General features: G+C 49.4%; 1 protein-coding gene across 11 annotated transcripts; it reads right to left on the bottom strand.

The window, feature by feature from the left end:
* Positions 1 to 51,415: 51,415 nt before the first annotated feature.
* On the bottom strand, positions 51,416 to 115,291 carry KCNC4 (potassium voltage-gated channel subfamily C member 4). 11 transcript variants are annotated; one of them, XM_057729414.1, is made up of 6 exons: positions 113,543 to 114,239; positions 101,431 to 102,367; positions 99,197 to 99,400; positions 89,485 to 89,582; positions 83,956 to 84,046; positions 77,964 to 78,181 (listed from the first exon to the last, which is right to left on the bottom strand). In XM_057729414.1, the coding sequence occupies exons 1-6, from the start codon at positions 114,221 to 114,223 to the stop codon at positions 78,138 to 78,140; spliced, it is 2,055 nt and encodes a 684-aa protein (XP_057585397.1). In that variant the 5' UTR covers positions 114,224 to 114,239; the 3' UTR covers positions 77,964 to 78,137. The 11 variants fall into 11 exon arrangements, with proteins under 11 accessions (XP_057585761.1, XP_057585397.1, XP_057585928.1 ...); XM_057729341.1 differs by lacking the exon at positions 77,964 to 78,181 and adding an exon at positions 79,259 to 80,130; XM_057729945.1 differs by lacking the exon at positions 89,485 to 89,582.
* Between the last annotated feature and the right edge of the window lie 6,678 nt (positions 115,292 to 121,969).

Raw genomic sequence — 121,969 nt, 5'->3', positions numbered from 1 at the left:
AGTTGATAGGCCAAAATAACTGTCCATCACTCGCTTAAAGGGGTAGCTCCATGTACTGAGGAGGCTGACTGAAGGTGAAAGAGTAGAATATGCGCTTGCTCTGCGACGTCACTGAGACGTCGCGAGACGGTGACCATGAGCCAGTTCCGCCTCCCCGCGCTTTCGGCGTTCTTCTCTCCAACATTTGTTCGGTCCCGCAGCGTACTTAGTTGTGCTTTGGCCCTCGCACCTCAGAACTTCTGGGCTTCCTACTTCCTGCCTGTGTGGGACAAGGGGCTGGGCTGGCTCTCCGGCTGTCGGGACCCACGAATCCTTCAGGCAGCCGTCCCGGGGAGCCCAGCGGACACCATCTTAGCCCCTCGGAAACAGCCCCACCCGCCCTGCGCCAGAAAGCGCTCTGGGGCCCGCGGGGCAGGCGGGGCCGGGAGTTCACGGTTCACAAAGCGCCGGGTCACGCCAACGCGCGGCGCGGGGCGGGGCGGAGGCAGGGCGCGGGCCCTTGGGGTCCCGCCACGGGGACGAGCGGAGCCGAGGCGCAGCCCTGGCTCGGGAGCCGGCGCTTCTCGGCGCGTCCTGTTCCCGCCCGAGTGCCCCCGGGCACCCCAGGAGAGAGACTGACGCTCCCGGTTTCGTCGCCCGCGGGCGGGGTGGAGACTGTCGGACCTCGGCGGACGGGTCTGGGCTTCCTGTCTTAGGTTGCAGATTCACGTGGATTTTGGGTTTTGTAGTCCCGTAATGTAGCTGCGTTTGTTTTTTATATGTCATATCCCTCCCTGTTAAAAAATCGAGTGAAATTTACGCTCCATGCAGATGTGTCGCGTTTTATTCTGCGGCTTCTTTTACATTCCCTCAGCCCCCGCCAGTCTACACTAGAAGCCGGTAGAACGACCACATGCCTGTCTCTAAATCCATCTTATTGGTTCTCTCAGTCATTAACCGCTTTAAAACCCAACTTTCTTTCCACAGACCTTCATTGTGTCAGACAATAAAGCACTTGCACGAGGTGCTGGTGATACCAAGATGAGAACAGGCACAGCCTCTGTCCGGCTGCCCCAGGTCTGGTGAAGGGAGGTGGTGCTGACTTCATCACTGGGATTACGTCTTCTGCAGTTCTCCCCGGTATCCTCCGAGCAGAGGTTGAGGATTCTTGTACTGATCCTCTCCTCAACCACACCTCTCAGGAGCCTAGCTGTAGGAGAGAACGTGAGATGTTTTTAAACTACATTTTCCAAGGTAACAGTGTCCCCCAAACTGAAACCTAAACTTTGAAGCTTTTAAGATTAGGGACTGCTACCTGTTTAGCCCCGCCTTAGCCATCCTTCTTTTATTAAGTAATCTTGAAGGAAGGTGAGGATGTGAGCCTTTTATCTCTTGATTAGATCAAAAAACTTGAAAGAAGCCAATATGTAAAAGCATATCTGTGGTATTGTAGTGTGGAGACATAGTCATTGTATTAAAACTGGCTGTTAAAATAACTTCATGAGGCATAGTATGATGTGTGTAATACTCTACCATTTGTGGTTTTAAAAATGATATACCTGTATATGTGTTTGCACATTTTTTGTGTATATTCATAGAAACTTAATTGAGGATTCATAGGAATTACTAAGATCATGCTGAGGAGGGGGGAGTTGAGGGTCTGGGTGAGAGAAAGATGTAAGTTTTCATTCTATACCTTTACACATTATTAAAAGAAAACTTTTGTTTACCATGTTCATGCTATTGCTGTTTCTTTTTTTAAAAAATAGCAATTATTTTTAGCTTTCCTTAAAAAACTTGTTTATGGAAAAACTAAAAAATATACAAAAGTAGAGTGCTATAAAAGAACTCTCTTGTACCCAACATCCAATTTCAAAAATTTTCAAATCATATCAATCTTGTTTCATCTACACTGTTTGCCTGCCCTTCCCCCTCTTCATTATTTTGTTCCAGGCTTATCTGCCCCCTACATGGAATCAGCCACTTCTCCATGGAATTCTGGTTCCTTTTAGTGGGAAGTGATACTTAAAGATAAAAGTCTGGAAGTTAGGGAATTAAAAAAAAAAAAAAAGACAATATTCAAAAGAAAAAAAACTTTACATAGTTTCAAGTTTATAGTAACACAACACAAAATTGAAGTTAAGCCATTATCTGTTTACTTTAATCAATGTTATAGCCAATCCAAATACATCAGGCTCCAGGGTGACTATTGTTGGTCTAAACTGTCCTGCTTAGGTGACTCACCGATTTAAAAAAAAAAAAAAAAGGGTAATGGCCAAAAAAATATAGTTTCCCAAATCTCATCATAGGGACTGAGGAAGCACAAGAATTGAAGGAGAGAAGTCAGAGAGAGATACCAGTATGTGTGGCAGTGCCTGAGGCTCTGCTAGGTTTAGTGGCTTGACGTTTGAAATAGTAGGGAACTTGGTGGAAGCTATTGTCCACATGTGGCTGTAGCAGGGAAGCTTATCTAAGGAGGGGTGCGGTGGAGTGGGGGGTAATAGCCTGTCTGGTATCAGGAGGACTGGTAAGTTTAATGGGTAGATGAAAAAGGCCTGGGCTCCATTATCAATAACAGAGCCAAAATATAGCCTGTGGGGTGTATGTGTGTGTATGACAGAACTGAATAGTGACATGATATGTTGATCCAAGCCGTAGTTAAAATAAGTGATTTTTTTTGTTTTCATTTCTTTTGTGTTCTTTAAAGTATGAAGTGGCTTAGTGAGGTTATATCAGCCTATGTTCACACACGTGCTTTAGAGAGGGCTGAGAGAGGATGAAAGTGACCCATGATTTAGAAGGCCAAGACTTTGAACACTTTTTCTAGTTTTGGTGAGGAAGTTGTTGAGGTTCAGTCCAGTCCAGACTTTCATCTGGTCTCCTTGTGATCTATGGTCAGATTTGTGAGGATAACTGACTTGGGTGAGGAGGATCTTTCAGCGGTCATGAAAACAGAGTTAAGCTACCAACAGATTCCCTGAGCACCAGAGCAGCATGTTGATTTGTCTTTTTAGTGCCTTGTCGAAAACCAAGAGATAGTGCTGAGGGAAAGCTGCCATTGCCCGTTGTGTCACTGTTGGCCCCTTGGAGCTGTACAACTCAAAGGTCCTAGAGGATGCACCCAGCAGGAGAGCAGCCACAACTAACTGTCTAAATGAAGTGCTTTCACCATCTCCTTTAAAATCAGTTTTAGATTAAAAAGGAAAAGCAAAATAAAAGTTATGTGCATGGCAGAAAGCTGTGCAATTAAATGGTATCAGTATGTTTTCAATCAAATGTGTTCTTTCCACCTTCTTCCTTCCTAGGTTTTATTGTTTGTGTATCCTCAATACACACAGAGACAATTATGACTGCAATATGAAATTTATCTTGGGAGCTGAGAGCCCTTTGATTTCCTGGCAAATGCTAAAAGGCCTGAAGCTGGGGATTAAAAAAAATTTTTTTCCCACTCACAGTAGCAGATTAAAGTTTTCTATTTCATTTTCTTTCATAAAGTGAGTGGTCTTCTAACAGTAAGGTTTGTTTTGTTTACTCTGCAGAAAAAGTGTGTATTTTACCCGTAGATATATATGAAATCCCTAAAATAGCAAACAGTCATTTAGGACACAGTTTGCGTTATAAAGTCACTTATTTGTGGTTTGTAGGGTTTTTTCAAAACAGCTTTATTAAGATATAATTTACATACTATGAAGTTTACTCATTTAAAGCACACAGTTCAGTGGTTTTTAGTATACTTAAAAAGCTGTGCATGTGGTTCATCCTTTAACATTGTTAGAGAAAGCCTCGGCTACAATTTCTCCTACATGACTAAGCCCTAATATAATTATCTCTTGCATTTATTTAGACATTTTATAGGGCAGTGGCTAAGAGCATGAACTCTGGAACCAGCCTGGATTAAATCCTATCTCTGCTGTGGGTCTCAAAAGAGTTACTGTTAATCTCTCTGGGCCTTTATTTTCTCATTTATAGAATGGGAATAATCATAGAACCTCTTTAGTGGGAGGATTAAATGGGTTAGAATATACACTTGGCCCTCGGTATCCACAGACTCTGCATGCTTGGATTCAACCAACTGTGGGTCATCTGACTGTATAAAGAGCTTAGAAGAGTGCCTGGTACACAGTAAGCATGAATTGCTATTACTAATATATTTTCTCTTGGAACTTGAGTACTCAGAATTGCAGTAATCATAATCCTTAGTTCATGACACATAATCATCAATGGTCCACCCATGGGTCTTTAAAATTTTTATTTACTTATCAAGAACATAATGAATATCCATGAATCTAGCATTCAATCCAAGGAATAGAAAGTTACCAATAATTTACATCTACCTAAATGTTCCTCCCTTATCCACTGCCTACCCTCATAGGTAGCTAGTATCCTGAATCTGGTATTTAGCAATCCCTTGTTTTAAGAACTTAAAAAAATTTTTATGGAATTTAAAAAATTTAAAAAATTTAAAAAATTAAAGTCCCTATCATGAGGTTTGGGAAAAAAGTATATGAATTCTTTAAAATTCCTTAATATATATGTGTGTGTGTATGCACGTGCACTCACATCACCTTAAAAGTATATTATTTTAGTTTTGCTTGTTCTGTAACTCTATACTAATTTGTATTTGTAGTCTTCCTGAGACTTGCATTTTTTCATTCATAATGTTACTGTGACTTTTCCACATTATCAGAAAACTTTCAAGGAATGGATCATTTCTTCCTGTTTTGAGGCCCTGCAATTCTTATTCAACCACACGATCTAATATGGCTTTTCAAATTCCAGCCATCAAATAACCATTCCAGTCACCCACAAGAACAGATGATGGGAGCAACAACAGCATGTCCTCCTCCTCTTAAGACACTATCTAGAAGTAACTTACTAAAATTCTGCTTCTCTTTCATTGGCCAGATTGTAGACCTCTGGCTACACTTAGCAAGGAAGGCTAGGAAGTGTATTTTGTATCGACTTTAGCCCAGCTGAAAATCAGGGGTCTTACTTCTAAGGAAAAGGGGGGAGAACAGGCATTGGGGTCATCAAAAGTCTCTTCCACAACTACCTACTGGGTGAATTAAATGACACAATGCATGGAAAGCTCAAGGTACTTAGCAAGTTTCAATTAAAACTGTCATTTCATGATATCACTTACATTATTCAATTTGATCTTCATAGCAACCATATGAGTTAGGGCACATATCTAACTAAGGTTCAGGAGTCTAATTACAGTTGTTGCTGGTGGTGGTAGGTTTTGTTTGCTTTGTTTTAAAGGAAGAGTCCAAGGGACAGGAGCAGTAGCCCAATTCTGGAGTCCTGGCTTCTCTTGATAAAAATCTACCTTCCATGAAATCCTGTAATTCTTTGTTCTATGACTTTCTGAATCTGGCACATAAATCTGCAAGGTGTGGGACAGAACTTAAGTCCACTAAGTCCCACTATGGGATGCTTTCCACTGTATCCTGTATGAACCAGGTTGTTGGAAATGATGACTCCCAGCAGCAGCCTCTCCTTCCCACAGGTTGAAATCTGAACAAGTAAATCAGATTACGTAATTCACGAATAGATAATAAAAATAAAAGCCAGCTTTACTGGGCACACACTACATACCAGGCATTCTGCTAAAACTTTCTTTACGTTGGCTTGTTTCACCCTCATAACAACCCGAGGAGATTGGCAGGCTTACAATCCCCCCACCCCCTTTTTTAGGTAAGGAAATTGAGGCTTAGAGGTCCAATATTTTTTACAAATATTTAAGAAGAATAATGTGTAGGTTTGGTTTTTTCCCCAGTCTGTGAAAGCATTTGATTTGAAGTCATCCTTACATATTAGGGGTGACACTGCTGATTGCCTCCCCAGTATCCATTCTCCCCTTCTGTGTTATCAACAGATACAATACTTCCACAGGGAAGATTTTATAACAAAAAAAAATTTATAACAAATGATATAGACAATTCCTTAGGTCACTAACATAGTGGGAAAATATATAGTAACTGTTAGTGTCTGCCTGCTTTAAGAATGGTTTAACCTCAGCAGTTTATAGCAACTGGAAGAGAGTGTTTCATTTGATTGCAGGCAATTTAGAGGCAAAAGTTAGCTGTCTTACAAAGGAGATGAGAATTCACATACTCTCAATTAATGGACAAAAATTCTACAGTTAGAGGTAATAAAAGCTTTATGTGCTGCTCCTTATTGGGTATTAAGCAAAATCTTTTTGCTGCTCCTGTGTTGGGTGGAGATTCCAATTTAAAGAGCTCTGGATGGTATATTCTATGTAGTCTTCCTATATCTTTCATGTCAAATTCCATCCATCTAAAACACTGGTGAGGTTACAAAGTTAATAGAATATGAGTGCTTCTGTCACCAGCTGTGTTTCAATTGGACAAAAAGTTGTAGATTCTATATTTCCTGGTGTGTTTAGCACATAAAGTTTCTCCACAAATGCAATTAAGTTCTGAGATCTCAGAAGCTATCTCTGGAGCCCACTATTAGCAAGAAGAAACCAGCCTTGGGGAAACCCAGCCCCTCGACACAGCTGTAAATAACCTAGTGGAAAAACTGGACTTCTGCAAATGTTTACGTATGTTTGCCCATGGCCATAGACAGTATTTCCGTGACATTTTAAAGGTTGTGAGCTCCTTTAATCAATCTTTTTAAAAACGTGTTCTATGTGCCCAGCATAGTGATAATACAGGGAGAAATTATGTGACATGATCCCTACCCAGAATTTGGATGAGGATAAAAATCAGGTACACTTAAAATTAGTCACTGAATTATTAAAATGTAAAAATTTTTAAGTTAAGTATAAAATCTTAGTGATAAGAGAACTCAGTGTGGCCTAGAGTAGTCAGGGGAGTTGTATGTGTTCATTGTAAAATTGCAGACAATATGGAATGCAAAGGGTAGAATCCTAAGTTCCAAGCAATATTTCATAAGGGTGCTGACCCTAAATTTCCTTACTGCATAACCTTGAACATGTCACTTAAACTCTGTAAATTGAAGCTATTGTGAGGAAATGAGATAGTATGTAAACTATGAGAATGAGAGAAATTATTATGGGTGAATTATGAGACAGTGTTTAAGCTCTAGACACCCCAGAGGCTTGGGGACAGGATGAGACATCTATAGCTAGTGTAATTGGGTATAGAATGAATTGACAACTGTTTGAGGTGTTTTCAGATATGTAGAAGAAATTGAATACAGCTGAGGGTAAAGATGATCTCTATGACACCTCCCAGCTTTGAAATTCCCACATGCCAGGAAACAAACCTATAGTCCCATAGGGTGAAAGACAGGCCCCAAAAAACATGGTTACAGGTGGGAGCTCTCTTTGGATCCTAATGACAGATGCTCCAGAGAGCATCTCTAATCTGAGGACAAAAGCTTCTAGACAATGCTTTGCTTGAATGAATTGAGGTGAGAGCTGACCACCCTCTTCTACACCCCCAACCCCTCAGGTGCAAAGAGAAGATTTCTGGTGCAAGGTGGATGGTATCTGTGTATTATTACAAACCTAGCTCTGTGTGGGTTCAGCGGCTTTGTAGAAGAGGGGCTTGATCTAGACCAATAAGGATGAATTCTTGTCATCATCTCTTCCACCACCATCACCAAATTACCATCATCCTGGACCATTTCAAGAGCCTTTTAAACAGTCCACCTAGATCCACCCTGCCTGCCTCCAATCAGTTCTCCACTCAGCAGCTTGAATGATCTTTCCAAATCACAAATCGGATGGTTTCCGTTGCTCCTCAAATAAAGACAAGAATTCCTAACAAGGCCTATAGGGGCCTATATCGTTTGGCCCTTTCTACCATTCTAGCCTCATCTTGCTCCCCATCCCCCATTGGCCTTCTTTCTGTCCCACACACTCACTGAAATCCCTCTCATCCCAGGACCTATGCTCTTTTCCACCTTCATCGGCAGGTGAACTCCTATTCATACTTCGGGGATCATTTCCAGGTTACCTCCTCAGGGCAGCCTCCCTGACCAGACTGAAGTCTCCTGTTATAGGCTGTCACTCACTTGCCATGTAATGTGCCTCTTCATCATTGCACTGTCACAATTGCGATTTTACATTGGTTGTAATTATTTGATTTACAGTTTAGTGTATTTGACTTATGTCGTTTTCTCCCCCCAAACCTTCATAAGGGCAGTCCTGCATGTCTGGTTACTTATCATTTTATCCACAGTTCTCAGCACACCATCAGGCACATAATTGACACAAACAATTTTTGTTGAGCAAATGAATGTACATAATCTATATCAGTATTTCCCAATATCCCATAAAATGGTCCCAAGGGAAAAGAGTCAAATGAGTTTAGAAAACACTTTATACTGTATTATCCAAGCCTTCACCCTTACCCCCATGCATTTTTGCATATAAAAGACTCTTGCAAAGAAAGAAAAAAGGACAAAAAAAGAAAAAAAAGGACTCTCAGAAATCCTGCAGTAAAGATGCCTTCATTTTAATATGACCACAGAATGTAAACCAGGGTTCCCTAGGACGTACTCTGGGCAATGTTTCCACTCAAGGGAGATATCCTAGCTGCCCATGCTCGTGCTGTTTTTGGTACAGCAAATGGTAAGAAGAGTTCTGTTTCCTAAGAGGAATTTCCCAGGAGTTAACTGCCCTGGGAATCCAGGCAAGTCTAGGATTTAGGATTTGAAAAATGGAGCCACAAGTACAAATGAGCTCTACGAGTAGAATCTGCCCCATTTGCTGAAGAATGGACTCTACTCAGCACAGATTGTAGCATAAGAAATAAGTGTTTAAAGAATGAACGAAGAAAGGACATATCTATGGTGGTAAGCCGTAGCTAGTGGTCCCATCTTTTCTTAGGAAACACAACTGTATGGTTAAGCTTAAAATTCAAGTGTGAGTGAAAGATTTTTAAGCTTTGATGATTAATGTATGGGCATTTTAACTAGCTAGTTAGTGAAGACTGTGGCATAATAAACTGAAGCATTCACAAGAGCTTACCCAGTCATAGGAGGAACCACTAACACTCTGAGGGTAAGTAAATACTGATCTTCGCTTGTTAGTTTTGTGATAAACATTTTGTCAATTGTTATTTTTTTCTAGGATTTAACATTAACTTCCTTTTTGTCAAATCCAGTGTTACCTTTTACCCTCAATGTTCACCCTCCTTGATCTTTCGGTATCTTTTTGACTTGTGTTCAAGAAACCCTCCTTCTTGAAATTCTTCCTGCCCTTGTTTCTGTGATCTGCACTTTCAATTCAGTAGCATTTCAACCAATATTTATTGATCATCTGTGATGTGCCAGACACTGGGCTGTCATCATTCATTTATGAACTCATTCATCAATATTCATTGAGTTCCTACTGGCCATCAGGCACTGTGCCAATGACTAAGATACAAAGATGAATGACACAATCCCTGACCTGAGAAGCTGCACAGTCCAGGGAAAGAGACAACTAACACATCGTAGCAGGATGAGGCTATGACACAAGCACAGACTCAGGGGCTATGGCCCTCAGAGAAAGAATCAATTGCTTCTCTCTGGGAGGGAGGGATATGTGGTATAGCACAGTGTTTGGTACATGCTAAATCTTCAATAAATACATGTCAAAGGAACAAAAAGCCTTCCAGGCAAAAAGGCTACCATGATTAGGGGATCTTCAGGGAGCCCTACTGGCTAAAGTAGTAGTTTTCACCTCAGTGGGACAGAGTATCAGATTCTCCGGGGGCATGGAAGGGGTGGTGATGGGTATGTTTATCTGAAAGAGATATTTTTTCCTACTGTTACTATTTAATTTATAAATTTTATGCACATGCATGTTTAAAAGCACATTATGTAAATTAATTTACAGATTTCATTTTATACATTTTTATAGCAAGAATAAGAATACAATTATTTTCATAATACAAATTACAGATATTAAAGCTCAAACTATGAAAGTTAGTAGATAAATAGAGAAGAATACAGAGGTTCTGCAGCAAAGCCATTGTCCTCTTGAGGGTGTGGTGAGATGTTTAACAAAAGTGGGAGCAGACTATTGGGTTATAAAGGACTGTATCCTGTAGGGTAGGGTTTGTCAACCAGTGTCAGAATCAAAATCACCTGGGGAATCTCATTTTAAAAAGCAAATTCCCAGGCTCCCCCTGTATTAGTCAGGGTTCTCCAGAGAAATAGAACCAGTAGGTTAGAGAGTAGATAAAGATAGATGATATAGATAGATGTAGGTACAGATTAAGACACAGATATGGATATAGAGATAGAGATAGAGATGAGATAAAGATAGAGATAGAGATAGATAGAGATAGAGATAGAGATAGAGATAGAGATAGAGATAGAGACAGAGATAGATACAGCTATGTCCCAAGACCTGCAGTTGGCAAGCTGGAGACCCAGAAGAGCTGATAGCATAAATTCCAGGTGGACTCCAAAGCCCTGAGGTCCAGGAGAGCCAATGATGTAAGTTCCAGTCCAAGAGCCAATAGGCTCGAGACCCAAGAAGAGTGAAGTTTTCAGTCTGAGTCCAAAGGCCAGAAAAGACCATAGTCTCGGTTCAATCAGGCAGCAGGAGGAGTTGCTTTTTACACAGCCTTTTTGTTCTGTTTAGATCTTTGATTGGATGAGGCCACCCCACATTGGGGGATGATCAGCTTCTTTCAGTCTGCCAATTCACATGTTAATCTCACCCAGAAACACTTTCACAGACACATACAGAATGCATTTGACCAAATGTCTGGGCACCCCATGGTCATTACAGTTGACCACCATACCACTTTATAGCACATACTGAAATTTGAGGACCTTTGCAGGCCATTTAGAACCATGGAAGGTTTTCAAGAAGGGAAGTGATTTGATGAGATTATCTGGGAACCACTTAAGAAGGAACCCTGGCAGTTCTGTGGAAGGTGAGTGGTGGTGGGGTAGGGAAGGTGAGGCAGAATGCAGTGTCATGGAACAGATTAGAGGATGGGCGCTTATCATGCAAGACACAATGATGAGGTCCTACCTTCCCCTCTGCTGATGAGCCCTGTTCCAATCCCTGTTGCTGTGTAACACATTATCCCGGTGCTTAGCCGCCAAAAATAATCATGGGTCAGGGATTTGAGAAGGGCTCCTCTGGGCCGTTCAAGCTTCAGGTCTCCCATGTTGTTGCAGTCAGATGTTGGCTGAGGCTTTAGTCATCTCATCTGGGCTGGATAGCCAAGACGAGTCATTCACTTGGTTGGCAGCTGACGTTGGCTGTCATCTGCTACACACGGCCTCTCCAGCAGAGAAGTCGGAGGATAGTCAGACTTCTTATGTGGCATCTGGCTTCATTCCAAGACAACCAGGCAGAAGCTGGCCTTTTCTGACCTAGGCCTAGAAGTCATACAGCCGAACTTCCACTGTGCTCTATTAATCAAAGCTTTCACTAGCCTGACCGAGTTCAAGGTCCAGGGAATTCGACTGCCCTTCTCAATGGGGCCAGTAGCCAAGTCACAATGTAGAAGAGCGTGTGCAATGGGAGATATTGTTGTGACCACCTCCGAAAGATACAGGCTGACATAACTCCCAAATCAAGCTTTCCAATCCTGACCTCTTATCTACTCTCCCATTTTAGGTACACAGTTACCCACAAGATATCTCACTGGGAAGTCTTGTTGTCAATTCAAACTCAAGTCTAAAGTAGAATTTATGGAAATAATCCTCCATCCCATAATTTTATTATTTTGGTAATGTGATAACTTTAAAAAAAAATAGACTAACTCTTTTATCTCTGACTTTTCTTTCTCTGAAAAGTAACCTTCCACCAAATCCTTCTTCACATTGATTCTTGGATTCTCTTCATCGTCTGCATTCCCTTTGGTCCAGCCGACTCCTCCTCACCCCTTGGCACCCCAAGCTGGTCTTTTCACCTCCACCCTCTCCCTTGCTCTTACCCATTTTATCAATACATGCTCTAGCTTGGTTAGTTTTTCCCAAAGCCCACATCCCACTTTCCTGCTCAACATTCTGGAGTGGGGCCCTAATGGAAGTCCATTAACCTAACTTTCTGATAGTGGATTCCCTGGAAAGAGTTTAGCATGCAGGGTGTTTCTTAAGTAGTGACTTTGAGATTGACACCCGTGGAAGAAAAGAGAAAGAACTAAGATTGGGAGGAAGAAAAAGTGGACCTGCAATCAGACCCAATGGCAGCCTCAGCTGACCCCATGAGTGGCTCTGGAGTTAGAGTGTCCCACTAATTTGTGGCCTTCAGAGTTGTCCCCAGATGAGCTGAATGGCTGGGCCTTTATATTTCTGCATTGCTCACTCATCGAACAGGCCACTGTGGAGAAGATCGTGACCTTGGGTACGGCAGCTCTCTGCAGTTGAGGAAAACCCTGAAGTGGCTGACAGCTGCAGGTGTCCACTCACAGCACTCCCAGGAGCTGGGGCAACAGAGTCCTCCACATTCTCCACATTCACTGGTACCCTTGCCTCTTCAATCACACCACCTGTGGTTCACCGTCTCCTTGGTGCTCCTAGGCTCAGCTTCAAGTCCTTCTTTCACTTAACCTTCAGCAAACTCCGTTCTATACCACTCTTTCCATTTTGACTTACACTCTGATTATTTCCTGTACATTGTTCTGCTTCACTCTACCCAAGCTAGGTTATGCACTCTGAGGGAGGAATGGAGGCGTGCCTTTTCCCCAGGACATCAGCATAGAGATAAGTCCCCACATACTTATAGCTGGAGCTCAAGAGATGCTTGGCAATCAGTTAACCAGAGCCTCTGGTTACTGTAGAGATTGCTCAGAGGGTACTGTTTCTAATATCCATTACTATAACAGAATGAATGGTTTAGGAAATCTCCGCCTCCTGTCCTTCTGGGGAAGAAGAAAGCTAAAACCCTTGCTGGCTGTGCAGAGCTTGCTGTGCGGGTCTGGAGCAGGAGCAGGCACTGGGCAGGAGCCCACTCTGACTGGAGCCACAGCCTGAGGTTACTCCCCATCCCTTTGTTCCCACCCACAAAGCAGAGCCAGGGTCTCACAGGGTGCTGTGTACATTTAAGTAATTAGTGGCCATAAAGTGTTACCCAAATGCCAAGTGTAATTATGGTGAGCAATTATTTTTGCCTGGAGAGGCAGCATTCTAGCCATTGTTGAGGGAGGGAGATAAATGTTGGTGCGTTCTCTGGGAGCCTGTGGGAACAAGAGCTGTTTTCCTGCCCTTAGAGCATCAGAAACCCGGATACAGCTTTCTTACATCCAGGGCACACCTAGACAGAAATCCCCCAGAGGAGCATTTTTCTGTTCATAGATTCATTACTGCTTTGGGCAGAGGCAAAGGTATCCCTGAAGTGCACCACCAGAAGCCACCACTCAGGCAGCTTTATGTGTGCTTGGGCTCTGAAGGCCACTCACAGCGACCCCTCCTCCCTTGGACCCCAGAAAGGTTGTGGGCAAAATTCACTTGGGATTTTCCCACCACCCTACAGTGTCTGAAATTTAACAATAGCCTCCACAGTCATAACAATAAATTAAAAATAAAGCACTTTGGAGTTTCCTAAATGGAAGTTTTCACGTGGTTTTTATATTTAAAGTTCTGTTTCTCCCTCTGGTAGATTTTATAAATAACCAGGGAATGCTGGAGAGAATTTTCATATTGACTCTCCCTCTCTTTCTCACATAAGAAACTCCAAGCAAGTTTACATCTTGTGATCTTTCTCTCTGAAAGTCTATAGAATTAGATAATCTAAATAGAAAGGAAAACAAGGAAAGGAAGAAAAGAAGAAACAAAGGTATGGAGATAAGTTAAGCAATGCATTTATTTAGAAAGAAATTCCACTCTGTCTCATGTCTTGAGATAAAGACAGATTCATCCCAATGTCCCAGCCTTGCTAGTTGAAGTCTTAGGCTAATACTAGCATATTGGTTGAACACTTGCCACATATCCAGCATGATTCTAAGGTGTTTCTTAGGTGTTATCTCATTTACTCTTCACATTAACCCTGTAAATAGATACTATTATTGATCCATTTTGTATAGTGGAAACTGAGGCCGATAGGAATGAAGTAACTTAACCCGTGTCAGTCTGACAACAAAGCCAGCACACCTAACAAGATCATTCTGCTACTAAAAGCCGGGGCACACCACAAGTGTGTACGCATTGTCATTTTCTAAAGGAGAACCAGGGCACTGTAAGGTTCTGGGATCATGAAGATACCCTTACGCCAGCTCACTGGACACTGGAGAAGCATTTCTCACCTTTTTTACACACTCAGGGACTATGCTGTCTCAGAAGCCTTCTTGTGTCTAGAACTCTGAGCCTCTTCCAAGAGGTGGGAGGCAAGTGTTGAACCTCTTTTCTCTGAGTGAAATATGAGTCCATGTCCATTATTTACACTCAGAAATAATCTTAGAAAAAGATATTCTTTCTTATGAAAAACTTTACATGCCTACAGGCTCACCTACAGGCTTTCTCCTGCCATGTGCCCTCTCTTCCACCAGTCTCAGACAGTGCCTATGCGCATCACATACGCTCAGTACATCCTGGACTGTTCCTCCAGAACATCATCATGGTGAGGGTTATATGCTGGCACAACTACCTCACCAGACTGTAAACCCCATGGGGCAGTGACTGAGTCTGTGTTACTCTGGGTAGCATCTCTAGGGCCTGGTGCAATGCCTGGAATGAAACAGGCACCCAGATTCTGCTGGAGGAGTAAGGGATGCTATCTACGGCAGCATTTGGTCCTGAGAAAATGCTGCCACAAACTGTAAGAGAAACCTGCTTCTCTAAAACCTTTAAAGACCCAGTTCAACTTTCAGACAAAATAAAGAATTTTTCAATGCACAATTTCAATTATTTCTGAAATGAATGGCTTTCCCTTGTGTTGAGAATACTGGTTCTGGAGTCAGAGGGTCTGGTTCTCATTCCCTGATCACTGCTCACTGCATAATGATGGTCAAGTATTTTAATCTTTCAGTATGTCCATTTCCTCCTAGGTAAAGTGGGGCTAACCCAGTGTCAAAGCAATGATGTACAAATCAGATGAGTTAACAAGCAAGTGTTCAGAATCGTGCCTGATGAATGGGAATCCATAAGTGTTGATTTTTATTATCAGTGTAGCTAGCAGCCTAGAGCTCATACAGTTCTACAGCAGATTTGGATCATTCCTAAGAATTCACAGGATATGAAACTAAATTGTGGCCAGGTGTAAAGGCATCTGGACTCAATATCCCTGCTGTCAAGATTCCCTAAGAGGCCAAAGGGACCCTCTCCCAACCCCACCCTCCCAAGTGTCATTTATTTTACTGCAGTGGTCCCATGGGCTCAGGAAGTGGGGAATTTCTGGTCTTTCCAGGCCATTGGCTGAGACTCCTGCCTTCTCTACCGCTCTACTGCCTGGTTGGGTTAGATGCCTCAGAAAGATCCTCTTAATTCAGAGAACTCGTGACTCCATGAAACGGTCAGTTCCGGCTGAAAGTCATCAAATCCTCCATCATTCCTCCCACCCCCACTCCCCACCCATTCTCCCTGTGCCCCCACAGGATGCCCCCTGCTTTAACCCACCCTCCGGGCTTTGCCCCAGTCAGCTCAAATGGCCAAATTTAATAATAAAAATGCACTGCTCTAAGCACTTTACAAAAACATTAACTTAAAACCCACAGAAACCCAATGGGGTAGGTGCGAGTGTTACTTCCATTTTACAGATGATGAGGGGAAGAGTGGTTGACTGACTTGCCCAAGGTCACTCAGCTGAAAAGTGCAGAGCTGGGGTCTGAACTACCACACTGCCTCTAAAGGAAGGTCTCCCCACCCTGCCCCTGGGGAACACTCCCTGAACTTTCTCCTTAGTATCATCCGTCAGGTAAAAGAGAGGGAAGGCGAGAAACAAAGATGTGAGCACTAACCCAGGCAAGCATGGAGCTGTGTGGGGGTGGTTAGAAGGGATGGCCCTACAGCTGGACTGTGTGGGTTAGAATGCTGGATTCTATACTTACTAACCCTGCTGAGTAAAACGGGAATAAAAATGAGTACATATCTTCTTTTTAAAAATAAATTTATTTACTTATTTATTGGCTGCATTGGGTCTTCGTTGCTGCACGTGGGCTTTCTCTAGTTGCGGTGAGCGGGGGCGACTCTTCATTGTGGTGTGCGGGCTCCTCACTGCCGTGGCTTCTCTTGTTACCGGCTCCAGGTACGTAGGCTTCAATAGTTGTGGCACACGAGCTCAATAGTTGTGGCTCACAGGCTCTAGAGCGCAGGCTCAATAGTTGTGGCACACGGGCTTAGTTGCTCCGCAGCATGTGGGATCTTCCTGGAGCAGGGATCGAACCCATGTCCCCTGCATTGGCAGGATTCTTAACCACTGCACCACCAGGGAAGTCCAGTACATATCTTATATGGTTGTTTTAAACCTTAACACATATTAAGCACTTAGAACAGTGTCTGGCAAATAGTAAATGCTCAATACTTTTTTTCTGCCTTTTTTGATCTTTTGACATTCTCAGGAGGCAGAAACCACAACAAATGCTTTCGTAGAAAGAATTTTAGACTCAGAATCAGAAGATCAGATGTGAGTGCCAGCTATCATACACTTACTGTATGATCATGTAAAACATTTTTCCTTTCTGAGTCCTCACTTTTCTCATCCCTAAAATGGGTATGAAAATAATTTCACTCACCTGAGATAGCATGCTTGTAAAAAAGCTTTGTAAATTCTAAATGTAAAACACTGTGAAATAGTGATTAAAGAATTATCCCACTTTGTTATTTAGGGCTTCTCCTAGAAGTAAGTAGAGAGGTGCTTTTCAGGAGATCTTCAGACTAAAAGACTAGAATTCCACCACTCAAGATTCACTGTGTCTCCCAGGCTTTTTGGTTTTCAAGACTCCCCCTTTTAAGGAAGTCTCAGGAAATGAAGAGCCCAGTGTGTTTGGTGGGAGAGAGAAGTCTGAGATGTGACTGCTGTCTTCAAGGAGCTGAAAGGCTATCACAGGTTGGACAGGTCAGATTTTTGAGTGACTTGTCCAAGGGCAAGAACTGGGTCTCTGAGTGGAAATAACAGGGGTCAGATTTAGTGCCTAGAAGAAAGGAAGACAATTCTTTTGATTATAGCTCTCAGAAAGCGGGGAAGGCTGCTCTGAGAGTGAATGTGCTGTCACTGGAGGCATTCAAGCAGAGAATTGGGACCACTCAAAGGGGATGTGGTAGAGGAGATTGTAATGAGGTAGGAGGGAAGATGCCACTTGACCTGAGCCTGGAACATTCTAGTTCTTCCTAGGAATACAGCATGCCAGTGGGGGTGGGGGTGGGGAGCAGGAGGGGCAGGCAGGAAGGGAGAAAAGGACAGCTAAGTGGGTAGCTAGCAGGAGCTCAGGCTCAGCTCCGTGAGGTCACTGTTTTGTCAAGAGCACTCCCTGTCTCTTCGGCCAGTTTAGACCCCAGAGCCTGGAACTGTACACAATCCACTCACACACTCAGTTAATTCAGCAAACATTTGCAGGCCTGAGAGTCAGTCCCCGCCGAGGCCCCAAGTGGGGTGGAGGACCCTTGCGAAGCCTCCTGCCCAGCAACCGGCAGGGGGCAGGAGAGACACACAGATGCCAAACGGCGCAGCCCGCGAGCTGAGTGTCCCCGCTGGGGAAACTGGGTCACTCGGTCCTGCCAAGCGGCAAACATTTTGAGGGGGGTGGGCACGTGCGGCCTTTCAGCAAGGGCTGTGAGATCCCAGATGCCACCTGACAGGGCCATTCAGAGCCCTCGGGACTCTGGACCGGCAGACGTAGCCCTGCTTGCGGAAGGAAGGATGAGATTGATAACCTGGGATGGCTGGGGCTGGGGGAGGGCTTGAGGCACCTCGTGCTGCAAAAGGTGTCATGCAGAGTTTGAGGGTCTCAGGGCGGGCTGAAACCTCCATTGGGGGTGGGGGGAAGGCTCACTGACTGGCCACGCGTCCCCTGATGCTAACCCTGGTTGCTCAGTGGATGGATGGCAGGTGTGGAGTCAGATTTGAATCTGTGTCATGGTTTTGCCACCTGTACCTTATAAGACCTTGGGTGAGTCATTTTCAGCCTTGGGTTTCCTTTTCTGTAAACTGGTGGCGCTCTTATAAAGATGAAGTGGGAGAACGACGGGAGCCAGAGTACTGCCTTTGTCATCTCCTCCCAACCTGGTGGGCACCTCTTCCAGGTACAGCAGTGGAAGAGAGGCCTTTTGCACATGGCAGTGAGGAGGGGATGCCCACTGTGCTGTTAGGCTGGGCACCGTGAACTCATCGTGCAGGGGTGCTGCCCATCCCTCCACACCCCGCTGCACAAAGGTGCGAGGACCTGTGGAAAGCAGGTCTCTCCACCCTCAAACCACGGTCCCTTGAGGTCTTGGAGGGCTAGAAATCAGGGAGGCGGAATAGGCCTGGAATGAGAAGGGACCTGGAGGGTGGAATGGGGAAGAAGCCACTCCCAAAACTCCAGTTCCTCCCCTGGACCCTGTAATGGTTAGAAGGGCCCCTTGGACCTGAAGTCAAGGACCTGTTTATGTGCTCTTCCAGACTATGTGTTTTGTCCACTCATCTAAGACCTTGAAGCCAGGACTGCGCTGCCCCCTCCTCTCCAGGAGGTGGGCACTGATGCTTCTGTATGAGGGCTCAAAACAGTGCTCCACACTTGTTGGCTGTTCATAAGGAAGGATTCTTGGAGAACTAATTTGAACCCCCAGTTTAACTGATTAAAAACAAAGAAACGAAAAAACATAAAAACTGAGGCTCAGAGAACAGTGGGACCAGAATAAGGAAAGTTCCTGCCCTATTTAATTGCTTCTGGAATCTTCATCCATGACTATTTGAAAAAAGTGACTGGACCTCTACAGTGAGCTGCCCAAACCTAGGACTCTCTACCCTCCTTGGGGATTTCACTTTGCCCACATCCTCCCGACTTCACCTCTGGCCACGCTTGCATTACCCAGCCTCAGGTGTGAGACGGGCTGACTTCTTCCAGCCCCAGCCTGGTCTCTGGGGCTCCAAGGAGCAGCCAGTGCATCTGAGGTTGAGGGGGATCAGGCAGCATAATGTGAGAAAGCCAGCTGCCTGAGCTGGAATCCCAGCACTAGCTGTGAGACCTTGGGCAAGATACTTCCTATCTGGGAGCCTCCATTTCCTCATCTATCAAATGGGGACAATAATAGTGTTTTCCTTATAGATACTATTCTTTCCAGTCCCTCTTAATCTGAAACTGGAAACAAGAACAAACTAAATAGCCTTCTTTTTCACTGAGAAAACCAAACAGCAGGACCCAAAAGGAAAGGGGTGGGAGCCAGACTTTGGAATCTTCCAGTCCAGGCACTGGGAACTTTGAGGAGGAAATAGCCCAGGGCTGGGGAACAGGGAACAGCACACCTCTGCCCCTAGATTGCAGTGTGACTGTATTCTGGTTGTTGTGCTTCTTCGGCTCTTACTGTCACGCTCTGGACAACAGAAGGGTTGAGCTTGGTGACCTCTAAGGTCCCTGCAGGCCTATGCCCCTGAGATTCCCAGCAGCAGAGCCAGGCCCTCATTCTCTGGGATTCAGCCCAGGCCTCACACAGCCACAGCAGCTAAAGAAGCAGCACTTTGCTGGGCTCTGGCCCACTGCCCAGAGGAGGTCACTCAGCCCCAGGGAAGCCCCTGGTTTGCTGGTTTGGATGCTGTGAAGGGCCAGGCAACGGGGACTTTGGCCTATTGGCATCTGGTTCCAGCCAAAGCTTTTCAGGGATGGATGAGGAGCAGCAGGGCTGGCAGAAGCCATGAAAAAAAACAGCCTGGAGCTCACATTCTGTGGCTTTGCTTTGAAATCCACAACCTCAGCCATCTGGGAAATGATGAAGGCCTGAAAGGAAACAATGGCCAGAGGCCCAGGGGAGGTTTGGAAAAGGCCTGCTGGGTAAGGGATGGATTCCATGTGAGGGGACAAGTATTAGTAGATGGAGGCTCTGTAAAGGCCAACAAGCAGGAACCACAGCCGGTGCCCCAACACTGCCTCAGTCAGTCAATAGCAGGGATGGAGTGTGTTCTCTGCGGGGATGTCATCAAAGGGATCAGATGGGGCTGACTTGGAGGACTTTATGATCCATGAAAGACATATGTGGTGTGGACCACAAACAAGGGGGTGGGGAGGGGAAGAACTCAATCCCATGGGGCACTCCAAGGGCTCCCAGGTGGTGGCCTGGAGCTGGCTGCTCTCCTCTGTCGAGCAGGTGGTAGGTCGGTTTTCCTCCCTTGGGCAGTGAATCATCCAAATACCCCCTTATTCATTTCAACAACTACAAATGCCAAGTCTACCTGGCTCTGCAAATTGTGCGCCATTCATTGACTGGCTGGCTCTAGTACCACTCTCTGGAGTCACTGGAGGCTGGGTGATTACGAGCATCCTTGTCTGCAGACAAGCAAACCGAGGGCCAGTTGGAAGTACCTCACCCAGGCCGCCCAGCTTGAGGCTTGGAGCTGGGATTTAAATCCATTTCCAACTATCTTCGAAACCTGTATTCATTCCAATAACATGCCAACTCCCACTGTCTTCCCATTGCCTTGTAGCAAGGATAGACAACACTTCCAGGGCAGATTTTGCCAGAACTGTAGACATTTCTAAGGAAGATCAGCTGCTCTGCTTGCCTGTCCCCACTGTAAGCAGGAAGACAGCTCAGTGTTTGTAGGGCCACCAGAAGAATGCCTAGTGGCCTTCATCTTCTGCAGATACTTCAGCTTGGGACCCAATGTCCTCCAAGGTCCCCTGGGATTTTGATGCCTCCACTTCCACTCAGCAACTCCACTCCAGGATTTCTTGGTGACTCGTGCAAAGGAAAAAGCAAGGTCCTGGTAGAGCCAGGGAGAGCCCACTGGACTCCTCATGAAGGTCTCTCCACCCTCTGAGCCTGGGCTCGCTCATCTGTTAAGACGATGACAACCACCCACGCCAAACACAATGTACAGCTTATTTCTGAGAACTGAATGCGTTAACCCATGTGAAGCCACCTGACTCTAAGATATTCAATAAATACTATTCGTCATGAGATAGAATTGGGGGACTTTGTGTCAAGAAGAAAGATTATGGGAATTATAACCATCGAACACTTAAAACATTCCAGTTACTATGTTCAATCCTTTACTGGTACAACTAAGCATCCCAACACTCCTATGAGGCAGGTAGTATTTCCTTACTTTGTGGATAAAGGAAACTGAGGCTCCAAGACATTAGGTTACTTACCCAAGTCAAAATCAAGAATCTGATCCAGAACCCAAAGTTTAACATCTAGGATGCTCTGCGATAGTTCCCACTTTGCTGCTGTGACTGGAGGATCCTTCCCTGAAATACACTCTCGTCTATCTTTAGACTTTTGTTTAGATAAGCAAGACCTTCCTGAATTAGCTTCACATCCCTCACGACAATAGTTACCTTATCCTCACGCTCAGGACACTGTGGTTATGTCTATCCATTACACTTTCCAAGTATTACATGTATTTACACATCTGTCTCTGGCACTAAGTGGACCCTCTTGGAGGGCATGGACAAAATCTTGTTTTATATCTTTGTTTCCTCTCCAAGCAACCATTACCCATAGTGCTTTGCACACCTAGCTTTTGCTAAATGTTTGTTGACTTGAGGTGTGTGTTAGGCAGAGTTGAGTAGACAGCATGACAGACCTTGGTCAGAATTCCTATTCCCACTGACTGTGTGACCCCAGGCAAGTGACTCAGTCTCTCTGGGCTCCCCTCAGTCTCTTCACCTCTAAAATAGGATAATAGTACCTACCATCATGAGGTGTCGTGAGGATGAAATGAAAAAATGCAGGCAATGCATTTACATAGTGCCTGGGCACATGTCACACAGTCAGTAAATAATGTGTATGATAACACCTGAGGGGTAGAGACTGGACAGGGTGAATGCTGGTGACAAGGAAAGAAAGAGGTAGCCCTGGGAGACATGCAGAAACAGGGATGCTGCTAAAGACCAAACTTGCTTACTTTTTAAAGCATAGTGGAACAGAGATAAACAGGAAGGAGATAATTTAAGGAAAGTTCAGTAAAATGGAGAGGAGCCAACAAAATGTGTTTAAGACTGCTGTGACAAGAGAGGGAAGGAATTGGTTAGAAGCGAGAGAAGCCTGAAGCAGTGTCCCAGAGACTGTCCAGGATGAAAGAAGGGGTCTGGAGAAGAGAGAGATACGCCTATCTAATCAAAATAAGGACAATGCTGGGGAGATTGGTGGGAGGGGGCATGCAGCTGGGAGGACATTACAAACTCAGGTGGCTGTGGAAGGAGCAGCTTCTATTGGATCCAAAAAGAGGATCTGAAAGCCAAAAGGAATGAATAATCCAGGCATCAGGCTCAAGGCGGGAGGCAGCTGTTCATTTATGGCTTGATGAACACTTGACTAAGCCCTTTCAGTTAGTTTAAGAAACTCCTCCTGATGCAGTTTGGACTGAGATGCATTTAGCTGGAACACATGCCTCACCAAAGACTCCACCCAGGAGGGAGCAGAGAGCAGTGGAAGTGGGAGGGACCCCAGAACCATGGCACAGTCTGTGGGCCCACTCTCAGCCCTGGGGTGGGGCAGCTGAAAGTTGCCAGACAGTACGAGGAAGGCCTGCTGTTGGCAGTGCACTGTGCATCTTTGTTAAATCAAATAGGGTCCCTCCCTGAGCTTCAAATCTAATCTCTGAAATTTAAATCAAAATTTGCTGACACAGAGGCTTCTACCTACAAGGGGTCGGGGGAAGAAGGAGGTTAGGGGCCCCTTCATAATTTAGAGACAGGGGCTGCTTTCAACTGAAGTCCTTGCTACCTCCTCTGACCAACACTCAGCTCATTTTTCTACAGTGAGAGGAAGAAGCTTGCCAAGTGGCAGGAGCCAAGTCATTAACCAGCCTGCAGGGGCAGAAATGGTCTTTTTGGCCTCAGGACTGGAGTAAGATTGTCCAAAGCAATTTATAGGCTCACTTGAAAGGTGACATGGGCAGGGAAGTGGCTGAAGAAGCAAAAATTCCTCCATCCACAGAGTCTTGAGGCAGACATGCCCTGCCATTAACCAGAAATAGTACAGGGAGCTGGGAGCCCAGAGGAACACTTCCAGCAGATGTGAAGAGACCCTGTGGACAGATGTGTGTATGTGCGAATGCCCCTCTTGCTCTAATACAGGCTCAGGCTGGTGTGGTGGGTGGGGAGGTGGGGCATGGGATTCTGCTCTACACAGTTATTCAAAGGCTCAGGTGGCCCTGGCTTTGCCATGTTCAGCACAAGGCTGCCCTCTGTCCCAACATCCAACTGACGGGGAGAGAACACGGAGATCGTACCTGGGACATCTCTGTGGTCAGGGTTGGAGGTGGCATGCACCACCCCACATGCCACTGGCCAGAACTCATTCCCAACGACACACTGAACTGCAAGGGAGGCTGGAAAGTGAAGCTTAGCTGTATGCCCAGGAAGCAGGTGAAACAGATTAGGTGATCTGTCAGCAATCTTGACCACATGCTCCCAATTCCCCGGGGCATTTGATGATAGAGAGTGGGAAAGAGGTGCCTGAGAAATAAACAGATTGATGAGACCTGAAGGGCTGAGGACAATATGCCACCTTGGGTTAGCCTTAATAGGTGTCCCCTCCTTAGCCTTAGGAGCAGGGGGCCCTGAGGGGAAGACATTTGGGAGGGGGAGTCAGGTAAGGTCCAACTTGGAGCACCGCAGAGGAACACCTCCAGCTCCAAGAAGAAGAACTGTGGAAGCTCTTGGCCTGGGGCAGAGGTGCTCCGGAGGCCTGGGGAATGCTCTGAGGAGAGGACTAGGGCCTGGTCACTGAGGGCGAGGTCTGTGCTCTGACGAGGTGGGTACAGGGAGCCTGAGGTCCAGCCCAGGTCACCCGGGTAGGAAAGAAGGCGGGGCTGGGACACACACTCCACACTGCAATACTTGTCATTCTCCTGTGCCCCGTCATCATGAAGGGGAGCCTGGAGGCCAGGGCCTAGGTGGAGGTGGCCACCTGGAGGTCAGCCAGCAAGAGAGGAAGATCGGGCGGGGATGGAAAATCAGGGTGCCCGGCATCTGAGGAGGTGGGGCCCAGAGCAAGGGGAAAGGGCTCTACAAGGGAACAGGGATACTGCAGCCAAATAACCTTCTTCTGTACAGGGTATAAGAGGTGTGGCTTTTCGTTTTTATGCTGACATTGTTACTTTTGGGTGTCACTAGCTAGCCAACAGGACTTTTTGCCGTGATGAAAGTGTTCTCTATCTGGCTGTACAACATGGTAACCACTAGCCACATGTGGTTAGGGAGCACTTGAAGTGTGGCTAGTGTGACTGAGGAACTAAATTTTGAATCGCATTCAATTTTAATTAATTTAAACAGACATAGCCACAGGCAGCTAGCAGCTACTGAGCTGGACAGCACGGGCATAGTTTCAGCCCAAGGGTTGTCAGTAACTTTGGCTGAGTCTCCTCATGGATCCCCAGCTCCGTCCCAGCTTCGGTTTAAGATGAACCCTGGGTGGATGGGGGGGTCTAGGTCTACCCTCAGGTTTGGGCGGGTTGCAGGCTCTGAAATCCTCATTTGCTTTCATCCCTATGGGTCTGGAAAGAGAGATCAGTCAGAGTACTGGACAGCCTGGAGGCATGACCGAATATTCGTGGTCCTAGTGCTGGAGCTGGAGAAGGGGCTTGGACCCTGCGTTCTCTGCCCCCGGTTTCAAGGTGTTGGACTTTGGTCCCGGCTCCTTTGTCGATAGGAGGGTTTGAGCCACTGAGGCCCGGCTGAGCCTGCAAGTGGCTCAGGGACAGCTCACAGCTCGCGGATGGGAAATGTAATTGCATCTGCCACTCATCTGCTCCGTGCCCAGACTGTCTAAACGGTAAATGCTTTGATGCCTGCTATCCACCCGCCATTGCTGCTCACTCCCCCACCCATCCCCCCAACTGCATTTTGAATCATCAGCACTTTCTTCCGTTCTAGCACATCCCCTCCCCTGGTTCCCAGACCAGCTGAACTAGCTCTGCTTCCAAGCCTATTGTCACTGTCTGCCATCCTCTCACCACTTCAAACATTCGCAGCAGACATGACTGTCTCTCTCTGTCCCTGAGGGACCCCCAGGTCCAGGGCTGCCTTGCCAGTGCTTTGAGCAACACCGGAGTCCCTGGAGTCTACAATCTAGATGGTCCCCCACCCTCCTCTTAGCCCAGGCACAAAGTTGGAGAGGCGGGACCACCACCAATTCCTTCCCCTCCTCTCAGCAGCTCTTTCTCCTGTCTTCCTTTATTCTCCTCCCCTCCGGAAGAGCTGGTTTTCATCCTCCCTACAGGATACAAGGTTGGCTGGTCTCCAAAATAGTATTTGAAGGTGGTGAGAGGGAGTTTATGGGAAAGAGATGGAGCCCCATGTGGCTGCAGGACCCGTGGACTGGAGTCCAGGTAGGTCTGGTCTGCTTCATGCCCCTTGATTAAAAGGGTCAGCTTTTAATCAATACCAAACCTTGAAGGCTGCCCCAGTCTCCATAGGCCTGATCTGAAGTCAACCTCAAGTCCTGGTTCAAGCCCTACCTGAGTCCCTAACTCTTGTTTCAATAGGCCTCCCAGGCCTTCTTAGAATGGGCACCAGAAAGCTCTTTCTAAAGGGCAAAGGAAAGGTATCCTGCTCTATGTAACATCTTCCAGTGGACCCTCAATTACTCCCCAGTAAGGGCTGGACTCCTTAGCAGGACTTAGGTTTGTCACAACCTCTTCATCTTCCCTAGCCCCACAATCTCATGAGGTGAGGCTGCTCACCTTCTTTTTCCCCTCTAGCTCACATATGACGTGTGATAATCCTATGAAAGGCCTGTTCCTCTGGGTATAGCCAAGATTATTTACAGTTCGCCGTGAGCTAGCTCTAAGCCCACTCATTTCTCTTCTACTCAGGAAACGCCCTCACTCTCCATCACCATTCAGATCTGCTCAGGCACGCCACCTCTGTAACATATTCTTTGTCTCCTAACACCAGACAGGTGGCAGTGGTCCTCGGTTCTGTCAAAAGCACCTGCATGAGGTTTTGTAGTTCTAATTTCCTTATCTATCCTGCACCTACTCCTAGCACCCAGCACCCGGGTGGGCTCCTTCATATCAGCTGGCAGAATGGAATGAAGCCCACCCTGACCACCAGCCTGAGAGGCTTTCTGCCTGCCTGAAGTCAGTTTGCAGGTCCTGGCTCAGAATGGACAGATGAGAGGGTGAATGCAGGACCTACAGTTGATATCATTCATCCAGTGCCCTTCAAGCATCAACTGGTGCTGAAAGCTGCTGTTTTCCGTGCATGGCCTCGACCCCAGCCTTCTCCTCTCTGACAGATGGAGACCCAGGTGGGGCCGATGTCGTTTCTTTCACAGAGCAGATGCGCCATAAATATTTATTGGATGATTAACTCCCAGTGTTCAGCTCTCAGGACGAAGCTGAGCTCAGATTAAGTTTTGTTATTGTTGTCGTTCTCTTCTTTGTTGTTTTCTGGTCTACAGGGACGTGTAAAGGATAGTCTCAGAGAGGGCCAAAGTAAGCCACTTCTTCCTACCCACTGCCCCCTTTACGATTCTAGAGTCAGAGATTTCTGAGCTGGGCCCAGCAAGCTCTCCCCCGTCTCTGGACTGCTCTCTTGGGACCAGCTTCCCACAGCCTCCCCCGTGCCCGGGAGCAGCCAAGACGTCTTATTCACGGATGCTCCTTCTGTGCAGGGCTTTGGCTGTGGCTGCTCTCCCACCACTCTGCCACTCGCTCAGTCGGGGCCCTGCCAACTTGCCTCCTCCACACCTGATGGCATACCTGGCCGGGTTCTCAGCCTCACTTGGGATTGCTTTCTTTGCTTCCAAGCTGAGTTGCCTCTCCTCTGCTACTTTGAAGGAACACCCATGGTGCCTGGACCTTCACCAGTTTGCCACCCAACTCTTTTTCTTGCCTGACCTCCTCCCCAGGTGCATCTCCTAGAGCACAGCCAGGGCCCCTCTTACTCGGTCTTTAGCACCAGACTGCACTCGTACTCCTTGAGCCTCAGGGGCATGTGTTACCTCCCTCCCACCGTGCCGTGGATTCCTTGAGAGCGGGCTCTGGGACTAAGTACAGCTCTGCAGCCTCCCACACGCTCCATCTTCTCCCATGGGACCTTGCCCATGGTAAGCCTTAATGCCTTTTTATTGATTACTCAGAGATGGAGGCTCGTTAAGGGTTTTTTGAAAGTTGGGGTCTCTTCCATTAAGACAATGGTACTTGGGATCTCTTCCATGAGGACAATGTTTCCCAAGGTGGGTTGTAGGATATTAATAAGTGTTATAGGATAAAGAGACCCATGATCAGCTAAAACATTTCTTAGAGCCCTTAATGTGTTAATGTACATCATGATTTTCCAAGTTAAAAGATGTGGGAGTCTAAGATCCCCAAGGATTAGGATCCCCGCGGACACAGGACCCTAAGACAGGTACTCAGGATGGTAGAAAACACCTACTCTATCAGGTAAAGGATAGAAGGCAACCGGTTAGGGCAAAGACTAGGGTAAGGTCAGCAAGTAAAGCCAACCTCACAAAGATGCACTCTGGATCACAGGGCTCACACAGTTAACGCCAGATGGGAGTCCCATTAGGTGAAGGGAGCTCTCAGAGTTTTATCTCCTCCAGCCCCAAGGGGTGGTATGCTGTCATCAATAGCTTAACCAATAAACTTTCACTCAAACCACCAAACTACCAGAAATTTCAGAGAATTTCTCATTAAGCTGAAGATCTAGGAATTTTCTAAGACCCGACTTATAAGCAAACTAGATGGCTTTCTATGAGGCTGGACTGGCCACAGCCAAACAGATTTGGCCAAGAAACACTTTTTTTCTTTCTTGAAACACCTCGTGGTATTGATGTGTCTGGGAACACACCTTGGTAAATGTGCCTCAGAGGCACTAATCTCTCTTCACATCTGGAAGGAGACTCCATATGATCACCACTGATGTTTTGTGGTCCTTTTGTTTGTAAAACACCTGTGGGTATCTGTCCCATCATAGGAATCTCCCAACCTTCCCCTTCAATCTATCTGTGGGGCCACTGTTCCTATGGTACAGATGATGGGAGGTGGGGAGAGCCCTGGGATGGAGAGTCCTGAGTCATGCATTTGAAAGTCTGCTCTGCCAGTTACTATTTGTGGGCTATCTATCTCTGAAATGGGAACATCTATCTCACAAGGTTACTGACAGGATGCAATGAAACTATGTGTTAGATTTAGATTACTATGTGAAACCCTTTACCCCAATGTGTGTTTATTGGACCCATGCTGTGTGGCTCTCCATAAAGAATAGCTATCATTCACTGGGTGCCATCCACAGGTCTCAGCACTTTCTGTACGCTGTTGAATGTGATCCTCACAATACCCTTGTGGAGTTGGTTATTATAATCCTCATTTTCTAGATAAGGAAACTGAGGTCCAGAGATTTGAGGAGATTTTCCCAAGTTTACATACCTAAAGTAACAGTCAGAAGACTTGAATTCAGAGCAAAGTCCAAAGCCCATGTTCCATGCTCTTTAATGCTAAGAGTTAAGATGCTAGTTCCAAAAAATGAAAAGAAACAGCGAGGCCTACCTCACATGCAAAAACAAACAAACAAATAAAAACAGATAAAAAGGATATTCATGCTGATTGGGGTTCCACATCGTAAAGTTCAACAGTATTAATGTTAATCTTTAAAATTAAGGGGACTTTGCTGGTGGTGCAGTGTTTAAGACTCCGCACTCCCAATGCAGGGGGCCTGGGTTTGATTCCTGGTCAGGCAACTAGATCCCACATGCATGCTGCAACTAAGAGTCCACCTGCCGCAACTAAAAAAAAAAGATCCTGCACGCCACAAGGAAGATTCTGCGCGCTGCAACTAAGAACTGGTGCAGCCTAAATAAATAAATAAATATTTAAATACAATTGTGTGAATGGTTTAAAAATACAACTCTAAAAAAATTTTTAAAATTAAATTAAATTAAAAGCAGTAAGTTGGTATTAAAAGAAGTGTGTCCAAAGCTTAGTTCCACAAGTACTGATGTAGCAAGTCTCTTTCCTGTCTATCATCCATTTTGCTCTCTGGAAAACAGAGGAAATTGCCACTATATCCCAAGGCTGTTGCAAGAAACAAATTGACCTAGATTATGCAAAAGCAGCTACAATAGTGTCTGGCTCTTGGCAGACACTCAATAAGTGTAGCTGAATGAGATACTTTGTAGCTTATAATCCAGCAATAACACACAGGAACATGCCCGCAGATATAGTGATTTTTAACACTGAACATAAGAGCGGTGAACACATCAGTGCTCATTTCTATAACTGCGTTTTAACAATCAGATATGCAGGTAGAGCAGGAGCAGGCAGAATAAGCTAGGGGTTAAGAGCACCACACACAACCTGATCAAATCCACTTACCAGTTTTGGGCCCTTGGGAAAGATACTCAACCTCTCCATGCCTGTTTCCTCGTCTGTAAAATGGCAGGGTGGTTGTGAGGATTAAAAGAGTGAATATATGCAAAGCACTTAGAACACCGACTGGCACAGGGTAAGTGCTATGTAAGCATCCCCTCCCCCCAACCAGCTGTCTCTCCCTCCTCTGAACCCTTGTAACTCTCATGAATGCCAAAGACAGGTTTGGATAACTTTCATGGTTTGGCATTTTTCAGCGTGTACATGTTTTATCGCTCGCACTAGATCTAAGCAATGTGAGGGCAGGATGCTGTCGGATTCGGCCCGCAAAGAGCTCATCCCAAAGTGAGCGCTCCACAGTTGACTGTGGATTCGGTGAAGAAACCAGAGAATTAGAACACAGCCTTGGAGTCCAGTTCTGAGGGGCACAGGGCCTGTGCTTCCCCCTCCCATGCAACTCCGTGGCTGGGCCCTTTTGCCACGCTGGTGTCCCTCTGCTTCTCTCCTCTTGTCCTGGCTACAGAGATCCTAAGAAGAGTGCCTGTGCTCTGAAAAGGCGGACTCAGGTTGTAGGGGTCTGGCCGCCCCTCTCCACAACCCTTTGGCCAGTCAGCCAGCACCTGAGACCACAGACCGGCAGATTAAGTGCTGAAAAGCTTGTGAGCGTGTGGTGTGATGTAAGAAAGTGTTCCCCCAACTACTGTCTGAAAGCCCACCCTTGCTCTCCAGGCATCCTCTGGGACACAGCTCGCAGATGATTAGCATAGGAAGTCATTAGCTATGAGGCTTTCTGCAGCTCAGGGTAGGAAAAGTGATCAAGGGCCCAAGGGAGTGAGATGGGGAGGAGAAAAGGAGGCAAATTTCTGCAGCCTGGGAAACAGAGGATTTCTCTCTCTCCCCTCCAGGGTCCTGGTAGTTAGGGTCTGGCTCGTAGGGTATCAGAGGGGAAGGAGCTCCAGAGGTCCTCAGTATCCAAGCCTCCTAGGGAAATGACCAGAGGGGGCAGACGACACAGCTCAGATCTGTTCCAGCCTCATTCCTCACCCCTGTCTTCCCATCCTCTTCAACCCCCTCCACCGATGTTCAATACATGGGCACCCCTTCTGGGAGGCCACCTGGCACGGCTCCCCAAACTTGGGCTTTGGGAACAATCAGACCTGATTTCAAATGAGGACTCTGTCAATTACTGTCCATGTGATGCTGGCCAAGTTCCCTAACCTCTCTGGGTTTCCACTTTCAATATTACTAATGTTACCATTCCAACAACACTAATTTCACAATATTGTTGAAATGGACAAGGACTAATTATGTTGTCTCCAATGGTGCCTAGTATGTAGTAAGTGTTCAGCAAATTATTATTGGGGGATACATTTCCAGGTCTAGTCACACCATACAGTCCCTTTCCCTCTGTTTTCATCCAGCTGAAGGCCAGCTGAAGTTACAACACGGCATCAGGCGATTTGGGGTGAAGACGAGAAAGCAGGACAGTCCTTCCTGTTCTCTGGGTGACCTATCAGGGAGAGTTACAGGCTGAGTGCTGAACCGAACCTCATGTCTGTATGTGGGCACTGGGCAAGGGTATTTGCCAATCAGACCGAGCCACCCCTGCCCTGAACCCTCTAGATGAGCTGTCTGTCTCCCCTCCCCGCAATCCCTACTTGCTTATCTCCAGTAAAGACCTTGCAGTCTGAATAGATAGATAGGTTGGATGCTTGAATGGGGAAAGAAACATTCCAAGACTGATATCAGTAACGATCAATAACAATAGCAAACTCTTGAGGGTAAGTTGTATGCCCGTTATTTCATTTCTTTTTTTTAATTTAATTTAATTTTATTATTTATTTATTTTTACTTATTTGGTTGTGCTGGGTCTTAGTTGCAGCAGGTGGGGTCCTTGGTTGTGGTATACAAACTCTTAGTTGTGGCATGCATGTGGGATCTAGTTCCCTGACGAGGGACTGAACACCGGCCCCCTGCATTGGGAGAGTGCAGTCTTAAACACTGCACTACCAGGGAAGTCCCCATTACTTCATTTTATTAACACAACTCTAGGAGAAAGGTGCTCTTACTATCCCCATTTTATAGATAAAGAAACTGAGGCTCAGACAGACCCAAAAACTTGTCCAGGGTCACATGGTTAACAAGTAGTGACATTGGATTTGAATTAGTCTGACTCCAGAGCCCATCTACCATGAACTCAATACCTTGCTAGATGCCTTAAATAATTTATAATCTTCACAACAACCTTGTGAGCTGGATATTGCCTTTTTACTGCTAAGAAAACAAAGTGAGGGTAAGTGACTTGCCCAAGGTCACACAGCTGGAAGCTGTGGAGCCAGTGTCCAAATCTGAAGCCTACATATTTTCTCCATTCCATTCTACCCCAGTGCCTCTGATTCAGCAGAGCCTGGAAGGGGGACTCTGAAAGGAAGAGAAACTGACCTTGATGAACACCTAGTACATTGTTGATGCTTTTACACAAGCACCTCATTTAACCCTCACAACAACTCCATTAAGAGGTTATTACTGGGGCTTCCTAGGTGGCACGGTGGTTGAGAATACGCCTGCCAACGCAGGGGACACGGGTTCGATCCCTGCTCCAGGAAGATCCCACATGCCACGGAGCAACTAAGCCCGTGCGCCAGAACTACTGAGCCTGCGCTTTAGAGCCCTTGAGCCACAACTATTGAACCCATGTGCTGCAACTACTGAAGGCCATGCGCCTAGAGCCCGTGCTCCGCAACAAGAGAAGCCATGGCAATGAGGAGACCACACACCACAACGAAGAGTAGCCCCCACTCACTGCAACTAAAAAGAAAGCCCACACACAGCAAAAAAGACCCAACACAGCCAATAAAATAAATAAATTTATTAAAAAAAAAAGGGGGTTATTACTCCCAAGGAGAAAATCAAGCCCAGAGAGTACAGTGACTTGCCCAAGATCACACAACTACAAGCAGTGAAATCAGGAATCATCTTCACTGCTGGCTCTGGAGGACTTGCTCTTACTACTGGAGTGTACCATCTGAACACTCCCTCTGCTGGCTTTGTGATTTCGCTTTGTTCCCACCCCGAGGCTCCCTTGGTGCTTCGGGAGACTCACCTCTATGGATGGCATCACAGGACTCCTTGCCCTCCGCCTTCCGGTTTGGATTAGATAAACAGGAAGCTTCGGGAGGAGATCAAAAGCCATCAGAGAGAGATCTGGTATTTGTTCTGCTCTCCCCCTCCTTGCCCCACTTTGATCCTATAACTACAGCTCCCCCTCCTCGCATGGCTCCAGCTCTCCCTGGGTCCTGACAACACTATTTCAGGCCTGGAGGTGGGAACAGCTTCCTGCTGTTGCTTGTCTCCAGCTGCTTCAACATTCCTTGTTGAGTCCCTTAACACTGTCACACCCTGCAAATGGTCCCTTCATCACATACCTTCATCATCATAGCTAAGTGTCTTTCTGTTCCCTGCTGGGACTGACCAAGCCTCCTTATGTCCATCTGAGACTGCTCCTCTTGGGGCTACGTGGAAGGAAGGCTGATGGCTTCTCTGCAGGTCAGATAGGTCCAGGGCTTTCCCAAACTAACTAGTGATGGGCGGGACAGTGGGCAGACACTGGAGGCGGGCTCCTGATGTTGTCCTTGCCTCTGTCCATCTGGAACTGCAGCCTGGGGCAGGTCAGCCTTTTCACTTCCTCATCTTTAGTATGTGGGGTTCAACTAGAGGTTCTCTCCTAACCGGCGGGTAAAGGACTTGCCGATCCTGCACAGCAAGGTAATGATGTAAGGACGAGAACTCCTGGCCTTTAAACCAGTTGCTGGTTCTCTGCTTTACTCTGCAGTGTTTCCCTTCACAGCTCAATAAATATTTCACCAGTGGTGACTCAAAATAATCACCCCCTCCATGCCATACCAGACAGCTTATGACCTAGAAACAGTCACCATTCTTTGACATATTCTGCCACTTTGCCTTCCCAGGTCCCCAGCCTCTGGCTTTTCTCACATGAGAGAGCTGGTTGAAAGCCAACATTCCCAGATCCAAACGGGCAGAAGCTTGGGGAGAAGGAAAGGAGCCTGATCGCTCCCTACCTACCAGTATGAGTACCAAGAGAAGATGAACATGATGCTCTGGGAGATCAGCTGTCTCCTGGGAGAGAAATGCCTCTGTTGATTACATTTCCGTTCTGGAAAACATGGTCCTTGGAGTAATGCTTAGCTGATCCTGGCACTGGGCTGTGAAAACAAAATTGCCTCTGCCCCCAACTTATCCCTCCCACACGATGGATTTGAAGAAAGAGCTGGGGAAAGGTTGAGGAGGAAGTGGGGGCCAGGACGTGGTGGGGAAAGGAGGGCGGAGATAGAGCATGTGAAGATATGGGAGTGTGGGGTTATGCCCTGGCACTCCCGGGGGAGGGGCTGTAGAAGGGCCCGCATGGGACTATGCAGAGGCTTAATAGGTGGGCACAAGGTCCGAGCCCTCTTGGCCCAGGCACCATTCACGGAAGGCAATGTCGCTTCAGCATTGCCTCTCTGCTTCCCACTCAGAAAAACCCTCTTTCCTGTTTATATATCAGGGGTTCATGTCTGGAGGGGGCGGAGAGTAGAGCCCCCTGCAGCTCCCCTAGGAAGCTCCTGGGAGGGAGTGATAGGGAACAGCCTGGACTAGGGCCAGAGAGCAGCAGAGGAGAGAGGATCCATCAGTGCTCGGTCTCCAGGAAGGAGGGCTGCGCTGCAGGCAGCTGGCAGTGCCTGAAGCTGGAAGCAGAGGGCACATGGAGGGAGACAGGAGGAGGGGCTGCACTTCACGTCTAAGAGGAGGAGGCTCTGGTCCTCCGTTTCCCTTTGGACTTTCGCTGTTTAATTGAGTGATTCCTGGCCCCGGGGCAACACAGAGCATTTCTCTGGCATGCACTAGAGACGTCATTTAATTGCCTTCAGATGCTGCTTGGGGTTTTTCCTTCTGAATTTCCCCAAATGGCCCAAGTTTACCCTGACAGCCATTTTAGTGTGTTTTGTTTTCTCTGCCACCTAATGTCCCAGAGGGCCCCAGAAGCTGCACACCTCTCTGTAAGCCCCAGGGGCAGACTCCCTCTGCAAGTCTGGGCCAGGTCCGGGAAGACCCGCTCATGGGCTGTGATGTGGGCACCTTGCCCCCTTCCCTGCCCACATGCCCTCCTTCCTAGAGCACACACACTCTCAGACAGTGTCTGAAATGTCACGAAAGGGAGAGGGCTAATAGTAATTCCTTGGAAGAAAATGTAGGCTCCTCTTTAGGCCTTGGGTTTAAAATGCAGACTGGTTTAGGGTGAATTTGTTTATCAGGTAGCTTTCATCCTCTGAGACTGATCTGACAGTACCTGAAGTCACCTGGAACTGCTCTACCTCTCAACCTTTAATTTCATACGTGCCACTCTGGCTACAAATCTTCCGTCCTTTCAGCGTTTCCCTAAACCTCTCATTCTTCCTCAAGACCTTCAGCTCATAACCCCTCTGCATCTGTCAGCCCCTCCTGACCTTCCCCTCTCCCTGACTAGGTCTCTGCTCCTTGATTGACCATCAGACCCAGCCTCTCGTGATCAGGCCCTGTGTTCATGTCCTAAGGCTGCTGCAACAAAGGACCATAAGCCGGGGGTGGGGGTTTGGTCTTAAAACAATGGGAAATTTATTGTCTCATCGTTCTAGAGGCCAGAAGTCCAAAATCAAAGTGTTGGCAGTGCCACGCTCCCTTTGAAGGCGCTACAGGGAAATCTTTCCTTGCCTTTTCCAACTCCTGGTGGTTCCTGGTGTCTCGGCTTGTGGCAGCATAACTCCAGTTATGCCTCATCGTCACATGGCCTTCTTCCCTGTGTGTCCTTTTCTGTCTCTTGTAATGACACCAGTCATTGGATTTAGGGCCCACTTTAATCCAGTATGAGCTCATCTCACTTCTTACCTAATTACATCTGCAAAGACCCTATATCCAAACAAGGTCACATTCTGAGGTTCTGAGTGGACATGAATATGAGGAGGACACCATTGTACCCTCTACAGACCCCCTTTTTCCTTCTACTGCACCTGCCTTCCAAATCCGCACGCTTGGCTTGTGACCACAGTCAGCACATCCCTTCGACCCTGGGCCTGCTGAGCCCGGCTCGTAGCTCCTCCCACTCTTCGCTGCTTGCTCCCACAGCCTCTTCTCTCCTTTCCTTCAGGAGCCAGACTTCAGAGAGAGAACAGAGCTCAGTGCGCAGGAGTCCCTCGACCTCCAGCCCCAGGGCCCTACATGTGTATCCATCTTTCTACCTTTCCCACTTTCCTTCCACCCATTTAAGGCCCTAGGCATCCCTCCTCTTCTTGGAGGTTCATTCAGATCTTCACACTTGCCTGGTCTACAGTAAATTATCCTGACTGTATTTTTCTTCTTCCACATCCATCCCACTCTTGTCTCTCCTCTCATTCCACTCTGCTGCTTAAAAGCCATTCATTCGTTCGTTCATTTATTCACTCATTCACTTATTTATCAAGCACCTACTACCTGCTAGCCTTATGCTAGCTACAGCCACCACTCCAGCCTCATTTTCTACAACCAATGAAATCACTGCCTGTGCAGTGCTTACAGTAGAGAAAGAGCTTTCCATGGCTTTGCCATAGGATGATGTTCACTTTCTTAGGTTGTGGATAACTCTACTTAATATGTGACCCAACCTACCTTTGACTTCTGTCTCCCATAGCTCACACATCTAGCCAGGCCAAGCTGGGTTTTTATACTTGCACGCCATGGTACTGTTCCTCTGATTGAAATGCCTTTGTCTCCTGTCTGCCTGGAAAACTAGTCATCTTCAAAGATTCTGTGCTAATGTTACCACCTCCCAGGAGCTTTCCTGGACAATCCTACCCCAGACCCCCTCTTTTTTGTCACATAAAACTCTTACTGCATGGAAACAGAGACACAGATGTAGAGAACAAACATATGGACACCAAGTGGGGAAAGCAGGGGGGAGTTGGGGGGGGGGGATGAATTGGGAGATTGGGATTGTCATATACACATTACTAAAAAGAAAAAAATTATCAAATTGTACACTTTAAATAGATGCAGTTTATTGTATGTCAATTGTATCTCAATAAAAGTTCTTAAAGAAAAAAAGAAAAACTCTTACTGCATGAATCATCTGCCTTTCAATGATTTGTTTACATGTCTGTCTCTTTTCCCAGGGAGTCAAGGACAACATTTTATTCATTTTTACATCTTCTATACCTGGAATATGTTTTAATAAATGTTTCAGTTTTTCATAAAAGAGATGGTGGAAGTCTCAATTCAGCTGAGCGCTGAACCTGCATCAAAGACTTGGACCCTCCCCACCTCAACCCATCCCCTGCACCCGACCCCACTGTGCATTCTCCTGGGCTGCCCACTGCAAGGAAGGTCAGATGGGTTAATGGAGGTGTTAGGTACTGAATTGTTCCCCCTGAAATGCATATGTTGAAGTCCTAACTCTCAGTACCTAGCAAGTAACTTTATTTAGAAATAGAGTCTTTGCAGATGTAATTAGCTACGATGAGGTCATACCGGAGTAGGGTGGGCCCCTAATCCAATATGACAAATGTAGTTACAAAAAGGAGACATTTGGACACAAACACACACACAGGGGGAATGCCTTGTGACGTTGAAGGCAGAGATCAGGGTGATGATTATGCATACCATGCAACACCAAAGATGGTCAGCAAACCACCAGGAGCTAGGGGAGAGGCAAGGAACAGACTCTCCCTCCCAGAACTGTGAGAAGATACATTTCTATTGTTTAAGACACTCCGTTTATGGCAGTTTGTTACCCCGGCCCTAGGGAACTAACACTGGAGATAAAAGTGCTCAGAGAAAACACCGCCTTTCATTGCCACAGCAAAGCCCTTCATCTTGCATACTGTGCGCCTTTTGATCCCCGAAACCAGTGAGGTGGTGTCCTTGGTATTATTCTCCCCACTTTCACATGAAAAAAACTGAAGCTCAAGAGGGGCAAAGCCAACTGCTGTATAGTTTTCCCTGTGTGTGTGTGTGTGTGTGTGTGTGTGTGTGTGTGTGTGTGTGTGTTTTAATGGGCAGAAACAGACTTCAAATTTGGTCTCTTTCTACTACCACACCAGGCCGCCTTAAGGCAGCTTTGAAATGTCCAAAATATCATGTGCTTTGTGCAGTTATCATTATTCATGAATAACAACATGTAGGAGAGCCCTGCCTTCGAGGCTAAGGCCTGTTGTTCTCACAAAACAGCTCCATAGGTCCTGTAGGACCCCTTTCAAGGCCCCCAAGAGCAGGGGACTGTTGGGCATCCAAGCTCCTAGAATCACAGTGTGCCCACCCTGCCCCAAGCTGAGGACCCAGGGAAGGCACTCACCTGGGCTACTCTCACTGTCCCCACTCTGGCCAGAGGAGCTTCCCTGAAGAATGGCCACGTCTCTCTTATGCCTCAGGGTCACATCTTACCCAGCCACCCCCCCAAGCATTTTCTTAGGCCCAGTGACCCTCTCCCAATGAGATTTGTTTTTTAGAGCTGCCATCACCCACTCTCATCCCCGAGACTCTCCTACTCACTCCCACCTGGCTGCAAGGGAGCCAGAGTCCCCAGTAGCTCCTTCTTTTTGTTACCAAACTGGACTCAGGTCCACTCACCCCGGTGCAGGAAAGCCAATCTACTGACCCTGCAGTTGTGGTGAAGGAAAGTACAGCATTTATTTATTGTAGGGTGCCAAACAAGGAGAATGGGCAGGTAGTGCTCAAGAGACCCAAACTCCCCAGTGACTATCAGGCAAGAGTTTTTAAAGGCAACATTAGGGGTGAGGGTTGCAGGGTGCATGATCAGCTCCTGGACATTTTTCTGGTTGGTTGGTGTTGAGATAACAGAATGATGCTTTGGAAATCTTAATCATCAACCTTCTTGTCCAACCAGACTGGCCTCTCTGTGCTGGTGCTCAGCATGTAGTCACCATTCTCCACCAGGTAGGGGTCTCAGTTTCTGCAGAACAACTCAAAGATATGCACCAGATTGTTATATATTTCCTTGAGGAGGAACTAGGAGTCCCGTGACTCTATTGTTCTAATCTTTAAGTGCTTGAGCCTGCTCACTGGAAATTGAGGAAGGTCAAAGAAGAAGCAGGGGACAAGCATGGAAGGGCTTGTACCTAGGAAGGCCCCACAGGGTCCTGCTCAGTTTCAGTGCCCCCTTTTCTCTGATGCTCCTCAATCCTGAGGGGAACAGAGGTGGGTCAAGGGGGACTGGGTTTCACTTTCTGGCCCTAAAGACAGGCATACAGGCCATTTTCCTCTCTTACTGTGGATCACTGCAGGGAAATAGACGGTAAATGATTAAAGAAACAACCATGGGGATGTTACAAAGCTTTAAAAAATTTTCCTGACACCCAGTCGGACCCCTGATTTTCTTGCTGGACTGACAACAGCAATCCCCATACCTGGATTCTTGGTTTTATTGTTTGGTGTGGGCCCTGTCAAACCCACTTTTTTTATGAAGAGAGAATGAAGATGCCATCAAGATAGACTGCTAGCTGCCAGCCAGAGCTACTCCAATGGCTACCCTTCTGTGGAGGCATGTGATTTCTGGAGATTTCAAGATTGTGTTGTAGGGGACAGAATTTGCCACCACAAACGCTTTGGCATATTAAGTGTTTTAAGATGTTGATTATTCTAGGAAACAGCAAACATGGGAAGGGCTCTAAAAACCAAGTAAGAAACATTTTGTAAGAAACATTTACATGTATGAGGGAAATCTCCATTTTTAAGGATGTCTCCCTCTGTGTACCTGGTAGAGAAGGATGAAATCTTTCTAAATTCATTTGTTCAAGTATCTAGAAACTCTCATCAGTGGAGAAGGCTATGACTTAAATCTGCATAACAACCTTTTCCTTGTTTACTGTGCTTTTCCTGCTAACCTCCCATAACTAACTCTCCCCACCCTCAACATCTTCTTTTATCTTTAGCTAAGGATGGTATTTAATTAAGGGTGAGGGCTTTGGCCATTTTGGTGAGTTAACTCAGCTTTCCTGGGTCTCATTCATGTATACATGTTATTAAATTTTGTTGAATTTCCTCATGTCAATTGAATTCCTGGACCAGCCAGAAGAACCTAGAAGGGAAGAGGAAAATCTCTTCCAATTTCCATGACAATTGGTGACGAAGGTGGAATGCAGCTTTACTGGCCGGACACTACTTGCCCCAAAGCTGATGCAGTTAAGAAATCCTAGGACACCTAACAAAAAGCCAGTAGAAGCTAAGAATTCTTACCATGTGAGTTGGTCTCCTGGATCTCTGTTTGCAGGGTCTGTTGGAAATGAGAGTGGTAAGAGTTTTTCTCTTTTTAAAATTAGGTTAATGGAAGAAAGTATTTGAAGGGCTAATTCCTTGGACTCTTGGTTTGCAATTTGGTAGAGCACTCCTGGTTTGTTGATTTTTCTCCCAGAGATGGTCACTGTCTTTTGTGTCCTTTGCCACAGGAGGAAAACCATGGGTCTAATTAGGTTTTCCTCCCTTCTTGTTATATGTCCTAAGAACATGACTTGCTAACCAGTGAGGATATTATTCTCTCTGGCCTATTTGGCAGGTGCACGTACTGGTGTACATTTGGTGGTCAGTTGAATAGACTGGGATTCCTAGCTGAGCATTCTTTATCTGACCATGTCAACTCTCAGAGGAGTTTGTCACAAGGGGTCTCAGTCCATAAGGGGCCTTTGTTGTCTCAACCTTTGTTCTTTCCACTCACAACAGAAGTCTTTACTTTCTTAGGTTATCCCTGAGAATGAACTTTCTGGATCTTGCAAAGGCTGCATCCTTTACACTCTCTTGGGAGATGCCTCTTATGTCCTTGGTTAAGCCATTAAAAGGCTGATTGATTTGAGTAGCTATTAAGATCCTACTCGTCAGTGGCCAGACAATGGATCCTTTGAACTGTAAAGACTTCTAAATTGTCAAAATTTTTGAGAGTGCTCATCTTAAACAATTGTACCTATTTTAACTGTTATGCAGAAGCCCCCAAAGGCTTCAAATTTTCAAAACAGCCTCATTGAAGGATTTGTTGTAGATGCGTATTGAAAGGTTAACGATATAATAGGTATCTAAAACAAAAAGCTATAAGACTGATGTACCTATTGCTCCCCTCTATTCTTCTTTGAGTACACATTCTAGTAATCCTCTGTCTAAAGTGCCTTTCTGCTCTGAAGAGACTATTGAAAGGGTACCTTTATTTTTTTAAATTAATTAGTTAATTAATTCATTTATTTATCTGGCTGCACTGCGTGGCATGCGGAACTTCCCCGATAAAGGATTGAACCCGTGCCCCCTACAGTGGAAGCACAGAATCTTAACCACTGGACCACCAGGGAAGCCCCGAAAGTGTACCTTTAGAAATGGGACCACCTGAGGCTGTAAGTGATTCTGTTCAGGTCAAAGGCCGATCTGAGGGCCATAGTTAAAGTCTTGAACCCAAGGAGGATCCTCAGCAGTTTTCGTAAATGAATTGCCAAGATGAGACGCCACTGCTCTATCATTTAGGTGGCCACCCAATTCTTTCAGGTATTAAAAACAGCTGTCCTTGATTTTATAAATTTAGTCTTTACAGGACCAGAGGTGTGGCTCCAGAAAAAAGTTAAAGCCCACCAATCCTTACCACTCCCAAAATCTCCCCTATTTATCTTAAGAGGTTTGTAAGTATTGAAAAAAATATTGTGGCCTTAAGGGAACAAAAGTCCTCCTAGGAGGAACTTGTATTTCTCTCCTTATACCTTTGAGATGCAAGTGTTCTACCTGGTCTTCTCCAGCAACTCTTATTTAGACCATCCCTTTAAAATGCAAATTTCAGGAAGGTAACTCTTACCAAAAGAAATAACAAAAGGGGGATAGGTTATTAAAACTTGACTTGTCAAGGACAAATATAAAGCTTTGTCTTCTCCATAAATGTTAGTAAAAAAAGTTTAACCATCTAAACAGATGACCTTGATTTGTTCCATTTTCCAGAAATCCAATTTGAATTCAACCTCTATTGTAACTGATGGGTTTTGTATTACTGTATCTGATTCATGGCTGAAATTTTGGAATGGGACCATGTGGTCTCTCTGTATCTGTTCTGTGTGCCTGTATATGTCTTTATATACATCTATATACATGTGTTACAGATGTGTGGTAATTTATACCTGTAGATGGTATTGCCAAAATTAATTTGTAAAAGAGCTCTATTTCATTGGCTTAAAGAAAATTGTGCCTATATAAATTTTCAGAAATATAAAAGAAACTAACCCAAATGAATTTCAGCTTCATATGATCTAGGAAAATATTAAAGCTAGTTTAAGTTTTTTGGTTTAATGCAGACATGTCTTTAGAGGCATCAACATTAAATATAATATTTTTATTGTACCTAGGTTTACTGGAAGTCAAATAAGATCACGTTGTCTCTGTTACAAAATTTTTCAGGAAGAAAAATAGCTTGGGATGATGATTGACTTTGTCTAATGTCTCAGGAAGTTTTCATGGGTAATCTAAATATAATTGTTGGGAAGAAGTAAAATAAACAAACGTAAATGGGCTAAGAGTTTTTAGGTGAATTCTTGAAGAATAGTTATATTTTATGGTATGTCTACTTAAAGATAGTTTCTCCAATTCTTTTTGGTAACTTAAAACTTTAGTATTTGCTAAGTTAAGCGATGGAAATTTGTTGACTGTCTAGATCATTTCCAAATAAGATAAAATACTGAAACATTAATTGCTAAATGAGTCTAAGTTTACCTATTTTTGTCTTATTGCAGAAAAACTAAAGATATTTGGGTTTATTAGAAAACATGTCTTGCACCACATTGGAAAAAATATGCTATGAGGAAATGTATGTTTTTAGAAATCATGATAGGTATTCCTATTGTCAATCAAGAAAAAAAAATGCAGGTATAACAGTTTACAATTGTTTACTTCTTAGTTTTCACTAGAAATTAGTATTTCTAAAGATTAAAAATTCTAATTAGTGTATGTAATTAAAAGTACTAATTAATAAGAAAACACCTTCATATGCAAGGGGAAAAAAGGTATAAGGAATAGAAGTGCATTTTAAGGGAAAAGAAAGTAAGTCTGTCCTACAGAGAGATTAATTTAAAAAAGAGAGAAAGGGAAAGCATAGGACAAAATCAGAAGGTAAAAAAGGAAGTAGAAGGTTTGTGAAAAAGGAACCCTGAGGAAAAAGTCCTGTGCACAGTTAAGCTGGTTAAGATTGAAATGAATTCAAGTGAGTGAATTTTATTTTATTTTATTTTATTTTATTTATGTATTTATTTATTTTTGGCCATGTCACATGGCATGCAGGAGCTTATCCCCAACCAGTGATCAAACCCATGCCCCCTGCAGTGGAAGCATGGAGCCCTAACCATTGGCCTGCCAGGGAATTCCGGAGAGTGAATTTTAATATCAATATCAATCTTAATACCAGTGTAAGCTGGTGCAAAGCCTGAATTTTATTTTCTCTGTTGAGAGGACAAAGTTTTTTTGAACTATTGATCTGCCTTTGATAACAGATTGTAAAAGCTTCTTTAAACTTTTAAGTAATCTGTTGTAACTTTCTGTACTTGCCTTTGAAATTTTTTGTCACTTGGTTGAGTAGATAGCTAAGTATTGCTTAACAGTGACTATGATCCTACTTGACCAAGTGTTTTAAAATATTTTTGATATTTTTGACAAACTTTGCAGAAATCAAATTCTAAATGAAGTGTTATTGACCTGGAAATAATTTTGATTTTTTATAGAGGGCCCCTGGAACACCTCAAGAGACTTGTTTTCTCTCCTTATTAAAGAGATATTAACTAATTAGGCTTATTTGGTATGTTAAATTATATGGGAAGCATTGTCAAATGAATGAAAATAAATCATCTTCGTTTATATCATATGGGTAAATTTTATCAACATAAATGTTCTAGAAATTATATGAATTCCTAAAATTCTGATGTCCTAGTATAATTCTATCATTCATAATTCTAGTTATTATCTTAAAATGTTGCATGTCAGAGATAACCAAATTTCTTTGTCAATTGCATTATAATCAGCTCTCTAACCATGCATGTTGTCTTTTATTCAAGCCAAACTGAAGACTATAGCCTAATAGACAGATTCAAGAAGCATTTGAATTGTATGCCACCAGACTACAAAATAGGGGAGGCTTATACAGTCAAAAACTGCAAGATTACTTAAATTGTTCATCAAAAATTAGGATTGGAGCTGGCAAGAAGTAACGGTGCTTGTTAAGCAAGGTTGGGGTCTGAAATGGTTGCATACTTACAAGGGGAGACCTTGAGACCATAAGGTTGCAGCTGGCAGCTGTTAGCAGATACCGTTTTGAGAACTGCTGGGGGTGTCCTTGAGTTTGGTACAGTTCAGAAAATTCAAGTTCTCAGCAATGCAGGCACGTGTCTGAATCTACATCCACAATGGCTACTTGGCTTCATTTTGGATGCTTGAACCACAGTTACTCCATTCTGATTTTTTTTTTTTATTTTGGTTAAGACTTTATTTTTTAAATATAAATTTATTTATTTATTTATTTATTGGCTGTGTTGGGTCTTTGTTGCTGCACAGGGGCTTTCTCTAGTTGCGGGGAGCTGGGGCTCCTCATTGTAGTGGCTACTCTTGTTGCAGAGCACGGGCTCTAGGCGTGTGGGCTTCAGTAGTTGTGGCACACGGGCTCAACAGTTTGGCTCATGGGCTGTAGAGCACAAGCTCAACAGTTGTGGCACACAGGCTTAGTTGCTCTGCAGCATGTGTGATCTTCCTGGAGCAGGGATCGAACCTGTGTCCCCTGCATTGGCAGGCAGATTCTTAACCACCGCGCTACCTAGGAAGTCCCCCATTCTGATTTTTAAATGCATTATTTTCTTAATGGTTAAAGCAGATGTATAATACGTGTTTGACAGGCCATAGGACAGGCTGTTCTAGTTAGCATAAAGTTCAATCATGTATAAGCCTGAATGACTTCCATTTAACCTCAGTATGTGAACATTTCTTCCATCAAGGCCTGTGGACCCTTCCAGAATAAAGTTTCTAGTGTAATAAAAAAAAAATAGGATTATATAGGAAGTCAATTCCTTTGAGATAGTTATCAAAAATACTTTAAATTTTTATCACATTATATATATACTTCATTACTATCAAACAGCGTGATCTAGCCTCAGGTCTAATAACTAATGTAATTTTGCAATAGTGGTGATATATATGCTATTTCAAGATATCTAAAATAACTGTAATTTTTTTATTATTTTATTTATTCATTTATTTTTGGCTGCGTTGGGTCTTCACTGCTGCACGCGGGCTTTCTCTAGCTGTGGTCAGTGAGGGCTACTCTTCATTGCGGTGCATGGGCTTCTCAGTGTGATGGCTTCTCTTGTGGAGCATGGCCTGTAGATGCACGGGATTCAGTAGTTGCAACAAGCGAGCTCAGTAGCTATGGCATGCGGGCCCTACAGGGGGAAGGCTTCAGTAGCTGCGGTGAATGAGCTTAGTTTCTCCATGACATGTGGGATCTTCCTGGACCAGGGTTCGAATCCGTGTCCCCTGCATTGGCAAGCTGATTCTTAACCACTGCGCCACCAGGGAAGTCCTTAAAATAACTGTAATGTTGAAAATGCTCATGATTTCTATTGGTGAAAAAGTCACAGGTATTGCTAATATTTCTGAAACTTGTTGCCTACATCCACAGTTGAAGTAAATGCTAAATTTTGGTTAGTGGTTAATGAAAACAAAGATGTAACATTTTTTTCCCATTCAAGTTCACGGACCCCAGGTTAAGATCCCCTGCCCTAGGTCTGTGCTTCTCAAACTTTCTTGTGCATATGAATGACCTGTTAAAATGAAGATCCTGATTCAGTAGGTCTGGGGTAGGCCTGAGGCTCTGCATTCTTGAAAATGTCCTGCAATGCTAAGCTAATGGTTCCCCAGGACGTGGACACAGTCTGGGTAGTGAGGTGCTAGGTGATGGTTACCACCCGGAACCACTATCAGGAATTTGAGAGCAGAGGCATCAGTTGCTCTGGGCCTGAGGGCGGGAGGGTGGGGTCAGGGCCTCAAATGATTCAGTGAACTATCATTTTATATCTTCTCATATACCTCCTGAAGAGAATGCAGAGGACACTCTGCCTGGCAGAACTTCAGGGAACCTGCAATCTCTTTAATGTTCCCGTTCAAGCCTGAACAGAAGACGTTTCCCTTCGTCTGGCAGAAGCCAGGCTGGGCCAGTTAGATAAGACTTGACTAAAGGAATCACAAATGAAAAATAAATGCAGACAGTGAAACAGGACCATGGAACGTGATTTCAGAATATCCCGCCCACTCGGGGATGGCCTTCAAAGACACGGACTTGTGCCTTCTTTCTGGCTGGACGTCTGGAAGTGAAAGCCCACGAGAAAGGCAGCAGTCATTATGTGAACAACCCCGGGACTAGGTATGACTCTCTGGGTCAGATGCCGTGAGGCCTGGCCCCCTTACTACTGGTTTTGGAGGTCCGGAGTTTTGTCAATATTGAGGGAGACGGCAAGTTTTCCTGGTTCACTGGCCCTGCCCGCCTTCCTGGTGCCCAGCTCCTTCAAGATGGTGGACGCCATCTTCACACCTACCTTCCTGGAGCCCGCCCCTACCCCCACCACCCCAATCCTCAGATGGGGAATTCCCTCTGCATGGACCTAGGGTCTGCCTCCTGAGTTCTGGTCTGAGAATCTTCTTTGTCCTCCTGATGGATTCTTTCACGACGTTCACCCTACTGGGGGAGGTTCTCTACCCACCCATCCAAGCCACTGTAGCCTCAACCCACAATCATGTGTGAATACAACACATTAAATTTAATAAGCAAGCAAGAGAATCATACATACAGGGCAAGGGGACCTAATTTGTACCAATCTTAATTTTGCATTTGTAGTCTATATCTCTCTGAAGCCGTGGCTAATAGCATGATCTCTGCAGCCACTCAGATCTGGGCTCCAAATACACCACAGTTGAGCTGTATGACCTTAAGGAATTTGATTAATTTCTCTGAGCCTCAGTGTGCTAATCTGCAAAATGGGGATAATAAAAATACGTACTTCACTGGACTGTTCTATGGATTAAATAGAATGATGATTGCAACCAGTACTCTGTCTGGCACACAGTACATTCCCAATATTAGTTATCAACATACTTTCTTCACCTCCCACGGTAAAGCATTTATGTTCATCATTTAAGAAAATTGTTTCTGTCAGGGTGAATATGATGCTTGTCACATGGTAGGTGCTTGATAAATGCTTTCTGAATAAATGAGGTAAGCATATTCGGTTTGGGAAAGCATCCCTGCAGGCTCCTGACTGACGACAGTCACCATAAGGAGAACTGTGATATTGTGATCTATAATAAGAAATACATATTTGGTCTTTGTCCCATTTCCTGGCACAAAGCTAAAACTCTTGGAATTTCCTGTGATGAGAGCAATAAAGGTATCTTTTGTTATGTTAATGAGGTGATTTTTGGAAAGCACCCATGGAAAGGAGGCCGATTGCCAGGGAACTCAACCACACTTGTGATTAGAGGGGTGGAACCTTCAGTCCTCTTGCCCCCCTCATCTGCGGGAAGGGGAGGAAAGGGGCTGGAGATTGAGTTCAGTCACCAATGGCCAATGATTTAATCAACCATGCCTCTGTAATGAAGCCTCCATAAAAATTCCAAAGCACGGGGCTTGGAGGGTAGCCCCCTCAGAGGGCATGGAAGCTCCGAGCCTTTCCACACCCCTCACGCTACCCATCTCTTCCATTTAGTTGTTCCTGAGTTGTATCATTTTACAATAAACCAGTCATCTAGTAAGTAAATGCTTCTCTGAGTTCTGGGAGCCACTCTAGCAAATTAATTGAACCGAAGGAGGGGGTCATTGGAACCTCCAATCTATAGCAGTGTGGTCAGAAGTACAGGTGACAACCCAGACTTGCAACTGGCATCTGAAGTGGGGGCTCAGGGGCAGTCTCATGGGACTGAGCCCTTGTCGTGCAGGATATGATCCCACCTCCAGGTAAACAGTGTAAAAATTGAGTTAAACTGTGGGAAACCAAGCTGGTGTTTGAGAATTGCTTGGAAGTGTGGGAAACCACCCTAACCCCGCCACACACACACATTGGAATTGCTGTCAGAATTCATAAGGACACAGTCCATTCCAATACATTATTGAGATACAACACTTTATGGTCTCCCTTGATCCTTACACCTTGTGAGATCATTAATATCCCCATTTTGTCCCAAGGAAACCAAGGCTCGTGGAGGTTTAGTTGCCCAAAGTAACACAGTTAGCAAGTGGCTGAGCGAAGCCTCAAACAGACACCCAAGTGTACCCTGAAACAACACAGAAATCCTGTCTGAGAGAGGGTGGCCTGACTTATGGTTCATTGCAAGGACTCTCTGTACCTAGGGTGCTATAGAAAGATATTCCCAGAAGCTGGAGCTTAAGTCATTTTCAAGAAAGTAAAACAGTTAAAATTAACAAAAAAGGGGATACATTTAGCCATTTATAGAAAAGATCCACTCGAAATGATGCTATGTAGATGTGTAATGAAGAGACTGGGAAATACTCAAGTCCACAAAAGGTGACCACAACTGAAATGTAGCTAAAGAGACTTGCAGCCCAATCAATAGTGCTGGAGCTGACTGAATAGGGGTATGCTAACTGAAGGTCTGTGGTCTGCCTAGAGCCCTGGAAAGGGGGCAGTCACTGTGGCTCCAGTTCCATGGGAAAGAGGTACCCTGGCTCTGGACAGAGAGACTGCTGCGGGCCCGGCATAGTTCATTACCATTTTCCAATGTCTTGACAAAATGTCCATTTGCTCTACACTTACTAAGCAACAGTCTTTTTTTTTTCCTTCCATTTTTATTGAGATAGAATAAACACATAGCACTGTATAAGTTCAAGATGCATGATGATTTGACTTACATATACCATGAAATGTTTACCACAATAAATCTAGTGAACATCTATCATCACATGTAGATACAAAATAAAAGAGAAACAATTGTTTTCTCTTAGTTCTCATCACTCTCTTAATTTACATACAGAAGATACAGCAGTGTCTATTACCACATTGTACATTATATTCTAGTATTATTATTTTTTTTAAGAGTTCCCTGCGTTATACAGCAGGTTCTTTGTAGTCATCTATTTTATACATAGTAGTGTATATAGTTTTCTAGGTTAGCTTGATACCAGAAAGGGGATACCTGAAGGAATGCCACCCCCCTGTTTCACATTTGCCTTGAGTTCCTCAGTCTCCTAGGAGTTTATGATTGTGAGTCAACCCCTGTTGAGCTCTGTTCCCTGGTTTTATGCCAGCCTCAGGTTCATCAGCATCTTAGGAATCTAGTGATAGTAAGCACTGCCTCTAAAGCTTGAACAACTACAAGCATGCTTATACATTTATTATCTGGAACTGCAAAGCACAGCAACAGTCATCCCCTGGTCCACAGCAACCCTGCTAGGGTGCCTTTGCCCTGGGAGACTCTCCCACTCAACATGCACTCAAACACTATCCCTCATTCTTCAACCTCTGGCCACATACCTGCAAAGTTGAGTGAGGCTCACAGGTCACTTCAACGCTGCTCTGCCAGAGTCCTCCCAACCTGTGGTTGCACAGGGCTCCTTCAGCGGAACCAAGAGCTAAAGCAGGGTCAAAAGAACACAGGCTAATTCGAAGAGAACAGTGTCACAGGCACTCAAGTACCCAAAGGTAGAGGGAAAACAAAGAAAAGCTCTAATCTTTTTCCTATCCATGGTCAGACATGCGTGAGCCCTGCTCCTCCCCTTCCCCTAAAAAAAAAAAAAAAAAGAAGCAGTGAGGCAACAGATGGAGTTAAGAGTTTTGGAGACAAAGAAGAATTTGTAAATACTGGAGGCTGTCTCTCATGAAGGGAGAGAAGTCACACGGGCGTGGCAGGGTCCTTCAGCTCCACACCAGGGATGACAGTTTCATCTCTTTCTTCCCTCTGGGATTAGGGGAGTGATTGAGATAATTTACCATTCACTGTGGGCAGATGGCTTAATTAAGCTAAATCAAAAGGCATCTGCAGTGGCTGCAAGTGTGTGAATGGCTCCAGGTGGGACCTGTCAGATATGTTCTCACCCTCTGCTGGGTCTCCTGCTTGGTCCCAAGGCACTGCAGTGCAGGGTGCCATGGGTGACCCGCTTAGGAATTCAGGATCCTGACTTCGGAAGCAGATTCCTCCTGCAGCGTCTGCCAGCGTAGCCTGGGTGGGTCCCGGCTCACGTTTGAGAAAAGCCTCTGGTTCTGTGGGCAGCTTCCAGGTCTAGGGACAGCGGCTGCAGCAGAAGCTGGCTTGAGTGGACCCTCCCAAGACTTCTCCTGAGGTTTCTGGATGCTCAGTCGCCCAGGGATTGAAGCCAAATTCCCTCCCTCAGGGAGTTTATAGTCAGGTGGGGATTCCAAACTCTGGGGCCTTTACAGGCAAGGCTGAGGGATTCTAGTCCTCCTAAATCTGACAAGTGAACACACAGAGGTCTAGACTGGGGAAGCAACTGGCTCCCCGTGAGCCGCAGAAGAGGCGTGACTAGCAGCTTCCAGCTCCTGTGCTGTGAGCATGTGCGGGCTCATGGACGCTCTCTTGTATGCGCGCGTATGTGCGCATGTGCACGCGTGCCTGTGTTGCGGGATAGAACAGCGCGGGTTATGGGATGCAGAAAGCACAGCTTCTCTGATTCCTCCTGCCGCCCTGCTTCCTGTCTTCCTCAGTTTACGGGGTTCCTACCTGAAGGCTGCGTCCTTTCTTGTCTCTACAGTTATGTCTGAAGGAAGGGGTCGGAGCACCCCAACGGGCAGTGAGCTTCTAGGTTCCGCCCCCTCCAAGCCTGGAGCTTTCAGCCTTCAGGAACTTGCTCCAGGGGGTGGCCGCGCATCACTTCCTGGGTGAATTCTACTTCCACGGCTCATTAACGACCCTGTCTGCAGTTGGCAAGTCTGGGGGAGAAATAAACAACAATCCACCGTCCTCTCAACCCCCACCCCATCCTCAAAACACCTTAAAATGATTGTTTTTGTCCAGAGCCAGGGAATTGATGACATTTTCCAAACCGTAAAGCAATGTTTCTTGGCTCCTCAGCTTGATTACTTTGCCGACCAGAAGGCCCCTCATCACCCCCACAGGAAACCTGAGTCGGCCACCTCCCAGTCTCATGCCCCTGGGAGGATCTGAATGATTTGGGAAAGGATGCTGAGGACCCTGTTCTCAGGGCTGCCGCTGTCTGCTTCAAGGAGGGCTCCAGGAGAGGCTAAACTGGGGAAAGATCACCAGTCAGCTCTGGGCAGGGTACCCGACAGTTACCCAGGAGCTTCCATTGGGGGTACTAGGGCAGTGGAAGAGGGGATGGTGGATCAGTAAACTGGGAGCTGGTGGGGCAACAGAAGGAGGGATGTTGAGGCAGCCAGCCAGTAACAATGCTATCTAGTGGATAGAATTGCTACATAAGGTATAGGATGGCCAATTAAATATGAATTACAGATAAACAATGAAAAATTTACTAGTATAAGTATATCCCAAATATTCAATGGGTCATACTCATAGTAAAAAATTATTTGTTGTGATTTGAATCTCAAAGTTAACTGTAAAAATACAGGCCACCCTGTATTTTTATTTGCTAAATCAGGCAGCACTAATGGTGGGGGAGACAACCAGCAGGTGGTGGGACAGTGGGCCAGAAGATGATAGAGAGTGGAATAGGGGATGGTGGGGTAGTAAGCAGGGCATGATGGGGGTGATGGGGCAGTAGACCAGAAGTGTAATAGACCACGCTGGACCTCTAAGTCGTCCCCCCTCCCCCAGGAGTGTCCCAGGGTTGGGTACTAAGGACATATTTGCTATCCAGGCCAACTCCATGGGACTGTTTTCTGCCTTCCCTAAGGTCTCAGGCCCTCAGCTACTCCCCTGCCACTCCCTCCCTGGGGATTTCTATCTCCTCAGACTTGGCAGAGAGCTAGAACACCTTCTCCTCCCACCCTTCAGCCACCAAACACAAGCACTCAGACTTTTTCTGTTTGAAGGATTTGTGGTGTTGGCTTTGCAAGCACACTGGCCTAGGTATGAATCTGAGCTGATTTCCCCACTAGCAGTGCATCGGGGCATGTAATTAACCACTCAGCCTCAGTTTCTGAGAAATGGGGGTAAAAAGAGAACCGACCTTTTGTGATCGTCTAGTGGGTTAAGGTTTATAAAGCTGTTAGAACACAGCACTCACTAAATGATAGCTTAAAATACCTAAAGCCCTCTAATCACCACAGGAAAGGGATAATAAAAAATAATAAATGTGGGGAAGTTACACAGTACCAGATTCTTTCAAAGCTGTCACTCACAGCCATTATCCCTCTTTTAGAAATAATGGAAACCATCATTCCCACAGTCCTCTTTTTTACCAGAGAGTAGTGCTCACTAAATCATCTTTCCTCCTTCCTTCCCTTCCTTCCCCAGGACTGCTTTAACCAGTGTTAGCCCAGAACATGAGCTATGGATTAGGGTCCCTTCACCCCCCTGGAGCCAAGTAGGCAGTGTCATCTTAGGGAGACCACAAGCTGGGAGGCTCTTCATTCATTCAACAAACTTTTATTACACCACCCCTGTGTATTCTGAGGATAGACTAGTGAATGAAAGAGACCATGTCTTTGCCCTCATGGAGCTTACAGTCTAGCTGAAGTTCTCATCCCCCTGCCTCTCCCAACTGCTACTGCTAACTTCACTTGAATGGTTTAGAGACTGCGATGGCAAATTGATTAAAATGAGAATGCCAGCTCTGATCAGTCAGCACTGGTTTTGCTGTGTTTAGCCATGCTCCAGTTCAAATGGGAAAAGTTTTGTGATTGATTAGTGATGTCTGCTATGGGTGCAGGAGGGAGAAGTAGTACCACATGTACCATTGGTATTCACATTAAATGTTTCCTTGCATTCTAATTCCCAGCAGAAGAGCTCACAGCTTGAATCTTGCTCTCTTTAGGACTGTGAATCCAATCTCCAGGGAGAAGTGAAGAGCTTGAGTCCCCAGCTCAGGGGAAGGTGAGTCTTCAGAGATGGCAGATCTAAGTCCCAAAGGAAGAAAGAAATGGACATGAGACAGTGAAGTAAGATTGCACTCCTGCGTCCCTGGCAGACATGGCTAACAGAGAGGAAGAGAGTTCACCAGGTAATGATAGAAATCTGACAGGGAGAAAAGTCCAGTGACAAGTGATAACCTAGCAGACTGATGGAGTGCTGCCGTCATGGACTCTGTCCCTACCCCCATCAAGCTTCTCTAACTGAAAATGCCTTCTTTGACGATGAATGTTCTGCTGATGCTGGGGGTGACAGATCAGATGGCAGCAGATGGCCCTGGGTCTGCTTAACCTGGAACATGAGCCCCAGGAGGTAGGGGCATAAGTAGGATGCCCTGGTACCTGAGATAAGTGCCTTGGGCCTTGCCATCAAAACTCAGGAGGTCCTAATTACATATGCTCATGTGAGTTTTTAATACTCATGGAGAAGGGTAGATATTATTATAGCTTGAAGGAAACCTAGAGATCATCTACTTGGGGGTTTCTCAACCTTGATACTATTGACATTTTAGCCAAATAATTTTTGTTGTTATTGCGAGGGGCTGTCCTGTGCATTGTACGCTGTTTGGCAGCACCCAGAGAAGCCAGTAGCCCTGCATATTTCACATCCTTGCAACCAAAATATCTCCAGATGCTGCTAAATGTCCCTGGGGGAGCAAAGTCATCCCTGGTTGAAAACCACTGACTGAAATCACCTCAATTTATGAATAAAGAAACTGAGGTCCAGAGAGGTGACCTTCCCAAGGAAACTTTGGTTTGGCCTTTGATGAGTCTCCCTGGAGAATTCTTTATAAGACATCTCACACAAAGAAAAAGCCTTGTAAATATGCACCTAGTGTGATCCTATAACTATAATACAACCAGGTAAAAATTTTTAGGCTTAGCCTACATTTGATAAGAGGTGGGTCCTGCTCCTGTACCCTCTTCTGGGGGTGCTGGGGCTGGGGCCATTCATAATATGGCTTCCTACTTAGACCTTCCTGGAGTCTGGTTTAGAACAAAATGTACCAGGCTTTAGAGATGGAAACACTGTCACTTTCAGCTTCCATGGCAGTGCTGCTGGCTTGAATGTCAGACTTTATAGGTCTTGATATTGAAGGGGAATGAAGGACCTAAGTTTCATCAGAAGGAAAGAACCCCAAGGTTAGTAGTAGATGAGCTGTTTCAGGGGCAGATAAGGTGACTGAATAGGAAATGTGGTGGGCTGTCCATTTCACCAGTAAATCTTATTTTCTTAAAGAAAAGAACATCTCTCTGTTAATGTGTTAGAGCCCAGAGTTGCCCACGGCTTTAAAAGTGGCACAGGGAATAATAGCATTACATTTCTATTATCTTCCTAATGCAGGCATCATGCCGCTATGCTATTTCACATTTCCAACTAAAAAGCAAGCAATTTCAAAGGCATTTTGCTGGCCCTGAACATTTTTAATGATGTGTTCTTTCTTGACTTCGCTTATAATATCACCCCTATCAAGTGAGTCTAGCCCCTGTGATTACTGAAATAGTTGAAGGAGATGGCTAAATTTAGACTTTGCCAGCATGTAGGGTGGTAGGTGATGCTGAAAGCAGAAGCTTCAGAAGAAAAGGACAGTTTACAGGTCCTTAGCAATTTAGTTAAACTTGAGTCTCTAACTAATTAAAAATGTGTGCACTGTATTGGTAAATACACATACCCAGGTCTCACAATCGTTGAGAGCTTAGTGGGGCAACTGTCTTATCAACTCACTTTTGCAGCTTTCCCCCTGCAGTTCCATGTTTGTCAATCTTGAGTTTGTTTTTGGCTTGGTGACATGAGACACCATTTCTGCATGAGATATTAGGCTGTTGGGGCTGTTAGGACACTTGTTTTCATGCTGTGTTGAATACAAAATGTCCTGCTCTCTCTGCCTGAAGATGATGCTGTTGTATTTAGATGCACTAGAGGACTAACTCATGTCAACTAACCTCCTAAGAGACTGATGGTAAATCAGCATTGTCTTAAGAAATGTTTCTCCCAAACAGCCTGGAATCAGTTGTTTGAATGATATTGAGGCAGAATGTGGGGGCAGGAGGTTGGTTTATGCTTTTAATGGTTAACAAACATGCCACGGAAGCCAGGTACCTACATCTTTTCTCTAGAAGAATTCCTGCCAGCAAGTCCAGGTACCCATGAAGATTGGTCAGGGCTCCCTCACCTTCTGACAGACTCAGAAACACTGATGTTCAACTGGCTTTTGTTTGCCTGGACACCACGAAAGCTACCCCAGTTCTACTAACTCATTCTTCATGTATACAGGTCATAAAGCACAAGTTCAGTTCTTAATGACATTTTAGTCCTGGGAGTATCTCAGATCCTCCCTACAACCCATTAGACTAAGTCTGGTGACTCCCTTAGAAAAATTAGAGCATCCGGGGACTTACCTGGTGGCACAGTGGTTAAGAATCTACCTGCCAATGCAGGGGACACGAGTTCGATACCTGGTCCGGGAAGATCCCACATGCCTTGGAGCAGCGAAGCCCGTGGGCCACAGCTACTGAGCCTGCACTCTAGAGCCCACAAGCCACAACTATTGAGCTTGTGTGCCACAACTACTGAAGCCCACTTGCCTAGAGCCCATGTTCTGCAACAAGAGAAGCCACGGCACTGAGAAGCCCGTGCACCGCAATGAAGAGTAGCCCCACTCTCGGCAACTGGAGAAAGCCCTTGTGCAGCAACGAAGACCCAACGCATCCAATAAATAAATAAATAAATTTATGAAAAAAGAAAACATAGAGCATCCAATGAGCTTCGGAACAACTGGTTTTGCTACTGGCTTTATCTCCCAGATGGGTGGCTTTATCTGTACGTCCTGGGGCACCTTTCTACAACACCACTCACCCATACCCAGAGGGCATGTGTTTTGAGTTCTCTCCCCAACATGGATTTGAGTGGCTTTAACTATCTTCCTCACCCCTCTGAGGTTTCCTTTTGTGACCCAGGAGCACGTATTTCCAAGATTAGCCAGTCAGGGCCGGGGTCACCATCAGTGGAGCAACACAGTTCAAACCCACAGCCTCTAGTCAATTCTCCAATTTCTTCATGGGTGCCAGGCTCTGCACGAGTCTTAGTAGCAGAGAGAGATGATAACAAAGGGTCCCTGTTCTTTCTGGACTCTTCATCTCATAGATGAGACAGACAGAGAGATAAATAACTCTCACAGAAGGCAGTCCCTAATAAAGGCTTAGCTGTAGAACTAATCAAAAAAGTGCTAGCGTGTTTGTCTCCCTCACTAAACTCTGCGAAGAAACCGTGTCTTTATTTCTCTGTTTCCTCAGCACAAAGCCCAGGATCAGGTCCACATGTGTGCACGATAAACGTTTATAGAATGAATGAAGGAACCAGTCAAGGGAACACAGAGCACTTCCTGTTAGGGACCAAGCCAAGTCAATGGAAGACATTTTCCTTCACTAACTAGATGCCCTCTTTCAGCTTCTGGGCTCATTTTCTCTAGGAAACTTTTTATGCAGTTACAGAAGTGGAACTTTCCTCCTTTCTCTCCTTGCTCAGCTTCTTAACGGTCTTTCATTCTGCCAAGGCAATTGTCATGGGAGCTGTAAAGACTTAGATGCCACCACCAACTCCAGGGCCATCCCTTGGAGATTTGGGAATCATCATTTTTAAAATATGTGAAATCAGACGACATGAAGATAAAGGCATCTTAGGATGGGTTTACTGGCTGCAAAGAATGGAAAAGCACTCATGCAAGCCAAAATAAAGGAGGTAATTATTGTAAGGTTACAGTGCAGCTTATGGAAATAAAGTATAGCCCAATCTCTTGGAAATTGTATCTGAGAAATCTGAACTCTTAGATCTCAAGATAGATAGACACTCTCTTTGATTCTCTTCCTCTGAGGCCTCCATGGTGTCTTGTCTATTTACATGTGGGTGCCATTTTCCTCTCTTCAGCTTACTCAAGAAGCTTCTCTGCTTCCTGATAACTTCAGCCTGTGTTTTGTGAGTGAAGTCCCCACGATAATCTTAGAATTCTGATTGAGTTCTGGCTCTGTAGTTTAAATTCTTGAGAGGGTGAATCTGATGGGTTATTGACCAGTGATGGGGTTCAGGGCAAGCTGCCCCTATATATGCCACTTTGACATATTGGTTATTTTGAATTAAAGTCACTTAAGCAGCCAGAGCAAGAAGGACACTCTGACCCTCCTTTGCAGAAATAAATTGCCCATATGAAAGGCACCTTCCCTGAACCAGGAGATAGAAGACATCTTTATCACCAGAGATAGGGAATTTAGAGCTGAGCAGGCTGTACAGGTATCCTCCACTTTTCGAAAGTTTGCTTTACGCCACTTCACTTTTACGAAAGACCTACATTTGCACCTGTTTTTGCTAACTGAAAGACGTCTGAAGAGGATTTTCATTTTTATAAAAATGTGTGAAAAGCAAAAATAGCATTCAGCAATTGTTTCTCTGCAGGCTGTTGTAGAGGCAGCGTGCACCCCAAGTGGCAAGAGTGGCCCTACCAAGCTCCTCCCCCAAGAACTACACTCAGCATCTCAGCATCAAGCCCCCATAGCTTTGAACTGTGTCTGTGAGCATCTGTGCTTTATCTCTATTTATTTCATGTATCCATTAGCAAGATGTATACTAAGGTAATGGCTTCTTTGCTTTATACCATTTCAGCTTATGAAAGGTTTCATAGGAACACTCTGCTTTTGGACAGCAGGGGAACCTATATGAACAAACTTTGTTACTTCTTCACCAATTTACTACACCAAGCCCAAACTTCTTTGTCTTGTCACTTCCTCACAATTTTATCGTTTCTTTGTCTAAAAGGTATAAAAGCTGCTTGCTTTGGTCACTTCTTTGAGTCTCATATTTCTATGAGCTCCTGTATATACAAAATTATAGTGTATTTTTTCTCCTATTAATTTGTCTGGTGTCAATTTAATTAATAGGTCAGTCAAAGAACCAAGAAGGGAAAAGAGGAAAAGTTTTCCTCCCCTACACCAGCCAGTACATAGTTCAACATCGAGCCCAGATCTGATTCTGGTCCAATCAGCTGTAACCGGGCAGGGGGCGGTGCGGGGGGGGGGGGGGTGTCATATGGGACAAATATGGCAGCTTGAGCCTGTGCCTTCAGTTGGGTTTATAGAAAAAGAAAGATCTCGGTGTTGGGGGCAGGGGGAGAGAAAGATCAGTTTTGAGGTCATCAATTGTCCACAACTTTAGGGAGAATGGTGGCAGAAGAGGGGATGTGTCCGGGTCTTGGTGTTGATAATTTAAAGAAACGTAAGGTAATTGTGAGTAATCGTGTGGTTTGGCTTCAGGTCACTCTTAGCCTTTTATGCGTGAGCAGAGCCTCCTCCTCCACCACCAGCTGCCTCCCTGAGTCACTGTACAACTGTCAGCAAGAGGGAAGATTCCTGAAGCATGTGGCAGCGACAGTCTCCTCCCGCACCCCATAACCCACCCCCCTTCTGCCATACCCTAAACTAGAAACAACCCCACATGGTTGTCTGCCTTCTGGCAAAACTGGGCCTAAATATTTCCAGGAAAAGCGAATCCCTCTTTTTGTTGCAGTGTCCTCTAAAGAAGGAGAAACTGTCCCCTGCACCACACTCTCTCAGGCTTAAACTCCCATAGCCAGAGGCTACACAAGTGCAGGTATTTGGGGTAGGAATGAACCAGTCCAAACAGATCTGAGCTCAAACGAGTTTTGCTTCCTATTTTTAGGTTTTTGCCTTTCAAGAGAAGTTTTCTAGACTAGATTTTCCTGATGAACAGCCAGGTTTTAAGATTCAAAACTCTCTCTAAAGAGTCCAGAGACCTAAGCTTCCAGTTTTATCTCTATTACATTAGTCATGTGACCAGAGGCAAGTCCCTTCCCCACACTAGACATCTGATTCTTCACCTCTAGGGGAGGGAATTTGGAGTAGATGATCTCTACGCCTCTTTTCTTTTTGACCACCAGTTACCTAGCCTTTACTGGGACCACACATCAGCACTCAGCATCCTTACCTTGGCAGGTCACCCTGAACTCACAGCTGTCCCACCTCTGAAGGTTTAACTGCTCTCTTCTCTGCTTAATTTCTCTAGCACCTGAGTGGCCTCTGACCCTTGCCGGCCTTCACAAGGCGATTGGAATGCCCCTGCACTGGAGAGTCACTCACTGTTTTGTTTTTCTGCCATTTCTACCCTCTTGTGGGATTGTAGTCCTCAGCGTCCCTCCGCTTAGCCCCACACCCTCCTGACATGATCCTTCAGGAGAGTCCCATTCAGTTCCCCAGTGTCTACACCTGAAAGGCTGACCATCCATATCAATAGACTCCTCTGACCATCCATATCAATAGACTCCTCTGAAACCATGCACCTCAGGTTGGGACTTGAACCCATGTGCCGGGACTCAAACCCAGACTAAACCCAGCTTGGGACTTGAACCTACATGGCCAGGACTTGAACCCAGCCAAAACCCACCATCCTCCAGCTGAGATCACACAGCAGCTGGTTTCAGGACTTAATGAAGCTCAGGTTCTTGATGTCTCGTCACAGAAAGAATTTAGTGAGCAACAAAGTGATAGGTAAGAAGTGGATTTACTTGGAGAGAAACGCACTCCACAGACAGAGCGTGGGCCATCCCAGAAGGTGAGAAAGGCACCAGGGTATGGGTTTGTCAGTTTTTATAGGGGTGGGTGATTTCATAGATTAATGAGTGGGAGGAGTATTCCAGCTATTTTGGGGAAGGGGTGGAGATTTCCAGGAATTGGGCCACTGCCCACTTTTTGATCCTTACCGTCAGCCTTGGAACCGTCATGGCACCTGTGGGAGTGTCATTGAGCTTGCTGATGTGTTACAGTGAGTGTATACTGGGGCTCAAGGTCTAGTGCAAGTTGACTTGGCCGCCATCTTGGACCCATTTGGTTCTAATCAGTTTACGTCATGTCGTCGGACTATGTCATTCTTTCAAAGGTTGTGCCCTGCCCCCTTCCCTCCTGTTTCACCTCCATTGTCCCAGAGTGTGTAACTCTGAACTGAGGTTACCGCAGAGCCAGTCTGCAGAGGATGAAGGATGCATTGCGGCTGCCAGGCGTCCTGCAGACAGGCCCTCAGGGCCCTGATTGGCTGCTGCCCTCTGATGCTGTATGAGTGGGTCAGAGGACCCAGGCCCACTCCAGCAGGCAATCCCTCCCCACCTTGCAGCCTTGCCACCCGCCCCCCGCCTGTCCCGTAGTGCCTCTGCTTGCCTTCCTCATTGCTCTGGGAGTTCATTTGCTAGTGCTCCTAGTTTGTGCTCAGCTCCTCCAGTGGGCAGCTTGTCTCACTGAAGAATTCCAGTAGTCACACTGTGGGATGACTCACAGGACTCACAGTGAATGTGTGGATTCAGGGTCATCGGGCTGTTGGGATGCCTCTCTCTCAGTCCACCCTGAGAGATCAGTATATCCTCACCCAACTCCTTGGCTTTGGTTTGAACTTTCCAGGCAGAAGTCTCTGTCCTTCATTATACTTCCCTCTTAACCCCACTGTCCTTGTATCTTCCCAGTAGCTCGTCTTCTGGGGGACTCACTGGTCATACCTGGTACTGGAGGGGAAGGCCTCTCTGCATTCAGTTTATTCTCAAAGGAATGAGGCTAATGCGTGGGCCGCACCCAAAGAGAAAGAGACCAGGAGACTGTGTGGATGGCATGACTTCAAGAAGGGATGAGCAAGAGGTGGACCAAGTATGGCCCCATCACTGGAGGGGAGGTGGTCAAATCATAGCGTTTTCCAGGTAAGAGTGATGGAGCATCAATAGCTCTGTCCTCTAGAAACTTCCAAGCAACCTGGAAAGTGTTTATTCATTCATTCATTCAAGATTTACTGAGCTCCTGCCCTGATATAGTTTGTGTAGGCAATATAGAAATAAACAGATCCCTGGGACTTCCTAGGTGGTGCAGTGGTTAAGAATCTGCCTACCAATGCAGGGAACATGGGTTCAAGCCCTGCTCCAGGAAGATCCCACATGCCTCGGAGCAACTAAGCCCGTGCACCACAACTATTGAGCTTGTGCTCTAGAGCCCGTAAGCCACAACTATTGAGCCCGTGTGCTGCATCTACTGAAGCCCACACACCTAGAGCCTGTGCTCCGCAACAAGAGAAGGCGTGGCAATGAGGAGCCCACACACCACAATGAAGAGTAGCCCCCACTCACTGCAACTAGAGAAAGTCCATGTGCAGCAACAAAGACCCAACACAGCCAATAAATAAATAAATAAATTTATTTTATAAGAAAGAAAGAAAGAAAGAAAGAAAGAAACAGATCCTATCTCCTGCCTTCTAGGCTGCCACTTGAGGTAAAGAAACACAGAAATAGATGATTAAAGTACAATGTAGCACATCTTTAGAATGGGAGGAGGGTGCACTGGGGAAACTGGCCATACCTAATACACCTGAGACTGTGGAGCAACTGGGTCTTTCACACATCACTGGTAGAAACGCAAAAATAACACAACCACTTCGGAAGACAATTTGGCAGTTTCTTAAAAGTTAAATATATGCTTACCTTACAACTCAGAAATCCCATTCTTAGGTATTTGGAAAAATGAAAACATATGTCCACATAACAATCTCTACATGAGTGTTTTTAGCAGCTTTATCCACAATTGTCTAAAACTGGCAACAACCCAAACATCCTTCAACTGACAAATGGATACACAGACTATGGTACATCCATACTTTGGAATACTACTGAGCATTAAAAAGGAATGGATTTCAGATGCATGCAACCACGTGGATGAATCTCAAAAGGATTATGCTGAATGAAAGAAGCCAGGCTCCAGATTCCATTCATGTGACATTCTGGAAAAGGCAAACTAGAAGGGAAAAAATAAAACTCACCCAGATTAGTGGTTGTGGGAGGCGTGGTTGACTACGAAGGTGTACAAGAGAACCTTTTGGGGTAATGGGATGATTCTGTATCTTGATTGTGGTGATGGTTACACAATCGTTTGTGTTTGTCAAAAATCATACAACTGTACACTAAAAAAGAGTGTATTTTACTCTGTGTAAATTACACCCCAATAAAACTGACGAGAAAAAAAATATGATATGGTTTAGATACTGTGCTATAGGAAGGCCAAGGGGGTGTTTGCTCCCTCAGAAAGTGGCTCCGTCCTGGAGGTGAGGTAGGTGGGAAACGTGGCAAGGGGGATTAAAAACGGCGACTGAATTGAGAGGGTCACATCCTGCTAAAAGGAAGAGAACAAGATAGTGGCTAAGGGCCTGGCCAATCCTAAGAGAGGCTGAGATGAAGTTTCCCTGTTCAGGGAAGGAAGCTGGAGCCAGATTCTAAATGTACTTAGGGGTGTGTTTCTGTGGGGGTGTGGGGAGAGTGACGGTATCCGGAATGTACAGATTTAGGAAGGACCCATGTCCGTAAGCAGTGGCGGGGGTTGTGGGGGTGGAGGGAGGGACGGGCCTTGGATCCGCTGAACCCATGTACGTGAGCACAGCAGGGAGCCAGAAATGGACTTACGTGCCTCCGAGTTTGCCACTGCTTCAAAGAAAACCCCTAGACAGCACCTGCAGTATAAATAGCAAATGAGCAAACGCAACATTCTCCTGCACCAGAATGGAGCAAAGATGTTGGCCCTGAAGCAGCCTGAAGGGGTCCAAGAGCAGCCCCACTAATCCCCAACCCCTCCCAGTTGCCCCCTCAGCTCCCAAAAACCTAGCACCCCTCTTCCCAGCAGAGCCCACCCCCCATGGGCTCCTGAGCCACCTGCAGCCAAACGAGTGATGAACGGCAGCCCTTCCCAAGGGCGCTGCCCGCGGAGGCTTGCAGGCTGCTTGCTAAATGGACGCTGCAGAGGCTTCTGGGGCTGCTGCCGTTTGTTTTGCTGCAGGTCCCTTGGCAGATGCTGTTTGCTCGGCCTGCCCAGTGAGCCAAGGAGAAAAAGTGGGGTGCCCTGGAGGAACTAACCAGGCGATGGTGAGGGGACATCAAAAGGAGCAAATGCCCCCATGACCACAGTACATCAAGGCCTGGGGCCCTCAGGGCCAGAGGAAACCCACAATTTCAGGTATCTCCCAGTAGTGAGATCCTTTGGGGTACAAATGCCAAGGACTTCAGGGGGAGAACTGGCACCCATCACTAAGAGTGAATTTTAGCAAAGGGTCCAATCAGGCCAGGAATAGCAACAACAGCTGTGAAGTCATAGCTGAAGGCAGACTAGAGCTAGGCTGCTTGAGTTCAAAGCCCAGCCCTGCCCCTTATGGGTTCAGTGCCCCTAATGCTGCTAGGCAAGTTGTTTGCTATTTCTGAGCCTCCATTTCCTCATTGGCGAAAAGGGGGTAGTTATAGTACCTACCACCCAGGGTGGCTGTGGGGAGATAAATGAGTTGTCCTGTGTAAAGTGCTTAGAGCAAACCCAACCGATAGTAAGGACCCAAGAAGGGTAATCCACAATGAAGGATGGTGTTTAGGGAGGAGTTCCAAGCACATTCTGGGGTTGGACTTATTTGTGGGACCTGATTTGTTCTGCACTGTAGCCCCTCCCACCCCACCACCACCCCACTGTGAATATTTCAAGGTCAATTCAGTTCAGTTCATTTCAGCTCGCAGCAGTGCGGGAATCTGGATGACACAAAGCCTGATCAACTCTTTCACTTGCTTAGCAGGTTATTTCTCCTCCTGTTCCAGAGACTGGTGGGGGAATCGAGTGAATTGCACTTAAGCATATGAGTGCCTGCTCCACGGTATTCCTTCTGTCCTCACGCAGCGCTCAGGAGCCAGTCCCCCTTCTGTCCCTAGGTAACACCCCTGCACCACAGCCTGGCATTGCCATGTTTTTGGGAGGAGAGGGTCTAGTTCTGGGCAGGACCTAACCTGTCCTACCCACCTCCCAAGACCTCTCTCCTGGCTCTGAGTTCTTTGGGGCCCAGAACAGGCTCCCTGGTGCCTAATGAAAAACGATGTTTTCTTGGGCTCTCTCCTCAAACCTGTGAAGTTTAATATTTTGACATAAGCATGTCATGATTCAAGGAGCTTCAGTATGGGGTGACCATGCCCAGTGCTGCCTGGGGAGAGGGGCCTGGATGAGACTCTTGGGTGGCTGTCTCTAAAAGCCCCTTTGGGCTTTTCCAGCAGCCTTCAGTCCCAATGGCTGGGGCTGTCCTCTGGGTGAGATAGCTTTTTTTTTTTCCTGCTGCTGGAGACCTGCCAAGCCTGAGCATTCTCCTGGTTACCCATCAGCCACTTGCAAACCTGTTTTCCAAGGTTTCCAGCTTAGGAAGAGCCTACACACTACAAAGGAGAGATTTTTCTGGGGATTTTCAAAGAGTTGGGGGTCGGGGGAAAGGTGCAGGATAAAAGAAGTTCTAGTATAGCATCAATAAGTTATATTTGGATATTGCAACTGTTTTTGTACTTTATTTTCTTTTCCTCTTCTACTTTTTCTTTTACGAGTCCTTTTTAGAATTCCAACTTGCCGCATTGTACTGAGTCTAATTCATTCGACCAGGAGAATCGGGCAACTTTGTACTCAAAGAGCAGGCAAAACCCAGAGATAAAGAGATGCTTGCAAAGTGGCCTCCTCAGATGAATACCCCACACCTACTGTCTGTGATCACCTCCCCTCGCTCAAAGCGCAGAAGAATTTGGTTTTGTTTTAGGAAGGGAGACTCTTGCTTTACAGACCTTCTTTCTTTTCTCCCCCAAAGTAGACCTCCCCACTGGAAGAGCTGTTTCTTATTCTATATCTAACATTAGATTTTGAGTCTATCAGTCCCCCACGTGAAATCTCCCCCTCTAACTGGTCTTCTTTGTGTAAGGGCCACTCTGAACCCCAGAAACAACTGTGGGTCAGATGATGGCCTGATTTGGCGTGGCCCACATATTTCTGGGCGTCTGTCTGTCTGTCTGTGTTGCCCAGACGTGCTTCTACTTACCCTTGGTAATCCTTTCTGAACCAGGGGTGCCAAAGTAAATATCACACATTCTGTCTTCAGCAGCAGTCTTAGATGGCCAAAGAAACGTCAGCCTTGGAAAATAAACAGCCCTAATATTAGCCCAGACATGTGGACGTTTCCCCAGCAGGTGTGAAGAAAAAAAGAAGAAAAACTTAAATTCTCATGTATTTTTAAAGCATGCCTCCTGCACCCAAACCTCCCAGGGTGTCACTAAATGTATTTTGGCCCAAACAGCAGTTATTATCGTAACCCTTACCCAAGGGACGAGCCAGCATCCAGCCCTTGGTTCCTTGGGCTCAGGGCAAGCAGCTGTCCCCAGAACAGGTTGAGCAGCTCACATCTCCTGACCCCACATGTCCCCTCTGCCACGAGGCAGGCAGCAATTCTAGGGTCACAGCACATGGCCACTCCCTCTATCATAGAAAAATGTACAAGTGACAGATGCAGACAGGTCACTATGTAGACCCCAGATGTCATGCTGTCACCAATGAGCACTTACTGCATACAGCAGCAGTCACGCACAGTGAGTCATGAGGCCTGGGTACAGCACGCACCACTGTTCACAGGGCTCTATTCTCGGCACTGAGGCTCCATGGAGGCTCATAGTCTGGTGCTCACAGATCTGACAGTCCAGTTGAAGAGGCAGGACGTCTTTATCATGATAAGAGCTGGTAGTACTCAACTGTGCATATAAGTTCTGGAGAAAAGCTCCCAGGGAGGGGCAGCCCAGGGAGGATTACGGAGGCCAGGGCCCATGAGGTGCAAGAAAGAAATGGGATCTGAGCGGGGTCTTGGTGCAAACCTATACCTCAAGCAAGTAGGGAGGATCAGGAGCCTAGAGCAGAATCCGGAGAGGCAGGTTTGTTGAGTTTGATTAAAAAAAAACTAGGTGAAGCAGAAGCACAGCTCTACTTCATGAAAGCTAGAGCTTATCCTGTGGCCATTCGGGGGTCAGAGTAGGTTCAAGGAACAGGCTCAGAATGTAGGCTACAAGACTCAGGCAGTCCCTGTTGACCTGAACTTGACATTTACATTAACCAATGAGGCACCTGCAGGACAATGGTAGGCATCAGGGCAAGGTGGAAGGAGTCAGGGGAGAGGAGAGGCCAGGAAAGAAGAATAAGAAATAGCAAGCTTCCAATGAGGGCAGAAGACAAAGAGAACTCCCGTGGGATAAGGCAGCCAACAATATAAAGCAGTATACAATAAGTATCACATAATTGCTATAATACCCAAAGTCTGTTTTTTTTAAGCAAGCAGAAACATTTTTTAAATTATTCATTATACATCATATAATTATTATATTTTTATAATTTTAATAGCATGGAGTCAAAACCTGTGGAAGTTTCTCATTTAAAAGATTTCAAAACAAGTTAGAAAATTCTGTTTCCAATTCTTTTTTAAGTGTACAGATATGAGAGATTTAAAGGTATTACAAGCAGGGCTTTAGTCAAAATGGTGTAACAATGGAAACATCCAAACGTGTTTTCAAGTGCTCTTTCCTTAGCATGAGTTTACTTTTTGAGACGAAAAAGCATCACCTTTGTCTTGAAGGGACAGATCAGGAGTGCTTATTAAAAAAAATCAGACAGCCATTTGTCATCCCAGAGAAGGGCAATAAAAATTGAACATTTGTCTTCATAAGAAAAACATGTGATTCATCTGTAAGCTTGGTAACTTTTAAGCAGCTGTCTTGAGAAAACTGGGGACCTTCTATGTGATATGAAAGATCTTCCTAGTTACTCCATTTCCCATTGCAAAGTGATATAAAGACTTTATTACACTTTAAAGGCCTTATTTTTACAGAATTAATGCATCAATGACAACACAGCATTTTGCGCATGCCTGGCATAAACGTCTTTGCTGTGGAGTGAATGAACATCAGGTGTGTTTCTATCTTTGTAACATCACCTCAGGTTCCTCTTTTAATTCCAGTTAATAGTTATTATTACTAACAATTAAATAATAAAGCATTTTTAAAGGAAGTCATTTACTCTTCTCCCACAGGTCTTTCCTTTAGTGGTCCAAAAATCGTCCTTTCTCCTTTATTTCTAGTATTTAAACAAAATCTAGCAAATTCCATTAACTGAGATGTTAGAAATCTCTATACATTTTTTAAAAAATAAGCAGAGATTTATTTATTATTAAATTTTATTTATTGTTTGGCTGCGTTAGGTCTTCTTTGCTGTGTGCGGGCTGTCTCTAGTTGTGGCGAGTGGGGGCTACTCTTTGTTGCAGTGCGTGGGCTTCTCTTGTTGCAGAGCATGGGCTCTAGGCACGAGGGCTTCCGTAGTTGCAGCACATGGGCTCAGTAGTTGTGGCTCACGGGCTCTATAGCTCAGGCTCAGTAGTTGTGGGTGCACAGGCTTAGTTGCTCCGCGGCATGTGGGATCTTCCCAGGCCAGGGATCAAACCCATGTCCCCTGCATTGGCAGGCGGATTCTTAACCACTACGCCACCAGGGAAGTCCCAGAAATCTCTATACTTTTAATCAAACATAAAACAAACTTCCTATAAGGCATATTTTTCCTTAATACTTATTTCTTAAAATTTTCTGCGATATTTTCTATGCATCTTTCAGTAACGCCTGACAAAAGTTTGCATTTTTGTTGCCATATGGTTTTTGTGCATTATTTCAGTCGTTTTTTCATGGTAGAAAAAGCAAGGGTTTCCCTAAGGGCATGGGGATTTTTGTGTTTTGCAATTGCTAAGAAAGACCAATATGTGTTTATCATGACATTTAATGAAATTTTGTTAAGTGCTGGGGTAAGTATTGTAATAACTGAGCATCCATGAAATTATTAAGGAAGTTTATTTTCATGGTCTAGATGCTAAGTTTTTAAATATCCTCCTAACTGGAAAGCTTTCTGCTACCATTAGCTAATATCTCAAGGCAAAAATGCTTAGGTCAAAAACCTTCATTAACAGTAATAAATGTCAACCTTATTTCAGGGATTTATTGTTTCATACCCAACGAGTTGTCATTGCTTTTGCCTTATAATATAACTAATAAAGAGCTTAACCAGGAGGAGAAAGGCCATTCCATATATTTTCTTATTGTTTCTTATGTTTGCATTATTGATAATATCTCTAATCAGATTTCTTAGCAGGTCTCTTTTAAAGCATTTGCTCATTTTGCGAAGATTATATAGGTACATAGTATGCGCTCAGAAGGATGGTGGTTGAACTGAGAAAGATCTGACAGATGATACAGTCCTCAGCTCATCATTTCCTCCTTAAAAAGCTCAAGCCCTTACAGATCCCAAAGGGTTGAGATTCATACTCAGCTTATCCATCAGTGGGGAGCAGTCTCATAGCCTCAGTAGTTTAAAATGGGGAAGAGAGAAGATTCTATCCCCAGGTTTGGGAAGGTCAAGTTTTTAATTCTCAGGGAGTTTTCAGCCAAGAAGCACTTGCCTGGATGCCATATTCTCCCTTGGGAGGAGTAAAAGCAGTTCATGGGACACTTCTTCACTTTCCCCCTGAGTGATATATACAGACGAGCAGTGGAGGAAGAGCTTGGCTGAGGCTGAGATGCACGCCTAGGGCTGCCGGGAGTTTTGCTGGGAGAGTTCAGCCCCAGTTTCTTTCCTGGATAAATGGGGTGATCTGATCCGAGCTGGCCCAGCTTTAACCCCAGAGGAAGTGAGCCTGGGGACAGAACCAAGACAGGAACTGCATATTGGTTGGCAAGGCTTCAAATACACAAAAAGGCACAGCCCTCTGGCAATCTTTAGGTGTCAGTTAGGATTACATTTGCCTTCCCATGTAACAGAAACTCATGCTGGCTTCCCCAAATGGGGCTTTTATTTTTGTCATATAACAAGAAGTCAGGAGGTAGGGAGTCCAGGGATATTGTCAAGAAAGTCCCAGAGGACCTCAGAGCATCCCAGCTTCCTGCTCTGCCATCCTAGCACAAGGCTTTTTTTCCCAGAGTCATGAGCCAGCTGCTCCATTACCACTCATCTCCTCATTCTAGGCAGGAAGAAGGGGAGGGGTGCGGCCCAAATGCAGTCTTCTCCTCTCAGGCCTTTGCCTTTTACTAAGGGATGGACAGCCTTCGTAGGGACGTTTACCTATATTTTATTATCTGTCCCTGTGTAAATCTGCAAGTGAGCTTGAGAGATCAGATATTTCAACTGAGCACATTACTGCCCCCACATTTAGCAAAGATTAAGGGGAGAATGGATTCTAGATACACTAGGAGGGTCTGGGCTGTCTCTAGTGTGTCAGCGTGAACCACCCATGCTTCAATTCGATATTGAATAGACTGACCCTTGCTTTCCCACAGTCCCATCTCAAAAGCCTTTTCATCATGCTTTGGACAACACATTACTTTAAAATCTTGTCAAGAAGCATCACATGGGGAGAAAGTCTTGCAGTGGGCTCCTAGTGCACCCAGCCATGCCCCTGTGTTGGCCCATGAATCACTCCTGAAATGTTTCCATGGGGCTGGCAGGAGTCAGGATGCCTGGGCCCAGCTTTGGTTTACTCTGGGCTCCTCCATGTCCTTGACCTACCTTACAAGTTCTTGAGGAGGACAGATCCAATTCATAAATAACTAGAGCCATCTGTGAGAGACTGGGCAAAGGCTGAGCCTTGCTGGCGGACCTACAGCATCCACCCCTGCTCTTTGGCGGACTCCGGGTGGGCGTGCAGCCCAGCAGCCCCAGAGGGCATTAGGTTTCAGCATCCAAGAGACTGTGTGTGGCAGGCGCTCCCAGACAAGATAAGCTTCGGAGTGTCAGCAGGGGGTGCTCAGGGCTGAGGGGCTAGATTTGCATAAAGCTCTGATTTTCTCCAGCACCTTGGTGGACTGCCGCTTCTACTCCAAGCCCCTTCCAAGGGTGATATCTACAAGACTTGTAGAGTTTGCTCTAACTGAATTGAAGTGATATTAAGTTTGTTCAAACACTGTTTTAAGAATTTTTGCTCTGTCCTCATGAAAGTAGCATAACATGGATGACTCTGAGCAGAGCTAATAATTACCTGTGTGGATAATTAAAAGAGGAATGACAGGTAGTGTTGGTTTTTTCCTCATTGTCAAATAAATACATACGCACTGCTGAAAATTTAGAAAGTACAGAAAAGTTTTAAGAAGCAGGAAACAAAACCCCTTTATAAATCTTGGGACCAATATGTAGCATGTATATACACATGTATGTACATGTGTATGTGTGTGTGTGTATATATATATACTGTTTGTGTGTGTGTATGTTGTATCCCCATACAGTGCCTATTCTGCTCCCAATATCATTCTCCCATTCTTCATTCCTACCATAATGTTATTTAGGGTAGTAATGTGCCCAGGTAAAAGGTGACATTTCTTAAGCTCCCTTACAATTGGCAAGTGATAATGTGTTATAAGTGGAACTTAGATGGGCTTTCAGGAAGACCTCTAACGGAGAGGAGGGGGCAGACAGGGCTAGCATGCATACCCTTTTGCTCCTTCCTTATCCTTCTTTTTCTGCCTGGAATGTGGATGTAATGGCTGGCAATCCAGCAGCCATCTTGGGTATTTTAGGATTGAACTGTGTGCTAACAACAGTGATGCAGAAAGCTAGAAGGAACCTACATGCCTGATGACCTTACTGACCTATCATATAGCCCTGGAATACCTGCTTCTGGACTTCTTATATGAAAGAGGATAAACCCTTAGTTTGTTTAAGTCACTGTGATCATGTCTCTGTTAACAACAACTAAAAGAAATTCTTAGCTGATCCAGTGCCTGACACAGAGCAAATATCCTACAAAAGTTTGGGACAGCACATTTCCCTAGAAAGAGCTTTTGGTGATGAGAAGAAGAGTGGGCAAAGAACCCTGGCCATCACCAACTCTCTGAGTGACCAAGTTTCATGCTCTCTCTGGGCCTTAGCTTATTTTCTGTGAAGTTCAAGGATCAGGCTAAATGCTCTCTAAGAAATTCTTTGGGCTTTTATTCCTCTCAATATATGGGCTGGACAGAACTGGGTGCTCTTCTGATTTTACCTATTACCAGTTTTGTAACTGTCTGTGGGTTACTTAGCCTCTTGGAGCCTCAAATTTTTTATCTGGGTTGCCTAACATATCAGGTACACAGGAAATGTTTGTTGAATGAATGGGAAAATCGTGGACCATGCTACCTGTCTTGGTTGCCTCCCTGCATGATAGCAAGGATAAAATAAGATAATCCTACATAGTGCCAGCTGGAAGAGTAGGTTTCTGTGATTCAACTGGCTCCAGGAATGGGTTGACCTGGCCTCCCCCAGCCCCACACAGAGCTTGTGTTCTAAGTATTTGCCAGGACTGCCCTCTACTACAAAATGGCCCTGCCACCTTCCTCCCTAAGCAGCTTCCAGACTTCTTTTTGGGTGGCTAAAGTCCTTAGGCAAAGGAATAGAGAGAAAACAAAATCAGTCCTATGACAGGTGTGAGGGAGAAATAGAATCAATATCAATCCCTCCCTGAATGAAGTTCCAGACAGAGCATTCTCCATCTCCTGGCTGACCCCTTCTGAGGATACCAGAGACTCAGCCATCATTTGCCTTCAGGAGAGGAAGCTATGGCCATCCATGGAGCTCCTTGATTCCCATTGGCCCAGAGCTCTACCTGTGCCGTTGTTTCCCAACAGGAAGTTCAGTTGCCCTGCTGCTCAATCTCCATGGCAACCCTAGCTTTTGAGACACTGAATGGAAACTGCTAGTGTGGGGAGGCCAGTAGCAGAATACTGATTTGCCAGGGTGTCTGTAACAACGACTGCATCTCAATACCTTTCCAGATACCCAAAGAGCTAAAAATACATCTGGCTCCGTCTAGGGCTCTCCAGCCAGGCTAAGCATCTTAAAGTGCATCTGTGCTGACTCTGACCTGCTAATATTAGTTATCTTCGATAACTTGAGCTTGGGGGACATGGAGTAGAGCATTGAATGCAAAATTGCAGAGCACAGGTCTGGGGGGGTATGTTGGAGAGAAAAAGGTGGAGGAGTGAGGAGGATCTCCTGAGAGGAAACCAAGGGGGTGTGGAGGGACAGCCAGCAGAGCATGTTGAATCCTGACTCTGCAGAGCGTCAGTGAACTTGCTGGCCCCACTCAGGTGATCCAGGCATTTGTTCATTCAACAAACATATGTTAAGTCCTACTCTGTTCCAGATTCTGTGCCAGGCACAGGGCTTACAGGTGTGAAAATGAATGCATATGTTCCCTGCTTTTAGCAGAATTTACAGAATGTTTTGAGATTATCCTGGAAAGTGCAGACATATTACATGTACACCTGGAGTGAGCTTCTTCAACTTGAAGATTATTTTATCAATACATATAACCTTGGCAGTGTTTCCAACATATTGTAGGTGGTGAGCTAATACTGGGTTGAATGTAATGGGATGGAATCTAATGGCATTGCTGCCACGGCTGTGGCCTCTTCTACCCCAGCACAGCAGCCCTCTTTGTGGTCCTCCCCGAGTTTCTGGCCAGCTCTGCAGCGTGTGCTCAGGCTGTGACATACTATATTGGGAATAGATGAGATGACTGCACCACTAAAGGGGCTCAGTGTGACAGGTTGAATTAATTCCTGGTCTCCTTGGCAGGATCTACAGACAGTCCTCCCCTCACCCCATTTCTTTTCTGTAATCACTGCACATGTCATTCAATTAATTCTGCATTTCCCAGAGCAGGAAGCTGTGCAGAGTTTAGAGCAAGCAGTTTGTGCCAGGGCTGCTCTCAAAGAGCAGGTGTCACATACCCAGCCCTGGTCTCCGCTCCAATGCCGGCCTCCTACACAGGCAGATAAGCCACAGATGGAGAAATGGAAAGTCACAACTCTTTGGGGCTGTTCCTGGATACACAGTAGGTGCTAAGGAGGCATATGAAGAGCCCACAAATGATGCACCAGGTCATGTGAGGACGCCACCATGACCCTGACTGCCTTCCTGAGCCTCAGTGGGTGAGATCTTGCAGCTGAGTGATTGCCTTGAAGCAGAGAGAAGGGGCTGGGCTCCTGGGTGCCCCTCAAATCCTCCAGGCTGTCTGGTTGAGAATGTAACCATGTAACCTAATTCTCTTTTTTGGCAAAGCAGCTCTGGATATGCCCGATGGGAGCAACCGCTGCCCAGAGGGACCAGCTCTGCTTCTGGTTCCCTCCTGCAACTCTGTGGGCAAAACTGCAGTGGCGTCTCCTTCTGCCTTGATTGTTTCCTCTTTTATGTGAGGTGATGGCATGTCTTAGATGGTTTTCCTCCCCTGCCCCACTGTGGGTATCTCGGGGTTGGTCTGGACCTGATCACCTGCCCCTACTGGTGGCTCCCTGCAGGGCCATGGGACCAAGACCCAGCATGAACCTTTGAGGGTTACTGCGAGGGTCCTCGCTTGGACCAGGATGTCGCCACGTGCTGGACTCACTGGGGGCTTCAGCTGAGATGTTTCTCACCACCCCCACTCTCTGACTCAAGCTGCCCTCAGAGCCAGTCTGATGACACCCTCAATAAGATACCAGCAGGACCCTTCTCATGGCTGGGGTCCTGGGCTGGAGGAAGAAACAGTAAACTCAGCTGACCGGGGATACCATTCATGGAAACAGATGAGTCTATGTCTGTGGCCCAGCAGAGGAAAGAGCCCTCCACTTGGGGACAGAAAATTTGGGTCCCAGCCCTGCTATTCAACCAACCAGCTAGTCACCTCAGCTATGGCTGGTCCCTCAGAACCTGTATAGCCACCTCACGAGGTTCTCAGGAAGATTCACCAAGATAGTGCATACCCAAAGGCTTTGCACGATAACAAATACCAAATATGTGGAATATATTCAATACCTGCTTTTTGGTCGGCACTGTGCCGGATGGTACGGCAGACACCTGTACTATCTAGACTTGACATCTCAGGGCCGTAAGTGGCATGACGTCTCAGATGATTGGTTGTTGGTCTTTATGAAACTGCTCTCCTTCTTGGGTGGGATTTGAGTCCGCAATCCCTGACTTAGCAGGAGGTTCGAACCCACTGTCTTTTAACTGAAACTGCTCACCTAGTGTCAGGACTTACTGAAGCTCAGGTTCTTTTGTCTTGGTGCAGAAAGGATTCAGTGAGAGGCAAAGCGGCAGGCAGAGAGTGAGTTTATTCCCATAGGATGCTCTAGAGGAACACAAGCAGGCAAGCGAGAAGCCTCTGCCCCGAGGACGGACAGGGCTTTATTTTTAAAAACGAAAGAAAAGTGGGGATGGGGAGAAGACCGCCTTCTTCCTCCTTCTTTGGCAGACGTCAGGGCTTACAGTATTAGTTCCTGCTTTGGCCCTACATGGCTTAACCAGGGCTGTCATGGAGCTAGCACATGTGCATTAGCAGAAGAGGGGTGACAGACACTACAATATAACTCCTCCCAGGTTTTGGTATAGTGTCCCCTTTCACCCATTTTTCCCCCTTTCACCTATATTTCTGTCTTGGCTACACACAGAGATGCTGCTCTTCAAGGACTATTAACTCCTTAGCTTCTTGTTAACAAGATTCAGATCCTGTGTCTATTGTCTTGTGTTTTAACTCTCAGGGTCTGCGGCTTGAGTGTGCCTGGTGCTTGGATGCACCTGGTCTTCCTTCAAGGTAGATCGTTGCTAGGTTACTGGATTCTTTTCTTGAGTGGTCATTAGCTTACAACAGTCTCCCAAACGCCCTTAAAATCCCTTCCTGTCCTTAATCCCCTTCTGGGATTTCTAAACTGACTATTTAATTATCCTACTCTATCCCGATCACTCAGGGAAGGCAAGAAGGGGCAGGAACAAGACCTACGCGTGTGAAGTAAGCCAAAGCCATAGTGAAGTGCCCTTACGTTTAATACAAGCAATGGGGGCTTAGGACGGAGAGAAAGGGGCAGGTGGACATGGCCTAGGACGTCAGGGAAGGCTTTGTGGAGAAGCCTGTTTGAAGTTGGACTGCAGAGATACTCCGTGTTGGCTTCAGAGAGTTGGCTGAGAGGATGAGGGTGAAGTGTGCTGAGGGTGGAGGGACCTAGTGAGCACAGGTAAGGGGGCTGTGAGGGTAGACAGCCTGCCCAGCAGCGAGACAAGACTACAAAGGCTGGGCTTTGGCTCTGATTTCGGGTCTGTCCATCAGCAGTTGTTTGCCTTGGACGAGCTGAATTAGCCTTAGTCTCAGTTTCTCGATTTACGAAAAAATTGATAACAATACCTGCCTGCAATGACCAGTGTGAGGAGTACGTTGGATCCAGGCCATGGTTCTGCAGCTCACTAGCTTCCTGACCCACACTAGATCACTCCTCTGAACCTCAGACGTCTCGTCTTTAGAGAGGGCATCACACCTCCTCCAAAGGGTGATGTTAGGATTAAAGGAGCTCGTGTCATGAACTATTTGGCAGAGCAAATGCCCAGTGAATGTGAAAATATGCCCGATCCACTCTAGAGAGGTAGGCTATTGGGAAGTTTTTTGAGTGGAGAGGAAGGGTTTGAGCTGAGGCCTCTGCCCTCTCCCCTGTGACCCAGGGAGAGCATTTCTGAGCGCACCATGTATCCAAGAGGGAGAAACCAGTGGGGAGCGGAGCATCTCTCCACCCCTCCCAGGTTGAAGCCAGTGAGTTGACCAGGGTAGCCACAGCCCTCGCAGGGCAGACTCTCATCCCCTGAACCCAAAAGACCAATTTAACGACTGTAACCAAGGCAGGAAAGGAATTCAGAGCGGGCAGTCCTCTGGCAGTCACTTTTGGGTTGCGAGCCTCATTTCTTTGTTGGAAGAGACAAGAAATCATTTTGGTGGATTTATTTTCTTGCCGGCACACTGAATCACAGAACCTGGACAGCCTTTCCCAGCCATGAAGCCTCTGAGTTCACCAAGCGCCCCTGCTGAGGCCCGGGAAAAGCAATGCACTCAAGCTGCCCAGGGCCACTAGGCTCTGGGCACCTGAACCGAGAGTGGGAGTGGGCGCGGTGGGCTGCACAGGCCCCAGGTTGACGCAGAGCTTATTCCTCTACCCCCCACCCCTTCCTACCACCAGTCTTCAGAGAGCCACACAGAGCAGCCCGACAGCTCACCATAGTGGGCTTGGTCTCAAAGTTCCCCTGATGGAGGGGTCCCCCCTTTCACTCATTGGGTCAGGAGAGGCAGCCTGAGGTGAACCAGGACCCTGGACCCGGATACACTGATGTCAGGTCTCCTTTACTGATGAAGTATGAAGTGGTCAGCGAGAGCCTTAACCTTTCGGTGCCCCATTTTCTTTGCCTGCACAATGGTTTGCTGTCCTGCCCTGCTCATCCTGTGGGGTCGATATCTGGGCTAATGCTGTCTGTCATCCTAACATCTTACAAATAATCATGAATGCCCAAGTCACTTAAGTGCTTCCTTCTCTCTTGGGCAAATCATCCCAAATCCTTGCCCTCCAATCAAATTTGAATCCGGTCTCTCTTTCTGAACACATTTTCATGTTCATAGACTGTGGCGCTCGAAGCCCTCTAAACAGACCGTCCTCTAAGCTGAGCTGACTAGTGCAGCTGGGGGTTGGGGTGGCTTCGCGTGGAGGTCCTGCAGGGACTCTGGGCTGGGCTCCCCTTCCTGTTGGCACTTCCGCCTACCTTCTGGCTGTGGGCAGCTGCCACCCCAGATACCTGGCTCTTTCCCTCTGCTTGTCCACCTCCCCTCCCTGCCTGCGACGTGGTCCTCATCCACTTGTCCTGATGCTAGAGTGTTAGCCAAGCCTGCAGCTGAGCCCAGTGTGTCCTGACAGTCCAGGGACTTGGCCTCAGAAGCAGCCACCTGCCTCCCTGCCTCTGGGCTGGGCTGAGCCTCCCCCGCTCCTCCCAGAGAAGCCCTGGTTTCCTTCCCAAGGACGAGGCTTCTCCTGGCCGAGGGGCTGTGTCTGAGCCCACAGCACCTTGGGAGCAGGTCCTGCTTCCCTCTTTTCCCTCAGGTTCGAGCAGGGTGCCTAGCTGGGCGCCTCACTCAGAGGCAGTGTGTCTGTGGGATGACTGGGTGAATGCATACTTGTGCTGAAGGCCTCACAAAGAACTCCCCCACTTGGGATTTGCTTTTCCTCAGGCATGAAATCCCTACCAACATTAAAAGCCCCTCCTCCCCTTCCTTGGGCCAGCCACGTGGGCATATTTCTCCAAGAGGATAATTCCACTACTTTTCCTGGGAGTTTCCAACCCCAAAATGGCTCAGGCTTGCGCAGTGGTGCCAAATGTGGCACAAAAATTATTCTGAGCAGCTCACAGCCTAGTCTTACACAAATAGTGAAGTCGGGAGGAGGATTCCAGCTTTCTCTTTCTTCCTTCCCATCTTCCCTACTGTCATTGATTGAGTCACTCATTGAATTATTGATTCAGTTACAGAGCACCAAGCACTGTCAGGTGCAGTTTATACAAAGGGATGACGTAAACTGTGCGGCCAGGAGGGAGCTTGTCTGTAAACCAATAGAGCAAAGTGTTGGGCCGCCTACTCCAGGGAGTCCCGGAAGCCCAAGGAAGCAAGGAGGAGGGACCCCTCCTGGGGGTATGGCTGTGAAGACTTCTGGGTGGAGAAGAGGCTTGGTGGGGGGCAGCCATGCTTCACCAGTGGACGAGGGAGGGCTGGTGATGTGGGAGGTGGAAGGGTGGAGACCAGGGAAAGAGGAACCATGCCTGGGAACGCTGGAAGACAGTGTGTCATGTGACAGGACAAAAGGGGGAGTGATGACCCATTCTTCTGTCAGCAACTGTTTCTTGCTAAAGTGTTAAATGCTCATTAAGGAACGTGTTAAATGTTAATTAAAGGTGTAATTGTGAATTAAGCTTTAAGGTGTGGCCTCTCCTTTTGAGGACTGTGTTTGTTTTCATTACCTGCTATCTGGGAAGAGTGTGGCTGACGGGGGTTCAGAATTTGACTGCAGTCACTACCTATAACCTTGAGCAAGTCATTTAGTTTCTGGAACCTTCGATGTCTATAAAATGGAGACAATAATCTCCACCCGATAGAGTTGTTTTGTGGGTTAAATGAGATATCATATGGAAAGGGCCTAGCTTAGAGCCAGTACAACACAGGTGCTCAGAAATCTTGCTTTTACCTCAAAAAATTAAATACAGAATTACCATATGATCCAGCAATTCTGCTTCTGGGCGTATACCCAGAAGAACTGAAAGTTGAAGAGATATTTGTACACTTATTATTCACAAGAGCCAGAAGGTGGAAGCAACCCAAGTGTTCATCAGCGGATGAAGGGATAAACAAAATGAAACAAAATGTGAGAGAGACATCACACACACACATGCACACACGCACGCATACACCAAACACACACAATGGAATTTTTTCAGCCTTAAGAAAGAAGGAAATTCTGACGCATGCTACACTATGGATGAACTTTGAGGACGTTACGTTAAGATAATCACAAAGGGACAAATACCACATAATTCCACTTATATGAGGTACACTGAGTAGTAAAATTCATAAAGACAGAAAGTAGGCTGGTGGTTGCCAGGGCTAGGGGGCAGGGGGAATGGGGAGCTCTTTACAGGGTACAGAGTTTCAGTTTGGGGTGATGGAGAAGTTCTGGAGATGGATGGTGGTGATGGTTGTACAGCAATGCAATTGTAGTTAATACCACTGAACTATACACTTAAAATAATAAATTTTGTTATGCATATTTTATTACAATCTAAAAAAGAGCAGTGTTGCTTTTATTCTTCTTCTCCAGCAGCAGAACCTCTACCAATTTCTCTTTCCTTTTTAAGGAAAGCAGACCAGGACAGGCTTGGTGAGACACTCCCAGAAGGTCGCCAACCCACGCTTAATGCCTAATTCTCAGTGGATCCTGCCCAGACTCCCAGAGGGAGTTTGAGGAGTCGATGTTCCATCGAGGCTGAGGAGTCTATAGATCAGGCTCCCTGGAAGGAAGCCGGCTGCGGGCTGGAGCTGGTCAGAGGGAGAGGAGGCGGATTAAAATTCACAGAGTGTCCTCTGTGTGCTGGGCAGAGCGCTCCGCAGGTGACAGGCATACAAATGACAAGCTTCCGCCCTCAAGGAATTCAGAATCAACTTGCACCTTTACCTGCAGCATGCCTTCTCCACTGTGGAGATGGCGAGGAGGATCAAGGGAAAGATACAGTTTTTCAATTGTCTACCTGGACTCAGGGCCCAGAGGTTTTTCCAGGGCCCCCTGAAGACTTGGCTTCTGAGGCTAGAAGTCCTCTCTGTCCAGACCCTAAGGAGTAGTCAGGTTTGTTTCGGGGGATCTTCACAGCACTGTCTGGCAAAAGCCCAGGCCAGGGAGCAGCAAGGGAAGGGAAACCGACCAGATCACCCTGCTTCCTGCAGCCCCCTGGGTGGGTGGGGTTGGAAGGACCTCCCCTTGAGCTGATTGAAGGGACTTGCTTTGGCCAGCATCCTCTTGGGATCACAGGCCCCAAAAATAGAAAGTCTTCATGGAGATCACCCAAATAATTCAAGGCCCTGGAAAGAGGATCTCATTTTTCTTACATCTGCAACTTCCTGGCATATGGCAGATGGAGACCCCGCTGCAAAAGTGTGGTTGGCAGTTTAAACATAAGGTCCCAATTTCACACAAGTGCTTTCTATTAATTCAACAAACATTTATCGAGCCCCTACTTAATACCAGGCATGTTAATAATTCAGTCTCTGTACTTAAGCAGTACAAGAGATAAGAGACCTAAGTATAATTTCTAAAAAGTTAAAAGTACAAATCTCATACAAGTATAGAATGAACATGAGTCAAAGATTTAACTGAGCTCACTAATTAACAAGGGAACCAGGACTTCCTAGGTGGCGCAGCAGTTAAGAATCTGCCTGCCAATGCATGGGACATGGATTCGAGCCCTGCCCCAGGAAGATACCACATGCCGCAGAGCAGCGAAGCCCGTGCGCCACAATTATTGAGCCCATGTGCCGCAACTGCTGAAGCCCACACCCTTTGAGCCCATGCTCCACAACAAGAGAAGCCACCACAATGAGGAGCCTGCGCACTGCAACGGAGTAGCCTCCTTGCCGCAACTAGAGAAAGCCCGTGTGCAGCAACAAAGACCCAACACAGCCAATAAAAAAATAAATAAATAAATTTATTAAAAAAAATTGTTACAACACTCAAGTAAATACAGGTTCCCCCCACTTTAAAAAACAAACAAAAAAACCCAAGGGAACAAATAAGATGACAAAGCTGGTTCAAAAAACATTTAAGAAACTGAGATTTAAAGGAAAAGCACACCAACATAATTTTTTTTTTTAAGTTAGAAACAAATCTGCTAAATATCCTACAGGGTAATAAAACAGGGATTATCTCTCCTACTGGACAGAAATCATTTGACTCTCTACTAGCAAAAATCTACAAGTTAACATGTATTTCACAGTCTGAGCGCTTTATTAATAATAGCAAATGACAAAGGCAAACAATGAACTTGCCTTCTAGAGCAGTGCTATTTGATAGTATGTATTGTGAGTCAGGTGTGTAATTTAAGTTTTTCTAATAGCCACACTAAAAATTAAAAGCAAATAGGTGACACTAGTTTTTTTTTTTTTAAGCTTTTTTTTAATATAAATTTGTTTATTTATTTTTGGCTGCGTTGGGCCTTTGTTTTTGTGTGCAGGCTTTCTCTAGTTGTAGCGAGTGGGGGCTACTCTTCATTACGGTGCGTGGGCTTCTCATTGCAGTGGCTTCTCTTGTTGCATAGCACGGGCTCTAGATGCGTGGGCTTCAGTAGTTGCGGCACATGGGCTCAATAGTTGTGGTGCACGGGCTTCGTTGCTCTGCAGCATGTGGTATCTTCCTGGGGCAGGGCTCGAATCCATGTCCCATGCGTTGGCAGGCAGATTCTTAACCATAGTGCCACCAGAGAAATGTCCTGGTGATACTAATTTTAAGAATATATTTTATTTAATCCAATATGTCCAAGAAATTGTCAGTTTGACGTGTGGCACTAGCCACATTTCAAGGGCTCAAAAGACATGTGCTGATAGCACAGTTCTAGAGAATTAAATACTCTTCCTGTAGGTCTGTTATACAAACCTTCAGTATGATACTGAAGGAATATACAATCATCCTCTTGGCCTTGTGTAAATTTCGGATACTTTTTCCTAATGTACCTACCTAGGTCCCTGTGACCTAAGTTGGCGGGGTACGGGAAAGGTGAGTCCAAACAATGGCCCTTAAAAAGCAGCCATGTAACCATCCCGTGCAACAAATGGTCTTGGACAGGTGTATGGGGGCCGTGAGTGCCCAAACTTTCACTGGCGGGATGGGAGTGATCAGAAAAGACTTCTCAAAGGATAGTGGGTTTCACTTCAAGCGAAGGGAAGGGTGTAACCAAAAGCAGGACAGAGCACAGGTCAAAGAACACTCCTGCTCAGGCGTGTAGACAGGGAGGGCAGGGACTGAGCTTCAAAGTTAGGCTGGGACCAGATGGTTAAGGGTCTTGGGCAACTCACCTCTCTCCAACAGGGAGCCACAGGATTTTCAGAATAGGAGGGCCGTGACCAGACTCCTCTTTTAGGAAGGCACCTTAGGGAGCTGTTGGCCCTGCGGCTGGCAGAATCTTCTTCAATTCCCTACCCTCTCATTGCCCCAGTTGTGAATAGGGAAGAAGTCATGATTGGTAGCTAAAAATATTTCCTAGGCATCAAGTTCCAGATATGATGCCAAATCTGGAGTGAAGAAAGCAAGGCTGCAAGATGACTTTTATGGATTGGTGATTTAGTGGCTGATACCCTGGCAGCTTTTGGGGCCAAGTTAGTACAAGGTAAGAGAAATCTCAGCTTGGAATTAACTCAGCCACTGGCCACACGAGGCAAGAGAGGGCCCAGGCTTTGCTGTTTTGATTCCCATCATCATGGATGGAGATAAGAGCCGGCTTTGATTTCTCTTGCCCTTTATATCTGAGAAGCTCAGAGTACTTGATGGGCATGTCCTAAGATGCTGTCTCTCACTCCTGCAAGAGGCAGGTCAAACAAAGGGCAGGGAAAGCTGGAACAGGCGCAGCTAGTACGAGGAACCAAGAACACCCGAGTTTTCTGAAACTTCCTCTTTGGTCCCCCACCTCATCAATGTCAGAGAAGGGGGATCTGACTTCCTTGACTTCTAGTTCTATCTGAAATGCACAGAATAGTCTACTGTAGGCTGAGAGCCTATAGCCCACAGGAAGAGGAGAGGCAGGGTGGGGAAGGAGAGATTTGGGGATGGTTCAAGTCATCTCTCTTGGTGGTGTGTACAGGGGCTAAGGGGTCTTAAATCAGCTTTTTTATAGCTGGTGTGTTTCCAAGTGACCATTCGGAGAAGGCAGACAACTCTAGGGTCCTGTTTCTACTGGGCGTTATAGAATTACCATGTGCAGGACTAACCACCCAATTGAAACAGGAAAATTCTAATCTAATCTCCTTGGAGATAAGAATTCCCCTGGCTTTTTGCCATGCATTGATCACCAGCTGGGGCTTCGTGTGAATGTCTTCTGATGAAAACTGAAGGCCAGAGCAACAGAGAGAACTGAATTGGAACTTGGGAAATGGACACAGCCCCCAGCCTCATGTTTAGAAATGAGCTGGACAAAGTGTCAAATATTCGGTTAAAGCCAAAATCCAGTCTGATAACCAGCTGTGTTGCAAATATCAGATATGGGTTCGGTTGCCTCTCTGCCACATGGGGACCTTCTGCCTACTCAGGCCTTCCTCTCCCATCCTCCACCAGATCTAACCCTCAGCTCCAGCCCCTCGTGGGCTGTGATCTCCTGTGTTCTCTCTCTCCCCAGTTTAGGTCTCCTCAAAGGTCCTATAGTGGAGTCTACCTATTAAACTTGGAAAGAGCTTGAAGAATTCATCCAGGAAAGAAGGGAGAGAGGAAGCAAGGAAATTAAGCTTTATGAAACGTTAGCGACTAAGCTAAGTCGTAGAGTCACGGGATCTCATTTGAGCCTTGTGAGACCCTGCTAAGGTGGGCAGTGTTATCCCGAAGTTTACAAATGGAGAACTGCCGCTCAGCCAAGTTAAGCAAGTTGCCAAAGATTGCACAGCCAGCGGTGGACGCCAGGCTGGAGCTCTGGCCCCCTAATTCCTGTCCCAGTAGAGCTGATCTGAACTCTAGAGAAAATGGCAATGGAGCCAAAGCCCCAAAGTGAGGACTACCTTGGGACAGGCTAAAAAGCCTTGCCAGGGGCCGGCTGGCTCCAGCTATCTTCACAGCCTGTGCTGTCACAACCCCACCTGTTAGACTAACAGTTCTTCGTATTGTCGGGGGGTGGGGTGGGAGGTGGGTGCAAATTCCTCTGAGAATCTGGTGTAAGCTCTGGATCCTGTCTCTAGAAAATGGACCCTCACACACATACAATTTTCAGGGGGGGGGTTCATGGGCCCCAAAAGTCAGCAATTCTCTCAGGAGTCCCCATGGGGGCCTAGGTGGGGAAAGAGAGAAAGGGTTTGGCAGAGCAGAAGGCTGAAACAGGGTGCTATGCGGGGGAGGGGAAGGAGCAAAGAGGCGGTGTGGCGGGTGGTCAGGGAAGGAGGCAGAGCCTCCGTGCCCTGGAAGCCCCCCCGGGGTGAATTGTGCTGGCATCCACTGAGCCCATCAAAGGGCACAGGGGTGCTCTGGGAGCGCCGAGGGAGGCAGGGCCCCCCAGGCCAGTCCTGACCCATCCCGGAACTGGGTTTTGTTCTAATAAGGGAAGTGGGATTCTATGACACAGCTATCAGATTCCAAAATCTCTATTTGGAAAGTGGATTCGGATCCCTTCCCCCTGAAGCCAGCAGCGTCCCCAGTTAGAATAGAAACCCAGAGTGGTCTTGGTCTCAAAGTAACCAAACCTTCCACCTGCCAAGGATTGGGTGGCGTCAGGCTAACGCAGCCACCAAGCCAGCCTGTTAAAAATAATGATTACGTAAAGAAAGCATCCTCAGAAAAGAACCCGACTAATCCGGGCTGGGCGAGAATAAATGCCTCCTGTTCTGACCTCCCTCTGAGGTGAAATGATCTATTTCTTCCTTGAATTGCTCCCCCAGTTCTGCACATTCACATGCTTGCTCAGCAGACACCCAAACAGAGCGTTTGGGGTTTGCCCAGCTGTTCTGTTTCCAGCCTGTTTAGTTCAGGTCAGGTCCTGCCACCGGGCTTGGTCCCGCCTTCTCCCCCTCGTCCCCGCCCCTCCTCTTCCCCTTCCCGCTTTTTCTCTCACTCCTCCTTTCTCCCTCTTCCTCCCCCTCCTCCTCCGCTCTGAGATCCCGCTCTGCCTCCTCTCCACCACGCTTCCTCTCATCGTACCACCTCCTGGGCTCTCAGTCCCAGGGGCCCACAGGTGTGTGTGGAACAGCCTCGGCGGCAGCTCCTGATGCGTGGGGCTTGGGGGAGAGATGAGGAAGGGAAGGGAGCAGAGGCACCGCCAGCACAGGGGGAGTCTCGAGAGCAGGCTTCCCTCTGATTTCTTACTGCTTTGGGGAACCAGCACGCAGCTATCCCTGTGTCCCCAAGAGGGAAGTGGCCATGCCAGTGAGTCATCTCACCCACCTCCCCAGGGCCTGCGTCGAACAGGACACAGCCTCCATCCCGTCATCCCACAGGGAGTGTCCTCAGCAAGACATTTCGAGTTGGAAAAGGGTCTCTGGTGTCTTCTGTTGTGGAAGTCAGCCCTGCCACCCTCACTGCCCTGACCGTTGCCCTACATATAAATGGGGAGGGGCCCTCACTGAGTACCACTCACCTGCCTGAGTCTGGCCAGCTGTTTCACATACGCATCCTCCAATGATTCCTCCCGGTAAAGTTTGCAGGAGGTGTAAGATTATCCCCATTTCCTGGATGAGAGACCATGCTCAGAGAGGTGAAGTCATTTGCCCACCGTTGCCCAGCTCATCAGTGGCAAAGCCAGTGGCAGCCAGAATCAGCATTCTGAATGTGGGTAGTAAATCGATGGCAGTGGTAGTCCTGGTGCTGAGAGGCCAGCTCCTACCTGGGACTGTGTGTGGCCATAGAGCCAGTGGTCAGGAGCATGGGGCCAGGGCCAGGCTGAATGGGTTCAGGTCAAAATCAGGCTGTGAAATCAACTATCTGTGGGGCTTCCCTGCCTCGATTTCTTCATCCATAAATGGGAGTGATTAAAAGAGCCCTTGTTCTGAGGACTAATCCACATATAGGGCTTAGCTCAGTGCGTGGCCCGCGTAAACACTCAGTGTTAGCTATTACTCTTTCCAGAGGCATGGACTCTGATTCTGGAGGAATACCTCAGCCCCTGAGAGGAGGTTGGAGGAATGAAACCTTTCACTTCAGGTAGGGAATCCAGAGACGCCATCCACCCACTTTCTCATTTAATCTTCAGAATTCCCTTGGATGAGGGCAGGGGAGGTGTGATTCCCACAACACAGGTGTGAGCTTGAAGCCCAGCAATATCATGGGACTGGATCAGGCCCTTACGGAGACAAGCCCTTCTGGCCTCTCTCTATGGCCTCTTATGCAGCAGGAATTGTGCTCAGGAGTGCACACCTGAGCAAGCAGACTGGCACTCAGAGAATTGGGGAGGACACGAGCCTCATAAAAGAACACCCTGATGAAGGCTGAGAAGGAGAAAGATGAAGCAGAAGCCAGCACACGAGCCCCTGGCCCTTCCAAGCAGACTCTACTGCCAATCTTAGCCATTAATATCCGGAAGGAAAAGCCCAGCTGGTCACAGCCAGGGAAGCCGAAGGGAGTGTGGGACAGTGGCTGGGAGCACTGGTGGTGGGGGTGGGGTGGGGCGCGGAGGCAGCGGGGAGACTTGGCTGGCACACAGTGGTGGGGGGTAAAGGGAGGGGCCGAACCTTCCAGGGAATTGTTCTGGGCAAATTCTGAAACCGGAACATGGGCTAGGATGACAGGTGTGAAGGACAGGAGTCAGCAGTGAGCAGCTAATTCATCCGCTTTCTACCCCTCCCTCCCTCCTTTCCTTCCTTCCTTCCTTCATCATTGACCTCCGAGCACTGAGCAGGGGCTGGAGATAAAAGTGTTACAAAGGTAAAGCATCCATAACTGAGTGAACAAGCAACAAGCTACACAAAGTACCGTAATGCAGGGGCAAACAAGGTGCAGTGAGAGCACGCAGAAAGAATCCTAGAAGGGTTCTCAGAGGAGGTGACAGCTGTGTGACCTTGAGGGATGAATAAGAGGGTGCCAGGAAGAGGACTCAATACTGGGATGCGGAAGGGGGCAAAAAAAGAGAGAGAGGACCTGCTGTCTAGAGGCAACTCCTATTGCGTATCACTTTCGAGCTCTCTTTGGTGTTCCATTTTCTTTTTTGTTAAGCAGACCCAAGGCAGAAGTCCTTGTAGAGCCCTGGCCTCTAATTTGACTCACACAAGGAAGCACCTGCTTTCCTTCTCTTCTGAACAAAAAAATCATCCACCTTGCTAGGATCTCCTATAACAGAGAATAAAGCTCTCATTCCATAAATTGACATGAGGTCTAGTAATCCCATATCCTGAGAAATAAAGCATACATGGGCTCTAATTTATACTAGAGTGTGGATGACCAACACAAGATACTTTCCTATGCATAGATTAGAACATGAAGAGAGGGTGAAGAGAGCAGAAGGACTCTGGAAGTATTTGTGTTTTGGGGGGCATTAAAGGGAGGGCGGTTGTGAGAGCCACTGACAAGGGAAGAGAAGAACCCAGGAAGAGAGTCGGGGAGTTCAATTGTCACAGTCCAGCACCCTGAGGCCCAGAGGGAGAGTGTTACCCTCTAGAGCCTTCTTACCTGCCCCCTACTCCCCACTAGGGAGTGGTCATCAGCTTCAGCTGGGGTCCTGAGAGGAAGTAGGTCCCTAACTGACCTGCTAGGAGTACAGTGTAGTCCCCTCAGGGGAGGAGGCCATCCCGAGGCACGAGGCTGGATGCAGGTGGGGCATTGGGAAGGAGGCTGGTCCTGTCCTGTTCCTTGGTCCTATGGCCACCTGGTGCACTGAGAGGAGGGCACAGCCTGGCCCCCAGGCTGAGCAGCCAGCAGCCTAGGAAGGGTTAAAGATCCCAGGCAGCTTCTACACGGTGCTGATGGTGGTGGTGGCACAACTCTGCTCTCCATAGCACCTTGGGAACCGCCACCCCTGGGAGGGCCACCATGGCAACAGCTAGTGCGGGAACAGGTCCTCTGGGTCTCCCCGCCTCCTGGGCTCGCCCAGGTCCTCCCGAGGGGCAGCTGGCCCAGCCTGGGCCGTGATGGGGAGGTGGGCCACCTCCCCTCTGAGCCCCTCTGGGGCCGAGGGCTGAAGGCATGGAGGAAAGTCTTTTTGTTTGTTCCCCTTTGTTTGCTCTGAACTTTTGATCACTGATGGTGCGTTGGAAGTAACTGTCCTTGGCCTGGGGCCTAAAGATGAGGACTTGGGGGGAGCGTGAAGGGGGACTCTCTGGGGACATTAGGAATGGAGTCATGCCACAGGTTGAGACTGTGTCCCTCCAGAGGTCCCCTCAGGGGTGGTCACCCACAGTGGCCCCAGGATCTGCCCCACCCAGAGGCCTGAGCAGGATTTGGAGGCTCAGAGCTCAGGAAGGAGCCCACAGAAGAAGGGGGCACTGGCCTGAGGGCCAAGCTGGGCCAGCAACTCCTGCCTCCAGGTTTTCCTTCCCTCCTTCCCATGCCCCAACCTCACTTCCCGCAGCCATCTCTCTTCTCTCTTCATCCCTTCCTCCCTCCCTCTTCCTTCCCTTGCCTTCTCTTCTTCCTCACTCTTCTTCCTTTTCCATCTCTTTCTTTACTCACTTAAACATTTCCCTGAGCACCTACTATGCAGGGAGCACCCAAGCCCTGAAGGGGCCCCCGGGATGGATCAGCTCCCTGGGGTAGCTCACAGTCCGGGCAGCGGAAATCTGCAAGCATCCAAAACACCACGTAAAAATGGTTAAGTTCTGAAAGGAAGAGCTATGGGAACTCTCCTCTCAGTTCCCCTCTTCCAGCTCTCCTCATTATTCTCACAGTTTCTCAGGCAGGAAGTGTATCAGGTAAAGAGAAGAGCTTTCACGTTATTCCCCAAGGACTCCCAGGAATGCCCTAAAACTGAGGTGCAAAAGCCAGCCTGAGACAGCTTGGGAGGGATACGGGAGGACAGAGTTCAGCACTTACTCATGCCAGGCCCACCTCTGCCCCTTCGTTCATTCATAAAACATTTATTTCACACGGTGCTAGGCCCCAGGTACTTACAGGAAAGCAGGCAATAGACACACACAGCTAGGAGGAAGAAAGTACCATGAAGCAAATGAACAGCTGCAGTGACCGGAAAAAACCACAGAGGTGGGGGGTGGGGGGTGAGGGGGTGCAGGTCACCGAGCAAGTGACCCTTAAAGTTGGACCCAAAGAGTGAGAACTCAGCCAAGCGAAGGGGTCAAGTGAGGTGGCTCACAGTGGCCCAGGTGAGGGAACAGCACGTGTAAACCACTAAAGGTGGAAGAGGCTGGCACGGGTGAGAAAGTTTTCCGGGGGCGGAGAGAGGGGCAGGAATGATCTGCTGAGGCAGGCGGAGGCCTGATGAGCTGCAGGGCTTTGAGGGCCAGCCTTCCTTTGAAGAACTTTGGATTTTATTCGAAATGCAGTGGGAATCCAGCCACTGTGGGTTTTGGGCAGGGGTCGCACGATCTGGTTTCCGTTTAAGACGCCCTCTCTGGCTGCTGGGTGGAGGCTGGGTGGTGGACGGGCAGTGGGACCCAGGGAGACCAGGAAAGAGGAGATGGAGCCCACCTTCAGAGTTGGAGGGCAGAGAGCAGGAGGTGGAGAACATGAAACACCTTTCAGAGCTTGGAATGATAGGACTCACTAATGGCTTGGAGTGGGGGGGGGGGGGGGGTGTATATTATTAGATATTTTGATCTACTGGTCTTCTGGCCTACCTCCCCCATTAGAATGTAAGCTCCATAAGGGCAGGGATTCCACTGCTCTTCTTCACTATTGGTTCCCCAGGACACAGTACAGGCATCTCATACAGATTTAACGCACGGTGAGTGAGTGAGTTGAATTAAGGAATGAGAGGGCGGGATTAACGATGACACCTCTGGCTCAGCCTTGGGGAGAGGAGCCACGCCCTCTCTCCACACCAGGTATTGCTGATTGAGGAAGCAGAGGCCCTAACCCAGCAACAAGCAGAGCCCTGCAGTTCCAGGAGACTCTTACAGAGGAGCCCTAGAAACAGGCAAATATGGCAGGCGGGGACCCCACAGAGCTGTGGGGAAAGGAGAGGCTTCCGGCACCAACAGCAGAAGGTCTCTCTGACTTGGAGCCACAGCCGTCCTCCTGGCTTCCTCTCAGCCCGTGGTGCTCTAGTCAAGTCCAACTGAGGTCTCCCGGGAGACAGCAAGTCCCAGAGTCCCTGGCAGCCCTTTGCTGGCCTCTGGAGCAACGCTGGCTGTTGGTACATGGGTGTGCTTACCACAGCCCCAGGTGACGGAGCCTGCTCGTGTGCCACCTGTTGTGTGGGTACCCGGGTGGGCACACACAAGGGCCTGGAACTGGGAGATGAAGGCAGGTGCTCACTGTGGTGATGCTGTCGGGGCCCTGGGAGGCTATATGGGTGGGCACAGCGTACACATTGTCAACCCAAGCCCAGGGTATCCACCGAGTCACTTGGGACAGGATGCACCACAAATGCCAATCTCTGCCCCAGCCTGTGCCCATAATTGGCTGGGGAGAGGCAGACAGGGAGTTTAGCAGGGCATTCCACCCTAGAGTGAAGGACTTCGAGGAATGTCATGCTGGGAAAGGAGCTTATCTGAGTCCTGTTCAGAAGACCTGGGTTCTGGACCTACCTCCACCCCTAATAGCTGTGTGGCCCGTGGTAAGTCAGGCTTCCACCTTCCAGGCTGAACAGGAATTCCTCCCACCAACCCCCAGCACACAATCATCCAGAGTCTCTTCCAACCTCCAGGGCGGGAACTTCACCTCTCACAGGACAGCCCATTTCTTCAGGAGTTTTGTTATTAGGAAGCCTCTCTTTTCCAAAGGCCTGGAAAGACCCAACACCAGAGGTTACCAGCATGACCTCCAGGGAGGACAGTGGGATACAGGGAGGGTGATGGGGACTTCCCTGATGACTTGGTTTGGGATGCTTTCAGTACCGTGTGTTAGATTTGTAATGGTAAGGAAAACAACAAAAGAGTCAGATTTTTCTTGATTTGAAGCCAATCTGCCTTCCTAACATTTCCACCTACTGGTTCTAGGTCTGCTCTCTGGGATCAAAGAATAATCTAAACGCACTTCCCCTCTGATGCCCTTCAAATACCTGAACTTGATCGTCATCAAGTTTCCACCAAGTCTTCTCCAGGCTGAGCTCCTCGTGTAACTTGGTTTCCAGATGGTTCCTCATCCCAGTACCCCCTTCTGAGTGTCAGAAAATAAAACTTAGTGGGTTGCCAAAGGAAGGAACCAATCACTCCCTGAGTTGGGCATTACCTCAAGCTAATTAATTAAAGAGTCCTGAGAAGACATCCTTCTCCCTTTTCTGTGTGCGTGTGGGGGCATGATCAAATCACTTATTTCCTCAAGCCCTGCTTTTCTTACCAATAAAAGGGGAAAACAATACCTTTGCTATGAGAATCAATAGAGATTAAGGAAATGAAAAACATTAAAAAGCACAAATCTATACGCTAGGTGTGATGACCTAGAAGCCTCATTCCATTTAGACAGCAGCTAAGTGTAGGGCTCAAAGAGCCAGATGGCTTGGGTTCAGATCCCAACTCTACCACTTATTGGCTGTGTGACCTTGCAGAAATGACCTGACATTGCTGTGCTGCAGTTTTCTCCTCTGAAACAAGGACGATGATAACATCAAGCTCAGAATGGGTGTTTAGGAGAATTAGGTGTATTGCCTAGAAGGTGAGCTGTTTGGTATTATCACCCTGACTCTTACTCCTTCACAGGGACATAAGGGGTTCACCAAAATGAGGCGAATTCATGGCACCTATTTGAAAAGTGTGGCCATCAAATCAAACCGGTCATCTGTCATTGGGGTGAGTTGCTCCCCCACCCAAATATTTGTAAACAATGTTTTGTGCTAGGCAGTACACTAAGGGTGTCACAGGCCTCGCCTCACTGAATTCTCTCAACAGCTTCATGAGGTAGATACCATTATCGCTCCCGTTTTACAGACGAGGAAATAGAGGTTCGCACAGGTTAATTAACTTGCCCCAAATCACATCATCAAGAAGTGAAGGAGCCATGAGTCTGTCTGACCCCCAGAGTCAGTCTCCATCACCACAGAATCCTGTTCTTTTAACCAGAGCCCTTGTTTGGGTTCCACTCCAGCTTCCAGAGGGACCAGAGGGAGCCAGAGCCTTTGCTTCCTTAACAGCATTGCCTGCTGTTTCTGTGAGGTGGGGAAGAGGGGCGGTCCCCTGCTTCTCTCACTGAACTCTCCTCTCCTTCACACTGCCCCTCCCCCTGCAGGGGTCTGAGGGTGACCCCAAGGACCCCAATTGCATCTCCTTGGGTCCCCTCAGGCCCCCCTCGGGCTGCTTGCTGGGGCTCTCAGCCCCTGGCCATGAAATGGTTCCACATTGATCGACAAACAAACAAACAAACAAACAACCCCCGTCCCTCGGGAGAAAAATCCCAAACACCATTTTGGACGTGGGCCCTGATGCGTCATATCATCATGGACCCGCAGTGCATCCCATCCCATTATCTCCCGGCCAAGCTTCTCCGAGGCAAGCCTGGCTGCAGATGGCTTTCTCCTGTCCCGGGGGGGGGGGGGTGTGGGGTGTGTGGGGGGGGGTGCTGGCTTCAGCCCCTACTTGCCCTCCACTGCCTGAGGAGAGATTTTATCTTTAATTGACAGCTGGCTGCCTGCCATCGCCTTGCCTCTGCCAGCCCAGGCTCCAAGGCCGATTTTCTCTTTGCTTCAGGAACAGGCTTCCCCTGGCTTCTCCCCTCCCCTCGGCCCTGCCGTCCTCGCCCCCTGCTCCCCGGTGTGCTCTTGTCCTTTCCCGGCGTGGCTGGACAAGGCAATCTCAGAAATCTGGGGAGAAAAGCTGAGAGCAACAGGAAACAGGTGAGAAGGGAGCTAACGCTGTGCCTCTCGCGTGTGCCACATGGGGACAGGTGACACCGGGCCTTTACTCACTGGCTCTGAGACGGGGCCGTTCTCCCCATCCTATAGGCAGGGAAACGGAGGTTCAGCAAATTGCCCCAAGTTCCCCAGCTGGGAAGTGGCAGATCAAGACGCTGACTGAGGCGCCTCTACGTTTACACCTGGGATAAAAGGTAAAGCCAACACGCACGCGCCCGGGCCCGGCTACACAGTCTGCGGAGCCCAGGGCACCATGGAGACACAGGGCTCTTCTTCAGTAATTATCAGTAACTTCAAGACGGCAACAGCTGAGCACGAAGTCAGGGTGGGCCCTTCTGAGTGACTGTACAGGGGGCACGGCGGCCCTGAAGCCAAGCCCTGCTCACGCCCCTGTGTGAGTTTGGGAGGAAAGACAGCGAGGGATGACGTCCGCGCATCACTCACCACCGTGCCCCTACTCCTGTCTGGGCCCAGGACCTGTTCACTCCCCAGTCCTAAGCAGTCCCAGCCGTGCCCCCAGCCCCTTGTCGGCCTCAGATCATCAGCCATCCGGTCATCACAATGACTCCGGCATCCCCAGGGCCTTGGCCCACATAGACCTGGTGCAATTTCAGGGAAGAGAGGAGGCCCCCTACAAAGCAAGCGGGAATACAGTGGAACCCCTTGAAGGAACAACCGTCTTCTCCCGTGTTATGGCAGGGGGGTGGGGTGGCGGCAGTGGAGGTCACTGCCCACGAGCCTGGGGGCCCAGGTTAGCCCCCTTGGTGCGATCTTGGCCAGATCACTTTTCACCTCTGAGCATTCCTGTCTGGCTCTAAATGCAGGGGTTGGGCTGCACTGGTGATTCCTGGTGGGGGTGGGGTTAGGAGTGTGTTGCATGTCTCGGGTGTTGTGCGGGGAGCCTGGGGAGGTCCCCACAGATACAGAAACGAGAGGCAGAGGCAGTCACTCACACAGCGGGCGCAGCAGGACGCTCCAGATGTCTTTATTGGGGCTTGAGCACAGCGTGACCGTCAAAGGCGTGCGGACAGGGCGGCAGGGCCCAGCCTAGGCATGCCTCAGACACAAGGGGACAGCTTTAGAAAAGGACAACCAACACCAGGGAGGGGCAGGGTGGGCTGGGAGTGAGGAGGGAGGGCCGAGGCAGGGGCAGAGGCCAAGGTCGAAGGGGGCACCTGGCCTCGGCTATTGCACGCATCCTCTGGCCACCGGCCAGGAAATACAGTATTGCAACTGGTCTCCGCTCACCCGCGGCTTCCCCTTCTCGGACTCCTGAGCCAGACGGGCAGACAGACCCCTTCCCTGCCCGTCCGCCCAGCAGCATCTTCGGAAACAAACAGACAAAGGGGACAGAACAAAAAACCAGAAATAAAAAAAGACAAAACACCCCCTCAGGCAAGGACACAGAGAAGGCGGAGAAAGGAGTGGAAGAAGCTGCAGAGGAGCCCCGGGAAGTCCCCCAACAACTGTGGCGTGGGGTGGGAGGTAGAGCCCCAATCTGGGGTGGGGTGGGGCTCGTGGAGCAGCGACCCTGGGGGCAATCTGGCCTTCGACAGGCCTCTAGCCCATAGGGGAAATGCTCCCAAGAGGGAGAGTCTAGCCTGGGACCACCCAGCTGGACTGGCAGTTCCCAGGTGCATTTTCCTGGGATGTTCCACATACACATTCAGCAGAAACAAGAAATCAGTGAAGGGGAAGGGAATGGGGGTGGGGGGGGGCGAGGGCTTGGGGAGACATAGCCTGACGAAGAAGACAGACCACCAAGAGCACGTGCACTACACACAATAGTATAGTACGTATGAATATAGATACTATATGTGCATATATATCTCTTCAATGTACAACAAACAAGAACATCAGACCCGATGGCTCTGGGCCCCGAGGGTCACATAGGAGGTTTTCCATCAGTCCTGTGCAATCAAGGATATATGAGTCTTTCCCAGCGAAAGATTCTTGCCTGGCTTCCAGAGTTGCCCTAAGCCTCTGGCTTTCTGTCTGTCTGCCTGTCTCTCACGTTGGTGCCGCTTTAAGAGAGGGTGAGGACTTCAGCCTGGGCATAGTTGGACGAGAGGGCGTCTTGGCAGGTCTCTGTGTTTAAAGAGCACAGGTGTGAGACACTGGGACGCACGCTTTCGGCTCAACATTGCCTTTTCGGGGTGGGGGGGGTAAGGAGTTCAGCAAAAGAAAGGGAGAAACAAAGAATGAGACGTTAGAAGGAGGGCAGCTGCTGACCCACAGGCAGTGGGCTGAGGAGTAGGCCAGGAGTGGAGCTGGAAGGCGTGGGGCCCAGAGCTAAGAGGCCAGGAAGAGCAGGGATAGGGAGCAAAGGGGGTTTGCCCATCATCACCCTTCTGCCAACCCAGCACTGGGCCACGGTGACCCACGGGTGATGGTATAGCTTATCTCCATGCCGGTCAGGTGATGAGCTCCAGGAACCAGAAGCCCTCAGGCCCTCAAAGCTGCAGTGCAGTGAGGAGAGGGACCACAGCTCTGCAGCCCGGCACGGAGGCCGTGGGGGAGGTTCCTGGTGGGGCTGCTGCCTGCCCAGCCTGTGCTCCCCCTGACATAGTTCCATCTGCCATCACCACCTGGGGCTAGCCCATTGTCCCAGGGGGCTGGCAAGGAAGGCTCCTGAGTGTGCTGCCATGCCACGCCCAGTCCCCTTCCTCCATCTGGCAGGAACAGAGTCCCAGCAGCTGGAGGGTGAATGCTGAAGAGGAAGGTCAGGGAGGACGAATGTGCCCATCTCAGGAAAGAAGGCAGGAAACCCAACCTCTCAGTGAGCCCTTCTTAGCATCTCCTCCTCGGCCTGGGATGGCAGTGGCCTGGGCCTTCTCTTCCCCTACCTTCCCAGCTGGGGCACAGAGAGGGCAGGCAGGAGACTGCTGTGGGAGCAGGGACTTTGGAAGGCGATACTCTGTGGCCAGGGCAGAGGAGGCCCTCCTCTCCCAGGAAGCTCTGTTCAGGGGCAGCAGGATCTGCTCTGCAGCCTCCCCTCTGACTCCCACGCAAGCCGGGCTCTGGGCTGAACAGGTACCTTCCCCTCTGGCTCCAGCTCACAGGCACCCTTCTCAGAAGCCCGGGGGGCTGAGAAGTGGCCTCCAGGGTTGTCAGCAGCCCTGGTACAAACGGGATGGGTAACAACTCCTACCCAGGCTGCTTCCCTGCTCTGCGGGGAGGGGCTGGGCCCCAGCTGCCAGGGGAAGGGTGTTAGAAGCCCAAGTAATGGGTACAGGTCCAAGTCCAGATCCAAGGTAAAGCAAACTGCACTCTCAGATTTTGGGTAGAAGGGAGAGCCATCTCCTGAGGAGGGAGGTCCAAGGCCCGGGCCCATGCAGGCAGCCACCTCCCAAGGCAGGGCCTGGTGTAGAGCAGGGCTCTGTAAACTCGAGGACTCACTTTGCCCTTTCGCAGGGCCCTGAGAGGGAGCTGAGACAGGCAGCCTACTCAGCTCTCCTGTTAGCCCAATCCTGTGTCAACCTTACAGAAGCCAGAGAGCCAGGAGGGGGTGTGTGGGAGCCCACCTCCCGAGGCACTAGGGGCCCCAGCCTGGCACTCCTGCACCATGTCGCCCAGAGACATCTGTGCCCACCGTGGGGGTGCCGTGAACATGCCCGTTCCTGTGGGAGGGAAGCGAGGGAAGGAGGCGGTGGGTGCCGTGGAAACTTGGGCTTCTGACAACTTGAGGGCTGCCACAGAAATAGCCGCCTCAGTTCCCTGAACCAGAGAGGCAAGTGAGAGGAGAAAATAACTATGGTGCCCATGCCACACCAGACACCTAGTTCATCGGGTCCATGTCAGAGCCAGGACCCCAGCACCAGGGAGCCCTGTGGGGGCAGGACCGAACCCGTCCTCCCGGAAGAGAAGCTGGGCTCTCAGACTGGGCTGAGAGTAGAAGGTGCCCTGTTCTCCATCCTGCTCCACAGGGCTTCCCTGTCTGTGTCCCCTTCTGAGAGGCAGTGGCAGGGATGCCCTTGTGTCTTCTCAGCTCTTCTTCTTGTCACTCTGAGAGCAAGCAGGAGGCAGGCCCCCCAGACCACAGCAGGGCTGGGGCAGCCCAGGACCCACCAGACTTTTCCGGAAGGGACATTTCTGTGTCTGCCCAAGGCTGAAGAAGGCACTGAAATCGGGATGCTCCTGGAACAGGCTCTTCATCACCCACCCCCACGCAAGACCCATGAAATGGTCTGACCTTTCTGCCCAGTTCACCTTTTGGGGTGGCCTCCAGAGTCCCCAGCCTCCTGCCGAGTCCCCAAATGCTGTCTGGCGGTACCTATCTCTGCCCACTCTGGAAGGAGCAGACATGGACCTTACTTAGTCATTCCCTCGACAAAGTTGCATAATCTGACTCTAAAAATTGCCAGGCACACGGCTCTGCTGTCAGGTCTAATTCCCATCAGGTGAAACAGGAAATGTCTTGGCTGAGGTATTCCAAGTTCCTGGGCTGAGGAGGACCCGGAGAGCCTGGCTGGTGCGCAGGGGAGGGGCCGCGTGCGGCTCGGCCCTGCAGGAGCGGGTGGGGGCAGGATGGCTTCTGTCCCTACACTTCCCCTCAGCTGCCCCTGCCCAGGGTGCACCCCTGCTCACTCAGTGACTCACAAACCTGTTGTGCTCCCGGGCTCGTTAGGTAAATGAATACACTTAATTATAGAAATTAGATGAGTCTCCGGTTCTGGCAGCGATACAGAGCACAGAGGCTGGGTGGGAGCGGCAGGTGACTCAGAGGCAGGGCTGGGAGCTGGAGGGAGCAGGAGACGAAGAACTGTCGGGGAAGCAGAAGAAGCCGCGTGGCGAGCGATGCGGCAGCTCGGGGTGCAGATGGGATGCTGGGCTCCCTGCTGGGTGCCCCCCCCCCAGAGGAGAACATCCCCGCGCCTAGGCAGCCAATCCTAGTGCTCTGACTCTAGGAATCCCCACCTGCACCCCACGGCAGGGCTGGAGAACATCGGGTGGCACTGCTCCCCTGAGGAGTCAAGCCCCCACACGCCAGCAGAGGTGCCCCAGGGGACAGCCTTATTCCTGGCTGGTCTGGGTGGGGGATGGACAGACAGACAGACAGAGATGTTCACTTGCAGGCTGATATGGTTCCTGGTTGAAGGCCCCGAGGAATGGAAATGCATTTTGCTGTGATTTAGGTGGGACCCTAAGGGGAAGGCAGGGCCCAGAGACACAGTCCTGGGGGGTGACGGCACCTTCAGCTCAGGACGGAGTGCGTGGAGCAGAAGGCCTGGAATTAATCTCCCCTTGCTCTCAGGTTCCAGAGCTGACCATTCTGGGGAGCTGGGTGCTGTGGAGGAGAAGCTCAGGGGCCCGGATTCTCCTGCATCCTGCCAAGCTCCTGAAGGCCCTAGGAGGGACCAGGGCTGGAGGCCTGTGAGCGTGCCTGTTTGTGTGCATGCGCCCAGGGGCGGGGAGCACCGAGGGTGCAGCTATGGGGCTGAGTGTCCAGGGGGTGGGCTGGGGACCGGGTGGAAGGGATGGGAGAGCAGGAGCTTTCTCGGAGGGTAAGGTGAGCTGTATCGCGATGCCAGTGGAGATAGCCCCAGACTGGTTCCAGCCGCTCCTGCTATGTTGTTTAGACTCCGGGACTTTTCACAGCCTTGGTGAAGAAAAGGCACATGGGTCAGAGGGGCGCAGCTCCTTGTCTGAGATGCTCCATGGGATCCACATTCCGGGGATTTTGCAGGGCAGGCAGCCCCAGGGCGGGGTGGAGGGGTCTGGTCCACCTGGGAAAGGCTCCCTGCCTTCCTCTGGTCTGGATGGCCCTCTGGACCCCACACTCAGCTGACCTTTGCCCTATCGTTGTCCCCAGGTGTTTCCCTCTAATTGCACAAAGGCCCCCTCAGTTTCCTCCTTTCTCAACCCTAAGGAGCCCTAATTAGTACCCACCACTTTCCTCCCAGGGAGTTCACATTCTGTCACATGGGCACCCACAGGGTCACACGGGGGGGTCTGTGCTGGTGGCTGGAGGAGGCCTGGGCCCACTCACTCTTGGGCCTGAATGTAGCCCAAGTGCAGAGAAGCGCGGCACGGTCTGGCACGGGGAAAGTTGCCGAGTGTGCGCTGGGAGTTCGGCAATGCTAATTGCCACACTTGCTTAGCAGGGCCTGTTTCCCAGCAACCCACCTGTTCCCTCTCGAAGGTCACTCTAATTGGCTGAGCTACATGCTTGTTGCCAAGAAGCAGTGTGGAGGCATCTTGAAAATAGAGCAGCCGGGCCCCACAAGCACCCAGACAGATACGACGGTGGGACACAGGCTCCCCAGCCCTCCACTGCACACACACAGGCTCTTCCTCGGGTGGGACCTGCTCCCCAGGACCTCAGGGTCCCTCCTCTGACTTGCACCCTCACAGCCTCCTCCACACCGCTGCGTCCACTGAGCCCCTCACCATGCTGGATGAAAGCAGGGGTGCTCAGGACTCAGTTCTTTTTGCTCAAGTCCTACGTGAGGGGTGGGGTTCCCCTCCACCCCCCATTCTACACCATCCACTTTGCACGCTCCAGCCAGAACAAGGCTCTGGGTCTGAACGAGGACACAGTGGAAGCCACAGCATGTTTGGGGTGGGGGACAAGAGGGATAGGCACACCAGAGCCCAAGGACTGGGCTACACAGAGGCCAGTGACCAGAAGAACACAGAAGAGCACCGTCCATCTGCAGCCCTCTGGCTGGGCCTCTGGGCCATCTCCAGGTTCCAGATGGCTGCTCCTGCTCCTGCCACCCAGTAGGACACATGCCCAGCAAAGCTGGACACATATCTCTCAGGGCTTGGTTAGGGTCAGGGTGCCCTGGGGATCCCTTGGGGACAGTGGGGCTGAGCAAGCCAAGGAAAGGGCCCGGGAAGGTGTCCCTGGAGGCTGCCTGGGCTGGGCAGGCTGAGAGACATCCTTGGAGGGACAGAGACATCACAGGCTATTCCTACAGCAGCCACTGCCCCTGCCTCACTCAGCCTGCCTTTGGTCTGGGGTTTGGGGATGGCGGGAGGGGGTGGGGGTTAAAAGAGGCTGGTTAAGAAGTGGCCAGCAAACCCAGGGAAGAGCTTTTGGTGGGGAGAGTTGGGGTGTGTCCTGAAACTAGGCAGGCTGTTTAGAGAGGTTAGGTCCCAGGGACAGGGCAAGAAAAACAAAAAAGTGATAAAAGGCTGGGCAGAAGAAACACTTGGTCTTGAGAGCCCTGGTTCTCAGCCACCACTGGCTCTCAACCATCCCTAATCATTTCAGTCCCTTTTTTTTCAGGCCGGGAATCCCTAGCTGCACTGCCCAGCTTCTGCCTGGGGCCTGCTGATGGAATTTCAGCCTTTCTCTGAACTCTCCAAATCCTTCAGAGGGGACCCACTCTCCCTGCCCACCCCCACCCCCTGGTCACCTTCTGGCTCTACGCAGAGTGAACAGTGCCATCTCAGGGGCTTGCAGAGCTGGGCTCTGCAGGACCCCCAGTGCAGGATGGGGGCTCAGGCTCTCTCAAGACTCACACCAGCACCCCATTCTTACCCTAACTCCTGAGCGGTGCTGGCATCTCCCAGGACTACTTACTTGGGGAAGTCTGAGCTGTTTTTAAGGGAGGCCTAGGAGGAGGCTGGCAATGACCCTGTGAAGCCAGGCCTGGAGGTCACAGCAGGAACAGAGGAAGAGAGGCAATAAGACGAAGGGGGTGGCAGGAGCCCTGGTCTGGGGTCCCCTCACCCTTTAGCACTTGTCTTCCTTGTGGGCATCCAGTGGGGCTGTGTGTACCTTCTGGGGATGCCGCAGGCCTTTCTAATCCAAGGACTAGAATATTAGGGGCCCCATCCTAAAAGCAAGGGTGCATCCAAGGCAGAGGAGATGGTGGCCATGGCCTCAGAGGAGGAGGGGACCTCAAGCTTCGTGGGGGACACGGGGGAGGCTCAGCTCCACGGGGGCTCCCTCCCTGCCCGGCCTGGGGAGCCATACCTTTCCGGACACTACCATCAGCACAGGCATAGTCCCCAGCGCTGAGCAGGAAGCAGGCAGCTGCCTTCTTGTTTCTGTCTCGGGTGCCAGAGCGTCGCAGGGCCCGGCGCTCCTCGGGGGTGGGGGCAGAGGCCAGGGGCTGGGTGAGGCCGGCTCCCTCCTCATCTGACACCACTGCATTGGCATCGCCGTTCTGCTTGGAGTCTAAAGGGGCACACAGAAAGGAGGCTGGATGAAGGCTTCCAGACCTAAAGCAGCATTTTCCCAACCCGAGAGGAGAGTATTGCCAGAGCCAGGGAGTGGGCCTGGTCCTGGGGCACAGGGGACAGGATGCTGGCTTCCCTCCCAGCCTTGGCCTAGAGTCTTGCCTAGGAGATGGGGCCATAGATACCCTAAAAGCAGGGACTCCCAAGTTGGCCCTGGGAGATCAGCCCAAGGCAGGCAGCAGAATCGGCTTCTTCCTTGGGTCTGGCTCAGGCTGACACTTGGATGAGTTTGCATTCTGTAGGAGAATGCCTGGCTGGTTGGGATGAGCAGTAGCACTGCCAGGGTTAAACTGTTGGCACGGCTTCCGCAGCTGTCTTCCTGGACCACCTGAAGGCACTTATTTTTGTTTACCAGGCATCCAAGCCAGAGTCGATGCCTGAAGGATTTAGAGCCCTCTGCTCTCAGGGGTTCCCTGTGTCTGGGGAGGACCCCGAGGGGAAGAGGCTCCAATTCATTTCCTACTGCTGTGAGCTCTCAGTCCCAACCCTGCTCTGCCAGGCATGCGGCAGCACAGGTGAAGCTGAGTCCTTGGATCTGGAGAAAGGGGGCTGCTTGGTCTGAAGGCAGCGGCCAGGAATGGGACGGAGCAGTCCGGGTCAAGCTAAGGAATGGCTCACGGTGCCACAGGTATTGCAGAGCCAGCCTAGAGACGTGTACATTTCAATATCAAGTTACCGTCTGAGCCCTAAATGGACCTCAGGGTAGAGCTGAAGTCCCCTGGCATACTGGCTGGGAGATTTATGTTCAGGGATCGGGGAAGAGGGTACCTTTTTGGTGGGGGAGAAGAGGGGAGCCTAATGGGTGCTGTTCCATCAAGGTCTTTGAAAGACCCGGGCCCTTGGATGACCCCAGGGAGTGAGTGGCTCCAGCACGTAGGGAAGGCACCCACCAACAGGCCACAGGTGAATGTCCCAAGTTAGGCACCTTCCCACGGGGACGAGTCCCACTTTGCCCCCAAAGCCGAGCCAGCAGAGTAACTGCTATATTAGTCTCCTGGCCCACCTCCAGCTCCCCAGTGGCCTGGCATCCAATGGCCCCCCATGCTAGGAATCCCATACCTCCCTCAGGACCTCATCCCATACCTAACAGCTGGGTTCCCACTCTCCAACCTAACTGCACGCTGCTGTGGGTAAAGCCAATTTCCTTTTACCTCTTGACTCAGGTAGAAGCAAGCCTTCCTGAGGTGGCCTTTCCCACCCTTGAAGAGCATGATTCAGACCCTCAGGGCCCTCCCGTTCCAGGACGCAGCTACCAGTTTCTTCCACCTTCCCTTTCCCCTCACCCAACACTGTCTGGGCTGCTCCCTCTTGGTTCCCTTCCGTCCCATGTTAAACCCTGAGCCCAGGACTCAATCTAGCTTGTGCCAAACAGAAGGCAGCCTCCCACTGCCATTACGTTATCACATTTATTAGGCCAAGAGACACCAGACTCGAACGTTTGGAAAGAAATGATTCATGTGTTGATGGTCCTCAGAAGAACAGCTGCTCTACTTGCCAGCTCATAACTACAGCGCCTGATATTTGTAAAGTGGTTTTAACTTCTCAAAGCACTTTCACATCCGTCATTCATTTGGGTCTCGTCAATGTCTTGGGGGTAAGATATTGATAGCATTCTCGTTTTACAGGTGAGGCGTCTATGCCTAGAGAGGGTGAGTGACCGGCCTGAGGGCACACAGCACACTGGCCAAGATGGGATTAGAAACCCAGGCTTCCAATTTACAGGCCCATGCACTGTCCACAGCAGTCTAAGTTGAGCGGGATACTCACTCCGCAGAGCCTGATGTTCAGGAAGCTATCAGATAATAGAGATTCAGCCTCGATCCTGTGCCCTCATAAAGGCACGCCTTATACTTAGGGAAGCCCAGAGCAGTACAAGCACAATCCCAAATGCCAAGGGCTGAGTTTCACCTGGGAACTCCCCTGGCCACTGGGGGAGAGGGGGCTTTCTTTCCCAAACCCCAATCTCACCTGCCCGTTTCCTCTCAACCACACCCTCTTCTGGGGCAGGGGGGCTGGCATCGCTGTAGGTGCTGTCCCTGGGCGAGGTCTCCTGCGACTTGCAGTAAATGGGCGACTCCAGCTGAGGCGGCCGAGGTACGTGCTTCTTCCGCTTCTTGGGCAGCTTCTGCTTGGCCATGGCCAGAGAGTAGTACATGCCGAAGTTGTTGACAATGACAGGCACGGGCATGGCAATGGTGAGCACGCCGGCCAGGGCACACAGCGCCCCCACCAGCATGCCTGACCACGTCTTGGGGTACATGTCCCCGTAGCCCAGCGTCGTCATGGTGACCACGGCCCACCAGAAGCCGATGGGGATGTTCTTGAAGTCGGTGTGATCATTGCCCCGCGGGTCGGAGGGCCTGGCGCCGATGCGCTCCGCGTAGTAGATCATGGTGGCGAAGATGAGCACGCCCAGGGCCAGGAAGATGATGAGCAGCAGGAACTCGTTGGTGCTGGCGCGCAGGGTGTGGCCCAGCACGCGCAGCCCCACGAAGTGGCGGGTAAGCTTGAAGATGCGCAGGATGCGCACGAAGCGCACGACGCGCAGGAAGCCGAGCACGTCGCGGGCCGCCTTGGACGACAGGCCGCTCAGTCCCACCTCCAGGTAGAAGGGCAGGATGGCCACGAAGTCGATGATGTTGAGCAGGTTCTTAACGAAGTCCAGTGTGTCGGGGCAGCACACGATGCGCACCAGGAACTCCAGCGTGAACCACAGCACGCACACGCCCTCGATGTAGGTCAGGATGGGCTCTGTCTCCACCTCCCGCCGGAAGCGCACGCTGGTGGTGTTCCCCACTCGGTGGATCTCCGTCACGTTGCGGTCGATGTTGAAGGCCTCGTGGGTCTCCAGGCAGAAGGTGGTGATGGACACCAGGATGAAGAAGAGAGACGCAAAGGCCACCACCTGTGGGCGGGAGGGGGAGGGGAGGGGTGCGGAGCGAAGGCAGCTGTCAGGCGCAGATGCGCGGAGTGGGGACAGGGCCCTGCCTGTGGAGGGAGGGGCCGCGCGTCACCAGGCAGTCTGTTAGGTAGTGAGAGGTGGGATTAAGGTACACAGTCAAGGGCTGGAATTCCCTCCCCAGAGGGTTTTTATCCCTCGGCTTGTGTGCTTTAAGGCAACGTGTCCCAATCCTTGCCATGGTTCACAGAAGTTAGAGGCTGCCCTGGGCTGGAAGGAACTGATCAGAGAACTACAGCTGCGGGGCCCCGCCTAGCTCTGCCCACCTCTAACCCAGTCGTGCTTTGAGGCTTCTAACTGTAATGTCTGTGTAAATCATCCAGGAACCTTATTAAAATGCCCTTCTGATTCAGGAGGTCTGGGGCAGGGCGTGTGATTCTGCATTTCTAACAAGCTCTCAGGTGAGGCTGCTTGTCCACAGACCACACCTCGAGTAACTAGGCTTTAAGGCAGTGCTCCTCAAAGCGAGGACCTGGACCAGCAGCATCACCTGGGAACTGGTTAGAAATGCAGTCTCAGGCCCCACCCAAACCTCCTGAATGACAAACACTGGGGGGAGGGCCTAGTAATGTTTCAACAATCCTTCCAGGTAATTCTGATACACACTAAATGGCCAGGGCCACTGCATTAAGGGATATGCCTAGAGGCAGGGGGGCTGGTCTTCTACCTATTAAGCTCTGGCCATGACCCACCGCTTCAAGCCCCGAGTCCCAGCCCCTCTTGCCTGCCTCTCACCCTAGGATGTCCCAGCCGACTGCCCAGACAGTGAGAAGTGTCTGAAGAAAGACAGCCTGCTCCAGGGCAGGAGACAGGGTAGTATGCCCAGAAGAGCCCCCTCCTCTTCCCGAGAGCTGACATTTCCTGGGACACTGAGCGCCAACAAAAAATAAACTACACCCGTTGGGATCAGAGCATGGCAACAGCTGATCTAGACAGCTGCTGGGATCTCGGCTAGAATGATGACAGCGGCACTCAGCAGAGGAGCGGCTGGGTTTAAGTGTCCAATCATTATGAATGGAGATGAAATGCATGTGTAATAACACCAATTACAGAGCCTTCATCTGTTATTCACGCGATGCCATTCACCACTGTCAGGGTACTCGTTGCTGGGGTCCACGCCCCCTGCTGTTTCCTGTCCTGCTTGGTGGGTGGGGCTGGGTTTCCTCCCTGAGCAGCAAGCTGAGCTTAAATAGATAGATGAGGGAGGGCTGTGGCCCCTCCATCGCTTGGCAACCCCCACTGCCTGCCCCACTCCGATTTCCACCTGGTCATGGCATTGCCCCCTGTCTAATGATGCCTCTCAGAGATGTTTTCCTCCCTGGGAGCCTGCACCAAGAGGGATGGGGTGGGTGGACACACCTTGTTCTTACTACTGCAAAACACCGATGGAAAACACAGGGGGAATCTGGGGAAATGAAGCAAGAAGTAGCACCTCCGAGGGCTTCTGGAGCAGGAGCGAGTCCGAGGAGGGAACTTTGGGAACGAACATTCATTCGCTGTCTATTCTGTACACTTGGGCACTCTATATGTGTCATCACCTTCAGTCCTCCCTGTGAGGTAAGCCCTGTCCTCCCATTTCCCAAAGGTGGGATTGAGGACCAGAGAGGTTATATGCTTGCCTAAGGTCACACAGCCTGGAAGGAATGGAAACCAGACTTGAACTCAGCACTGTTTAACTCAAGGGCTCTACCTTCTCTTCACACCTCCCAGGCAGGGTCAATTCATAGACCCAGGAAAGGCTTCTCTGAACTGTCAATACTGCTCCCAGCCAGCTCCCTGATGACTGCGATTTCACTCTTAGGAATGTGTGCCTATGGCCTGGGACAGGCAGCCACCACACACTAAGACTTACACTTGAACATGGACAGGTTGATCAGATACGGCAAGTTAGGAGAAGCAGGTAGCAGCCCACAGACACACTTTCCCACTTGACAACTTTGCCTGCAGCTTCTCTTGCCTGCTTCTCCCCTTCCCCCCTTGAAGGTGAATTTCAAGTTCCCTTTCTGGTTTCATTTTCCTTCCCCGGAGAAACGGGCTGTCAGGACAATACAGGCTGACACGGGCATCAGGCAAATAGCTCCAGCCTATGCGCTCTCCATGGCCGTCCAGAGATGAGCTGGTGGAGGCACCTGTCCAGTGGCCATGGTGGTGCTGGGAGCCCCGAGTCCTGGCACTGCCCTCCCAAGCAGAGGGGGTTGGGGTAAGAGGTGGGGTGAGTATATTCCAGCTCTGCCAGGAAGCCTGGGAAGCAGAAGCTTGCGCTCTCCCGAGGAAAAGTTAGCCAGGAGAGTTGGCCCACCTGGGAGCCCAGCATGACGTTAATTAGTGATTTGGAAAAACAAGTTCAGAAAGAGCTGCCAAGGGGCCGAGCAGAGGGTGCAGGGAGGGGAAGGGGAAGGAGGGCGGCCACTGTGGCCTGGGTCACTGTCTCACCTGCAGGGCCAGGGTGCCTTCCTCAACTCCTTCTGCGGGCCCAGCGGGTGCAAACCACCCCTCCTACATTAGGGAACAACCCTCGCCCCTGAATTCCTGCAGTGTTCACTCTTTTTTTTTTTTTAAACACAGAACCATCTCATCTACTTACGTCTACCCCTCACTGCCACCCTCTCAGAGGATTAGGACAGGGAAAGGGAAGCCACATGTGGCCATTCTCAGGGGCAGCAGAGGCATGAGACAGGGCAAATGACTTGTTGGGGATTAAACTGAGGCCAGGTCTCCTGACTCACAGCTCAGAGCTCTTTCCTCTTGGCCTCTCTGACCAAATAAATGGGGACAATCCAATCCTCCTTGATGAAACCTACATGGGGCCTCAGTCTCCCTTGTGGCCCCTCCAGGCTGGTCCCAGGAAGCCCTCACTCCCTGAGGAAACAGGTAGACCTGAGGCCGAGCCGTGACAGATGTCGCGGCCTGTGCTCCGGCAGGCTTCCCCAGGAGGGTCCCGCGACTACAGGTCCCCCTTCAGGGCCCAAATTATTCCTTTCCCCCCTAAATTATTCCCCAAGCCAAGTTATTTTGTAAGTGGTGGCCCTGCTTGTAATCGGTGCCTTTCACCAGGCCTTTTCCCTTTCGTGGCAGGGATACTGCTTTCCTTCTCGCGACTCTTGATTGGGACATAAAAGGGACCAGGGAGGAGGCAGCAGCTGCAGAAACACCACCTGGCTTAGAGGTCAAGGCCTCACACTTGAGCCACCTATCTAGTTGCCCCCGCCAACCCCACCCTTGGCCATCCTGCGCAGCTGGCAGGGCTACTCAGAGCACTCCCCATCAGTCCCTGCAACACCTGGGGCTGTGCGGCCTCGGGGAGCTGAGGCTGAGGGCACAGGAGAGCTAAGGAGCCCTGGGGTCAGACTGCCTGGGTGCCTCATCCCAGCGCTGCCATCAGTCAGGGAAATGGTGCGCCCTGGGCCTGCTCCCTCACTACAACATGGGACAGCGCCAGCGCCCCAGTGCCGTTACTGTAGGGTTAAAGGAGCTCCTTCACAGCAAGTGCCTGGCACACAGTAAGCGCTCAATAAATGGTGACAGAGCTGAGGAGGCGAGGGGGCCTCCATGAACACCCACGTGCAGCTTCTGAGGACGAGTGGGATCTGCAGCCCAAACACAAAGTCTTTGCTTCTCAGAAGAGAAAGGGACTTGGAAGGTCACTGAATTCAATTCCCTTTCTGCTGTTTCACAAATGATGAAACTGAGGCCTGGGGAGAAGCGATTTGCCTGCTTCCCGTGGCCGAAGCTGTCCATTCTTTCCCCTGTGTGGGGACAGAAGGCATGGATTCTGCTGGACGTCAAAACTGCCCAAGCAGGGACTTCCCTGGTGGCCCAGTGGGTAAGACTCTCCGCTTCCACTTCAGGGGGCACGGGTTCGATCCCTGGAAGGGGAACTGGGATCCCGCATGCCACGGCGTGGCCAAAAAAACCAAAAAACCAAAACTGCCCAAGCAGAAAACCGCTCCTGTGAACTAGCTGGGCCGGCAGTGGCCCCTCTCCTACCGGCTGAGAGGATACAGCAGGGTCCCAGCCTCTGTGAAGGAAAGTGCTGCTCCTTGGACCTTTCTGCTCCCTTGGGCCCCTCGCACTGGCTGGCTGCATCCTGCTGGGGACCCATGTGTCCCCAGAGACCCAGGTGTTTCCGCTGGGGGGCCAGCCCCATGACCAGCCTCCTTCACCCAGCTCATCCCACAACTGTCCTGGTGGAAATGTAAAGTTACACACTTCTGGGTGCAAGTCCGGCTCCTCTGCTTACTGCCCAGACCTCGGGCAAGTTTCTTAACCTCTCTGAGCCTTAGGATCTTTGTTCATAAAGTGGAAAACTGAGTACCTACGATGTGCCAGACAGTGTTCTGGGTGCTGTGGAACAGCAGGAAACAAAACACTCCTGCCCCTTAGACTTTCCATTCCAGTGGAAGGAGACTGTCAACAAATAAGTATAGTATGCCAGATGGTATAAGAGTTAGGGTGAAAAATAAAGAGAAAGGAGGTCAAGAAGTGTGAGGGTGGGGGAGCTATTTCAAATAGGGTGGTCAGGCAAGGCCTCAATGCCAAGGTGACATCGAAACAGAGACCTGAAGGAGTGAGGGAATGAGTTACCTGAAGATGCAGCGGAACTCCAGGGGCAGCGGGAACAGGCAGTGCAAAGGCCCTGAGGCTACAGCATACTTGATGTATTGAAGGGATGAGAGTACCTATCTTATAGGGTTGTTTTGAGGATTAAAAGAAATGACATTTGTAAAACTTAGCACAGAGCCTAGAGTGGCTCAGAAATCTGGCACAGGCTGGGTCGGGGGGGTGGGGAGGAGGTGACAGACACCAGTCATTGGGAACTGAATACAATCAGCAGGAGCAGGGGAGGGGAGTCCGAGGAGGAAGGGCCAAGGAGACAGATGGACAGATAAACATAAGAAGACTCATGCCCAAAAACCTATATTAAGGATGAAGTGTAGGAGAAGAGAAATTTGAGAACACAGCCAAAGACACTTGCAGAGGAAGATGTGAGGGGATGGGATGAGGAGCTGAGCCTTCTGGGGAAGTGAGATCCTAGTGCCCAGGCGGCGCTGGAAAGGGGGTGGGCAGCCCTGGGAGCGGAGAGGCAGGAAAGGGGAGGGAGTCTGCCAGGCAAGGCATCTCTGAGCTGTCCTTGGGCTCCTGGGTGAGGGCCTGTACTATGATGCCTAGGTCCCAGCCGAGGGACCCCGGCTTCTCTCCTTCATGGGCTGCCCTAGGAGCAGAACCTGGCCCTGGACCTTCCCATCCTGAGCCAGGACCCTCTGGTTCCAGTGTCAGAGCCAGCCTCTACCATGCCCACCCCCTGCCAAGCCAGCACCCGGGGCCTCTCAGGGTCACTCGGCCGCCTGGAGCCGATGAGTCCCAGCCCCCGAAGGCATTCCGTCCAGCCCAGATCACTGGCCAAGAACTTATCCAGACAAATGCAATTCCAGGTTCTTGCCCACCTGTCAAAACACCCCTGCCCCTTAGACATCTGATACTGTCCCATCTCTGCTCTGGCTGGTCCCCCGGCCAGGAAATTCAGCCTCTCCCCTAACTCTGCATGGTTAAGCACTACTCACATTGAATATTTATTTATATATTTATTTATAACTGGCTTCCTTCTAAAAATGATTTAGGGAGCTAAGTCATTATCATGCAGGGCCTACCCAGTTTAATTTCTATTTCCTCATTGAAGCTTCCCTGCATACCAACCACCCTCAAACAAACACAAAAAAACAAACCCTTATCCCACACAGAGGTGGGATTTATCACTCCCCCCTCTCACCTCCTATTGAACTTCATTTTTTAAGACCACCGTGGCCCCTCTCATGATCTATCTTGTATTATTATTATTACCATTCCTTGTCACTCCATTTTCCCCGACTGCCACCCTCTCCACCTGACCTGGCTCTCTTCAGGAACAGGGACAACCTCTAACTCATCTTTATATTTATAGAGGCCAGCCTGGTGTCTGGCATGTAGTAAGTGCTCAATAAACATTTTCTGAATGATCAAAGCCAAGGTGACTGCCTGCTCCCTCTCCTGGTCCTAGGGAGCCTGTCATGAGAGGAGTTCATCAGCCTCACTAACTGGGACTAGAGGTGACAAAGGGATGCCCAGGAATTCCTCTAGGCACCTGGGCTCTCAAGACTCTGCAGCTCTCCAGGGTGGGTTAAGCCTGCTGCCCAATGGATACCCCTGCTGGGGCTGGTAACCTTCACCCAGCCCCAAGAAAACCCCAGTGGGGAGCTGGGCCAGGTTGCAGCAGACTGACTGCCCAGGAACAAAGGTGGCTAGAGTACCCTGGTGCCCGGCATCCCAGGCCGACACTGACCGTGGGCGGAAGTGAGGGGCCTGGGGGCTCCCGGTTCCTAAGGCCCAGCTGCCTGCTTCTGTTCCTGCCTGCTCTTCCCACAACTCTCCAAAATAGCCCACGTTTACTTTATCTCTCCCCCACTCTATACCCCACCCCAAACGGCGACAAACAGAAACACCTCATCATCCGGAGACAAGATGTTCAGAGACAAATGTTGGTCTGTTCAGAACAAGAGAGGAAAACAGAAAACAAACCCAGGAGGAGACCAGGAGGCTGCCTCAGAGCAGGGCTGGGGGATGGGAATTTGGGAAGCGGGGGGCGCTGCAGCCCTTGGCCTGACACAGCTCCTGCTCCCGGGAAAGAGGCAGAGGGGCTGCCCTGGGACATGCTGGCACTGCCCTCCTAAGGGTGCTGCGGAACCCGGGGCACCCAGTCTCCCGGCCCTTCCTCACCCAGAGGGCGTGGGACCGTGAGTCCTGGCCTGCACTCAGAAGGCTGTCATGCCCGACAACTGGCTGGTCCCAGGCAACACCCAGGCCAGAGCAGCTGGGGCCTCCAGAAGGGGCAAGCAGGAAGCCAGCTCTGCATTTCCTTCCTAGAAGGCCTGGGGGTCATTCCTCTGCCTGGGCCACGGAACACCTAGTCTTCTCTCTTAACCAAGCCTCCTGTCTTTTTGTCCTATGAAAGCCCCGCAGTGAGGGAAAGAAAGAGAAAGCAAGCTCACGTGTGAGCAATTCTAGGGCGCAAAGAGATGGGGGCTTTAGTTTGGAGGGACAAGTAAAGGAAGGGATGGGAGGAGAGCAGAAGCCCCCCCGCCCCTGCATGAAGGGCCCTCCTGAAGTCAGAGGCCCTCTCCAAGCAGAAGCCCCTGGAGGCGGCTAAGCACGGGACAAGCACAGACGTGGATACACAAGATCTGGACTTGGATCCTAGTTCTACCACCAGCTATGTGACCTTGAACAAGCCCCCTGGGTCACTGTGTCCTTCTCTGTAAGCTGAGGTTAATAATCCCTGCCTCACACGGGTCAGATAAGACATTAGAGAAAAGCACAGGTGCCAGCACCTGACACATAGTGGACGCCCAAGCAATGGGAAACCCCAGGCCCAGCTGCCTCTTGGGGCAGTGGGATCCTGTGGGGTCACCTCCTCTACTCAGAGGGGAAGCATCATGAGAAAACTCAATCCAGGTACTGATTTCGCTAAAGAAGGACTATCATCCTTAATAGGGCTGATAACTGGACTAAAGCCAGCCCAGCCCCTGGGACCTCTCGAGACCAGGGGTGAGAGAAGGGAATGTCCCAGGGTCCCATCCATCAGGCCTCCTGTCTGCCCTCAAAAAAGGAGGAAGGCCTGATTCTAGATCTCCAGATGCTGCCCAAACCCTGACTGATGCCCCTCACTCTGGGAAGCCACCCTCGCCATGGCTGAGCCCTCGCTCTGCCTGGGACCACGGGCAGAGGGCAGATGGGGACAGGACCAGCCTGCCCCTCGTGTCTGCTCCCAGGTCAGGCCACGGGAACAGAACCACAGCAGCAGCCGCCCGTGGGCCCAGCTGCCATGCAGGGAGCAGGGTGGGCACCGAGGCTGGAGCCTGCCCAAACAGGAATGGCTCTGCGGGCCAGGCCGGTAGCGAGGCAACAGGCTCCCATAATCAGCTCAGTTCACTTTCCGTTTGTATCTGTTTTGTTCCTGTCACAACACACTACTCAAATGACCAGCTGCTGTGTGCGAAGAGATGCCCGGGGCGGTGCACTGCTCCTCTGCCCTTACTGGCCCTCAGTGGGCCTGGGCCCCAAGTCCACCGCAGTGCTGCAGGCACCACCACTCTCCCTCCGCCCTGCCCCATCCAGGGAGGCAGCGGGAGGAGGCCCGAGGGAGGGAAAGTGTGTGCACAGACCCAGGGGACAGTGCTGGGTGCGGGTGGGAGGGTATTACTGAGCTGGGGTAAACAGAGCAGGGAGGGCGCAGCCCCAGAACCCCTGCACCTCAGACCCTCAGGCCTGGAAGCGTAACTGAGTACGCGTCTCTTCTGATGTCCCCATCTGCCCCCTGGGTTTTCCGATGTCATCCACAGGAGGTACAGAACCTCAGGACACCACCCAGACCAGAGCCACCTCAAAAACAGCCTCCTTCGGGGGCAAGAACATGTTAGCATCCGAGGAGCAAAGGGCTGAGGAGTGAGGGAGCCCTGGCTTTGAGTCACAGCCCGCCGCTCTCTAGCTGTGTGACCTCAGGTTGTTTGTTTACCGTCTCACAGCCTCAGCCTATTAAATGGGGATAACACCTCCTTTGTAAGTTTACTGCGAGGATTAGAGATTAATGCATGTACCTGCATGGAGTGCTCAATAAATGGCCGTTGTTATCAATCAATTTCTTAAACTTTTGTATTCTCACTTGTATGTCCCAGGAACAGCTGAAGGCTTGCCTTTGCCTGTGTTTCTCACCAGGAGGCAAGCGCCTTCTGCCATGAGTCCCGCCAAAGCTCCACATAGCCGTGCACATCAGTATTAACAACCAGAAGGTGGGATATTTGGGGTAGGTTGCTGGCTTTGTTATCTATTAGTTAAGTGTCTGTGATAAGACACTTAACAGCTCTGAATCCTGGTTTCTTCGTTAAGTGGGAAGAACTGACCCAGCCCAGCCCCAAACTTCTGACCTCAACTGGATTGCTCTGGCTGCTGTGATTCTGCATCAAGAGGGCCAAGTATCTTGGGCTCCGAGGACTTCCCGGGGCTAACCAGGCTGTGAGCTCACTCACAGGGCCTCGGCGGGACCGCTCTGCAGTGAGTTGAGGAGAAAATAAACTCGGTGATGGTACGGCCCCTTGGAATCCAAGGGGGAGGAAACTGAGCGGGTGAAAAGTCTTCAGAGACCCCTGAATGCTCAGAAATAGGGCCCCTAACCACCTCGTCTCATTCCTGCCTCCCTGGCTTGCCCCCTTTCCCCAGCTTCATCAAGCTAAGTCCGTCTCCTCCCCCCCAAGCCCCATCTTCGAAAGAGCCTGAAGGATCTGCACTCTCTCCCCTGTGCACACAGCTGAGAGCGGACACTAGCAGGGCTCTGGTCCCAGTACTGCCTGCTGTGGCTGAAGAGGCTGAAACTTGTGTCCCCTTCTCTTGAACTCACAGTTCCTAGCACGCTGAGCTGCTGGGAGGATTTCAATGAGATAGGATGCGAGGAAGCAGCAACCCCAACGGCCTGCCAGAGGACTGCATGAGAGGAGCCCGTGGGGCTCACAGCCAGCCAGGGCCTTCACCCAGCCCTCACCTTCTCAGCTGGTCTCAGGGCTGCAGGGGAAGAAACAGAAGCAGCACCCTAGCTTTGCTCTCAGTCCTGAAAAAGGTCCCTGCCTTTCGATGGCTGCTCTGGGACAGTACGCCTCGGCCACTGAGCCCTCTGCTCCTCCCTCCTCTTCCATGCAGGAGATGCACGAGCCCCGGTAAAGCATTTATGCTAGCCTGGCCCCTCCCTGCAGCCCCATTTCCCCATCTCCTGCCCTCCCCGGGGAGGTGGGGGGAGTGGAACTTCTCCTCCCATGACCGGGTTGAGGCCCAGCACAGGAGGTGCTGCGGAGTGCGGCAGGGCTGTGAGACTCATCAACATGACCACTTGGGATGCCAGAGGTAACTACCAGACTCCACAGCAGGAGGCATTCCCCAGACCCAGACCCAACACATCATGCTCACTCTTTCCTGTCTCCCAGACAGACCCCAGCCAGGCTTCAGGCTGCCAGCCGTGAGATCAGACCCCAATCCCCAGGGTTCTCTTTTTTAAAGACTCTAGAGCCATCCTTCATGGGTTTGGCGGGGGGGGGGGGGGGGGGGGTTGTCTGTTTGTCTGTTTTGTTTTTAAGATGCCCTAGCCACCACCCCCTTCCACCTAAGGGGGTTAGGGGAAACTGGATTAACTTGGGGAAGGGGTGGTGGAAGGGGACTAGATCTTGCCTAAATCAACCTGCACTTCTTCCCCACACCGCACCCCCCCCCCCACACCCCCATCACCTATTTCAAGCAGTAACCTGAACCAGGGCTTTCTGGGAAGCCAATTCGTGCTGCAGCAGGAGGAAAGAAGCGGCAACAAATCTGGGATCATCACCAGGCAGCCTGTGGCTGGCCACTGGCTGTGGGAGCCGGAAGGGCCCGGAACATTAGGCTCTTCCTGTCTGACTCTCCCCTCATCCCAGTAAAGGCCAGGACAACCCAGGTGTCCAGGAAGCCTCGGGGGCATGGCATTGGGCAGACTTCTTGACTCATCTTCCAGGGAAAAAGAAGGGCTCTCCCAAACCTGGATGAGAGGCCTGGGTTCTGGTCCCAGTTCTGCCTGTTAAGGCTGAAGAGGCTGAAGCCTGTCCCCTTCTCTTGAACTCACAGTTCCTAGCACGCTGAATGCTGGGAGGATTTCAATGAGATAGGATGCAAGAAAGCAGCAAACCCAAGGGCCTGCCAGAGTCGCCACTTACACTCTAGTTTTTTCCCCAAAATCCTGCCTGACCCCAGCACAAGGCCTCATTCCAGTTCTCCAGGACTCTGTCCTTCAGAGGAATTGGAGTAGATTTAGAGAGGCCGCCTGTACAGGAAGAAGGGGGTGGAAGAGCTTAGTTCAGAGCACCCCACTCACTGGGAGGGGATGCCTTAAAGCAGGAGCTGGGATTAGGTCCAAGTAGTAAGTCAAGTGTGCAATCTCCTGATGAAGCGTGCAGGGCGGGGGAGGTGGGGAGTATGATTCCCCTAGGGGCCCATGGAAAGCACGGGAATTTGGGAGAGCGGTGGTGGTAAAGTCAGTCAGTCTCAGTCGGAGAGGAGACCCAGGCTCCCGCCACTCACCCTGGCTGCCCGGGAGGAGTAGGGATCCTCGAAGAGCGCCCACATGCGGGGTTGCCAGCCGCGGCAGCCACCAGACCCGGCGCCGGGGCCCGCGCCTCCCTCGTGGGGCCCCAGGCGCTGCAGGGCCAGCTCCCGCTCATCGTCGCCGGCCTCGTCGCCGGGCCCCGCGCCACCGCCGCCTCCGTCCGGGCTCTCGAAGATGTCCAGCGCCTCCTCGGCGTCGCGGTGCTGCCGGTAGGTCATCCAGCAGCACGGCTCCACGTCGGTCTCGTCGATACCCCAGAAGGTGAGCTCCTCCTCAAAGAGAGGCCCGCACACGTCGGCGGGGCAGTGCAGCTTGCCCGTGCGGTAGTAGTTGAGCACGTACGCAAAGACGCCCGGGTGCCGGTCGAAGAAGAACTCGCAGCCGCCACCGCCGCCGCTGCTGCCGCTGCTGCCTGCACCACCGCCATCGGACTCCGGCCGGCCCCCGCCGTCGGGATCGGCCAGCCAGGCGAGGCGGGTGCCGGGTAGGGTGCGCAGGGTGCTGCGGTAGGTCTCATGTCGCGTGCCGCCCACGTTGATGATGATCTTCTCCGACGCCTCGCCCTTGGCCATCTCCTCCTTCAGACATGTTTTGGACGGAGGCTTGTTCCCCGACTTGCGCCCGCGGTAGGAGGAGACACACACCGAGCTGATCATAAGAAGCGCTGCGGGGCTTCGGCTTGGGGCGGCCGCTGCCCTCCAAACACCCTTCCCGAGGAGGCAGCGTCAGCCGGGGGAGGGGGAAGAGACGAGGAGGAGGCAGGAGGCGGCGGCGGCCCCCTCTGCGGTGTGGCCCTGCCCCTGCCTCCCCCCGGGGCGCGGAGCGGGAGGAGTTGGATTTCTCGCGTGCACAGGTGGTTGGGGTTTGGGCTGGCAGCGCCGAGGAGGGAGGCAGGAGGGGAAAAGGAGAGCCGAGGACCCAAGCGAGGCGCCCGGGGAGACAGGGCAAGCACACACACACTTCCCCGCTAGGAATGGACACCCAGACGCTCGCGGCCTGGGACACGCCCCCCCCCTTCACCCCCCAAAAGACAAGGAAGCGCACTGTCCAGGCGCACTGCGAGGGTCCGGGACGCGCGCGCGCGCTCACACTCACACCGGCAACCCTCCTGCTCCCAGTCCGCGCCGAGCCCCGGGAGCGGCCGGCTTCCCCGCGGCAGCGCAGCAGCAACAAGTCCTCCGAGCGGCTGCCGGGGCCGGGCCGGCGCTCTCACGGCAGCCGGAGCTCCGCGGGCCCGGGCTGCGTGCGGTCAACACCAGGCGGCGGCGGCGGCGGCGGCGGCATGTGGCCTCTTCCCCCCATTCATAAATCCATCGCAGGGCACGGATGGCGGGCGGGGCGGAGCGGAACGCGGCGTTCGGGCGGGCGGGTGCTGCGCAGGGCGAGGAGGCAGAAGGAAAACAAGCGCGCCCGCAGGAGCGAGCCTCCGGTCCTGCGTCCGCAGCGCGACAGCGGCGGGGAGCTGCGCTGGGCTGGGCGCTGCGCTGCGGGGGCCGTGCCGGGGCGGGGGGGCCTCAGAAGGGGCGTCCTGCGCGGCGCCAAGCTCGGGGGGCGGGGCAGCTCCCGCGAGCAGGGCTCTGGGCACCGGCGAAGGAGTCTCCCGGGCGGCGACCGAGCGGCCAAGGACACCTGCAGGCTTCCCGGGCTGCGCCGAGCGAGAGCCTCAGCGCAGCGCCCCGGCGCCGGGCTCCTGCGATCTGGCGGCGCTGGGAGCCACGCCATCCACGCGTCTACCCATCTCCGGGCGGGGCGCTGGCCTTGGCCCGCAGCAGGGGGCGGGCGAGAGGTGGCCTAGGGGCGGGGGTTGTCTCCCCGCCGGTGGGCTGCGGCTCTGGGGGCTCTCGGTCTCCCTCCGGCGCTGGCAGCGGACGCCGCTCTCTGCTGGCGCCTTTTCCTCCCGGCCCCGCCTCGCCCAGGCGCGCCCTCCGCGGTTTGGGCTGGGCGGGGCGCGACGTGGCGTTGGCCCGGCTCGCTGCAGGGCCCCGGCGGCCGAGCTCTGCTTTCCTCCGCGGAGCCGAGCCGAGCCAAGCCAGGCGCGTAACCCCCTCGCCGCCCGCGCGCCGCTCTCGCGCGCCTCCGCCACCATCCCCACCCGCCCCCTTCGGCCCGGCTCCCCGCCTCCCCCGAGCCCAGAGCTCCTCCCACTGCAGTCCCACTGCCACCGAGCGCTCCCGACCCCTGACCTCTAACCTCCGCCCGCCCCTTCTGGCCGCTCCCGTTGCCTCCTCCCCAGCAAGCCGATGGCATTATTGCCCTTGATTGTGGCTGACTGGAGGCCGGGGAAGAAAGAGTGGAGAGACAGTGTCGCTAGGAGGAAGCTGCCCCCTCCCGCCCCAGACACTGTGTTAGGACTTTCTGACGACTCTGCCCCCAACTGGGCCCAAGATCCCCGTGGTCTTGATGCTCGCGGCCTCTGTCACTGTCACCGAAGCCCCCCCTCGGTGGAATAAGGGACCCGGCGGCCTTGGGCAGAGAAGCAGCTCCTGGTCTGGGAGAAAGGAAACCGTAGTCCTGGCGCTGTTTATGGGTGTCGGGCAGGTGGCCCTGAAAGATCATTAGGTTGTTAAAGCCGTGGCTCATCGTTGTCCTGGGGGGCACATAGAAAGCATCCGTGTCCCACCTTGTGACACCCTCCTGGTTCTGTTTCACTCACTGCAAGTTGACTTTGCCCTTTTCTGTCTCATCTCCCGTCTCTGACCCTGAGTTCTTCCAGACCGCACTGCTTTTTCATCTTGATAGCTCCCACAGTGCCTGCCTCTGAGAACCTCTTTGCTAAGTGATTGAGAAGCTGCCATACCCAAAACATTAGGCACCTGCCGGACTTGACTGGCCTCATCCCAAGAGCAATGTCCAGATTCATTTTTTATTTGTTTTAAAGTCCAGACCTCTTCCACATCTTTAAATTAATTCTCCTTTTTCAATTTTTTTTTTTTTTTTTACAGTTTTGGGCAAGCCTCCATGTCTGTCCAGATCACCATAAGAAGGATTTTAAGCAGAAATGCAAGGTGATTAACACATCTTCCCTGGACATCTGTGCACCATCTGATTTCCAGATCAAGCAGTACCTGGCTATACTGGGAGAAACAAGACAGGCTTGCGGGTGCTCTGAGGAAAGGTTAGAAGCCCAGTACAAATATGGGGAATTCTTATAAGCAAAAAGTCTTATCATTAATGAAGTCAGAAAACCAAAATAATGATGATAATCTGCGACCCATACTAACATGCAGAAGAGGTAAATAGCATCCTGGACTGTACTCAGAAACACATTTGCTGGCACCCATTTTGTGTCCAGCCTCTCCCTACCCCTTGGACCTGATGTCTGCATTTCAGAGTTTAGCTGGCTTTGAGTTTGCTGCAGTGAAAAAGAAATCTCCCAAGTATGACTGGGAAGAGAGGACCCAGCACTGGCCAGAAGCTGGAATGAGGAAGGAAGAACCACAGCGAGGGTATTAAAGAATTGACTGTAATGCATATCTTTAAAGCCCTATCTAGTTGTGTCCTGCCAAACTCCCTTGGGGTCTCTCCCCCACTTTCCATTCTTCAGGCTGGCTGAACTCAGTCATTCTAAGAAAAGGGAGACGTTTGTGGGGGTGGGTGGGAGGGGTGAAAAAAACCATCCCAGCATCTCACTCCTAAGTCATCTGTTCATTCAATAAGTATTTTTTGAGTACCTACCATGTGCCAGAAGAGCTGTTTCAGGCACCGAAAATCAGTGAACAAAACAGAGCCCCTCCAACCTCGCCCTGGTAAATCTCTGCCTTCTTGGTGCTTTCACTCTGTGGTATTTGTAGATGGTGAGAAGCATGTGGGGAGATAGGTGGAGGGAGAAAGCTGGCAGAGAAAAAGGAGGCCTGGACGGGAGGTCAGAAAGCTGGGGTGGGGGTAGGGGAGCCCAGGAAGAGCCACTGAAAACAGAGTGTCCAGCTTGGGAGAGGCAGCGGGGTGAAAGTGCACTGGGTGGGAGGGCCCTGACTCAGCACACTGCCTGGCTCCTGGAGAAGGGAACTCAGCCAGGCCAGAGGCCTCCAGAGAAGACATCACCACTTGCTGAAGGTTTTATCCTGGAGCTCTGGGCTAACCTGTTACCTGAGCATCTCTGAAACTTCCTGGAGGATTCAGTATGCCGCAGTTGGCCTCATAGGGCTCGTCTCCATCAATTCGTATGTATGAGGTCCAGCTATTTTCCCAAAGTTCAGAACCCAGGAAGGAGCAGCCCGGTGCCCAGCCTGCCATGTGACGGCCTACTGTGGATGGGTAGGTGCTGCCCCCTGGTGGTGCTAGGAGACCCTGCTTCAGACCTCCCTGGGCGGTGGTCATGGGAGAAAATGGGGATGATAGGCTTCCAGTCAATTCCAGGACCTCAGGTCTCTCTCCCATGTGGGATTTGGCCGGCTCTCTCCCTTTTCCTTTCCTCCAAGATCTTGATAAGCAACAGGCTTAAGCAAGACCACCAAGCAGTCACAGTTGGAAATTCCAAATTCCACAAGCTTCTTTCCCTTCATTATCACCTTTTCTCCACTTTCCTCCCCTGGATGCCCAGGTTTCTTCCAGCTGTCTGGAAAGAATATCTGTTCATGCTAAAGTGTCAGTCACAGTGAGTTTTCCTTAACAGGAATAAAGGAATGACAAAGAAAAGGAAAAGAGAGCAATGTTTGATCCCAGCATGGCATGGGTGGAGGGGTGGGGCGGGGCGGTGGCTGTCAAGTGTCCGTAGCCTTTCTAGGGCCCCCTCAAATAAGACCCTTGCTCTCTGAGAGCTGAGGGGCTGATCTGGCCAGCCTCAGCTGGCCTCAGTGGGAGGCTTGAGAGGCTGACATCAAAGCCATTTACCCTTCCTGATTGCCCACTGGGGCCTTGGTACGGGGCTCAGCCACTTTGGGGTAACAGGAGCCATCCAGTTGCCTCTCCATTTTCTTCTTTGGATTCTACTTCTTTTGAGGGGCTCCAGGCCTAGGAGCAGGCCCCATGGCTGCCAAGGCAAGGTCCTAGCCAGTGATATTCATACCTGCCCCTTTTGGTATTCCAGTTCCTGCCAAGGACCAGTCCCTCTTCCCTCAGGTCCAGGTCAAGGAGCCAGCATCCTTTCCCAGCCTTCCCTGCTTCCCAGACTGGTTAATTGAATTGCTTTATCAGCCATCATCACTAGGGCAGAGGGTGATAGAGCTTTTTGCCCTCATGGAGGGAGAGAAAGGAAAGCCAGAGGAGGCTGAAACCTCCTATGTGCTTATCACTTCTCTTTATCGGCCTCCCATCCCCACCCTTAAGCAGCCTGCGGAGACTTGCAGGCTCCATATCAAATGCTGAGAGCCTTCCCAGGAGGGATCTGGGAAGAACCCAGACGTAGAGGACAACCCACGGGGCCTTGCAGAGGTCAGCTAAAAGGGCTCTGCACAAAGGCTGAAGGCAGGGCTGGGTTGCTGTGAAAATCCTAGTGAAGGTGTGTTTGGGGCTCTGGGGGAACTCCAAAGATGGCCTTTGATGGCCTAGATCTTAAAGGGAAAGGACCAGAATGGTGCAGGCTATAAGCTCAGGCCTGGCCAGGACTCAGAGCCTCATAAACCATGGACTTGGAGTCAAAGGGCTAAAGGGGACCTCATTGTCAGCTCACAGGCACATTCTCCTTGAGAGATTCCAGGCCTGAGGAGCAGCAGTGAGTGCTGGGAGATTGATCTGGGCCCGGGGTTAGGCCAAGGGTTAAGAATGATATGGGGCCCACGTGGCTTCTGCATAGAGAACAGTGTTCATGGGATCACAGAATGGGGGCAGCTAGGTGGACCCCCAGAGCCCTCCTGGCTCAAGGCTGCTGAGGTAGAGATCCAGGCCGGGTGCAGAGAGTGAGAGCACACGTGCACACACACAGAAGCTCAGGGCCCAGCTAGCAAGACTCCTTGGCACTCAGTGCTTCTCCATCTAGAAAAGTACAGATTCCTCCCACTTGGGCTGAATTCCAGCAAAACTGGTTTATTCCATTAGAGTAGTTAATGAGTCCTTATGGGCCTGGTCCTCTCCAGCAGTGTCCTGGGGAAAGGAAAGTAGTTGGCCAGAGAGGCAGACCAATCTCTGGCTCCTCTTGGATGCTCATAAAGCCCGGGGATCCTTCCTTGTTTGGGTCAGCCCTGCGAAGAACAGAGAGACCCAGGAGCCAGCCAGCTCTGACGCAGGGAGCCCCAGGTTGGAGCTCTGCTCCGCAGCGGGCACCATATCTCGCCTGCAGTAATTCTAATAATGGTTGGGTGGTTATTGAGTCACAGACATAGTCTTCTCCCCATTTCCCAGGGTGTCTTCCCACATATGACCACGTAAGTAAATGCAGCAGCCTGCCTGGCACCAGTGAGTATGACAGTGACAGGATGTCCCTAGTCAGATTATGACTGCCTCTACAAGGCAGGGACCCCTGCCTGATCCTTCTTTGTATATTGCTAGTGCTTAGCACAATGCTAGATGCTCAACACGCTTGGTTTATGCTTGACGCATGGAATTAATGAAGTGGTGGGATGAGGATGGGAGAGGGTGGGAGAGGGTGGGGGACCCCGTCAGCATCTTGCTAGACTGCAGGGTGCATTGGGTCGCGAGAAACTCAGTCTTTGGCCCTGGTTCTTCCCCCGCTTGGTTGACACTCAGGTCCTTTCCAGCCCTTTGACTCCAACCCCATCCATGGTTTATGAGGCTCTGAGTTTCGCTTCTCTGGGCCAGTTTCCCCACCTGTTCTACCAGGAGGTTGGGCCAGATTAGCCCTAAGGGTTCATATTGTGGTTACTATTGCTGTGAAACAAATTACCCGAATTTCTTGGTGTAAATCCAACAAGCGTTGTATTTTCCTCATGATTTTATGGGTCCGAAGTTAGGAAGGGCTATGAGACGGTCCTTGCTTAGAGTTTCTCATGCAGCTGCAGGCAGATGTCAGCTGGAGCTGCAGACATCTGAAGCTCAGCTGGGCTGCATGTTCACCATGGTGGGTCCATGTGGCTGGAAGTTGATGCTGGCTGTTGGCCGGGAGCTTGGCTGACGTTGTCAACCAAACACCTGAAAACACAGCCTCTCTGGCACAGGCTAGTCTCAGTCTCAGGGTAGTTGTACTTCTTGGATGGTGGCTGGGTTTCCCCAGAACTCCCAGCGGAAGTGGCATGACCTGTTCTAATCAAGTCTCACGCGTCACATAGCATTGCTTCTGTCATCCTCTGTTGCTCAAAGGAAGATTTTGCTCACCCAGATTCCGGGGGAATAGCATGGACTCCACTCCTTTGAAGTGTTCAAGAATTTGGGGTCTTTTTTAAAAAAAAAAAAAAAAGCCAACACATCCCGATGGTGTGAAGAATTCTTCTCCTCTAGCCCCAGGCCCTGTGGCTGGAGCTGGCTGAGGCTGTGTGGCTGGTTAAGGCTGTTTGTTGGGGGCAGCAGGATGGTGTGTGGGGTTGGTAAGACTCCCGCACTTTGATTCTCCCTTTCCTTAAAACAGTGACTTCTTTCCCCTCCTTCCTTAGCTTCTCTGAACTTCAGGCTTTCAAAAGAGCTCTGGGGGAATGACACCCTGCAGGGGTGATGGGGCCCCCAGAACGAAGCTGGCCCCATGGACTTACTTCAGTTGCAAGAAGGAAGGAAGCTAATATTTAATGAGCACTTCTTATATTCCAGTTTGGAAAGAATTCAATACCAGGTTCCAATAGGTCTTCCAGGAGTTCATTTTTCCCTCCCAACATCTCTGCAAGGAAGGGATTTCATTGTCATCCTCCTTTCAGAAAGTGGAGGTTCAGAGGGTTCAGGGACTTGCCCTGGGTCATAGGGTTGGTGATAGAGCCATGACTCAAACCTACTTCATGCCACCTGCCCTGGGCAAGCATGCAGCAAAAGAAGTTGTCTCCCATGTCCCCTGCATGCCCTTCTCTTCCTCCCTGTCTCTGGCTTCACCAAGCTCAGCCATTCACCTCCCCATCAAACTTAGCTGCTTGTGTCCCACTCAGGCAACAATGACTGAAGATCCCTGGTATCCTGGAATAGGCCTGTTACGTGGGCAGCCACAAATTCTTTAGCCCCTTTCCCATCAACAAGCGGGGTCTATATGTCCTCCCATCAACTCTGGGCAGATGCTGTGACCCACAGAATATGGCACACGTGTCACTGTGCCATTTTCCAGGCCCAGGCCCTAAGAAAATGACAGCTTCTACTTCCTGTCTCTTGAAACGGTCTCTCTGGGCACGCCGAGCTATCCTATACAAGTCTGGCCACCCAGAGATGAACTCTGCTGTGGAATCCAGTTGTAGAGGCTCCTCTGGGGACCGTCTGAGCCCAGGCTGCCAGCTGTTCTCACTGAGGTGTCAGCCATTTAAATGAATGTGAGTGAGGCTGCCTCGCCTCCCCCATGCATTACCTCATTCAATCCATTCATTATGCCTGTTTTACAGACT

This window comes from Hippopotamus amphibius, chromosome 1 (assembly GCF_030028045.1).
Source record: "Hippopotamus amphibius kiboko isolate mHipAmp2 chromosome 1, mHipAmp2.hap2, whole genome shotgun sequence".
Lineage (NCBI taxonomy): Eukaryota > Metazoa > Chordata > Mammalia > Artiodactyla > Hippopotamidae > Hippopotamus > Hippopotamus amphibius.
Note: the sequence above shows the minus strand (reverse complement) of the source record. Positions and strands in the feature narration are given on the sequence as shown.

Excerpts from the sequence above, each read along its gene's own strand:
- KCNC4 (XM_057729341.1), bottom strand. The coding sequence starts at position 114,223 with ATGATCAGCTCGGTGTGTGTCTCCTCCTACCGCGGGCGCAAGTCGGGG. Across the intron at positions 89,583-99,196 it reads TGATGGTAGTGTCCGGAAAG|AAGGGGGTACTGGGATGAGG; the intron begins GTATGGCTCCCC and ends TCTGACACTCAG. Across the intron at positions 84,047-89,484 it reads TTGATGACGATCAAGTTCAG|GAAATGGGGATAATCTTACA; the intron begins GTATTTGAAGGG and ends TCTCTCATCCAG.